Source organism: Lissotriton helveticus, chromosome 7, assembly GCF_964261635.1.
Source record: "Lissotriton helveticus chromosome 7, aLisHel1.1, whole genome shotgun sequence".
Taxonomy (NCBI): Eukaryota; Metazoa; Chordata; class Amphibia; order Caudata; family Salamandridae; genus Lissotriton; species Lissotriton helveticus.
In genome coordinates this window covers 725,036,850-725,181,028 of record NC_136068.1, presented here as the reverse complement: position 1 = coordinate 725,181,028, position 144,179 = coordinate 725,036,850, and positions in this window count along the sequence as shown.

The following is a 144,179-nucleotide window of genomic DNA, read 5'->3' as shown; positions in this document are numbered from 1 at the left end:
CGTACACATATCAGGTCTGCACATAGGATACTATTGTCTTGCGCAGCCCAGTAACTGTGCCCAGGTAGCCTGGCAGAGAGGGGACATTGCAGGATTAGAAATTGACCGGGGGTAGACCTTAGAGTATTAGTGTACACTAATAGGGAAAGTGCAATTTACTGTGGGCAGATTTACAAGCCCCTTGTGATACTTTTGCATCACTTTTCCCATGTTAAAAGTGACGTAATAGTGGGGCAAGGGGCTTGTAATTAAGCCCCTGTGTCTTTAGTAACACTTTATTATACACATAGGGAGAAAACTGCCTTAGGGTCTAGTTTAATTTCCCCTTGGCCTACATAGACCAGTGATGTATCAAAATGATGTGTTACCTGTACAAGGAAACCAAATCTGCAAGTTTCACAAAGATATCTATGCAACGAATGGGTCATCCAGACTCTTATTTCTTTTCCTCAGCTCAGGATCAAGGCCCAGGCCCGTTGTCACCGTGCTGTGCCAGGTTAATTACATTTATCTCCAGAAGCAGGAAAACAGGCCTTCCCACAAAAGGAAGCAATTAACCTGGCTTCACTAAGCTCCTCCGGAGGAGAGGGGAGGGACTGAAGGATCTGCATTTATCAATCTGCTGTCACACTGTGCAAGGGATGCCTCAGCCCAAGCCCACTGAACAAAGGAGGGAGCCCAGACTTCTAGAAACAACACAGGAGGGGCGCCCATTTGAAAATGTGGTGAGAAAGGCCCTGGCAGTGATATTGGCGAGGGATGTGACAAGTGATTCCTGGATAATCCCATTTTGAACTGTCCCAGCATGCTGTGCTGGAGGGTTGGGGCAGGGGTGGAGAGGTGACATGGTACCCTAGTATTTGCCAGGGGTGTCTGGCTTATGGAACCTTCCATTCCCCTTTAACAACTCTTACACATGCGGGAGACTCTATCTTGCTTGGTGTTTTTCTGCACTTCGCTGCTGGGCCCTGGGGCTGCCATGGACAAATGGAAGGAGGAACAGCTGATGACTATAAAGGACTAAGGACTCTGCCCCAATGATCCCAGAACTAGTGGGTCTCTCCAGGGGCCAGTGAAACTGGCCCCTTTACAACACCTGAGGACCATTTGGGGGAAAACCCTGGGCTTCCTTGCCCAAAGACCAAGACAATGAGGAAGGTCATCACAGGGAGCCCAGAGGACTAGCTCCCTGTGGATTGCACCACTTTGGAGGTGATGAGGTCTGCTGAAACTGCCCCCTGTGACTAGATCTTGACACCAGGAGTAAAATGAGCCCAGGATCACCAGATTGGGCCAAAAGGGCCTGAGTCATGGCACTCGGAAAATTGACGACATTTAAACTCTTCCCAAACAGAGCACATGGTACTCCACTGCCATTTCCAAGAATTTACCCAAGAGTGGGACATTACCCAAGGTTAAGAGCATGATGTTTTTATTTAATTTTTCCAGGAAGGGAGTGTGCATAGGCCCCCCTTCCCCGACATTCCCTTGGCCTGGGGACCACATTCTTCAGGCCACATTTTCAAAGAAGGGGCCGGTTCATTATCCCCAACCCGAGTACCAGAAGTCATGGGGAGTGCTGTTGCACCCCCGCCCCCCACTCATGGTGTGCCTACTCCACTCCCCATGCCTGTGTCTGGGGGAAACGAGCATCCACCACAAACAGAAGATATCCTGCCTGGCTCCCACGGCCATACGTGGAGGTGCGGGCTATGTGGGAGCTGCTGGGGCAGCAAGGGGTGGGGTTCCTCTGCTACCCCAAAGATGGGAGGCATGAGTGTGCCTGGGCGATACCAGGCAACCCCAACCAAAAACAAAACAAAAAGGAAAAGCTGTGCGGTGCGAGGCCCAGAGGCAAACAAAAAGGCATCGGCTCTCCCCAGTGCAGCAAAAGAGCCACTCATACAATATTCACTGCTATGGCTGGAAAGCCCCATAATGCCCTGCAGAAATTATGCATTTCCATAATTTTCTCTACTCATGGTGGCCCCAAGATGGCAGGACCACCACCAATGAGACAAAGGAAGCATGGGCAGGGAGGCAGCAAGAGTGCAGCAGCTCTCCCGTTAATAATTTTTTCAAGATATTAGCCCTATATTTGTGGGGTCCTAGACTCCAGGACCCCTCTAGAATTTTAGTAAAAGTTTGAAAAGACCCCCAAGGTTGGAGCTTTGGCTCCACAGCTGGGTGTGCAACACACTTTAGTGGCTGGTTTTATGGCTGTACTTATTGTGATCTGAAGGTGTTTCACAGAGTTTCATATAGTACAGTGCATTCTAGGGGCTAAGTCTATGATTACATGTTATGTTAGCAGAAGGTGATGTTCTCTCGGTGCTGTTCTTAGGATCGCATTTACATAAGTATATAAAAAACAATTGGACATGTTAAGTTCATTTCAAATGCTTTATTGATGTAATAATGTTGACAGTGATTACTTATTAAAAAGTGAATAAGCTTTATTAACATTAATAAGTGGATTTACACATGATCATTATTGTTTGATGATTGCATTTATGTCCAAAATTATGTATTTAACATGTGGTTTGCTGCTCTTGAATCTTTGACCAAGCCAGTAGACTTCCCTTATATGTTTGCATGACACCTTTAGGAGGTCAAAGGTGATTATCTGATGTCATCTATGGTATTTTCCATCTGCCAATGTATATATTTGTAAATTAATGCTTAGTATTTAGTAATGTATGTGCACTAAATGCACTTTTCCATTTTCTAAAGAAAAATCTCTGACTTGGCAATCATTTATTGAGTGTTAATATTACGTGCCAGCAAATGGTTATTACTAGCCCACATCACCTCCTCTAAGTAGGCCTTGGACTGCTCTGCTTCGCTACCCTAAGAGAATCAAGTGCTACAATGGGGTGCTTGGTTCCGAGTAAAGGCAAATTGCTTGTGTAGGCCACACAACTAATAGCCCCATTTCCTACATACTCATATTATCATCTTTATGGATGGCAATCTTTTTTTTTATATTTCTTTTTATTTAAGACAAGGCATCAAAAATAAAGGCATAGTACAGAGGAGAAACTCTCCCATATTGTATTACATCTTACCGGAGAAGGTAGGGGGAGAGGGAGGGGAACAGGGAGCAGAGTACATATGTGTTTAAGAAATCACGGGGAAACAGGAATATCAAAGGTGGAGTCTACAGGTGGTACACAAATCTCCCCCCTATATCGGTTCCATAATCCCCACACTGATGCCCATTTACGAGGTCGGCCCCTTGCCAAGTAAACAGTCTTTTCACGAAACATACACCGATCCATATTCTCTTTCCAACCCTCAAGGGTGGGTGGCCGCTCGGATCCCCACTGTTGAGCAATATTCCTTTTCACTATCATCTCACCCAGTGTCGCCCACCTCGTCTGAGCTGAGTTAAGATCTGTAGGTTCCCAAATATTAAGGAGGCATCTTCTTGCTTCTGGCAGCACCGTTACCCCCAGGACCTCTCGCATAGTATCATGTATCTTACTCCAATACTCAACTATAAATCGACACTCCCAGAGGATATGGAGGAACGTACCCACGAGACCACACCCCCGTCTGCACAAACCAGATTCAGATCGCCCAGAACTAGACGGGGCCTTGTGATATACACCCTGTTTAGTCTTTTCAACTGAACAAGCCTCAATCGTGCTGGGATCGTGTCTTCCTTCGGGGAGGACACAGCCGATTGCCAGTCCTCATCATCTAATTCAATGCCATCTCGCGTCCATTTATCCCTCAGTTCTACAAGAAGATCTGCTCTATGATTAATCAACTTCTTATAAATCCGGGAAATAGTCATCTCGGGCAAATGACCATCTAAAATTCTATCTTCTAGGGGTGAGGCCTCGGGTAGGTCTGCCTCTGCTGGTAGAGCCGCCCTCAACGTATGTCTGACTTGCGCATAGCGGAAATACTCAGTTCCCCTCAACTCAAATTCAGTCTGCAGCTCCGCAAACGTTTTAATCCTCCCCTTAAACTCGATATCACCAATGGTTGAAATCCCAATCAGGTCCCACTTATCAAAACCTTTTGTGTTCCAAAGCTTGCCCAGCTTTTCCGAATCAAACAGCGGGTGGCCAGCGTCAATCGGTCCCTCCATCCCAGGGAGCTAGTGGCGTCACACCAGATCCGCACCGCATGTTTGGTCGGCCCCGTCAAGCACCCCCTTGATGACTTAGCATATAAGGCCCTATTATAATTATCTCCAGGGAGAAGCCACCTGCCCATCGCTTATCCAGGATCCGATGCGGGCCCATAAGTACCCTGATTAATGGCCACCAGCTGAGAGACCCAATAGTAGTGCTTGACATCAGGAAACCAGGGGACCGTCAATTTAGCTAAAGCAATACGGGATCTACCCTCCCATAACAGACTACGCAGCAACCCCTCCACCTCTCGAAAGTAACTAGCCGGCACTGTAGGGTCTAGTGAAATGAAGATCCCCAGATACTTGAACTCATCTGTAGCAACCTGAATCGGACAATTACGCGGGGGAACCGGAGTCTCCCCACTAAGAACGAACAAAAGAGATTTCCCCCAGTTTATAGACAGTCCGGAGTTCCTACCAAAGGAGGCCAACACATCACAAACGACAATTAGAGACTTTCTAGGCGAAGTTAGATAAAGTAGAATGTCGTCCGCATACAGAGAGATCCGGTAATCCCACTGCGGGGACCATCGAATACCCCGAATAGAGGGTTCCCAGCGGATCCAGGCCGCTAAAGGTTCGAGGGCCAGTGAAAACAGAGGAGGAGAGAGGGGACAGCCCTGTCGAGTGCCCCACCCAAGACAAAATGGCGCCGAGACCCTGTCATTTACCACCACCTGAGCGAGAGGTTCAGTATATAACAGACGCACCCAACGGATGAACTCGGGTCCAACGCCAAATTTAGCCGGGACTGCCCATAAATGCGGCCATTCTACAGTGGCAAAGGCCATCGTTGCGTCAAGCGAAGCTATTATGGCCGGCTCCCTTAGGGTATGAGCCCTGGCTATCACCCCATGTAACCTGCGCAAGTTTTGGGCCGTGTTTCTATGAGGAATAAAGCCTGATTGATCGGAATGTATCAGCCCGCTGATCACCTTAATCAGTCTATAAGAAAGGAGCTTGGCAAGTATTTTGGGCTCCGCATTCAGTAACGAGATAGGCCTATACGAAGCACTACTCGATTTTGGCTTACCCTCCTTATGAATAACCACAACAGAGGCCACTCTCTGATCATAGGGTAGTATCCCTCAACAACCATATCTCTAAGGTAAGGAGCAATCTTATCAGGCCAGAGCTTATACAGCTCAATTGGGAGCCCGCTGGGTCCCAATGCCTTACCCGCATTCAGAGAGCGTACCGCCAGGGCCACCTAGTCTGCGGTGAGGGCACCATCCATGAAATCACGGTCCTCCCTGGTCAAGCACGGAAGCTGCAAATCTCGCAGCAGCAAGTGGGAGTCTTCCTCCGGTAGATCCGAGACCGATGGATTGCAATCTTAATCAACTTCAAGATCAATTTCAAAGATGATGGTGGCTTGCTGGAGGATTGGAAATTCAGTTTGGTTAACCTTAGATATTTGGTAATACGTCACACTGGTCCCCTATGTGGTGGCCTCAGATGTTATGGGAGTACCATAAACCAGTAATTACTGCCTGCAATCGGGGTGTTCTATTTGATAATTAACTTTCATTTGAGCATCACATTAATAAGCTAATGACCACTTGTTTGCTAATAATGAAAGAACTAAAAAAGATTCTGGAGCATCCTCCCCAGCCCCTGTACAATCAAATCATCACATCACACATGGAGCTTAGTATTGAACATCTTTATTCATCAGCATGTAACTGTTAGCTGAACATTCTATGTGCTGAGTTCTATCACTCACACACTTACATCACTGTTCTACTGAGTCGATCAGGTATCAAAAGGGTCCCATCATCTCTAACTCACAGAATCGACACCTCCCCGTTTGTTAAATAAAAGGTACTAATAATACATATATACATTACCAATCTTCAATAAGTCGATTTAGTGTTCGAATCAATTGCCCAGATCTGATCATGTGAGGCTTTGAAGATACCAGGTCTGGCATTGGTGACAGATATTGGTACAGTCAGTGCTTTCTGGCTTCTCAGTTGGACAAGTCTCCCTCCTGACATTTAGAGTTGCTGAAAGAGGCAGTTACTTGGAATTTGAAGAATCTCATGCAGTGAAATTTCCAGGATGGTGAGCAATCACTATGTGTTCTTTATAAGTCACAACTTTCAATAGGTCATAATAGAATGGAGCATCAGACATGCGTTTCCATTTCTGCCTGATGATAGCTCAGTCTCCTCTGTTGAACATAGTAGTCCGAGCACAGTGACGCCTATCTGCATAGGTCTTCATTTGACGTTTGTGAGACAAGTCAGTAGTGCAAAGATTATCATTGTCAATAGATCTCCTATTGGTCCCTTGTAGCAATTTGGTGCCAATTTTTCTCCCAATTATTAATGTAGTGGAATGCTGAGTTGACCTGTAGGGTTGAAGAGTAGACTGAAGAACTGATTTAGCTTTCCCAGTTATCGCACTGATGGTTTCTTGAGGGTGCTCATAAATCTCTCAACCACACCATTCGCCTGTGGCCAGAGAGGTGTGCTTTTCTGATGCTTGACAATTAGATGAGTGAGAAAATCTTAAATTCTCGACTATTGAAAGGTGGGCCATTGTCAGGGTCCAAAATCGATCGATCACGCCATGTTGCAAAAATACTTTCTAATCTCTCAGTGTCATAAGTAGTTCATGACCGGGGAAAAAGGGAATATTTATCAACAATTACTAGTCAATGATGTCCGTTGTCAAGGGGTCCAAAGAAATCAATTGCAATCTTCTCCTATGCATGCTTTGGAAGAACAGACATGTTTAAGAGTAGCAGGGTTGTCATGGATGACAAGCAGTTGCACAAATGGTATGCTTTTAACTCTTTCAATTTTTTCATCAAGATGAGGGAACCAGAGTCAGTCCCGTAGAACTTGTTTAGTAGAAACAACTCCACAATGTGCCTCATGAGCCAGGTCAAACACTTGCCGTCTCAGACTCTTGTGTATGTCAATTCTCGACACACATGAGATGATGCCTACTTGGGTAACTGAAAAGTTCTTCCTGTTCATTTCTGAATTTGTGGTATTGAAAGTCATCATGAAGAGTTTGAGTATGTTTTCATCACGATTGATGTATAATAATGTCTTTGAGTATCAGCAATAATTTGTTCCAACTATGTTTCAGCTGGGGTACTGGATATCACAATGAAATTAACATAAGCAATAGTCACTTTAGAAGTGGTGTCATGGCATTCTATTGGCACATGTGAGAAGTAGTCAGCAGAGTTTTGATCTTTTCCTGGATGCTGCACAGTTGTATAATCATACTCCTGCTTTCACAACCCCTACCTCTCAATGCGAGAGTGGATCTTGGCTTTGGGGTTGCTGAAAATGATGAGAAATGCTTGATGTTTGGGGACATATGAGAAAAGCTTTTTGTATAGGAACACATGAAAATGTTCACAAGCCCACACCAAGTTTTCTTTTTCAGGTTGTGAATAGGCATGTTCCCTCAATGACAAACTTTGGCTGCCAATAAGCCAGAATATGCCTTGGGGCATTGGGATGTCCAGATTGCTGGGCAAGGATGGCACCCATCCCCATAGGGCTTACATCAACAAAAACCTCCTTCTGCAATTTCAGATCAAAGTATGCCATTTCGGTGACGTTCTCAATTGAATGCTTGATTTTCTTGAAACTTTGTTCACATTCAATTGACCATAGAAATGGGACATTTCGTTTTTGTTAAGTCTCTCAATGGGGCACTTGCAGTGGCAAAGTCACATATATATATATATATATATTGAACAGTAACTGTCCCTACTCAGGAAAGATCACCACATAGTTATATCTTGTGGGGGAGAATTGGATAACAATAACATCAGAAAAAATATGACCACAGAACTTGAGTTTGGTTTGATGAAACTCACACTTGGCTGCATTTGAAGTGAGTCCTGCATCCACAAGTATACAAAACACTTGGGTAAGAGCTTTATCATGTTCCTTTTGTGTGGCCCCAAAAACGTCTGTGTTATCACTGTAAATTAAAGCACATGTGACTGGCTGTGTTATTCAACGAATGTCATCCTGAAAATATTCTGCAGCTAATGACACTCTGAAACTGAGCCTTTTGTATCCTAATAAATCAACATAAGTAGCAAAGGTAGTAATGTACCTGGAATTTTCTTCCTGTTTAAGCTGGTGATATCCGTTGTTCAAATCAAGGTGGGAAAAGACTTTGGCACCATGCATCTATGCCCTCATGTCAACAATATGCGGATCTGGATATCGTTCTATTTCAATCACCTTGTTCGCTTGGCACATACCTACGCAGATGCACACGCCTCCTCCAGTATCTTTTTTCAGCACTACAGCTATGGGTCATACCCATGGTGTTGGACCAGTGGAGAGCTCAATGATGTCCTTTATTAGTATCTCAAGTTCTTTCTCAACAGTGTCTTGTAAATGAAATTCAATTCAACTATGTGTTTGAGCAACAGTACGGATGTCCTCTTTTATGTGAAGTTGGACTTTCATGGTCTTAAGCCTTCCTAGTCCATGAAATAAAGATCAAAACTGATTCATTACCTCATGATAGGCATTGACATTGTAGTTTACAGATATCAGCCCCATGTCAACAGCAGTACTGAAACTGAGTAAACATGCATACGATGAATTGCTTGGCAAGACTTGAATTGGTGCTTGTACTTTCGTCTGTTTATGTTTCACAATTGCTATGAATGAACCTTGACTTTGCAGTGGTGTCGAAGCAGCCTACATATATACTTTGTTTTTGATGGAGTTAAATGGGCACTAGAGACAGTTCATTGTATTTTTAATATTAATCCCAGATAATTTTTCTACTGGCATAATGTTTATCGATGCATCACTGTCTATGATAAAAGGTACGGAGCACCCATTCACCATCAGTGTGATTTTGGGACATTGTCCAAAAGAATTTAATCTTTCACTTGTTGACCTAGCATCGACCGACATTCTTCCTTGCTCAAAGCTAATCCTACATGGACATGCCGTCCAGTAGTCAAAATTAACAATACACATCCATCTTCCTCACGGTCGCTTGACAATGATGGTGATTACATTTTAAATGAATTTAACAGCAATCTACGTCATTCAGTTTCTGCTTGCTTCAACTGATATGGCTGCTAGGCCAAGCGGGTGCATGTAGACAGACCAGTCTGGAACGTTCTGGCATCCATTTCGTTTTCTCAACATGTCACACTTGATCTTTCCTACATTTTGTCTTTTCGATGTGATGCTGTTGATCTTTCCCTCATTTTGCGAACCGATACAAAATGGTTCTCTTTTATTCAGCCTTTACATATCTGTGCAATTGCGGGACATTTACATTATTGTGAAATGGAGAATCCATATCGAAAGCACAGCTTCTTTTTGTTTGGAGACATTACTTCCACCTTCTATTTCAACTTACTTTTCACACTTAGCGCTGATTCATTTTGGGTCTTTCTGGCCTCCAAGTCAGCTGCTTGTCTGTCAGCTCTTTCTTCAGCTCTGGCAGCCATGGGTACTCAATCCAAGCTGAGTGTTTCTCTCAGCATTTGTCAGCTCAGGGAATTGGAGAGACAACCGTATTTTACTAAGAGACGTATGACCTCTTCATCATTGAACTCATTAAACTTGCAATGCTTGATGAGCAAATCAATGGGCATATCTACAAGGGCTTTATCTCCGATTTTTTGGCTTAAAAAGCCAAAAAAGCGGAGAGAAAACTATCACCCTATTTACATGTGATTAGGCATGTTAGCACCCTTTTTCCCAACGCCTCCCTTTGAATCTCTAATGAGATGCAAAGTGGGCATCACTGGGCGTATCCCGGATGGACTACCTTGCAACCTTGCAAATATAGCTGATGTTCACATTGTGGACTACCTTGCAAATATCGCTGATGTTCACATTGCTATATTTACAAGGCAGTCCACAGGATTTTAGCACACGTTAGTTTTTGGAGAAAACCGCTGTTTTCTCCATAAACTAACTTCTGCTAAAATGCAGACTTACCTATCCCTGACATTGGGGTGGATTATGCTGATACGACCTTGTGGGTCGTATCAGCAAGGTTATTGCCGTTTTGCAGAGAACATCGCTGGAAAACCAGCGATGTTCCCTGCAAAACGGCGATTTCCCCATTATCTCTGGAATTTTATCGCCCTGGAGTAACGCGTTGTTAATAACACGCTACCAGGGCGAGAAATTCCAGATATAGACGGCGATAAAAAACAAAGCGATAAGCGCGCTTTGCGCTTATTTATCGCTGTCGTTGTAGATATGCCCCCATGTCTTTCTACAAACTCATTCATTGTTCACCAGTACTCTTTCTTTCCTGACTGACAATTTACCTTTCATAGTTGACATTTGGATTGAACTAGGGGCTAGGGGCCATATGTAGGTAAATTGCATTTACCGAATCGTAAATACCGAATTTTACCGATTCGGTATTTACAATTCGGTAAATGCAATGTAGGTAATTATTCTTTAACAATTACAGAATCGGAAAGAATCGGTAATTACTGAATCGGTAATTACAGATTCGATATTTGCCATTGATTCCTATGGGCCTTGAAGCCCATAGGATTCAATATCAAATACCGAATCGGTAATTACCGAATCGGTAAAATTACCGATTTTACAAGGGGGACAGGGTGTCACTTTGACACCCTGTTGCACCCCAGTTTCTGGTTTGTATGCCATGTGACACACATACATGCCCTTAGGGCATGTCTGTGTGCCACATGGCACAGGTGTACATGCACAGAGGTGCATGTACACAGGAATTCGTTATTTACCATGCCATGATATTTCATGGTAAATAACGAATTCCTAAGGGCCTGTGGCACTGTTTCCAGTGCCACCTACATCCCATATTACCGATTCTGTACATTTACCGATTCGGTAATTTACAGATTCGATAAATTTACCGATTCGGTAAATATACAGAATCGGTAATATTTTGGCCACCTACATCTGAAAATCAAAATACCGGTCGGTAACGGCCGAAATTGGCCGTTACCGACCGGTATTTGGCCACCTACATATGGCCCCAAATGTACTAACGTTTCTTGCAGGTGCAAATGGGATTCAAACCCGTTTGCGAGCCCAAAAAACTCGCTATTAGGAAGGGGCATTCCAAGGGTGTCACTAATAGCAACTCTTGAAGCTATGTATGACTGTTTTGCGACTACAATTGCTGTCGCAAAGCAGTTGCAGTTTACCACCCTTCGCAGAAGGGTGGTAAACCACTCTCAAACGGGAAGAGATCCCCAGGGTACCCCTTCAATTTTGTGAGTGGCTCTAAAAATATTTTTTACGGACAGGCAGTGGCCCCAGGGACCACTGCCTGCCCTTAAAAAATGAAACTGAAAAATTACATTTTTTTAAAATGCATTCCTTTTTCCTTTACGGAAAATGGGATGCATTTTAAAAACAACCTGCTCTATTTAAAAGCAGTCCCAGACACGGAGGTCTGCTGACCCCAGCAGGCCACCATCCCTGGGAACGCCAGCCATCCCCAATGGGGTTGCAAATTGTGACAGCCCCATTACTTTGCATGTGGCATGCAATTTGCGATGCCATTTGGCATCGCAAACAGTGTCCCAGACACTGTTGTGCATCCCAATTTGCGAGTTGCAAATTGCAAGTCGCAAATGCGTCGCAATTTGCGACTCACAATTTGTTGGGTCGTACATCTTGCCCTCAGTGTTTTATTTGATGGTATATCACTACAATACTTTGTACTACTTTCTTTTTCATTTCTTTTACTCCTTCACATTCTAAATTATTTAGCTATTTAATGATCTGTTTGTCATTTGCTTCTTCCAGTGCATCAAGGAAACTGCATCGATCAAATCATCAAAGGTTTAGATCCATGTCGTCCATCTGTCACCAATATTTTGCTTTTTGGCAGTATCGAATAGAAATGAAAGTTTTAGAAATGCAGCAGCATCATAACTTCTGGAACTTTCTTCTGTCAGGAGTGCAGCATGCTTTGCCAGCCTCTGCTGCCTGATTGTACCACACCTACGTTAATCACTAGCCTCATGCTGACATTTGGGTGGTTGCGCCACTCTTCAGTTGCAAGGCACTGTCTTCTTCTTTGGCAGTGAGTTGCGGCTTTGTTTCTTGTATGGATTCCTCACTCTTCTCACCTCTTTCCATTGCATCTGGTTTCCATTGCCTTTAGCATTTCTTTGCATCAGAAATGTTTTTGCTTTTAGAGCTTTCTTGCACTAGACTATTACTGCCATTAGCCCTTCTCTGTAGCTAGTTATCGCTGCCTTTAGCTTTGTAATACTATATAAATGAGGGCTCTGTGCTAGGCTGTGGCGTAGTATCTCTTGTCTCTACTTTACTAGCAAATATCTAGCCAATTACAAACAAACTTCCTGTAAGACCTTCACTTTCTTCACAGGCCTTGCACTGGCTGGAGTGGCGTTTTGACTCCATGTACGGCAACAGTCAATTTTGACTTCGACTGAGTAACACGCTGCACCCACAAGCAGGTTGCTGATACCCGGCAAACACTCTGGGAGATCCCTTTTAGTTCTTCAGCATGCAGGATTTACGTAAACCCCTACCTCATTGCCAGTTGTAGCATCCTTCTCAGCCCTGGTACATGCCAATTATAACGCCACACACAGAGCTTGGTATTACACATTTTTGTTCATCAGCATGTAACTGTTAATGGAACATTCTATGTCCTAAATTATATCACCCACACACTTATGTCACTATCCTACGTAGTCCATCAGGAACAAAAGGTTCCCGTCATCTCTAAATCACAATACATTACAGCTTCTACCATTTATTAAGCAATACTCCAGGCAGCTACTAGTACAAGCTCTGAATCTTAGTATGTTAGATTATTGTGGCACACTGTATGTTGGGCTCCCAAACTATCTTATTCAGAGACTGCAGTTGATTCAGAATGCAGCTGCCAGACTGATGTGCGGTATTAGGAAGTTTAATAATGTTTCATCTCATCTACGTCAATTACACTGGCTTCCTGTCCAGAAGAGATGCTGGTGTAAGCCCCTTTGTATGCATGTGTCATAGGGCCATCTATCCAGCAGCTCGTACCACATATATTTGTAACATGCTTAAAAACACATTCCAACTACATTACTCTGCTCTGCTTCCGATGGGAAAGGTGTAGTTCATAGATCAGAACAGCTGATGCCGCAGCGCAGGGATCACAGTTCGATTGGCAGTAGCAGCTCAGCTCAGCATCATGTGACTCTGAACAATAGCTCACTCAATCTCCCAGACAGCCAACTGTGCCTTGAAACCTTAAGTGGTGATATGTTTCGGCTTTGCAAGTAAGGAGTACATTCTCATTGTACCCAAACACACAGAGAACTGGGAGGGTGCGCCTTTTCTCTGGTCACAGTGCAGGCCTGGAATAAGCAGCCAATTGAGTTACTGTTGTGAACTAACATTCTAAAATGTCATAAGGTCCTAAAACACATCTTTCCATCTAGGTTTCTCATTGAGACTCAATTAGTTTTCTTCTTGATTTTGTGCATCTAGTGTACAAAGTGTGTTAGTATGCTGAGTGCCAGGACACCCTTGGTTAAACAATTAATAATACCAATAATAATAACGATAATAACATTTCTCAAAAAAATCTGCCTATAATTTTGATAATTGGCAGCGATAAGTGCCCGTATGTTGCTATACTGTAGCATGAATTTGAAAAATATTCTTTTGTGGCACCACAAGGCTCCATTGTTGGTCCAGCACTGCACAAGAATACCTCAAAATTATTCCAGGCCTGCAACAGAATGCCAGAAAAACATTCCTGGGCTGTGCACATAAAGCCCATAATGATGATGCAACATGTTCTATCTAGTTACTGTACCAAGGTAATTTTCCCTTTCCCATAACTAAAGATGAATATTCCATAACTGTATCAGAATGTCCCATCACTGTGAACATCTGACCTTTTCATTAGAACATTGCCATGCTCTTTCTCGCTGCATTTTATGTTGCTTAGTTACACTTACACTTTTGTAACAGAACCATGGCTAAATATCCAGGTTGAAACCCACCCGCACCTGTTCAGCCAGCTCCTTCTGGCAGTCTAACACACGGCGTTGGAATGTCATGTGTCTTTCTGTGAGGTGGTGGGAGCCAGCCGTGGTGGTGGGTGCTCCCTGCTGTGTGGTCTGTGCAGGGGGTGGGGTCACCTCGATGCAGCTGGGCTCCCCTGCTCCTGGTGGTGGGGTGCGAAGGCTGTCCACAACCCATTGGAGGGTGTCGGTGCAGATGGACAGGGGGTCCTCTTCATCATCACTGAAGAGATGTCTGGTCTGCTCTGCAGGAGGTGTTGATTGTCCCTCTCCAATGTAAAGGAGTAATGCAGGTTAACAGTGTGTTCCATGTATGTTGACACATTGTAGATGTTTCCAGACAGACAGCATGACAATGTATATTGTGACTGTTTTGGAGGAGCTGGCTATTTGATGGGAGACATTGGACATTTCGACTACATGACGGATGTGAGGTTGTAACCGTACATTGTCGCCTCACAGTTTCCTCCTATGCCAGATGTGATTGGCCAGCTTCTACGCACATGCGGCACCAGTTGTGACTTCTGTCTTGTAGTGAAAGTGTTGCACTTTGTACCACATTGTCGTCAATGTTGATGTGCTGTGCTATGTGTATGTGCTGCATTGTGGGAGAGTCGCACCTGCAGCTCTGGTTTAGCGGCCCCTTATCCCTTTGAGGCAGTGTGGCTTTGACTTGTGTGCTTGTATGGTGCTGAGATGTTGGCGACTTGGGTAATTTGTGATCTTGGATAGTTTTTGTACACTTGTTCAGGAAAATGAGTACTACTATAGGCTTCTTCAATTTCTCAGTTTGGAGATGTATTCAAATGCTAAACTAATCATTGAAAAAGTACAAAGTTAGTTAGAATCAGAAGCCAATTCATTAGTCAAGATAATAATACAATGTATATTTAAGAACCTAAGAAGCTGCAGCCCACAAGACAATAGTCAAATTAACAATACCATGTCCAAATAAAGAAGGACCACACAGCATCTAGCCCTAAATAACAGTTCTCTCTAGTACAACAGCAGAATAACAAATGAAAATGGGTGAATGAGTGAATTGATTAATTTCTACCCAAATAGCTGACCTTTTATAATGATTCAGATTCTGTAAGCACACGGTTTCATAGCATGGCATTGCATAAAAAGGAATCACTAAAATGTCAATTCCACAGCAAACTAATCAAACTATTAGCTTCCAATCCACCCCAAATAAAACCTACTTGCCCATCATTTTATTTGGCTATTAATCTGCACAATTTAGTTGTACAGAGGAAATAAAAACAATTAAACTTTCCATAATGGACATTTCTGTGCAACCATAACGACGGACAGTCACGAAGATTCAGAATATATTAAAATGTTTCAAACCATATCCTTTGGCCAAGAAAGCTAAATTAAAATGTTACTTTACACGTAGAGGCACACACTGTAGCTGCAACTGGATTTAGATAACTGTTTAAAACGCAAGGAAAAATAATGCTTGTGCACAAAAAAATGTTTGCAGCTTTATATACTTGACCCGAAGGTATTGGAATGCTTTACATGAGCACCAGTTACACTGCACAAGGACACATTCATTTTTGGTAGGCATGGGGAGTTTAAATGACTTGCCCAGAATCACAGGTTTTGAGACGATGCCGAGTGTCGAACTTGGTTCCTCAGATCCAAAGTCAGCATCTCTGGCAGTTACGCCACATCCCGTCCCTTCTGATTTAAGCATTCACTTTCAATAATGTGGCCTAGTGAAGTCTAGTTATATCAACTAAGTCAAATCTATGAAATTTCAGAGGTGCACCACATTTAGATCATTACAGAGAGTCAAAAATGTTTTCACAAAGTTCCATAATAAAATATAAATAGTCTCTATATTTTCTCTTATTTAAAATGCTTCACATGTACACAGTGAAAACAGCCAGCGTTTTATATCCATACACAACTAGACTTCTTCAGGGCACAATACAAGTACGAAATTCAATTGAATAATTGAAGGACCTTCATTTCTCTAAGCGTGTGGGCTAAGAGGAGTAGGATCGGTTTCCTCGCTCTACACCAATTGCGGTGCTTGGTTATGGGCAGATTAGCATACGCTCTTCCACTTGGTTAAAACAGATAAAGGATGCGTATGGATAAGGGCTAATACATGTAGTGGAGATTCTAATTTTATGATTCTGTGTTGGAACATTTCAGGAGGACTTTCATCTGTAATGACAGATGAATCACACACAAGTAATATGCTGTTGTTGTAAAAACGGTTTACTCAATTGAATTGATTGTAATTCATTCTCCCTGATTTACCCTATTCTAGGTTAGCACTCTGGCAGTTGGTGTCAGCAGGGAGGGCACACAGTTGAATACATGATGGAGTCATAAGTATACTGTTTTGGAGATAACAGGTTAGGTGCGACAATGTATGGTCTGCCTCCATTACTGTGTTATATTAAGGCAAAGCTATATTGTGCATTTTTTTCGAAATAAAATTCTTTTTTCACAGGTGTGAAGATGTGAAGGAGATCTTTGCAGCTTGAATGTAGGGCTCATTCAAGGATGTAGTACAAAAGGGGGTGGTGATGGACGGAGCATCTGAACCAATGAAACACCCACACCCAGTTAACAGATCTGGATTTAATCCATCACCGTTCTTTAGCCCACTCTGCCACCCCAGTTCAGACATGGCCATATGCAAATCAGTCTGACCCTGTGCCTCATGGGAACAGTCCAGCCCAAACTGCCAAGCCATGCCTTCCCTGGACCGGAATCAAGCTTCCTAGAACCGGTTTCTGGCATTTCAGCCGTCTTCAGCCAGACTTGCTTGAATCCAGTGGCAAAGTGAGCAAGGGACTCACGTATGAGCATAAACTGCCAATTTATGGCGAACAAAGGGGTACAAAAGGGGGTGATGATGGACGGAGCATCTGAACCAATCAAGCATTCACACCCAGTCAACAGATCTGGGTTTAATCCATCACCGTTCTTTAGCCCACTCTGCCACCCAAGTTCAGACATGGCCATAGCAAGCAAGCCTGGCTGAAGAAGGCTGAAATGCCAGCAACCGGTCCTAGGAAGCTTGTTTCCGGTCCAGGGAAGGCATGGCTTGGCTGTTCGGGCTGGACTATTCCCATGAGGCACAGGGTCAGACTGATTTGCATATGGCCATGTCTGAACTGGGGTGGCAGAGTGGGCTAAAGAACGGTGATGGATTAAACCCAGATCTGTTGACTGGGTGTGAGTGTTTGATTGGTTCAGATGGTCCTTCCATCACCACCCCCTTTTGTACCACTTCATTCAAGGATGAAGTTTTGTTGTTTGTTATGTAGCTATTTATGGGTCTTACCATTATTGTGTGGATGAAGCAGGGAGTCTTCAAGGTATTAAAAGCAGTAGATCACAGTGAGCTAGTGTAGAGATTCCAAAGTGAGACTGATTGAGTTCCAGTGATTGCTCTCATTTACCAGCTTTTCTGCATTGTGTTTAGCCACTTGAAGGAAGGAGATTTAGGGGCCTATTAGGATGGCGGTCGGAAAATCACCCCGACAGCCATGGAAGCAAAAATAAAACGCCCACCGGTACCGGGGAAAACCGGTGGCCAAATTAGGATCAACCGCCAAAAAACACCGACCGTGGTGGAACGGGGCCAAAAAAAACAGCCCGTAGCGGGCGGAGATGGCCAAAACACGTCTGCGTCGGTTGGATTCGCGGCGGAAAAACATCAACCTGCCTCTAGTATAGCAGAGACACCGCATGGGAAATTAGAATATATCCCCGATGGTCCCGCAGTACTTTCCGCTGTTTCTGACCGCCGCAGTCGCAAACAGTGATGAATGGGACAGCCGGCGGAAGAGTTGCAGCATAGCCACCGCTGCGGACACTCCGTAACAAATATGGCAGTCGACAGAAAAAAAACACAATAAGGCCAGAAAGTGCACACAGCAAACTAGCCAAGCCCCCCAAAAACACACCCCGATGACACAACCACATTGCAAAAATAAAAATAAAAATCCCAGGACAACCCACACAACACTCCTGACAGCACTCCCCCATCTGGACACACGCACATAGCTGAGTATAAAACTAGCCCCTTTCCTGACCAGAATCCTTTGTAACGCTCCGGAAGTGAAGGGCCCAACACCACAGCTGAAAGAAGAGGCAAAGAACACATCATTAGCCACACCACACACAGCACCACTTCCACACCTGCACCACTAACCCCCTGCACATCACACACCATACACATCATTACCACACCCACCATTCACACTTTGCACACCACACACCATGGCATTACATAAAATGCCCAAATTCATAGAGAGTGAGTTGAAGGTTATGGTAGATGAGATAGTCAGAGTGGAACCACGCCTGTTTGGTAGCCTGGTCCAACAGACACAATTAGCCACAATAGCACACATGTGGGCAAGTATAGTCAAGAAGGTCAATGCAGTAGAGACCACCCCGCGATCAAAAAAGGAAATCATGAAGCGGTGGCATGACTTGAAGAGGGTTGTCAAAGAGAGGAGGAGCAAGAACCGTGAGCTGGCTGACAGGACTGGCGGTGGCCCTCCCATTCCACCAAAACCATTCACTCCATCGGAGGACAAGATGCTTGCCATACTGTATCCAGAGAGTCTCACAGGAGTACCCGGGGGAGTTGAGGCTGGTAAGTACAAACAAATGACTACCACCGCACTGCTATGTACTGTCTTGCACAACTACAAAGCTACACCACCTAGGACAAATTCCATTCATCTGCACCACACACTCACAAAAACATATCCAACATTCACTCCCTCCCATTCACCCCAAACATAGCTGGCAACATTACCATGGGGGCATGTGCACAGGCAGCCAGTACTACAACTCCCACCAGGCCCCATTGTCCCACAGCATCAGCAAGATGGAGCCCAGACCCCCAGCCCACCCAGAAGCATGTGTCAGCCATTACATAACCTACATCAAACTAACAGGTAGATAGCCATCTTTCCACGGAGGGCTATTTGGGGGTGGGAGGCCTGCACTACTACTCCCACCATGCCCCCTGTCTCACACCTGAGCTAGATGGAGCCCTCCCCCACCCAGAAGCAGTTGGAAGCCATTGCAGTACATCAAACAAACTTACAGGTAGCTAGCCAGCTTCCATGGGAGGGTGTTTGTTGGTGGTAGGCATGCACCTCTACTCCCACCATGCCCCCTGTCCCACACCGCAGGATGGAGCACTCCCCCACCAAGAAGCAGTTGGAAGCCATTGCAGTATATGAAACAAACTTACAGTTAGCTAGCCAGTTTCACAGTGAGGGTGTATGGGGGTGGGAGGCCTGCTCCACTACTCCCACCATGCACCCTTGTCCCCCAGTACACCAAGATGGAGCTATCTATACCACCTAGATGAATGTGGCATCTAATGGATCACTACAAACAAACTAACAGGTAGGTAGACATATTATTCCGCCTTGAGCCTCCACTGAGCAGGATGTAAGCCTCAACCACGCACACACAGATGTGTCACATAACAAAGACAAAAGCAAGAACATAACAAGTAAGTTGCCAGTATGTGCACCTAACCAGTCATCTAAAACAAAATGGTGCTGTATGACAACACAAGCCCTTTTTTGCACAAATATGCACACCAAACCTATTGCCATGCACAGTGTGCACACAGCTAAGCAAAGGAACCTGTCACAGCAACCAATGTGTGACACACCAATGCCCATGTAGAAGAAGGTCTGTGCACAATCATGCACAGCACTGATTGACATGTGAGTGCCATGGGGCCACAGCAATATGGACCATATGAAAACTAAGATACCAAGGTTGGTGGTACAAATACAGATATGCACATGACAAGACAAAGGTATGCAGGAGTTGACAATGGACAGTCCATGCCCAGATGTGACGTCTGCCAGGTCATACAAATCAACAAAGAGTCCTCACTGAAATAATATGTTGCGCTGGTCCCTAGATGTCAACATGTCCCTGTAATCACAAATTATGCACGTGGCGCATGGTATGTATTGACACCTCACATCATGGACAAATAATGTATGTACTACTGTATCATGTCAGGAGGCACAGTAGTGCACATAGAAAACAATGTGTAGTGTACAAACAGTGAATGACACACAGCTAACACAAAGCTTGTGGGGTTCACTACAATGACCATTTCTCATCTGACCCACAGTTGACCAAGAACTGACTGCAGACGACAACGCCAGCAACCTGCAGGCCCAGTCTCCCCCCCCTCCGCCCCCCCCCCAGAACATCGACTCTCGGATGTTGATTCCCAGGATTCTTTGGACAAAGAGCCCGAAGCTGCCACAACTGGTGTTTCAGGGCGCAATAGGTCCCAGGACCCCATTGTCCCCCCCACCAAATCTGCTGCTACAACAACCTCCATGCAGACCCCTGCTGTTACGGCCAGTGCGTCCTCCACTACCACCACCAGAGCTGCCTGCAACACTCTCCCTGTCTCACAGGATGACCACCCCACCGACTGAGGAGGGCAGGGAGAGGATGTGGGTGCCTATAGTGGAGAGACAACAGGTCCATGGCAGCAGGGCAGGTGGGAGGTGCAGGGTCACCCACATATGATCAGAGCCTGGGACTGAATCCCTGGAGCACATACACAGAGTCTATGGGGCACATGAAAGGGGCCCAGGGACAAACGGGCCGGTCAGAACAAGATTCCTGTGAGCTCTTCCTGCTTATGAGGTCCATGGGCACCCGCATGGGACAAATTGTGAACCTCTTGGGCCAGCTAGTGGCGGTACTGAGGGACAGGCCTGCGCCACAACTAACACCTCCCCCTCCCACTGGTGGTCCGCAGGATGACAGTTCAACACCCTCCCCTGTGGCCACATAGCGGGGTGAGTCCTCAGACCCCACTAGCCCCCCAACAGAGGACCCCCGGCCAAGCGGTGAAGGGGTCGTCTGAAGAAAACCCTGGGAGTATCTGTTGGCGATGCACCTGCCAAACGCCAGTCACGGAGCCAGCCACAATGGCAACCCTCTTCCTCACTGCATTGACTTTTTGGACTCTCCTTCCCCACACTGCCTTGTGAATGGCATCTGTCTGTTGGACTGGGTCACCACATCTATGTGGTGACTACTCGATTATCTCATTTACCATAACTGTCAACTCACTGCTTTACTAATCACCTCACTGTAAATGTTCACCGACCCTCACATGTCACCATTGTACATTGTACAACAACTCCTTACACACATGTTGTTGTACCTGCTCCGTCTTTATTCCAGGATGTACAGTCTTCACCATGATTACAACGTACCAGGAGTCTGGAGTGTATGTAGGCAAGGAGAGGTTGAAGGCACCTAGGAAAACACAACAGAACAATATTCACTAGTCTGGGTGTGACATCACAGACATCACACAACACTTCATAACAATAGAATCCCACATGCACTCATCACAATGGGCAACAAGTGCCAACATACACAACCTGTAGGTGTTCCTAAATGAACTGTCATAGAAACATTGTCAGCCACCACTGAGTCTACAACCGGCTGCTGTCACAAATCTCACATACACCTTCACACCAACAGCAACATCATCAGACAGTGGGTATGTTGTACATTGTCACCCACCTTCAAGTGAAGTAGCGGGTGATGAGCTATTGACGCAGGTCAACACCTTCCTCCTCTCCACTGTCCTCATCACTGGACACGAGTTGGTTTGCAGGTGGGGACTTGGCTGCTCATCATCATCCAGAATCAGGGGAATCTCCTTGCAAATGGCTAGGTTGCGGAGCATGCAGCATGCCACTACAATCTGACACACTTTCCCAGGCGAGTACATCAGTGCACCCCCGGTCTTGTCCAGGCAGCGGAAATGTGACTTCAGCAGACCAAAAGTACGCTCCACCACATGACATGTCCTCACATTATAGCGGATGTCAGGTGGTGTCCTGGGATTCCGCAGTGAGCTCAGCAACCAAGGACGGTTGGGATATGCAGAGTCACCTAGGTGTGACAAACACAAATAAACATTGCAATGTCACTGAGGCAGAGTCAGCGGGTCACACACACAGCATACCACCTGACTAGGCATACTCACCCACAATCCATGCATGCTCTGGAAGCAGATTAGCCATCAGCTGGGGTACAATGATGTTACGCAGGATGTATGAGTCATGGGCCGAGCCTGGGAATTTGGCACACACGTATGAGGTGATCATATCTGCCTGGCACATCACTTACACATTTATGGAGTGGTAATGTTTACAATTCCTGTAGATGTGCTCACGTGCCTGTGGTGGCACAAGCCCAACATGGGTGCAATCAATGGCACCAACAACATGGGGGATGTGTCCGAGGGGATAGAAATCTCTCTTCACAGCTGCCAATTCTGGCTCCCTAGGGAAATGGATATATATGTCCTTGTAGATCATCATGGCAGACAGTACATCATGGAGCACCATGCTGATCATAGGTTGTAACATCCCTCCTGCACTGGACACTGTGTGCTGGAATGATCCAGTGGCAGAAAAATGCAGGGCCGCCATCACCTTATACATTGGGGTGAAAGCTGTTGGATATGTCCAGCGAGGCTGCAGGTGAGGCTCCAACATCTCACAAAGGGTTTATAGGGTGGGTCTATCCAGACGGCATTTCCAGATCATCTCCTCATCCTTCATGTCTGCCAGCACTGTCAAGTAACAAAGCAGATTTGGTCTTCTCCTAGTTGAGATGAAAGTGGACACATGTCAATGCAATACATCATGAGAGGGGCACAGCATCTCACGTTCTGGCTGACGCAACACCAACAATGACTGTAATCAAAATTGGGTTACAGACCAGCTTACATGTAGGAACACCTTCAGCTACACAAATGGCACACTTGTCAACTTACACAAAGCAAGTCACTCAAACTCCACCTCGGTCAATGTGAATGCACATAGGTATTTGGCCACATTTAACATGGGCACGCCTGGGAGTATAGCATCCAGCATATGTGTAACAAATCAACCCACTGTCTCATACCTAGCTGCTGGACCTGACACACCTTCAGGCGTCATTTGAACCTGGCACACATCAACAACACAATGACCACAGTCTGAGCATAAATGACAATTGTGTGCATGATCAAACATAACAGGACATGCAAAAAAGAACATCATTCATTGAGACAAACATTGCTGTGATTGTCACTGCACCTCAACACATTGACATGTGCACACATTGTAGAGTCCATAACAACACTGCCCTGTGTACAGGACCATCAATATCACAAGTGACCTGTGAGGGAGTACATGGCAATCTTCAAAATCACATGCACATACATGGCATGTGTAGTCACCAGAGGAGTAAATGGAACATTGGCATTGTGTGCACATGGATATGCTATTAACTATGTGGTCACTGTGCACTGTTGATGTTTGCCAGATGGCCATTGTGATTGTATAGCACCCAAATCGCGGTAGCTACCGCCTGGCCCCAGCGGTGTGTCACCAACAATCACATTACACAAGTGCGGTAGTGATACATAGCTATGTATTGCCAAATGGCGGTTGTCATGCTCCGCCATCCAAATCGCGGTGCCTCATGTGAATGTACGGCACCCAAATCGCGGTAGCTACTGCCTGGTCCCAGCGGTTTGTCACCAACAATTCCCATTGCATAAGAGCGGTAGTGATAGCCATAGAGACATTCCCAAATGGTGGTTGGCATGCTCCAACACCCAAATCGCGGTGCCTCATGTTAATATATGGCACCCAAATCGCTGTAGCTATCACCTGACCCCAGCGGTGTGTCACCAGAAATCCCCATTACACAAGTGCGGTAGTGATACATATCTATGTATTGCCAAATGGCGGTTGGCATGCTCCGCCACCCAAATCGCGGTGCCTCATGTGAATGTATGACACCCAAATCATGGTAGCTACTGTAGTGTAGTTCCTATTATCCCAATAGGCTCTGCGCATTGGAATAATACCTTCAATAGTATAGGCCTAGACCAGACGTTAACTAGGTCTACTACTGTCGATATTAGACTTAAAGTTTTGGGTTTGCCAGCTTAGCTCAGAGTTCACTAGAAACTTTCTCGAATAGGCAAGGAGGAGTTGAACCTCCCTGGATAGACAAGAAGGGATTTAGTTTCTGACAACCATAGAACATGACAACTTTGCTCTCCCCTAATCAAGAGTGTATCTCGAGAGTCGTGTGAACAAAAGGCAATTTATTTTACTCAGTCGGTACGTGCATTCTTAGTCTCATCAGATTGTAGAGAAAAGGAAGAGACGGGCGTGTTCAATAAAAGATGTTATTTATTGATCAGTCTCTTTTCTCGTACAAGAGAAATGGATCGATATTATTGCAATACTTATAGTTAAGTAAAGTGCATACATTAAAAGCAGAAGTATAAAATAATACTGTAAAAACATTGATATGGTTTCTAAGCCATATGAAGGTTTAAAATGAATAAAATATATACATACACATATACATTTGACTAATCGTACTCAACTGGTGTTTCTAGCTACGCCTACCCCGTGTACCTGACCTAAGCCTAATACGTGGGCGGGGATAGAAAGTTACAGTTTAAGTTAAGTTTGTTTTTGCCAAGTGACTGACTAAGGAATTCTCTGTGAGGGGTTATTCAGTTCTGTACCTGGAATTTAGGATGGATGAGTGATGGTATCTCTCGTCTCTGGTCTCGATATTCCAGGCTGCCTGCGAGGGCTACCCGGAAGCGCCGGAGCTGGATTTCTCGGCAGGAGAAAGCAGCGTCTCGTTCTCAGCGCGTCAAGAAGGCGGGGCTGCGCCAGCGGGGTCTGCTCTGCTCTGGGCTTCGGCAAGTCTGGCTGCTCCGATCTCGTCACCACCGCGTGTGTTTGCATAGGGCAATATCGGTAATATTTATACCTTTAAGGTGCCGAGATTGACGTAAGGATGGACATAGATACGTCAATAAGGATGTCATACGACTTGGTCGTTAGCACATTCTTTTGCTGAAGTTCTCGGTGAAATCAAAACAATGGCCGCAGGGTTTTTCCAGGTTGACATAGGTTTGATTTGTTTTGAGAACTCCGTATGCCTTATCAGGGGCTGGAGGAATATCGCTTGTCTAATTAGATGGCAAGCGTTATGACCTAATCAGATAACACGTTCCTGTGCCGTAGTGTGGCTTTATCAGATAACGGTTCCTGCATCATGGGGGTTTTCTGCCTCATGGGATGGCTGCTTAGTTAACTTGTTAGTTTGTTAACCAGAATAGGGTCAGGAATAGGGGGATCGATACAGAACCTATAGGAATACATCACACCCACTCCACGCTAACTATGGACATATTTACTAATCTATGCATAGTAAAACATAGTACAACATACTATAGAGTATTGTGTATACCTTACCACCCCAAAATACATAAATGCATTTTGAAATTATCAAATATACGGAAAAATGCAGTTACATGTATTGTATGCACTCAAGCTGTAGAATAACGCTAAAGTAATTACGCATTTGTATACATTATTGCTATTTGGTATATGAGAATTTACACATGAAATGGCTCTTAATACAGAAAAAAGGTTCGAGACCATTTCATCACAGAATAAGAATGATTATGAACATACCAGCGGGCAGCTAATGTCTATAAGCTATCTAAATTTTAGAAATTTTAGTTCTCTAAGAATAGTTCTTACTTTAAGCAGAAGATAGTGTCCCGAAAAATATGCAAAATATTTTGGGGCTGCTGAAAAAATTGCTGTCCGTGAACTGGAGGGAAAATTGTTCATGGTATCCTGTTATTAAAGTTGAAGGCCAAATTCAGGGAACGCCGTGTGCGAGCCTGCTCAAAAGTCTCTATTTCTGCTCTGGTGAGAACATCATATCATTTAGGCTTTCAAAAAAGCTGTCAACAGCTTCCTGGGAGAGTTCCACTAACTCGGAAAAAGGTGTAACCATGCATTCGGTCGCATGATTGTCTCCACTGGCGTTTTGATTTGGAATGATGACAGAGGTCGTACCTGATCGATGCTGCTTTCATCTTGAACTTCACTACCCCTTAATCGTGATGGTGAAGCTTCCACGAATGCCGTCATCAGGATTGGTAGCCGTTGAGGGCAGCACAAAGCATGAGCCTTTATCGGACTCAACAATGTTTCTGCATCCATTGGCGCATCCGATTGTAGCGTCAGACAGGTGTCTAACACGCATTCTTCTCCGCATAGCAGGCACCTTAATACAGGTAAAACACATCGTTGCCACATTGGTCGAAATGATAGAAACCAAGTCATGTTCAGGTCTCTAAGCCGGGTTAGTCCCAGAATTTTTGATATCCGGTCCCGGTATCCAATGGCTCGGATTGTTTCTTCCCTTGTCGCAGGTGTTTTGTCTGTGACATGGTTTGCCATAACGAAATATAAGGACTAGGAATAGGATTCCTGCAATTAGTCCCAAAATGAGGGGAAGTCCGCCAAAAATCGAATGGACGAAATCTGGAAAAATACCCAGTATGGCTTTGAATGGTGTTAATGCCATCGAAAATACTGTCTTAAATACTTGTGAGACTCCACTGGTATCAGAAATATTTAAGATTTCATTCAGGATTTCTGCGAAATGTATGGGGGAATTAGTTGATAACAATGAATGTATCTCTGCAGTCGTCCTTGCGACCTGGAAATCATACGTTTCTTTTGATGACGTGAGCCTGGTCGGCGTCTGAAGAAGCACTGTTTTCATTCTGCTTAAAGTGTCTATTCGAATAGAAGTAATTTTCAAGTTGGGCCATGCCCTTGCCTCCCTATCTGGAAAGGAGCTGGGGAACAATGAGTGTCCACAGCACTTGACCTTCGCAGTCGTAGTTACGAGATAAGGAGTCCCGGGCATAAGACTACAACATCTGCGATCTACAATTAGAATGTAACTCCCATTGTAGTGTTTTTGAAAGAATGGTTCTATCTCTGTTGCAGGTGCGCCTTGCTGGTGACATGAAAGGTTATTTGAGTTCCCTTCACAGGCTCCGTGCAAACTAATTCCATTACACAGAAGTGTACCGCTTAGTGACATTGCACAATTATTGCCACTAAGAAACACTTTCTGTCCTTTATTACTGACACATGCATGTGAATAGGGCAGGTTCCATGTTGTTTTAATGTACCCTTTTCCTAATTTTTCGTACATGCCAGCCTGTATATATTTTTGGCAGTATTGAAACCTGAAGGTTGAAATTGGAATATTAATTATCCCATGTATTATCCATTCACTGACAGGTCGTTCTGACATTGTCACTGGTAATCTTTCGAGTTTCTCAATGCTCAGGATTGTATAATCAGCACCCTTTTGTGCCATACTGATTTGTCTATCAGTAAGGTTAAAGATATGGAATAGTGACGTTGTGTTGATTAAACGCCAAGGCACATAGTCTGAACGCAGATTTTGTAACGTCCAGCCAAGCTGTACAATAGAACGCAATTGAGACTGACCGTGTTGTAATAACAGTAAGTCTTGCGATAATATGTCGATTGCTGAAGACACAATGCTGTCCAAAGAAAAAATTCTGGAGGACAGAGTCATTAACCCATTGTCCACTACAGAAAGTGATTTTTCCAAATTAATACGGTCAATTTCCCGTATCCTTTCTGCTGTCTCAATTTGAGTCACCTTCCAGGCCTCATTGTATGCTGCATATACAGAGGCTGCTATGAAACGTTTTTGACGCTGTTTGCGCGGTCCCATAATGAAATCACGCAAGTCAGCACCATCAGTCAGTAAAGTTAGGTGTTGCTTAATTTCTGCCAGTGTGGAAGTTTGTAGCCATTGAAGGCATAATTTGCCCACACTGTAGGTGGCTATTATCCCTGGGTGTTGTCTTTGGGGATATCTAGGGTCTGGCCTGGTCATTTTGAACCCCTGTGTTTTGTTCAGGAATCTGTCTTGACAGTTATTAGTATCTGTGGGCCAGATCAACCACTGTTTCCAATCAGGATGTGTTCTGTTTTGGTTTAATACATAATTTACGTCTATCTCTTCCTCTGTAGAGCTATTGCTGTTCATTGTTGGTTTTGGAATAGACGGTTTATTTAAGTCTTTGATTTTGGCTAGGCCAAGACAGGTAGTTTGTTGAACAGTGTCATTTAAAAATATAATTTGTTCTGGGATCATGTAGGCTCTAAACAAAGATTCTATACCCTGTACTTGCCATTCTTTTGTACCCCAAACACTTTTTACTTCAACATTTTTGTCCCAATAATCAAAACCAAAAGTATTCATTTTTTCAAAGAATGAGTCTGAATATATCAATTTCGTGTTTGTTATCATGTTTTTTGTCCCTGTCTTATTTGACAATTTGAAATAAAATGTTTCAGCATTACTTATGTTAAAACCTGAAAAATATGAATATTTGTCGTAAACGGTTCTTGAGCTTCCTTTTAGAGGGGTTGCACAATGTTCCCATTGATTATAATTTAAAACATTTCTAGGTTGTGCAGATCTATGTAAAAAATGGTTACCATAGTGGTTGTAACAATACATACTATCATAATTTGTTGAACCCTGCAAATAATCATGTTTGGTAAATTTAGCAGACATTACTAGGTCAGACATCATATTATTTATACTTTCGAAGTCCCAATCATCAGCAAATGAGCTTGGTTTTACAAAGTCACTCAATGAGATCTTAATTTGGTGTGGATATTTCAGGATTTCAACCGGACCATAAATTTCGTTGTCAGTGTTGTCCCATGCTACCCCACCCGGTATAGGATTGGCTGTGAAGTTGACTGAAGAAAGTTCTCTTTTCTCGACGTGTGAAGATGTGTGTGGTTTGAGGATCAAGTTGATTTTATGACTTGCTGTGTCCATTTTGGCATATTTTCCCTCAATGAAGCGTCCCAATGTTAGTATCATGATGAGCCAAAGTATGAGGATAAATGCACCAAAACCCACCCAGAATTCAATCCATGGAGAAATTAGATATGTTTCTTTCAGTTGTTTCAAAAGTACTTTAACTTTATCTTTATCGTTTTTTGTTGATGGATGGGTCTTTGATTCACTGAAGCCTTCAGAGGAATCATCGAAGTTTATGAAGTAGCCGGATGCAGTTCTGTCAATTGTTCCAATTGCTTCAGGATTACTGTTTCTTGCATTATCATTTGGTACTTCATTATAGATTGGTGTGTCTCTGCTAAATGTTTTTATTTGGGTTTTCAGAGGTCTAAGTTCCATTGCATTGTTGCATAGTCCTTGTTGTTCTTCTGTAGGCGTTTCGAATGTGATTAGCCTCTTTGTTAGGACCTCTGTACTGGTAGCAAACCTTGGTGTTCTGCTACTTATTGGGAGTCCACTTGGCCTACTGTTTGTTATCGGCCACATGATTGTGGTTTTACCAGGTCGATGGATACAACTCGGTTCTCCTTTTTACCAGCAAGCGGCGGTAGTACAACTGATCTTGTCCCGTTGATAGACAAGACAGGAACTGCTTTTCTGTAAGAAGGCCCAAATTCCTTCTTTACCGCGATCTTTTCTCTGACTAGATCCCCGACTTTTGGAATCCAGACAGGTCTTGCTGGGACAGGTGGTGGTTCTTCAGTGGTTGTTGGCTGTTGTTTCAACTTTATGTTGCTCAGGTCTTTTCTTGTTTCATTTAAGTCCTGCAAAATAGCCAAACGGTCTTTGATATCAAAGCATTTTTCCTTCACCACTGAAGTTTGACTGTCAAGGTCAGAGATTAACATCCTAGTTCCAAATAATAATTCGTACGGACTGAATCCCTTCAGAAAATTTCTTGGCAGGTTATTTAGACTACGTTGGACACTTATTAGATGTTTGACCCACCCAGCTCCCGAACCTAATACCTTTGCCGTTATAGATTGCTTTATGTCACGGTTTTTTCTTTCAACAATTCCGTTCCCCTCAGGGTGAAATGGACAAGAATACCGCAATGTCACGCCCATGCTGACCATGGCCTCCTTATAAGCTCTAGAGCTAAAAGCAGGACCGTGGTCCGAATGCAGCATGCCAATTGCGTATGTGCCGATAAAGACTCGCAAATCTTTTATAACAGTTCTGGCGTCAGCCGTTCGCTGGGGCCACATCCATATGAATCTCGTACATGAGTCCACTGCAACCAAGATATATTTATAGTTACCATCCCTTTGTAAGGGACCACAGTGGTCTAGGTAAACACAAGCTAATGGTTTATCCGAGATTAGAAGGGGCGTCTGCGCTGGACGTCTCACCGTTGATACTTTCATTTTTTGACATATTTCACATTCTAAAACATAATTCCTTGTTTGTCTTCTCATTTGTGGCCACCAGTATCTCTGTTTTAATAATGATACTGTGGCTGAGACGCCAGCATGTATAGAAGCAAGCCCTTCGTGTGCCGCTATTATCAGTCCTAACCTATGTTCCATGTTTGGAATTGCCCTATCCCCCACTCCAGGGATTCGAGCAAAAGGAACATTGTTTGCATCAGTTATGTATGAGTATTTTACTGGAAAGCCTTTCGGGAGTGTTTCTATCGAATCCTTTTCTGTAGCGCTGACAGCCTGTAATATTTCGCTGTCTATTTTTGTTTTGGACCGTGTGATGGCAGCTACGGAAGCCGTTTGCACAGCTGCCTTCGCGGCCTCATCAGCCAATGAATTCCCTGCAACGTGAACGCCATCACGTTGATGACTCAGCGTATGTATCACGTGAGTCTTTGGTAGTTCTTTTTGTAAAAGAACTACTTGTTCCCAGAGCATTTTATGCTTGATTGTGCCACCTTTTGCATCCTTGAAGCCATTCTGAAGCCAGATCTGCAAGTATTCATTGTAAGACTGAACGCAATAATACGAATCGCACACTATGAGTGTGGGGAATTCTCGATCGGTATTTTCAAGCGCCATCTTTAACGCCAGTAGTTCAGCTCGCTGAGCTGTACAATCTCCTAGCGATTGTGTTTTAGTGAGGGTTGGTTTAAATTTCCCTTCGTGCCAGCGACCTTTAACAATCGCGCACGCAGCACTGTAAGCTTGTTTACCCCCCACTGCGGGTTGTGCTGATCCGTCTGTATAGATTACACAGGCGTACTGTCGTAATGGCAGAATGTCGGCTGGCAGAGGGAATGTTCTTTCATATTCTAGATTTTTTAATTCCTTTAGTTCTGGATCAAAGTAGTAGTATACGTTGTCCGTGGTGATTGAATTCACCCATTGTATCCACTTTGGATTTAATGCTGTGGTTGGTAAATTACATGGTGTTGTTAATGCCTCAAAGGCTGATTCTGCTGTTCCGACTCTGATATGTCTACCGTCAGCTTTATCTTTTTCTTTCGCTAATGCGGTTTGAACTGCATGAACAATGTTTTCTGTAATGCTGAACCTCTTTTCAGCTTCTGTGTACAAGTGTGATTTGAATGCAATTGGTACCTTTTCTCCCTCATTAGAGGTCAGGTATGTGAATCCGCATCTTCCTGGGATGACTCGAATCACAAGATTGCGTGTGTTGTCACGTGTTTCTAATTTTGTTTTAATTAACATGTCTGTTTGTAAGGATCTCAGAATTTCTGTGTGTATTTGAGTCCAACTAGTTCTTTTAAAATCTGGTTTTATCAGATCATAAAGGGGTTTGACCCTTTCTGCGTAATTTGCAATGTATGTTCTTCCGAAATTTAGGAAGCCTAGAATTGACTGTAGGTTTTTTAGTGTTCTAGGTGCTTGGAGTACGGCACATTTCTCTAGGAAATTGTCAGCCAGGCTTTTGCCTTCACTTGATAATTCATATCCTAAGAACAGGACTGTCAGATGGGCAATTCTGGATTTTTTAAAGTAAAATTTGTAACCCTCTGCTGCGAACCCAAGTATTATGGTGTTCACTCTTTTCAAGTGAGTCACCAAGTCATCATCTGTTAAGTATATGTCGTCGACATAAGATAATGCTTCGTCATCATATGTTTGTAGTAATTCTGTTACTCTCGCTGAGAATACTCCCGGGCTGTTCTTGTACCCCTGGGCTAACCGACAGAATTGTTTTTGAGTGCCATTTATTGAGAATGCAGACAAATATCTGCTCTCTGGTGCTATGTTTTGACAAAAGAATCCATTAGAGATGTCTAATGTTGTTTTGTATTTTTTGCGCACTATGTTATTCATTAGTGCAGCACTATGTGAGTTTTGCACTGCAAAAGTTTTGCAACATGAGTTAAGGTGTCGGTAATCCAAAACTAGACGGTATGAATTGTCTGGTTTGGAGACCGGAAACAAAGGGTTGTTCATTTGTGAGGTGCAAGTTTCAATCACCCCCTGGTATTCTAGCTGATCTAGTATTTCTTTTACCTGTTTTTTAGCTTCTTGCTTAATTGGGTACTGTCTCTGTGCAGTAGGTTGTGATTTTAACTGGATTTTGTGAGGAGGAGAGTCCTCATCCCATCCTACGTGATTTTTATATAAAGCAGGAGCTTGAGCTACTGCCCACTTTCTAGCAAGTGTGTATTTTTTATGAATTGGGATATGATTTGAGAAGGCAGGCATAATTACTTCTTCGCCATGAGGGCACTCCCTGACAAACTCTGGTGGCCAGTCTTTTTCAGCTAGAAGGATGTCATAGCCCTTGGAGAGATTATCCCAAAATAGTCCCCTGATTTTTCTAGTCTTATCCCCTACTATACGTAAAGTTATTTCATATATTTTGTGAGGTTTGCTAACTCTGGTGTCTGCAGTTTCCACTTGAAGATATTCATTCGTGTCCACTGTCTCCAGATGATTCATCAGGACTTTGCAAGCTATGCTCACTTCTGCTGCGCTGTCTAGCATTGTCTGAGCCCATTCTCCGTTTTTCAGTTGTGTCCTCAGTATTCTCGGCATTGTTTACTACCTTGATACTGGCTACCTTCTTTTTTGGAAATTGTAATTTCTTTTTTAGCTGAGCAGGTTCCTTGTCTTTGGACTTGGCGTGCTCTTCTCTTTGTTCTGATCGTCCTCTTCTTTCCGATTTCTGCGACAAAGTCTGAAAAGATTGAGAGGGACGTGTATCAATGTCTTGATATCTATCAGGCTTTTTTATATTATCCCTATTTCTAAGGTTATATCTTTTCCCAGAGGGGTCACTTTGGGGTGACCTGTGTCTTTGGTTCGGAGATTTTTCTCTTCGCCTAGGAGACCTTCCTCTGGACTGGAATTTCTTTTCTTTAGGATTGGATTGTTTGTTTCCATCCCAGCTCTTTTTTTGTGATGTTGAGTTATTATTAAAAAATATTTTTTCAGGACTTTCAATCAGTTGTGGTTTTACTGGTATTCCACCTAAACTATCTCTACCTAGTTCCTCATAGGATTTTTCTATGATTCTGGCAATTTCAGCTGGTTGGTCTGCTATATCTGTCTCTTTTAACCTTTGGCGGATCGCCACGTTTGCTGCTTCTCCCTTTATGTTGGCTAATAATATAGCCGAGACCTGCTTGAAGTCTTTCAGTAATTTCATACCAAGAGTTAAAGCGGGTTCTGGACCATATTCGTCTTGAATTTGTTTTAGCACATCTGGTATTACCGAAATGGACGGAACACCGTGCGTTTTTGTGTAAATGGAAGCAAAGACTGTACCCCAAGTGTCACAGTCCTCAATGTGTGGTGCGATTCCCATTGGAAGACAGATAGTCAGAATCCTGTGTTTTTCTAACGGGGTGGTGTCTGGAAACACCGCCTCAATTTGGGTGATTTTCTGTGCTAACCAGAATGGTATTTGTTCCCGTTTAGCCGGTACTTTACCTAGGCAGGATTGTATGTTCTGTGGTGTAATTTTATTTGTGTTCCCCTGGTGAGGGGTCAGCTGTGGAATTTTAATTGCTGGTTGAATTGTTGAAGTCCGCATCACATACTGGACTAATTGTCTATGTACTTTTATTAATTGTTTTAGCTGTGTTAAAAGCTCTGGTGCAGGCCTTCTTTCGATGTCTGGATGTGGTGTGTATCCGGCTAGGACCGGCCACGTTGCTCCTGGTCTACCTAAAGGACCGAGCCTGGTGATGTGATTATTATGTTTTAGGGCGCCATCAAATAAGAGCAGGTGCTCTTGAAATTTGAGTGGTACTTCCACCTCCTCGAAAGGAGTGTACATTTCAGGAGGTTCCTCTATTTTGTAATAGTGGAAGTACTTTGTTACAGCATTTGCTGCTGGAAAATGTATCCATGAATAGTATACCTCTGTCTGCCGATATTCGTGTGCCTCAATTACGAATATGACTGTACCACCTCTAGGTGTCAGTCCGTTTTCTATAAGCTTTAAGGTTATAGATTTCCTTTTGATGACCGGGATGAGTATTATATCCTGGTCTGCTTCTTGCAGTGCAGTATCAGCTGCTGCTATTTCAGCTGCTAATCTAACTGCCTCTCTTTCATCATCACTGTCTACCATTTTACCGACAGGATGGTTATTTCTTTTGTTTGCAGATCAGGTTTCTTATGGAAACAAAGATTAGATGCACAATATTTTGGAACGGTTTTTCCTTCAACGTTGACTAAACCAAGTACCATACATAGGAGTTCCCTCCTGCGAGGTTTGGCGGATATGACCTTTCACCCACTCCAGACGTCTTTGGAGTATTTTGGGAAAAAGGGGTCTGAGTGAGAAAGCACGACTGAGTTACTCTAAATGTCTTACGTTAGTTTTATCGCCCTTCCAAACGTGTTGGGCGCCATGTAGTGTAGTTCCTATTATCCCAATAGGCTCTGCGCTTTGGAATAATACCTTCAATAGTATAGGCCTAGACCAGACGTTAACTAGGTCTACTACTGTCGATATTAGACTTAAAGTTTTGGGTTTGCCAGCTTAGCTCAGAGTTCACTAGAAACTTTCTCGAATAGGCAAGGAGGAGTTGAACCTCCCTGGATAGACAAGAAGGGATTTAGTTTCTGACAACCATAGAACATGACAACTTTGCTCTCCCCTAATCAAGAGTGTATCTCGAGAGTCGTGTGAACAAAAGGCAATTTATTTTACTCAGTCAGTACGTGCATTCTTAGTCTCATCAGATTGTAGAGAAAAGGAAGAGACGGGCGTGTTCAATAAAAGATGTTATTTATTGATCAGTCTCTTTTCTCGTACAAGAGAAATGGATTGATATTATTGCAATACTTATAGTTAAGTAAAGTGCATACATTAAAAGCAGAAGTATAAAATAATACTGTAAAAACATTGATAGGGTTTCTAAGCCATATGAAGGTTTAAAATGAATAAAATATATACATACACATATACATTTGACTAATCGTACTCAACTGGTGTTTCTAGCTACGCCTACCCCGTGTACCTGACCTAAGCCTAATACGTGGGCGGGGATAGAAAGTTACAGTTTAAGTTAAGTTTGTTTTTGCCAAGTGACTGACTAAGGAATTCTCTGTGAGGGGTTATTCAGTTCTGTACCTGGAATTTAGGATGGATGAGTGATGGTATCTCTCGTCTCTGGTCTCGATATTCCAGGCTGCCTGCGAGGGCTACCCGGAAGCGCCGGAGCTGGATTTCTCGGCAGGAGAAAGCAGCGTCTCGTTCTCAGCGCGTCAAGAAGGCGGGGCTGCGCCAGCGGGGTCTGCTCTGCTCTGGGCTTCGGCAAGTCTGGCTGCTCCGATCTCGTCACCACCGCGTGTGTTTGCATAGGGCAATATCGGTAATATTTATACCTTTAAGGTGCCGAGATTGACGTAAGGATGGACATGGATACGTCAATAAGGATGTCATACAACTTGGTCGTTAGCACATTCTTTTGCTGAAGTTCTCGGTGAAATCAAAACAATGGCCGCAGGGTTTTTCCAGGTTGACATAGGTTTGATTTGTTTTGAGAACTCCGTATGCCTTATCAGGGGCTGGAGGAATATCGCTTGTCTAATTAGATGGCAAGCGTTATGACCTAATCAGATAACACGTTCCTGTGCCGTAGTGTGGCTTTATTAGATAACGGTTCCTGCATCATGGGGGTTTTCTGCCTCATGGGATGGCTGCTTAGTTAACTTGTTAGTTTGTTAACCAGAATAGGGTCAGGAATAGGGGGATCGATACAGAACCTATAGGAATACATCACACTACCACCTGGCCCCATGGTGTGTCACCAACAATCCCCATTACACAAGTGCGGTAGTGATGCATATCTATGTATTGCCAAATGGCGGTTGGCATGCTCTACCATCCAAATCATGGTAGCTACCGCCTGGCCCCAGTGGTGTGTCACCAACAATGCCCAATACACAAGTGCGGTACTGATAGCCATAGAGACATGCCCAAATGATGGTTGGCATGCTCCGCCACCCAAATCGTGGTGCCTCATGTGAATGTATGGCACCCAAATCGCGGTAGCTACCGCCTGGCCCCGGCAGTGTGTCACCAACAATCCCCATTACACAAGTGCGTTAGTGATGCATACCTATGTATTGCCAAATGGCGGTTGGCATGCTGCGCCACCTAAATCGCAGTGCCTCATGTCAATATAAGAAACAGCGAGGTTTACGCAGCAGCGGGTGCACTCAGTAAAACTAAATTCTCTAGTTAAACAATGTGATTCAATGCCAGAAATCTTTTCCTTTGCGTGCAAAAGGTAGAAGGTCCTGCTAAACCTTTAATCTAAAAGTGGAGAGAGTATTCCTGAGAATTTCTCAGGAGCCTGATGCACTGCTCGTTCACTCGATTGAGTGTAAATGGTAAATTTTTAAACAATTCTACTATATTAATCATAGAAGATTCCAATTTAACATTGTAAACAAAAAATGATAACAGTTCAATAAGACTTCGCAAATGCCGTTGGTGAGTTGTTGCTCGATGATTATTTAATTAGTATGGAGGGCCATTGCGGCCAAGGTGCGGGCTCTAGGTGTCTCAAACCAATTGCGCACCCACTGCCACAAGAGGTGGGACGACATCAGCCGGCTGGCAAAGAAGTGGCGGAGATGACCTTGGGGCTGCTTCTTCGCACTGGGCGGTTGGCACGGCACAGCATGACACCACTCATGGGCCACATCTTAGCCATGACACAGCCTGAGCTTGATGCACGTTTGAAGGAGCATCAGCAGCAAGCCAGGGTGAGTATTCTGGGAAGTTTGACTTTGGCTATGAGTGGCTGTAAGTGTACCGAGCCTGTGCCAGCACTGGCCTATGTGATGTTGGTAGTGTGATGCAGTGGCCTGTAAGTGGCTGCTGGGCTGGGTGCAGGTGATATGCATTTGCCCTACCTGTACTTACTAAGGTAATTTGAGTACTGTGCATTCCCATTGCAGTCGTGGTCTTCAGGTATCGTCTGCATTGGGGTAGTCTGGGGAATCCCATGCGTGGGAACGGCAGTGTGCACAATCTGAGTGTGCCTTCATCAATGTGTCCATTGCCTGAACTCAGATTTGGGAGAGTTAGACATCTGACACCAATGTGCACCAGTTGTTGCGCCCCAAAGTACAACATGGTGGTTGGCATGGGCTCATGGCCATTGTGGAATGTCATGTTGTAGTCTGTGTCTGTGTTGTCCCCTCCTGCTCCATCTAGATCTGTCAGTGGCAACAAGTAGTGTGCTCCCATCATGGCCTTAGGTGTGCTCAGAGGTATTTGTGTGTCTGGTTGAACGGAGTCACTAGCAGGGTGTTGTGCGGTCATCACATGGCTCACGTATGCCTGAATTTCCAGTTTCCACGCACTGTTTGAGACAATATAGTGAGTTAGCACAATGTGATTGCACAGGGTGGTGTGCAACATGTAGATTTATTAATCTTCTGTGATGCTTTGCATGCATATATTTGTTATGCTGCTGCCACTGAACTGACCATACATCTCTCTCTCTCATGCAGCATCTCCTGTGGTCACGGAAGGACAGGAGACGGACACAAGTGGAGATAAAACAGGCACAACAGCTGCACAGGAGCCCAGTGACAGAGATGTGACCAGCGCCTCGGAGGGGAATGGGAGTCTGCTGGAGGACTCCCAGCATTAGACGCAAAGTTCCACGTCATCTGATGCCAGCGGTGATGCATTCATGTTGGCGGGAACGGGGACTCTGCATCATCTTCCCCCACACAGCCGCCAGTGCCCACCCTCCCAGCCACCTCTCTGGTGCTGCCGTGTTTGGAGCAGGAGGGATTAGAAAAATGTAAGAAATATGCTTAATATTTCTGGGAATGGTAGATGTGACATGCTCTACTTCGCGTACGTCTGGCATATAACTCACTATTATTTTGCAAGAAAATTGCGATATTTTCCCATGATTTTTGGAACTGTTGCAGAGTATCTGGCATAAAAACCCTTAAATGTGCCTCAAATTTCTAAGATTACCCTATCTATGTACCATAATATACCATCATCTTTTCAAATGCTATCAACATCTAACCACTGTCCAGTAAAGGCAATCAATGTGCTATAACTTTTGCAGAATCTCCAGTAACTGTATTAGCTCATCCCATCATTGACAATGCCAGAACCTCTCCTTATTTTGTTCTATCTTTGTGCATTCTTAATATACCATGTCTCCATTTCCTTTGACTTCTGACACTTTTTACATGGCTGAGAATCAACAGGGTCTGTGAACCTGTGATACTCTACAAGGCGTTGGACAAATGTAAAATTTGTGAATATTGACCATAAATGTACTATCTAGTGATCATTGCAAAAATGTTAGTGTCTTCAGGTGGATTTCATTCCTAATTGTAGTACATTATGCCCTCATTGCTCTTGGGATGAGGATCCAAATTGCAGTAAAATGCAAAATCCGAGGACAAATTATGAACACAAAAAGATGACTATGTATGAAACTACTTCTTATCCCCTGATCTGTAACAAAAAGTAGGACAACCTGAGCTCTGTACTGTGTGGGCTCAGATTTCTCATGGCTTTGCGCTGGCTTACATCAAAAAAGTGACGTAAACCTGATGTGAAAAGATCGGGGGGGAGGGCTTTATTATCCAATACAAACCTGCATTTTCATTGGGAAGTTCTCCAAAGTAATGCAAAGTTGCACTTTGAGATTCCTTGTGCTACTTTGCCTAACAGGGCTTTCCTGGGGTGCTACTAGTAAACTGGAATGTGTACCTAAACTTTGCACCTCCTCAAGGCACACATAATTAAGAGAAATGTTTTAATTTCACCCTTATTTTTTCAATTTTGCATGTGTGTCTCATTATACAGCACACATACACAGTGAGAAAAGTCTTGGATAGTTTTTGCACTGGAAGGTTTCCTTTCAAGGACAAACCCTATGCTTTAGAGAATGCACACACCATAGCACTATGGTGCAAGGGAGTGCGTTGGTGCATGGCAGCCAAGGGCACGCTACTCAGGAAGTAGACTTTTTTACATAGATTTACCACATGACAATGCAGAAATGTGTCTTAACATTTAAAGTAGGACACGCATGTCAATATAAAGGTTAGAGAAAATGTGTTTTATTAATCATGCAAAAAGAGAAAAATTATACTTATTTCACTGGAAAGCTCTCATTTCTATCGTTCTTTCACTGCTAGACCTCTATATTTTCTGTTACTCCTTCATTTTCCTTTATTAAAAAGAAATGTATTTTGTAAATGCTGATTTTTTTATGTTTGAAAAGCTTTATTAGGAGTAATAATGATAATATTTGACACCAGCAAAGGAGAATATAAAGGATCCAAATCATGCAATCACATGTTGCTAATGTCAACTAAGAACAAAAAGCATTTTATAAAGATTTTTTTTAAAAGGAAAGGGAAGGGGGAAGAGGGGATGGAAGGGAATGGGAAATTATATATCTAGCAAAGTCAAACTATAAAGAATAACGGCAAAGAAAAAGAGTAATACAAGCAATAAACAAAAGAATCACATAATATATGCAAACATTATAAAGAGAAAAATGTAAATTAGTATTCAATTATACACGTAGGAAAGAGTAAAATCATTCAAGGGGCTTTAAAATACTCGGAGTTAATAGGAATCATTGTTTTTTTAGCTAAATGATCTAAGTAAGTGGTAAGAGGTAGCCAATATAGTTCAACATTACGGGGTGGTTTACAGGAGGAAGCAAAGGAAACATCAAGTCTGTGAAAATGACATAAAGAGTTCCACCAATGATGTATGGACACATTTGTAAGGGATTTCCAGTTAGAAGAAATATGTTGAAATGCAAGTGCAATCATAAGATCAAAAAGACCCTGTGAATGTGGAGAAAGAGTTAGAGAATCTGAGAGACTACCAAGAAAAAGAAGAGGGAGTGAGTATGGAATAGAGAGTGAGAAAACATGAGAAATACAAGACCAAGCTCGTTTCCAAAAAGCAGAAACAGTAGGACAGAAAAAGAACACATGTACAAGATCAGCGATAGGAGATTTACAAGACCAACAGTGAGAATCAGTGGAGGCTGTAAAACTAGAAAGAGAAAGAGGAGAGAGGTAAAGTCTGTGATATAGAAAAAACAGAGATTTAGAGAGAGGTGCAGAATGGGAAATTTTCAAAATCTTGGACTAGAGTTTATCCCAAAGGGTAATGGGCCAAGTGCATCCCAGATCTGTTTCCCAGGAAAGTTCCAATTTGGATTTGATACGGTCTGGATTAGGAGATGAAAATAATTTTAGAGATAAGAGACGCTTTAGGAAGAGTAGAGAGTAGTACAAGAAGATGAGGAGGGGTAGTGAGAGAAGACAAAGAAGGAAGAGAATAAAAACGATCACGAATGATTCCCATAAGAAGAGTATATTTCTGAAGAAAGGAACGAGGTCAATGAAACTGAAGTTGGAAATGGGGAAAGGAACAAGGTTCTACTCCATCGAAGAGTTGACGGATCCATATGATGCCCTTAAGTCTCCACGAAGTCCAACAAATGGGCCTATTGTGGAAAAGAACAAGTGAGTTATACCAGATGGGTAAATGTAGAAAAGATTCACACGAAATAATCGGTGTGGAGAATAAAGGTTTAAGAAGAGAGGAGGTATGTCTAAATAGGGGAAGCGAATCGTAGGGAGATTTAGAGGAGAAACAAACTATTTCTTCAAAAGAGAAGGGCGATAAAAAGGATTGTTCAATATTAAGCCAAAGAGGAGAAAAGGGGGAAGATTCCAAGGAAAGCCAACGTGAAGCTTGTCGAAAAGAAAAGGATTTGTGATATAAGCGAAAATCTGGGAAATTAACACCACCATTCAATTTATGTCTACAGAGAGATAAAAGTGAAATTCTAGATTCTTTATTTTTCCAAAGAAATTGTGAGATAGAAGAATCGATGCGTTTAAAATATAGGGCAGGAATGTGAACAGGCAACATGGAAAGGGTGTAAATAGGAATAGGAGCAATCATCATTTTAATGGAATCAAGCCGACCCCACCAGGAAAGAAAAAGAAGATTTGAAGAAGAAAATAACTGATTAATGCGAGAGAGAACAGCAGACATATTTAGCTTAACAGAGGAGGAAATAGAATTGGAGAAACAAATACCAAGATATTTAAGTTTGGTGCTATTACAGGCAAAACCAGTGGAAGAAAAGAGATGAGGAAGACAAAACTTAGTCAAAGGGAGAATTCCCGTTTTATCAAAATGAATCTTATAACCAGAAACAAGGGAGAAAGCCTCAAATTCAGATAATAAAGGAGCCATAGAAGATTCCGGATCTGAAATGAACAAGAGGATGTCATCGGCATATGCAGAAAGTTTTAATTGTTGGTCACCGTAGGGAAAACCGGAAATGGAAGTGTTCTGCCGAATGGAGGACAAAAAGGGTTCAAGAGCTAAAACAAAGAGAAGTGGAGAAAGAGGGCATCCCTGACGAACTCCCCTTTGAAGAGTGAAAGAAGAAGAGAGTTGACCATTTACTAGAACAGAAGTTTTGGGTGAAGAATATAATAAAGAAATAAGAGAAATAAATTTGGAGCCGAAACCATGCCATTTGAGAGAAGCGAATAGAAAAGACCAATCTACTCTATCAAAAGCTTTTTCAGCATCGACAGAAACTGCAGCTAAAGGTATAGAAAGAGAAGGGGCTTTATTTAAAACATTCAGAAAAAGACGAGAAATATCAGAAGGGAGTCTCCCCTTAATGAAACAACATTGTTCCTTTCCAATAAGCTGGGGCATAAAGGAATCCAAACGCAAAGCAAGCAATTTGGCAAAAAGCTTATAATCAACATTGACTAGTGAAATAGGGCAATAGCTTTTACAAAATTTAGGGTCTTCGGAATGAGACAAATGGTGGCATCTTGAAAGGTACCTGCAGCTGTACCGGAGGAAAAAAAGGATTGAAAAAGTACTAAAAGTTTGGGCAATAAAAGATCAGAAAAATGCTAAAAAAAACTCCACAGGGAAGCCATCAGGACCCAGAGTTTTACCTTTAGCAAGAGTAGACAGAGCCGTATTGAGCTCATGAAGGGAGAGATCAAGATCGAGAGTTGAGAAATCAAGGTAAGAAGTAGATGGCTTAGGTAACTTATCAAAGTAAGAATGGATCATAGAAGGAGTAGGAGGGGATTCTGGGGTGTGAAGTTGTTGAATAAAGAGTTGAAATTGTTCAAGAATATGTTGGTTTGTGTATGAAGAACATTATCAGCGGAAAAAATGGATTCAATAGAAGTGCGCTCCTTACGAGATTTAAGGTAATTAGCCAAAAGTTTCCCAGATTTGATACGGCCACCATAATAGCGCGCACTACTACGAAGAAGAATGGATGAGGCATTATCCGTAGTAAATTTGTTGAAAGAGATCTTTGCACGTAAAAGTTCTGGGGATATACATTTATCAGAAGAGGTGTAAAATAGATGTTCTAACTTTTTAATATATGCAAGAGAAGACTTGCGTTTTTGAAGAAAAGGTTTCTTCTTCTTAGAAACAAAATCAATAATAAATCCTCTTGCGGTAGCCTTAAAAGAGTCCCAAAGAATATAACAAGAAACGTCGGGAGTAGAATTAGTTTGAAAGTATTCAGTAGTAAAAGTACGAAATGAAGAAGAGAATATAGGATCAGTGAGGAGAGCAGAATTAAAGCGCCAACAAGAGGGTTTGGGACGAGGAGGAAGTAAATCAATATCAGTTATAATGGGAGCATGATCCGAGATAACAATAGGTTCAATAGAGGAAGATAAAAGGTTTTGAGTAAGAGACTGAGAGAGAAAAATATAGTCTAATCTAGAAGAAGAAGCATGAGGGTGTGAAAAGAAAAAGTAATCTAGGGTGTCTGGATGTGTGAGTCTCCGAGAATCAGAGAGATGGGTTTGAAGAATAGTGTTCAAGAATTGTTTATAAGGTGTGTGGGGGATGAAACGAGCAGTGGATTTACGGTCAAAGAATGGATCCATAATCTGATTACAATCTCCTCCTAGAAGGAAAGAATCATCCTTATACTGTTTACATTTACTTGTAATTAAAGGCCAGAAAGAACAATCAGGTTGAGTAGGACCATAAATATTAAAAACAGTTAGAGGAATTGAATTGTACAGCAACTTAACCAAGATCCATCTTCCTTCAGAGTCCTTTTCTTCTAATAACATTTTACATTTCAACTTTTTATGAAGTAAAATAGCAACACCATTTTTCTCATTAGAAGAAGGAGAAAATAAGACAGTACCTACCCAATTCCGTTTTAATTTAAGGGATTCAATATCATTAACGTGAGTCTCCTGTAAAAGAACAATATCAGGGGCATAGGAGGATAAATGAGAAAGTACTCTCTGCCGCCTAACTGGGTTAATAAAACCTTTTATATTCGAAGAGATAACTCTAAATTTGCAAACAAGAGAAATGTGATAACATCAAAACTTGCAAAAAAGTTTATAAACATCATAAAGCCAATAAGAGAAAACAACAGGAAGTTAGAAAAAAGGAAGCAAGACCGAAGATAAAAGAAGAAGGGAAAGGAAAGGAGAGAGGAGAGGAAAATTCCACGAAATAATTCTGAAATTGCAAACAAGATAAACCAAAGAACATTAAGAGTTACAAAAAGGAATGAAAACATCTTAAAACCGAAAAGAAGAAACAGCAAGGGGGTCAGAAAAAAGAGGACATGAACGAAGAAAAAATGGGAAGGGAGAGGAAAGGAAAGAAAGAAAACAGAAGAAGAGACAGTACATATCCAAAGGATGACTGAAAACAATATACCTGAAAAAGATAAACACGGGGAGGAAGGGAAGTGGCGACACTCTACAAGACGAACCTTGCAAAGGGAGGAAATCCAACCGCACCAGGACAAAGAACAAATTGGAAAAATTGACAAGTTGACCAGCGTAGACTCAAGGAAATACACCAGGGACTTGTTTACAGGAAAGGAGCCACATGTGACAAAGGGAAGAGCTTTATGAATCTATGAAAGAAATAAAAAAGATAAATGACAATAAGAAAATGACAATAGGGATGTATACTATAAAATACTCAGTGAACAAACATGAGAATGGAGGACAAAATTACAACGGGAAGGGATGCAATATAATGCACGAATTAACCGAGGGATTAATCCAAAAGTACGATAACAATAACATAGAAGAGCCATAAAAAGTATAATAAGCATATGTAAATATTCACGGGGTTACTAGTAACATGAAAAAGCATTCAAACACATGTAAAGCGAAAAACTGAACATAGAACAACAACAAAAGTTCTACAAGTAGAAAATCCAATATAAGTAAGCATAAAGGAGGAGATGATCAGCCACTTGAAGAGGTGGACGTATCCATGGCACCACCAGACTGAAGATGAATAAAGTTCTTAAGTTCTCCAGGATCCAGAAAGGTCCAAGTTTTATTTTGGTAGGTGACCTTGAAAATACAGGGGTGAAACAAACCATATCTAGTGCCCAGAGAACGTAGAGGTGGGCGAAGATTCAGAAACTCTTTCCTTCTGGACGCTGTTGCGTTGGAGACATTCTGGGAAAGGAACACCCTTTGACCCATCCAAGAGATTTGACGTTTAGACCTGGCCGCAGAAAGAACAGAGAGGAGATCCGTAAATTTCAGAAAAAGAATAATGACACCTCTCGGCTTCGGTGAATCAGAAGAACGCGGACCAAGTCTATGAGCTCTCTGGATACTGAGAGAAGTGGTAGAAGGCATGTCCAACAGTTTGGGAATGAAGGAGGTGAATAATGTGACAGGATCATCCCCTTCCAAAGACTCTGGAAGACCATAAACACGAAGATTATTCTGTGTGTTCCTATTTTCCAAATCCTCAGTGTGTTGGTGTAGGGCACGGATCGATTTCTCTAAGGAAGAGATGCGCTGAGAGTTGGATTGAACTTCTGAAACTTGTTGCTCTACAGAAGAGATTCTAGCATCCATAGATGACCATTTATCTTTCAGAAGTTGCATGTCTCTGCTAGTATCCTCAACAAAAGGGCGCAAAGCCCGAATCTCCTCTAGAAGTAACTCCATAGAAATTGGGGAGGATGGCTTATCTGGTGATGGCGGATCCTGCTTCAAATGTTTAGAAGAGGCGTTGGGAGGAGAGGATTTATTTGATGACGTCTGCGATGAAGAGGCACGATGTGGAGCCAGACTAGCCATTTGATCCACAGAAGTAGAGACCTTGGAGGAGATTGAGATGGACGACTCTTGAGGAGATTTAGAAGAGACAAAGACAAACTTTGGTTTGCGCAGCTTGCCCATATAAAGAAACGCACTGTAAGTTGTGCAATAGTAGGGTGATGATAGCGCACAGCAAATCAGACAGTCAGTAACAAAAGAGTCTATTCAGCAAATGAGACCACACAGGATGAATATATGCGTCAAGAAAAATCAGGAAGCCATATAAATATAATGTCTTATCATAAATACATCATCAAATCCGCAGCGAGAGAAGCCAACAAGAAGTACATCCTCGATATGTAGTAATGCGGGGAATGATATGAGGTTAAATGTGGCAAGGTCGGATCCGAAGTGATGCTATGATTTGGACAGTACGAGCTGTTAAACAGGTGACCATGGCAGATCCACAACACCTAGATGACAGTAGTAGGTGGTATATTTCCGCTGTAAACCGTAGAAACATCTACAAGGGTCATTCAGCCAACATCTTCTATGAAGTGTCATAATCTGTATGAAAAAATAGGACAGAACTCATGTGGAATTGCCAATTACACACACCAGGACTGTGACTGGGTGAAAAGTCAGATAAAATGAGCTGCACGACAGATACAAAGCAAATTGTAAATGCGCTTTGTGAGAGGGAAATATTCGCGCTGTGAGGAGATAATAAAATGGCGGCCGCAACCAGCGTCATAGCCCACAGTCGGCAAAAATCGGTAGCGTGATGGTAAAAACCACTCAGGAGTAATGCAGCAAAGGTGACTCACATACTGGTGAAATAGCACAGCTGCCGCATGTCAGAGGGCGCTGTGGAGTCACAGGAGACAGCCTGGAGAAGGTCCGGTAATGAGGAACAAAATCAAAATGGCGGGCGCGACCAACCTCGGAGCACACAGGCATCAAAAATCGTACAATTTGTTGAGCAAAAGAGTTCGAAAATAGCTCAAAAGATGCTGCTTACATTCCCGTTGAAGAAATCAGCAACCTCGTCGCTGGGAACATCACAGAAGCGCCGGAAAGAGCTGAAAGAAGGTCCGTCGCGGCGGAGAAACCTCACTCCGCGGCCATCTTGCGTGGTGCCGAAACAACGCCCCCCTGTTAATGCTGATTTAACATTATAAATGAACGGTAGAACCTAACATTTTTGTGAAATGTGCTGTTTGCTGCAAAATTTATTTCTTTCCTTCCTCACATCATATAACTTCAGAATATTTTAGATAGTTGCCTCTGCCACATGCTTCTAATGAACAAGTATATTGCTATAGATTTGAGTCTCCTTATCTAACTAGGACATGCTAGATATTGATGTTTCATTTTCTAGAGCAACCCATTGTTATACAATGGGACACTGAACAGCTAGCAGGGTAGGCTTGCAAAGGTTCTCATGAGAACCTTCCTTGATGTATCTTCTTGTAACTCTGAAGCAACATTCAAATAACATATGATACAAACTCCCTCGCAACCTCTATTTCTTTAACTATTTAGAAAGAATCTGGTGTGGGCTAAACATTAATGTGTACACCATTCAACACTTCAACAGTATAATTTGTTTATCATTGTTTTATTATTCAAAACAGTTATATCGAAAATACATTTGTTTTTTTTCATTGTTTTATAAAACAATAAGGACATACACTTCTATTTATATTTCGTTTTTTTCCTTATACATGATTGCACCCTACCAACACCTGGTAGGCTGATATAACATTTTACTCTGGACCCCTAAATGATAAAATGGTACAGAACAGTTTTCCTAATATCAATTCTCAAACTCACTCAATAGCAACCACACACATTCATACTTCACCCAAAACCAATATTCATATTTGGGTAATGGGGAGACTTATAACTAATTAGTCTTCAACCAAGTCGGATAAGCGGGTACAACAAGGTTTGATAATAAGGTTAACACACGTTTTAGTGGGCTAGAAACAGATGGAAAACCACCTTCTTCAAGACCTTACCAAATAGAATGGTTTATTACAGCCAACCAAGGGGTACAGAGGGTACTATTACGCACCTAAAATCTTGGAAATTCCGGCACTGATGGAGTCGGTCGCTACGCATTGGTACTTCAACAAACCAACGTGTTCTAATTTCTATGATTTCTATGTGGCCTCGATTGATGCTCCAGACACCTGAGTAAAATTGTCAGATTCCTAAACAAGGCTGCTGTGTTGGCTCCGTAGATAGAGGAAGGGGAGGCATAAGGGATTTGCAACTAGGGGAAACACCTTTATTTCTCCTTGTTTTTTCCTTTTTCTATGTGTACAGCATTCTACAGCCCACATATTAAGAGGAAAACACCTCTTGTGAATGTTTTTGTGCAGGAAGGTGTCCCTTCCTGCAAAAAAGCGATTACCCCTACAATGCAGACATCCCTTGCACCATGCACGAGGGAGCCAGCATTGGCGCATGCAGAAGATTGTGTGCCAGCGCAGGGGAAAAGGGCAGGAGTGCGCTGTATCTTGTAAATTGGCTCATTCCTGCCCTTTTGTTTTGGCGCAGGGCAGCACAGCAGGAAGGCTTGCTGAGCTCCCGTGTATCCAAATACCGTAAATGAGGCACTACAAATTGGTAGTTTACTAAGAAACGTTTTTGGGTTGTGTTCTATTCTAACATGGGGGCAAACATTCATCTACCGGAACAGGTGTGAAAATTGGAGATACTCTTAGTAAGTTTCAAGATGGAGCAGTTCATAAACGTTTGATGAGATTTCTGCACTGCTACTACGATTGGGTGAGGGGACAAATAGACCACATCTTAGAAGATATTCTCCCTTCTTCTGATGCAAGGCGACAAAGCACCTAAGGTTGTTGCACTGCCTTACCTCAAATATTAGTAAATCTTAGACACAGTGTATTAGACTTATCTACTCCAATGCAGAAAATGTTTTGTCAACAAGGTGAGCTATAGTGAGAAACACTGTGCCATTTGTTACGTAACTGTCAGTCTCATCGGTTGAAAAACAGAGGAAAGTCACCTAATAGCACCCCATCACCCCTTCAATTTAAATTCATAATTCCCTCCATTAAGCCATCATAATGTACCGCGTGTGTTTCTTCCGGCAGAAAGAGAGTCGTCACACCGCCCAAGCACAGGTAGATACATCAACCTGCAAATGGGAATATAAACAAACAGCATTGTGCACTGGGGATTCGGCTGGCTGACACTAACATAATTCTCTGCTCTCAAACGAGTTTTCGCCTCTACTCTTAAACACAGAGAGAAATATTAGGCGCAGGATGTATTGTGCGTCTGACCTAAAAGGCATAATGATGTCTTTAACGGCGACAGCTTACCTTTTCACACAGATGTGAAAAATGTGTCTGCAGAACAATGGAGGGGGCTGCGCGTTTCGTGCTGTAATTACAAAGCGAGGAGAGCGCGTCACGTCTGTATGCAGAGAGTGAAGTTTTGTAGCGTATTTGAAGCAGTTTAAATGAGGTGATGGTGGGAGCTGTATTGTGGGCGGCTCTAGACTCCATGTCACAACGGCAAGGGTGTGCACGTTGAATTGGTTAAGTCCCTATGGGTCGTTTCTGCATAATTGTGCTGTACGTCAAATGGCAGAACCAAGCCAAAAGGATTTCTATGAATCTAAAGAATACATTGTTTTATTTTTCTCTTTTGGATGACCTCTACCAGGCTTTTTTTAGCTCTCAGCTGCAGTCTGTCGCAGGTCTATTGTTTCCATTACATAACATATACTTAGAATGGGCTTTTGGGTCAGCCCGTTGCTTGTGACTGGATGGCTTTTTTGTAAAAAAATAAATCACCTGGAGCATAGGGGGTTGGGGATGGGAGTAAATAGAGTGTTGTGTATTTTATAGTGCAACCCTCATTTTAAGGATAGGAAATCTTTTATGGCTGATAAATTACATATTTGTATTTTTACACTGTGTGTTTTTACTTGATTTGCCGATTTTTGTTAATAAAAATAGAAAGAAGCATTGGCAAGGCCACTCTACAACTGAACTAGGTGTGCAAAGCCACAACCTCATGTTCGGCTCTTCAAAATCTTACTTCCTCCTATTGGTCACCAACATCTGGTTCAAACCTAGCTGTATGACTACCTGAAAGACATTCATAGTTCATCCACAACAACCAGGTTTCCATATGTTTAAAATATTTATGTACATGCACACAAACTCATGCTGGACTCACCATATTCCATTCCTGCCCCTACATTAGTTGAAACAGCATCCTAGCCACTCCACGAAGGTGTAACATGACCCAGGTAACTGCAGAGCTCCATTTCTGTGGGTCTCTCTCTGTAGAACTCATTTCCACAAACAGGTCCTTTTCACTGCCCGTCTTTCAAAGCATGCAGTATCTACAAACACGCCCGGACTGGGAACAGCAACCAGCCCTGGTAGATTGCTGCTGACCGGCCCTGTCAGCGGGGTGCTAGTGAGAAGCACCGCTCCCGCTTTTGTTACAGGGGGCCCATATTGCAGCACTGCTGCAAAACCGGCACCAGTTTTAAAAAAAAACTGTCCCCACGGGTGCAACACCTGCCCCCACCTTTCCGGCCCACTGGGGAAATACCCGGTGCCCGCTACGGCCAGTCTGGCCCTTTCTACAAACCAATTAACCTCTTTCACAGAACTTTTCTCTTCAAACAACTTCGCTCACTTCACTAAGAAACTGTACGTGTATGAAACATGGTTACACATGATTCAAACCAGCCCTTCAAGTGGGGTAGTAGAAGTGACCTGAAGCACCCTTTGAATCAAGATGACATCACAGGAGGGCTGGCGTCTGTCCTGCACTCAGTGCCTCATTGCTGCTTAGTGGCCATAGGAAAAATACACTTAGTGGAAACTACAGCAGGAAACCGGGTTCTTGAGCTCTGTTTACTTTGTTTTTTGTCCACTCACTTCATGAGCCCTGATACCAAGGGGAGCAAGGGCTGTGACAGGAGTACCAAGGGGTAACCCAGGGTGGCAGATACTACCCCTGGCTACACCTAATTGACCTCAAAGTGTAAATATAATATCAGGATTCGTATTTGAATAAATTGCTAAAAGTCGGTATGCAAAATATACTGAATCAGATTCTTTTTGTAGTAAATAAATTATATCTGTTAGGTAGATCGATTATTTTATGATTAGGGCTCCCGGTTTTATGGTATTTATTTTTGTAACATTTCCGTCTGTATTTATCCATATTTATTTTGAGGTTTGCAAATAAGTGGAGTCAAAATTGGTACATTCCCACATTTATTTAAATGCTAAACTGCACTCATAGTTTAATGCCTGTCGCGTTTTTGCAAATGTAGCTACCAAATATAGCTCAACACTACACCCACATTCAAATATTCGCAATTTACTACAAATGAATTATCACAAAAGCCTGCATTTAAACATATCTTATTCTGTTTTTTAACTCTTGATGCTATCTATCTGCTCATCTGTTGTCTAGGAATTCAAAACAAACAGCATGAAAAGTCACTAATTAGAAGCAACATTTTCAGTATTTTTCCGCTTTTAAAAATAAATAAAGACAGGAAACACATTGTTTTCTGTCAGTATTTATCTGTAAAAATCATTAAAAACGGAAAACTGGGAGCCTTATTTATGATATATTGGTTATCAAATTGAAGAAAACACATTTCTGTACAAAGGCTAGCCTTAATAGAACTATCCATTAATTTCCTTTGCGAAAGCTACTGGTCCACTTACCTTCAGAATATTTCTGTCACTTATTTGACATGATCGAAAATTTAAAAGACCAGGAGCTTGTCTATGTATTTTGGAATTGGCCCTCTAAATATTTTGGAAGAAACAGGTAGATTTTATTGCATGATATACAGCTCGCCTACACTCACAGGCATGGGTAACTCTCTGCCAGTCTCTGATAGGTGGTAGAGAGGACATCCTGGCACTGTGCATCTACATCTCCGGACTCCCGTGGCTGGCATGGTCTTCCACGCAAGCTACGTGAGAAGCACGGTATGCCAGCCAGAGGGTCAGCATGGCATCAGATGTAGTCCAAGACCTGCATAAATATAAATATACCTCTTGTTTGAGTGGGGATCCAGCTTATAGTCAGAGTCTGTGGCAGTGGGCACCAGCCCACTGACAATTGGTTCAAGTGTGGACTTGCAACTTGAAAATTCACCACTTCAGGTTGGGGGATAATTTGACTTCTCAAAGACTGGGACTGCTTTACAATCAGAATGCACAGTGAGCGCTGATGACCTTGTGACACCATAAAAGTATGCTCACCACCTGGCAGCTCTGGCTCAGAACCTGGTGCATTCTCCACAGACAAACGCTGGAGAAAGAGCCAATGGACGAAATAAATATCAAGGTTAATAAAGAAAGAAGAATAAGTTGCATGATTAATCAATTGAAGACGGGGGTAACGCATAGGTCTTTTCAATCTGAAATATGGCCTTCAAAGAGAGTATTAATTATTCTCGCTTATACATAAGAGCATGGTTTGAATTTTGAACAGTCAACAACTGATAGGTAGGATAATAAACAAGGTAGACATCATCAGGTGAGTTCTACATCTGGCAATAGGTTGAGTTGTAAAGGTGAGGAAGTCTAGGATTATTCTAAGATTGCAGCATTGCTTTGCTTACACTTATGGTGTCCTGCAGGTTGCTTCTTCTGTAATCAACAGTAAAGCATACACTTCCCGGCTCCTACTCCGGAATGGCCACTTTTGAGATCTTTTTTCAGATCTTTCACCCTCACGAGCTCTGGGTCAGCTTGCAGTTCTAGTCAAGCTAAAATTTGTTTCATTGCAGCCTGTCACTATTCTGGCTTTTCTATGTCAAGAACATTTATGAAAATGAAATTCTTTCATTCCTCTGATCTTTTGTCTATTATTTGAATCCTTACATTTTTTGATTTCAAGTATTGATTATCTCGTTTCCCATTGTCTATTCTTCTTCAGTTTACTTTGGTTGTATGTACTATCATTAATTTCTATTTCTTACGAATTGAAATGTGCCATGTTCAGAAGATGTGCCTGGGTTCACAAACTTACAGGAGTGTCCACTGTAATTTGTGGCTTCAGTGTCCCTCTCAGATGCCAAGTCATAGGCACCTCCAGGCACAAAGCGAGCAAGCCAGCAAAGCAGCAGTCAATGTCATTGACTTATTCCAAGGCTATGGCACATGGAAAGGTGCCCAATCACAAAGGAGGGACTGAGGGCTTTTTAGACAGGTCCAGCAGACACGCCCTAACAATAATGAAGATACAAAAGGTATGCTGTTCCTAATTTTGAGTCAAGAGGAAACTGGTTTTGTGTGGTCCTGAAGTGTAGGAGGATGAAGATTCCTCCTCTTGGAATATAGGGCTCTCACACACCCGGCAAGGTGTCATGCTTCATCATATGGGTTGCTCCTCGTCAGGTTGGAGCTGCAATACCTGACGGGCTTCCTATGAGGAGCTCTATGGCGGAGATCTTTTATTCCAAATGCCATTTGGTGCAGGGGGGATGAGGGGTCTAATCAGTGTAGATGAAGGTGTGAAGGTGTATAACCTGAAAAAGGTATAAAAACAGGTCAGGGAGTACCAGCAAAAACTATTTTAATCAATGGGTCTCCCACCCTGATTAAAAGAAACAAAGGCGCATGTCTGAGATTATGTCTCAGGTATGGTGCTCTATTGTGCGGTCAACATGTTTCTCGCCTGACAGTTAATCAATTCGCTATTATGGAAATGCAAAATGCAATGTATATAGGTTTCGCAATATTAATTCCAATCCAATCCAAAAATTCTTTATTTCGGCCATTTGAGACCATAAAATTCATTGCGATTCCTACATATTCCTTATTTCAATCTAGTGGCGATTTGTCAGGACCTAATAAAATAAAATCTTGCAGTCATATGTCCGTGTGATTGTAGGATTGCTCATGGAAGCTCATCCATAGTGTTGTTTGTGGACAGATCATGCCAAATATAATTAGAGTGGTGTGCTCTGAGGTTTGGGGTTTTTCTTTTGGATGCGTTTCTAAATTTGTCTCTGCAAGGTGTATCACAGTCAGATTACAGGCCATTTGATCTTTTCCCTAACCCTCTATCGCTGGATCAGTTAATATCTCGAGGTAGACCTCGTTCTATATCGGGTACTACTGTACTATCCTAGATGTAAGTGGAGCGTTTTTGTGTGAGTGAGTGATAGAGAGAGAGAGATAGAGAGAGAGAGAGAGAGAGAGAGAGAGAGAGAGAGAGAGAGAGAGAGAGAGTGTGTGCACACCTGTATGTGTGTGTGTGTGTGTGAGGTATGTTGGACTAATGGGATTGTAAGAATGTTTATGTTCATTTTCATTTAAGAATGATGGTTTGATGATCTGCCCAACCCTAGCTTGAAGGTTTTAAATCAATTTGTTTCCAAGGTTGGTTGAAATGTTAAGCCTTTAGCTGGAATATTGTAGTTATCCCAGTGCCTCATACCCTTTACACGCTTCCTTTGCCATGTCTATATCTTATAATGTAGGTCTCCCTTTTCAGGAGCATGTGGATAGCCTTAGATGCTACGAGTATTTACATAGCACAGGGTTTGCCAAGAATGCCTTCCTTCAGTTATATAATTCGTCTAGGCAGGCCAATGCCTACATTTGAAAAAGAATGGCTGCCCCAGCAAAGGGGTGTCCCAGCGCCAGTCTCAGAATGAGCTTCAGCTGAAGAAAAGGGCAGAGTAGTAGGCCGAGAATAGCCAGGTTTACATGTAAATTGTGAGTTTACATGATAATGAGGCTAATTGGAAATGGGTTCAGTCTTTGCCAGGCCTGAGCAACTGAGGGTGGTGTGGCAGTAAGATGAGGGGCTTTCCTTGGGATAGCATTTCATAGGTAAGGACAGATATTGGTATTTTTCGACATCACCCAAACAGTGTGAGCTGTGACAGTGTTGGTGTGTAGGGGCAACCACAGAGGAGCCACGGCAAGGATGGATATGGACAGATTGATGGACAAACATATAAGACCGGTGGGCAGACAGATAATCGGACAGACATGTATGCACATGTCCAGGGAAAGGTCAGAAGAGCAAGGCGTGGTTGTGCTACCTGCAACAAATGGAGGATTTAGAGATGCTGTTTGTGGCAGCTATGGAGTAACCCTGCTGCATTTTACAACTGAGGAAAACCTCTGCTCTCTGCACTGAACAAGAGATCAGACAGTCGAGTAAATGACTATCCTGCCAATGGTGAGCGGTCGCTCTGCTGCTTCTGTGGCAAGAGAAGAGCAGCTGTGCTGATTCTGTAATTTGAGGGGTAATTCTGTCTTTTGTAACAAGGGAGCAATAGCCCCGCCATCTAAACTAAGCGGATATAGTTTAGTTGAACAAGTTATCGCTCAGTTAAGTGGAAAATAAACATTCACCCTATTTCAGGACAAGGTGGATTTGCTGCTCCCATTTGTCTAAAGAACCTAGGGGCATATTACCAAGCAATAGCGATAATTATCGCTATTGTTTGGTTAGAGACAAAATTTTACCGCTGAGCTGCGGCGATTTTTATCGCAGATAAACCTTGGTATTACCAAGGTTTATCGCAAATGCGATAAAAATCGGCCGCAATGCATGAATATCGCTGAAAAGTCAGCGATATTCATGCATTACCGAGCTAATGCTCTTAGCATGTTATCCACCTCCCATTGGATAACATGGCTAAGAACTGCTCAGGGCAGGTGTTAGCTTTTGGAGATATTCGCGCTTAGCGCGAATATCTACAAAAGTCGGTAATAGGAGATAGCGATGTTAGCGACTGTTTCCAGTTGCTAACATCTTGGCACACCCACTTTGCATGTCATTAGTGATAAATATCACTGACATGCAAAGTGGGGCCCAAGATGGTCGCTATCTCCTACTAGCTGTCGCTAACTGGTGTTAGCGACAGCTAGGTAATAGGGAGATAATTTTATCTCCGCTTTCTTGGCTTTTAAAGCCAAAAAAGCGGATATAAACCCCCTTGATAATATGCCCCCTAGAGTTGCAGAAACAGTTGAAAGAATTGACTCATATAATTTCCCCCAAGCATCTAGGAAGATATTGATGCCAAAGTTCGAGTCACAAGCCATCAACGCATTATCATGAGAGGGGCTCCGGCACTCTCTGAGCCCAGGGCAGCAGGACCTGAACTGCCAGAGCTCTGAGTCTGATCAAAGATTGGCAGTGTGACTGCTATAGGGAGTCAGCAGTTGTTAAAGCTCAAGCAGGGCTGTGCCCAACCAAGATAGCATGTGTTGGGACACTTTAAAACTATGAAAGTTTCACCTGAGGGATTTCTGAGAAAAACAGATGTCAGCGGTTGGGCTAGGACAAAATACACTGGTACACAGGTATGCATTGACACGTAACTTCCCTACTTATTAAACTATAGGTCAGTTTCGGGGTAAAGTGAGAACACTGGTGATACAATCAGTGCATTTGTGATTATTCTGCACAGACTGAGCGAAAAATTTCTCCACTGATATTAGGTACTGCTCCATTTTGTATAGTCAGCCTGAATGAATTATTTTAACTGTTCTACATCTGCAAGAGGAATGCTGAATGTTAGAAATGGGATTTCTGGTTGGCTGAGGCTTGCGCCAAAGCCAGGCAGAAGCCACCACTCTAGTCAGGGTAAGGGGGAAACACACTGTAGATAACCCTTGCTCACCTCCTTGGTAGCTTGGCACCAGCAGACACGCTTATCCCTAAGGCAATGCGTAAAGTAGTTGCACCAACACTCACAGCAATACAGTGAATCCCCAAAAATGGACACCACACCAGTTATTATAAAATATAATATCTTTATATTGTTTTGGTCCAAAATGCACATACATAAATTACTCCTTCTTTAGAATGTTCTCTGAAATGTTCTTGTGATCAAAAATAGCTTGTAACAGTAACAGTCTATTTAGGCAAGTAGAATGTGATAAACCAACAGTCTCCACAACTTATCGAAAGCCAGTGACCCCAAGCGCCTGCACGCGGTGCTCTTATGGCTGGAAAACTCTCCCTCACAAGCCTGCTAGCTCAATGATCGATGTGTACCACTGTACGCCCTCCAATACTGCCTCCAGGGTTAATTTCTGGGTTTTAAGCCCTGAAACGTGCCCCGCGAGAATTGTTACACACACCAGCCCCTCATGGCAGGTAAACTGATGCGCTTCTTAATCGGCTGACTCCGGGGTCAGCGCTGCCACACTATGCCCCCATGAATGTATGACGTTACAACGCATACTTTTACAACGCCTACCTTTACAATGCATTTTTTACAACGCAACATCCATTACAACGCATTCCATTACAACGCATGCATTTACAACAAATTTTTTAAAACTACCTTTACAACGCATTCCATTACATCGCATACTACCTTTACAACGCATACCATTACAACGCATAACATTACTTTGCATGTAAGGTAAGTATTGGATAATGTAGGGGTAATAATTACTATTCTAACTCCAGGGGGTGCAACAGTAGGGTAAGTGTTGGATAGTGCAGGGGTAAAAATTACTATTCTAACTCCAGGGGGTGCAACAGTAGGGTAAGTGTGGGATAGTGTAGGGGTACAAATTACTATTCTAACTCCAGGGGGTGCAACAGTAGGGTAAGTGTAGGATAGTGTAAGGGTACTATATGTTGTAATGCTAGGCGTTGTAATGGTATGCGTTGTAATGACCTCGTTGTAATGACATGCGTTGTAGTGTCAATGGCTGCGTTGTAAATGTATGCGTTGTAATGGATGTTGCGTTGTAAAAGTTTTGTTGTAATGGTAGTGGGTTGTGAAAGTTGTGTTGTAAAGGTAGTTAACCTGCCCCCATATGGTGAAAAACAAATAGGCTCCTTGGAGTGGCCCCCGGTACCGCAGCTCTTCTGTTGTAACTGTACGGGCCGCACCGATGACCTCAGGAGGGAAGCTTAGTCACTGATCACCCCTTAGTTCTCATGAGCTCCTGATTGTTGCTACAGTTGTGACCCCAGGCTGGCCCCGTAATCAACTCTACTTATTGTGCGAATACGGGCCAGCTGATAAAGCTCCGCAGCCAGCAAGGCACAGTCCGCCGGTAGCACTCCTGCCAACCTTAGTCTCTGTGGAGACAGTGAAGAACAAGTAGAGCAACTAACCAAAGAGATTGACGAACTCAAAGAGGAAATAGCCAGCCACTCTGCCTTTGCCAGTGCTAGAGAAACATTGGATAGATTAAAAAAACCCTAAAAGACTTTGATGTGGAGACACAAACTAAGAAACTGGACAAGTTAGCAAAAGACATTCAGTACTACGACAAGAAGAAGACCTACCCCTATTTACAAGCGGACTACTACAGGCAGGATACCCTGGGGCGTTTCTTCTACAGAGGAAGAGGAGGCTACAGAGGATCACGGAGGTTCACCAACTTTTCGGACTCCTCGTACAGCGGCGAAAGTGAAAACGAACAGACCGGAACGGGAAACTACCAACATCAGGACCCATGGTACCAGCCACCCCAAGAACACATGAGTGGCCCACAATCGCCTTTTTTAGGGGACACACAATGGAGACCACCAAGAGGCATAGGCAGAGGAGCCTGGAACAACCGCCCCACCCGGGGACAGAACCAACAGAACTGGGATGGAGGGAGGCAACAGGGCCAGAACATGAAGCAGGTGAGATTCCAACAAGAAGATCACGGGGAGAGGAGCACCAGGAGGAAAACCTACAGATGGTAGCCAGAGGATTTCCCAGAACAGATACCAGAGTCTGCCCCATAATCAATCTATCAAGCCACACACTAACTGCTGAAGAAACCAGTGTACTTTGCAAAGGGCTTTCATTTGTACCCACATCTCATGCCAACAGATTTACTATCCAAGCTGAACTCACCAGATTTTTCAGAAAGATACGATTAAAGAACTTCTTTCTCAATCGACCATCAACAGCCACGACGGCTTTCACCAATCTACGACCTCCATCAACGTTCATGCCAACTACGGCATTGGTGTCTCACAGAATTTTGACATATGAGAGCGTGGTACTGAGGGACGTTCTAAAAACCTGTGAAGACAGATCCTATGTCAAACATAATATCACTGCAGGAGAACAAACAGCGCTGAACATGCTAAGGAACAATAAATCAGTGATAATCAAACCAGCCGACAAGGGTGGTTCCATAGTGATGCTGAATGCGGAAGATTACAAGGCTGAAATCTACTCCCAACTGAGGGATGGCGACAGCTACAGACCAGTAGCCTCGGACCCCACGAAGGAGATCAGGATGGAGATATTGGCCATCACCAAGCAAGCACTCGAAATGGGTTTCCTCACTAAGAAGGAATTTGATTATCTTAACGTGGAACAACCCAGGATACCGACAATTTATGTACTACCCAAGGTGCATAAAAATCTAGAGAAACCACCCGGACGTCCAATTATTTCGGGATGCGGCTCGCTTCTAGAGCCCTTATGCAAGTATGTGGATGTATTCCTGAAACCACTCGCTGAAACCACACCTACCTATCTCAGGGACACGATGCAAGTGATCAACCTGGTGGACCAGATGCCATTCAATAAAAATAGTCAACTGCTGGTAACGATGGACATCGTCTCTTTGTACACCAGCATCCCACAGAGACCTGCGCTAGAATGCATGAGAAGAGCTCTTCAAAGGAGGGAACAACCGGCTGGGGTTCCCACGGAGTTCATCATCGACCTGCTGGAAATCGCCATGACGAAGAATTTCTTTGTATTCCAGAACAGGTTCTACATCCAAAGCAAAGGAGTGGCAATGGGTGCTGCCTTCACCCTGGACCTGGCAATTCTATACATGTCAGAATATGAACAGCAATGCATCCTATCACAACACAATCCATACCATAATATGATCTCCACATGGCATAGGTATATAGATGACGTCCTCACGATATGGACAGGCGAGGAGCATGACCTGAATGCTTTTGTTGAATGGCTAAACACACAGTCTGAAGATATCAAGTTCACTATGCACATGAATAAGGAGTCTATTGATTTCTTGGACATCAGCATAAGGGAAAGGGACAGGGAACTATACACCACCCTCTATAGAAAACCAGCTGAAAGAAATACTCTTCTGAAATATTCGAGCCACCACACCAGAGGACTCCGGGACAACTTGCCCTTCGGTCAATTCTCCGCATCCGGAGAAATTGCTCTTTGAAGATGGACTATTTCAAAGAATCCGAGGATTTGATCTCCCGCTTGATTGATAGGGGATACCCCAAGCGACTCGTAAAAAGATCTAGAAAAAGAGCATGGTACCAAGATAGAGCTACCTTACTGATGCCTAAGGAACGTCCGTCATCTCAAGAACGAATGATTTGCGTGACCACACACTGCACCAAAAGCAACGCGATCAAAAGAATAGTCAACAAACATTGGGGCTTGGTAGCGGATGTCATTGATACCCCTCAACCACCAATGCATGCCTTCAAAAAGGCGAAAAGCATAAGGGACCATGTGGTCCGTTCGCTGCTGGATACACCACAGGCACCGACCATCCAAGGACTTTGGAATCTACCAGAGGTGGTAGGACATTTTCGATGTACCACGTGTAAAGCATGCCCAACATGTTGGGAGACAAAGAAAGTGACTCACAACAACCTAACTATCGATCTCAGGTCTCTTACGAACTGCAACACCAGCGGTGTAATATACGCCATCTTCTGCCCATGTGAGCTTATGTATATTGGACAAACCAAACAGAAAATAAAGAACCGGATCTTTCAACATTGCAGCAGGATCCGTTGTCAAACATCAGGGGCACCACTGGTAGAACACTACATGGACAAGAACCACACCCCGGAATCCATGCGATGGGTAGTACTTGAAAAGATCACGTGGGCCCCGAGGAGGTAATCTGAACTCTGTCTTAAACATCAGGGAGTGCAAATGGATGCACATATTCAATACCATAAGCATGGGACTGAATGAACTAGATGCCAACTTTGCACAAATGGCAGGATTAGATCCTGAGTAAACTTAATACCGTAGGATCAGACATAACACACGTCACAGCCTCTATGTTTTTGGTGAGGGGAATACAATATCCAACTCAGCTAATAGCGTTTTTTCGCGAGAGCAACTCAGGGGAGTACTAAACCTATATAGTAATGTTTAAAATGATCTTATTGGTGGCACAGCACCTATTTGTATTCCTAGGGTAATATGACTGTATCGCCCAACAGTTCACTATGACATTGTAGTATATGATAAAACTGTAACTGATATGCTGTAGATACATTAACAAATGGCATACCTGTGAAGCATTTTAATTATGTGTTTAAGCTGTTATGTTGATTGGGACTTTATATTGACTTTAAATTGCTAAGTCCATAAGATCATCTGCAGGAAATACATGAACATGTGGCTACCCTCTAGGCATCAGCATTATGTGTTTAAGCTGTTATGTTCAGTGGGAATGTATTACTATTTCTACTTGCAACTACCTAAGATCTTTTGTATATAAAAAACGAAGGAGAACACCATTTACTAATCTCAGCCCGGTTCAGACCCGGTACATGTGAGGGAGTAAGCTTACTAACTAGGACACTCGCTGTTTGCAAGAGGTATCTCTTTTAGACGCCCCCTTGCACGCAGCTCACCCAGTGATATGGCGTCTTACGATGCAGCCAGGTGATTGGCCCAACCGAGCCGAGCCCCTTCACCCAGCAGTCAGCGGCGGCACCGTGAGCAACTCCAGGCACACCGAGGGAGTGCCGCACACTGACGGCCGATTGAAACGCCGATCAGGTAAGAGACCGCAAGCTCGTTTTAGGAATGGCTAAAAGCCCCTTCTCTTTTTTAAATACAGCTCCCCCTAATCTGTCATCATTACCAGCCTCTGACCCTGCCGACGGTATTGAATTACCATTTGTTTCACACGCTCTGGTCGGCTCCAATTTAACAAGGGGTAACGATCAGTGCTTTGAGCACAAAGACCACGGCCAGATGCCTAACGCCACTAACCACCGCTTTCCCATTCATGGGAACTATTACCAATTACCAGTTAGCCTTAGGGTTAACATCAGCCCTAGATGTAAAATTGTTTTTAAAAACACTGCCAAATTTTCCAATAATATACCAACCCTCATGTTCATTTATTTATTTGATTTCCTAGAACGGTACCAGGTGCGCACTGAACCCATTGATTGTGAAGGAGTGTCTAGACAAAACGGAAAGAGATATCGCATGCTCATCTAAAGGAGCGTTGTCCAAGTAAGTCTCCCGGCCTCCACATGTATTGCTGCATGGCCATTGTGCCCACATTCTCCACTGAGATTTCCCTTAATTTTCTTTATAGAACCTCAAGGAGCAGGCCCACACAGCGACGGTACAGACTCTGACCGTTCCTTCTGATGTAGGTATTGCCTACATTCAGTCCAATTATTGAGCACATTTCACCACAACCATCTAATGTTAGCCTTTATGTTACATTTTAGGCTCTCTTCTTTTGATGTCCTGATGAAGACCCCAACATGAGGCAATAACAACCCTTCAACATACATGGGGGTCGAAACGTAGACTACGCCAACCTAGCACAACATAGGAACAAATGAAATGGACTTACCTAACCTAAGTGTGATGTGAATTGGGAACATTTATATTACCTTGACTGTAAAGGCGTATAGATTTTATTGTGATGTTATCAATGTCACGCCACCTTTACCCAGTCCCTCACCTACCTCTTCACAACCTTTCCCTTCCTCACTGAGAGCACCATTGATGTAATGATTTCATAATTACATTGTCAAATTTTGATGTTTCTTAAACAATTTCTGTGATGATGAACTTACCAGAGTACACGATTGCATAAATAAGTTCACTGTGAATATTCAAACTTTATTATTCATTGTTTTCAGTTATAATTACTTAAAAGTATCTGTGGTGATTTTCTGTATGGAGTAAATAAAGAACATCTGTGGAATTATTGTAACAAACTCGGACCACTTTTTATTGTACTTAACCTTAGTCTCAGGCCGCGGTCACAGATCAAAACAGTTACCTGGGGTCAAGGGTGGAGTCCTCGCTGACGACTCTGCAGGCAGTTCCCTCTTTGTGGCCGCTTTCTGCAGTCAGTCGCCGTTCTTCTCCGGCTCGGGCTGACGTCCTGCTGGGTGGGTTGCAATGGAGCCGGCGCTCCCTCACTGGGGATTCCTCTATGGCTTAGCAACGGCCCGTGACTTCTCTCTATCCTAGCGTGATTTCGGCCCGACAAGCCCCCTTTGTTGCTAGGTGACCCGCCGCACTCAGTCCAATCTCAGCGCGGCTTTCCCCTGGCGGTGACACATCGCTTCACTCCTTTTCTGAACCGGGCCGGCGGCGATGAATTTACTCGGCACCGCGCCTCCAGTATTCTGTCCTCTGGTGGCAAGGTAGTCTTCACGCCAGACACCCGCTGTGTGCCGACACATGCACCGAGCAGTAGAGGCGATCCGTGGGGTAAATTAGGCACTGACAAAGCAGCCTTCGCGAAGGACACCGGCAAGGCTCAGAGTAAACCATGCAACATTGCAGGGACGCCCTTGGGAGATCGGGGCAGTTTTCAGACATGCAGGCTTCATGATAGGCACACTCTGGTCACAGGGTACAGATGATCTTTTGAAACCTTTTTTCCCGGGTTTCAGAAACAGGAGGCCAGCTTTACTCAGGCCCTTGGGGACTTTTGGACACATCACACAGCAAAGTCCCTTCTTCAAGCAGGTGGGGGACACAGCACATAGCAAAGTCCCTTTGTCCTCTTCCTCAGTGGAAACAGCAAACTGCAGGCCAGCCCCAGAACACACAGCAAGGGCAGTCTTCCTCAGTCTCTTCAGCTGATATTCTTGATAAGAGAGTCCTCTTCATTGCAGAAGTAGTCTAATTTTACTGGGGTTTCAGCTCTTACTTTTATACCCCAAAAGTCTTTGTTCTTACATGTGTGAGGGGTCCAGGATCCAGTCCAAACCGGTTCTAGGTGACCTTTGACAGGGCACATCTCCTTCCTTTGTGAGTGTGGGCCAGTGCCTTCAGGCGCACCGCAGGAGGTGGAGCCAGCATTGTGGGAGGCAGGCACAGCCCTATTCAGACCCAGGTGCGACTACTTCCCACCACTCTACATTCAGATGGGTATATTCAGCCCAGGGATGGCCCACTCAGTCTCTGGGAGCCACCCAGCCCCTGTCACTCACAAACCAGACAGTCAATACACAAACAGGCAGAGGCACACAGAAAAGTTGAACAGGAAAATAGCCACTTTTTAAAAGTGCTAATTTCATACACGGAATTTAAAAACCATCTTTCCTAAAAGATGCGTTACCAAATTCTGAGTTAAGGGATACCAGACTTCAGCTTCCCATCTTGCTCCTATGGGCAGATAGGCAGGTACACATGGGACACAGCATTCTCCATTTTATCCTACAGGCAAGATGGCCTTTCAATAGTGAAACATGAAATTGCCAGTATTTCACTATCAGGACATGTAACCCACACTAGTACATGCCCCACCTTTTACATACACTGCACCCTGCCAGGGGGGTACCTTGGGTCTACCATAGGGGTGTCCATTGTGTAAGAAAAGGGAAGGGTCAGGCCTGGACAGTGTTTACATTGGGCAGGACAACATGGAAGTTAGCATCCGCACACAGGCACTGCGGTGGCAGGCCTGAGACACCATTTTAGGTCTACTCACATGGGTGGCACAATCAGTGCTGCAGGTCTACTAGTAGCATTTGAATTACCAGCCCTGGCACACTCAGTGCTCTTTACTAGGGACCTACTGGTAAAACAAGTATGCCAATCATGGATAACCAATCGCAATAAGAATTTACAGGGAGAGCATATGCACTTTAGTACTGATCAGCAGTGGTAAAGTGCCCAGAGCCCTATAGCTAACAACCACAGGTCAGGAAAAACAAGGGAGGAAGAAGCAAAAAACAGTTTGGGGATAACCCTGCAAAAAGGGCCATTTCCAACACTGACGTTGAAGCGTCAACCTTTTAAATACCAGCTCATAACAGTAGTGAGTTGTTGGATTGTGCAGGTCCTTTTTTGTGAAAAGGTACTGTATACTGACTCCAAGTCCTAAGAGGAAAGCGGCTGAAAGTGTGACAGATTCAGAACCTAATGGCTGTCTTGTCTTAGAAAGTGTTGCATGTTATTTCTTACTGCTACTTTGAGATTGGTGGAATATTTGGAGATTGTGTCATGAAACAACAAAATGTGCACAGTCTCATAACTTCTTCTAACAAGACCTCATTACATGATACGTGCCACTAATTGCATAAAGGGAAATATTTGTCTGTGTGAAGTCAGGCAAAGTCAGCTACCTCAAACACAGAATATTCTAAACCTTGAAAGTACTCTAAGCCACTAGCAATTGCTTTGTGTAGCATTCCAACCTAAGTTATTCAGTCACTGCGCCACTCTATACAGAGCCCCACCTTATGCAAATCAGCATTGACCATATTCCTCATGGGAATAGGCCATCCAGAACTGCCAAGTGAGGTGTGGCCCTTTCAGAAGGGAACACAAGAAACCCTAGTAATGGTTGAGCAGTGCTTGATGTAACACTCTAAGTGACCTCGGGTATGAACAGATGTGGGCCCTTCATCACTGTGCTACAGGGTCTAAGCTATACTTCAATGACAAAGCCTAACAAGGCCAAAAATGGCCTGAGAGTGCTTTTGATCTTTTCTGGAGGGGGGCTCGTTTGGCAGTGTGGGATGCACTGTTCCCATGAGGACCAGAGTCAGCACTGATTTGCAAAAGGTGGCTTTCTGTCTGGAGCAGGACCCTGGGTGAAAAACGATGGGTTGGAATGCTAAACCGAGCAGTTGCCAGTGGTTTAGACCATTTTTAAATATTCCTCCCATCACCGTATTGTATATTTAATGTAACACCCTAAGTGGCCCATGATATGCCCAGACGTGGGTTCCTTTCACACTGTGCCATAGGTCGAAGCTGTATCTCACTGATGAGGCCTAATAAGTTTGAAACATTTATGGGGCTGCCTGTGATCTCCTCTATAGGGGACCCCTTCTGGTAGTTCAGGATGGACTGCTGCTCTAAGGACCAGGATCAGAATTGATTTGCATGAGGAGGACCTCTGCTGAAGTGACACAGTGAGTGAAAAACAGTGTGTTGGAATACTAGACAGAGTGATTGCCAGTGGTTTAGACTGTTTAAAAGCATACCTTCCATTAACTTCAGTGTGTTTAAAGTCAGCAACCTCACCGCGGCACAGTGAGAAAATGTCCATAACTTCAATATAGCAAATTGTCTGCGTCTTTGAAGGGTGGTGCTTCCAGCAACTGATAATGACATCTGAAATATTTGGTGAAGGACAGTTTATTTCACAAACTTTGCTTTTTGCGAACTTTGAGAAGTTTGAATCAGATGACTTTGAACTTTCACATTTCCCTATAATTCATCTCGATTATGAATTCCCACAAACACCCTTCTCCGTGTGTGCGTAAATGGGAACGTGATTCCTCATGTTACAAGGATTTCTGGTAGAATTTACAGACTTCAAAGATGCCTTCGTTTTTTAACTCACAAAAAGAATTCAAGCAAGAAATGAGGGATTCCAAGAAGTTGAAAGTGCTGATTTTGCATGCAGCAATGCCCTGTTAATGTTGTTTTGACAAGATTTAATAGCTATGGGACTTTTTAACTCTGCAGTTATGCTGACTTCTACCAGTACAAAAGTTGCAGTCAGGGTTTTTTTGTGGATCTTCCTTAGAACTGCACTAGTTATGCTTTCTGATAAAGGTTTCTTCTTCATTAGCAATGACTTTTCATGTATTTTCCAATTTAAACCAAAAATATTTTCCTAAAGTCAGCAGTCAACCTCTCAAAAATAAGGGTGAGGGCTAGATGCCCCAGAAGCGGAACCGCAAGAATAGGAAAGAAAACCACTGGATTTGGAGCAGGACATTAAAAGAGGCAGGAAAGTCATCCAATCATGAGCAAGATATAAACCAAAAGTGCAGTCTACGTATGTGTTAAAGTATTTGTTGCAATGCTGTTTGTGACAGATGCAAGAGCGGTGTGTAGTGAAACTAAAAAAGCATAGGTCACCTTATGTTTATTGTTTGAACAGTTGCATGTCAGACTATTGTTAGCAAAAACATTGTTTGACAGAAATATTGTGCTTTAAAGATCGTTAACAAAAATATCATCCCATTTGGTGTAGATTTTCTACGATTAACTCTAATGGGGTGATACTTTTGCAAATTATATTTAGGACACAATATTTCTGTCAAATCGTATTTTGAATATGATTTTCTAGTACCAAACCACTGGAACATATAAACCAATTACAAGAAGCCTCTCAGTAATACCTGCAATAACCAGCCACAACTGACAAATGTGATCAGTATAACTTTGTACAGTGGAATGTCTGCTTCTCTCAGCGCTAACATAATTGTTAAACTGGAAGCAAACATCTGTAAATTCAATTTCCAAGAAAAAACTTTGCAAGCATTTTTTTCTCCAAAGCGTTTCTTTTCGGAACTTATTCCTGCAAGGGCAATACAAGTATACCCTCTGCAGAATAATTTCTCTGCAGCTAAATAATTTCCACACATTAGACCTTGTATACTTTCTTTCCTGAAATCACTATTGTTGTCTCTTTTCAACATTGTTGATTTGAGGGTGAACACTTTACATAGTGCATGAAATTTGCTAAACAATTTTCATAATCTCATGAAGTGTGGATATGTGAAACTGCACAACTTTCCAAGTGTCTAATGAAATAGTGGAAAAAATAGTGCCTCATTTTGAGGAGTGTATTAATAAGACTTCCACCGAAAATAGACAAGGTACCTCCCACTCTGAATTTCTATCCCTTAAAAGGGTAGTAGTTTTTGGGCTCATCAATGTTGGAGACACTACAACCTCTGCCATCAGGAGCACCCTTTTGGCAGACTTGTGGCCAACATAAATGGCATTAGAGTGATAGTGCAGAAGTCAGTTTAATTTAATCAGTTCAGCCCTTAACTTACAAAATAGGCTCTAGCTCCGCGCTCTGCTCCTCTTCTGGCGAATAGGGCTTTGCCACCATTTTAGAATGGAGCATAAATTGAAAATCTCTAAATGAACATCATCATTAACAGCTGATCAGTCCAGTCAATGATGAGAGTTTGGGATAGCTTAAACATCTTTAATTCTTGTTATTGAGATTAGTACATTATTTTATATCATATTTATTCAATTAGTTAGTCAGATAAATCCATTTACAGAAATATCAAATAAAAGGTTATGGTTAAAGTCAAAATGATGCAGCAGATAACAGGTGTGTTTCATAAAGGAATGTAATCCCTATTCTATACAGATTACTCAGTTCAGAATTTAGGCAGAACCCATCAAGAGTTCCTGAGAAGAGTGAGATCAGTGGAGCATTTTAAAAAATCGAACTCCCCATAAAGAGTATTTCAGGAAGACTCAGCCGGGCCTCTGTAAGTGAAAAACAGGTGCTGTGGTAGCAAGAGAATAGAAGTAAATCGGGAAAGGTCACAGTCAAAGTGGAAAGTGACAACAAGTTGTCAACGGTCTTATAGCAAGTCTCTCAATATAAAGATCAAGTCTAAAGGAAAGCTCCACAAAGCTCAAAAGAGACTGTGCTGCCTAACTAGGAAACACGCAATAATGTAAAACACATGTATTAATCCATTTGGTGTGAGATCATCTCGAGCCAATGAAGAGAAATCATGTAATGGTCTACAGCTTCTTCCTTTGTTTCCCATGGTAAACACACAATGTCAACAGGGTACTACTTGAAAGTATCAATTACTTGCTAGACATTCATATACTTGTAACATTTGCCTTGGGTTCCCATGAGAAACTTCAATGATGTCTAACTACTAGCTATTTAGTGTTCCACTGCGTAATAATGAACTACTTTAAAGTCACAGACATTTTACTTTTAATGTCCTGGTTAAATCATGGGATTCAAGTCTCCATGTAAGCATTATTGTTTCAGTATACTGTTCACTATTCAGCATTGTATGAGTATCTGAAATCTAAAACTATCAATACAATGAGAACATGTAGCTTGGTAAGTAGAAATACATGTTATGAAGTTAGCACATTCTACAGCAATGACAAGTCTAAACAAGCCACATTTGGGTCATCTATTAAACACATTTGTGCATGGTTCAGCATGTCTTAAAGCCATTTATTTATTAAAGAGAAATTAAGGAAAGATAGAAAAAGGAATAACGCCTAATCTGGGTTTAGCAATGGAAATATGCTAGAATTGAAATCTCTCGATGGGATATCTTCTAAAACTATCTGTATTATAACTCTGCAACCAAGCTTTTGTATGTTTAATAAAGGCAAATTTTCATACGTTACTCGATTGTGTGTTTTTACGTTAATGTCTAAAGCAAATTATCAATTCTATTAATAAAGTTTCAGACTAGATTTTCCTGCTCTATCATGAGAGATCAGGGAAGGGACATCATAACTGGCAGAGACCCCTGTGTCCAAAATTGCTACTGAAACCATGGCACTCACACACAAAAAATGTTTTAATGTCTCCATTTTCTTGGGGAAAACTCCTTTTATTCCAGGTACATTTGTTACATAGCTCCTTATGATGCATCCCCACTTTAGGGTTCTTTCCCTGGACTAATTTAAAGTGATGACAGTCCCACTGTGAGGAGAGACAAGGAGGATCTGGAGCCGTATTTTCTTTCTTCTTAAGAGGGGACCGCCATGTTTGTGGTGCCTACTGTAGGTGAAAAGTATCCACCACAACTGTGCACATCTTTAAGTTTAGAGGCCCAGCAAATACCGACATCCTGGAGCAACTGCCTTTGCCCCAACAGTAGTTTGGCTTCCATTCCAGAAACCTTAAGATTAGTCCATCATCTCAACATCATAGCTTGTCAATCAGATTACTTGTGAATTTTAGACCAGCATACTGAAGTTAACGTTCTGAAATGCAAATCAAATCTGTCTGTTCTGACACTATGAACATAAGCAGGAGAACAGTAACATGTGGGGATGACAGGTTGGGTGGATTGCAATGTAGGAATAGCTACCTGGGCTGATAAATGTTTCTTTCTCTTTCTGAGGAAGATCAGTTTATGTAGTCTCTTTGGCACCTACATTACAATACAGCATATGTGTTTGCTAATGTGAGTCCTAGTGTTTTTCAGAGGGAAGTGGAAAAGGGTAGAACAGACCGTATATTTCATATGAGAATGCTAAGGAAGGTCATGTGAACAAGCACATCATTGTGTAACTCACTTCCGGGCATTATGGCTGACTAAGCAAACCTCAGGAAATGGTCCAAGTTGCCAGCCGTGGCTAGGGAATACCTATCCAAGCATGACCCCAGGCACACATCCTGCTGCTATTGCTTAATGTGTGCTTTTTGTCAGCTCCGTCACAGGCCTGAGCGTGATATGAGGGAGAGAAATAGGCCAGTGTGAAAAGCTTGACCTGCAGGCACCAGCCATCAGGGCAGCAGGTAACACAAGCAGTCAGGAGAAACCCAACTACACAGAAAGCCACAACACGAGGAGGCCCACATTCCTTCCATGTGATGACCACACCTTTAGGGTCACAGCAGTCAAGAGGCTGAATAAACGGGCAGGAATTAAGGAATGAGAGTATTGCTGCCTGGTTAGGCACAACTAAAACGTCAGACATATTTAATCAAAAAGAGAGCTGAGGTGAGGGTGAGGACAGCAGGATTCCTGCTGCTGGAGGTGCAAGTGTACACATCGTCAAGTCTACGAGTGAAAACATAGAATCATGGGCATGTGTGTACTTTATACAGGCTTGAAAGGCAGTAAAATTGTAAAATTTGTTTTGTCATGATTCTCTTGAAGCCTGCGTGTTCCAAGGTGTTGTCTGAAGGTGTGGTGTCAAAGATGATTTAAGTATGGTTACCACTGATGTAAAATATAATCCTCAACAGTCAGATAAAATGTGCAAGTCGGATGAATCAAGGGATTTTTTTTATAGAAGGAGGAAGTCTGGACCATACTGTTAAGCCTTCTGTGATTGAACGATCTATGGAGAAGTTTGGCATTAGGAAAACTGTTTTTGAATTTTTCCAAGAAGCTGAGGTCCTGTCCATATCCATATTTCTACTTCCTATGCACTATTGGGAGACTTTTAACATGAAGTGGCCATCGGTCAAAAGCCACAGATAAATCAAGACAGATTTTTCTTTGTCTATGTGTAGTTTAAGATTAGAAAAAACACCATATTTTGGATAGTTTAAGGCTAACTAGGTTGTGCCAGTTAACTTGTCTAATTGAAAGAATTTCTGTGATTACCAGTGAACAACTTGTTCAAGTAGTTTGTCATTGAATGACATGTTAGTAGTTGATCTGTAGTCCTCTAAGTGTGACAACCTACTTTTTTAGGTCGCAGCCTACCAGACGGCGGAGCTGTTTGGATTTCTAAAGTAATCTTGGGGCCTTTCAGAATGTTGACTTAGGAATGCATTCCACTCGTTGATTACCATTGACTCTGTCATTTGTAACTCACATTTTCTGGCTTTCTATTTGCTGGCTTTATTTATTTTAGGCTCTCCAGGCTCAGTTTGTCCCTCCTATTGCCTAATCCATGTTTGCTATATTCTTCCATGAATTCCATTTCTATGAACAAGCCTTTAAATCTTGTTCTTTACTTCTCCCATGTGCTGTGCATTCAAAGATCGAGATCAAATGTCAGGCGCTGTTTTCCTAGGGCACGTGTTTAATTTTCTTTCTCTGAGTTCAAAGTGAGAGGATTTATGTGACAATCTTGCTGGATACTGGGGATAAGAAAGAGTATTTTCTAGCATACAACAACATTTAGATGAACCGTGTAAGTATTTCAGAATATATCAGAATTAGGAACACAAATGAATAACATCTTTAGTTATTTATGAAGTGTGTTGGAAACAAACACTTTAATATGATCAAAACAAATCATTACACTAGGTGATGCAATTTCCACACATTTTTATTTGTGCACTGTATAGTTTTATTAGTAAAATCGTGTGTCTGTGTAAATGTACTGGTCATTTCAATTAAAAAAGATTTGCCTGTAATGGCAGTGCTATACCATACAATGCATACTCCGCTCTACGCCACTTCACTCTTCTTTGCACCTCTCCACATCACTGCACTGCACTCTACTCTGCACCACTCTACTTTACACCACACCACTGCACTCTGCTCCACTCCACTCTATGCCACTTCACGCATCACCTCTCTAGTCTACCCTGTGTCATTCTACTCTATGCCAATGCACTCTACACCACTCTACTCTAGACCACTGTACTCTATACAACCCCAGTCTAGGCTACAGCAATCTACACTTCACAACTCCACTCTATGCCACGGTATTCCATGCCTCTCTGCAACACTGCACTCTTGCCAATACACCCTACACCAACGCACTTTCCTCTGTAATACTCAGCTCTATGCCCCTGCACTCTATGTAAATCCACTGTAGGCCACTCTAATCTACTCTGCACCACTGCACTCCATGCCACTGCACTCTACAACAGTTTATGCCATTCCACTCTATGCACTCTACTCTGCACCATTCCACTCTGCGCCTCTCCACTCTATGCCGCTGCACTCTACCCCACTCTACACTTAACCACTGCACTCTACACCCATGCCTGCTACACAACTGCACTCTATGCCACTGCACTCTACTCTACATCACTGTACTCAATGCCACTGCTCTCTTTGCCACTCTTCTACACTCTACACCACTGTTCTCTGACACTCTACTCTGTGTCACTGCAATCTCTGTCACTGAACTCTACACCACTCTACTCTGCACTACTCCACTCTATGTTACTCCACTCAATGCCACTGCACTCTATGACACTCTACTCTACTCTGCACCACTCAATGCTGCTCTACTCTGCACCACTCTAGGCCACTGCACTCTATATCATTCAACTCTAATCTGTTCTCTACATCACTGCAATCTATCCCACTGGACTCTACTCTGCACCACTGCCCTCTGCATCTCTCAGCTCTAAGCCACTCCACTTTGTACCACTCTATGCGACTCTACTCTACAACACTGCACTCTATGCCACTGCACTCTATGCCACTCTACTTTTTGCCACTCTCTGCCACTCTACTCTGTGCCACTCTTCTCTGCACCACTCTACTCTGCCCCACTGCACTCTGCCCCACTGCACTCTGCACCACTACACTCCACTATTCACCACTCTAATCTTCGCCACTGCATTTTGTGACGCTGCATTGTATGCCGCTGAATTCAATGCCACTATACTCTGCAGCACTTTATGCAAATGCACTCTACACCTCTCAACTCTACCCTGTCTCTCCAAAGTATGCCACTCTCCAAAACTCCACACTATGCCATTTCAATATAAGACACTCTCTGCCACTCCACTCTACAGCCCTCTTCGCCAGTCTTCGCCATTCCACTCTACAACACTCCATGTGACTCTCTTTTATGTCACTAACTTTAGCCGTGCTGAACAGCAGCCACACTGCTGTACAACATGGCTAAAAAAACATTGGGAAAGCCAAATGCTCATTCATAGGCAAGACCAATTGGCTTTGCCAATGCTTGTCTTTTTGAGTTGTGCTTTTATGTAAGCCATTTTGTAACTTTATCAGTCTGTCCACTCTTCGCTATGTAGCCACACAGGTATGACTTTGCAAGAGTGCAGGAGAGCTCCTTTTAGGACGGTAGGCAAGTGTTCACAGGAATGTAAAATATTTAATTGTGATTACTAATTTATGGAATTGTAAAGATCTATTGAGCAGCAAAGAGTTGAGTGTTAGTGATTCTGTGTGTGTAAAAGTGTAATGCACCACTCAGTATCAATGCTAGTTCGGTTCCATCAAGTGGCAGTGTCAGTTTGGAAGCGATATGGATGTCATTTTTGCTATAGTGAAGTGGTCCTACATGTAATCAACCACGACGTTTCATGTTTTTGTTCCTTTGTTCTATCCCTGTAACCTGTGTCTGTCTCTGTGCCAGTCTGTCCCAGATCTACTGGTTCAGTCTGTTCCTATTTTGCATCCCTGTCTCTCTGTACCAGGCTCTTTCTCTCTCGGTTTCTGTCTTGGCCTTGTGTCTCTTTCTCTGTCTTTGGGCCTCTGTGTTGGAGTATTTCTCAGCTTCTATTTAGCTCTAACCTCTCCCATCGGGGCCTTGTGTGCCTGGCTGTGGGCCTCAGGTCTCTGAGGTAGCAGCAATTTTAAAGTTGGGACAAAAACTGAAGAAAGAGTAACAATCTGATGGAAATGTTTTGCCAGTCTATTGTCTGTGCCACAACTTATTTTTCCCCAAAATGTTTTCTTTCAACTTATTACAGTATAAACATATCCAAGACCGTGTTGATATAGTTCAATTCCCAATTCCTCCACCATACCTCCTAGCTGTCAGTCAAGAAGCATCCTAATACCAGTATGTAATTATCTTTCATTACACATTGCGACATTTGTTGTGAGAGTTGTTTTTCAGTACGGTCAGGCCGTATATTCTGCCCCATTTTTTTATTATATTGCCTGGGGTCCTCATATTGTCTGAGTGCCTGAAGTGTTCTAGAGGACTATGGAATTGGAGACTACAGTTAGTCTTTCAGGGGATTCCATGTTGCACGAAATATATGCCTGTAGTAGTAAGCATCTTATTTCTAGTGTTGATCTTAGCCTTGTTAATCATTCCATCAAAATTGGTGGTGATATCATTTTAGCAGACCATGTAAATATTGCTGCTTCAATGTACATATGCAGTTTAATCAAGCAAGCAAAACTTTACCAAGCATCATATGTATATATATATGTACGTATACAATATTTACATTTTGCTATATAAATAATCCCTCCCGTCCTTCCCATCCCTCATCCCTCTGACTCATCCCAAACCTTTCTAACTACTATGAATTTTCAAGCCTCCTTCTTAGACTTTCATCTCTCCTTTTAAGGTCGAGCCTGGACAGCTCATGCACTGCTCTGCGAGGCATGCTGTATTAGAGTATGGACTTGAAGCTCCGCCTACTCTCCACCCATATGTTTCATTGGCTTGTGTCACTGTCCTTTGTAAATGCTGGCTTCTGATTTGTTAATAAGCTCGTTAGTCCCTCCTTAGTGCTTCCTTGTCTTCATTTGTAACCTCCCATGAGGACTCGCCCTTTTACTTCGGTTGTTACACGGTATGTCTTATTTAGTCCTCAAGCACTATTTTCTTTAATGAGTTTCTCCTACCGCAGACACTCATGCTTTACTGCAACATTCAGTGCATCATTCACTTTCCAAGCACCCCAGGACAATGGCGGCCGATTATTTGAAATCAACTAGGTCTCGCATGTACAAGAGTTTGAGCAACTGGCATTGTAAATGAAAATGCCTTTTATTTATGTGTTAATTATCAAAACAGATAAATAAAAGGCATTGTCATTTACAATGCCAATAGCTTAAAACCTTGAGAATGCAGAACCTATTGCATTGCAAATGCTTGTAAGCCGTGCCACCCAACTAACAGGCAAACACGACCACGACCACTAGTCACAAAAGCAACTTACTACTTCCCCTTTTCAAATCCATTCCTATCATTCTATCCCTACTACAAACTACCCTTTTCAAATCTATTCCTACCATTGTATAGTGACTCCAAACTCTACTAAACACACAAAAACAAGAGCACAAACCTAACACAAGTAATGCACAAGAAAGAACAAAACAATAAAAACCTGTACTAACCTACTAACTGCTAATCTTGGGTTCCAGAGTAGCATGCTACTCACTGAGAAAGCGCTTCAATGCCTTGTCAAGGGTCGTAAGCCCTACATAAATACATTTAAAATTTGCAATTTACAATTTCAGTTGTGTCAGTATGAATGGAATCAGGGCAGGGTGAACAAAGCATGACAGGGATTAGAAATGAAAATAGGCATTTACAACTCTAGCAAAAGACAATTTTTGCTGCCTGTTGGAGCTCATGATTTGGGTAAACCTCCTTCAGCCATCTCTTGATGAAAAATTCTTTCATATTTGGCAACAACCCAGATGAGTATTCCTGCCTGACCATTCGGTTTTAGTTATTAGTTATTTTTGTCAGCCTGTCTGATGAGTTTTTCCTGTTGCATTGAATGTACAGTGAAGGGAAGTGACTATGCACCCTAATGGGTTTGCATTTGTACTCCTAAAAGTGTTTCCATATTCCTGTTGATGTTGTACCAACAGTGATACTACAACTAAATGTAATTTTAGTCCCGAATGTAACTCATGCTCTAAAAGTGTTTCCAAACTCCTCTTGATTTTGCACCAAGTGTGATTTAGCCCTTAAATGTGATTGTTCCCTAAACGAGATACCACAATGCTGTTTAGTTTGTACCAAGTGTGATTTTGCACTTAAAGGTGATTATTCATTTAAAACTGATTTTACATCTAATTGTTTTTTGTGTCTATAAATATTTTCCACACTTATGCTAATATTGTACCTCAGTGTGTGATAAATAATGTGATGTCATAATATTGCGCACTTCTTACACCAAATGTGACATTGCACTACTTTACTTTCTTTCTGTACTGAGGCCTTTGTCTCAAGTCTAATATAACACTCCTGCTAATTTTGAACAAAGCATGATTTTGCACCCAAATATGTTTATGGACTACATTTTAATATTGTTCCTAGATGTGTTCTTGCACCTAACATTGTCCCCAGCCCTGTTGATGTCACGCCTAGGGTAATTTTGCAATGAACTATCTATTTGTGCCTTAGTGTTTTCTTCCACCTGCACCTTTTTGTACCTACATTTGCTCCAGTACGCCTGCTGATTTTAAACCAAGGTTGACTTTCCATGCCAATGTGATTTTGCACCTCAATGTGATTTTTGTTATCCTTACAATACTGCTCCGTGTGCAGCGTACGCCACACGTCACTGCGAGGAGGAGGAATGAATCCCTAACAGGGAGATGTGATCATTCAAATCGAGTTAGGAAGCACTGCCCTCTCTTTTCTCATCATGCTGCAGTGATAAAATGCTGAGAATCGTCTGACAATCAACTGGTTTATTCAAATATTAAAATGAGATACAAGATTGGACAAAAGTACGTTTAAACTCACTCCGACTATCTCAAATTTCCCAGAAAAAATCACAGAACCAGGAAGTCATTTTATTTCAAATGGAGAAAAATATAAATTTAAGCGACTTTATAATGAACTGCTGGTTTACAATGATTTCTTTCTAAAGTACTTTACTGCTTTGTAAAAGACTCGGGATCCAATTCTAACGTACATAATGGAATAAGCACACAGGTTCAGCAGGGTGCGACTGGCGGAGGTGTGTGGGCACTCTGCGTTCCTGAAATCCCTCTCTCGGAGTATTTTCAATCACAATTCAATCCGCAGAGGTTGCAGGTGTTGGTTTCTCTTAACCCTTCGGAAAACCCAACCGTGGAAAGGCGAAATGCAATTGTGAAGCAGGACAAAGTGGTGCATGGAGGGTTGATGGGATCTCATTCAGAAGACAATTTCAAGGACATGATAGAAGAAAAAGGTAATGGTGCTTTGTACGAGTAATCAAATTAGAGAATGTGAACTCCTACAGAAATCCTCTGAAGTGGGCACATCATTTTGTAGACACAGGATGACCTCTGTTTCGTGATATGAAATACTTGTGCAAATCAACCTACTGTATTGTTGCGCTCTGTCCATTAGCGAGGAGCGCAGTTTGTCTCCGTTTATCTGATTTCTGTCCATTTTTAGAGAAATTGAGCCTACCACATGCCCCCCCCCCCAGGAAAATAGCGGCCACTGGTCCATTGGGAATTTTTTTGTTACATCTTCAGAATTCCAACCCCAAATGAATGGATGGACTTCATGTGAACTGCTGCCAATTTGTTGAGATGCTAAACTGTACTGCATCCCTTAACACTACCGTGATGAAGGCCCTCGCAGCTCCTGCGATGTGCGGGGGACTCCCCACACCATTCACCTCAAAGGGTGCTGCAAGCAAATAAACACTCGGAAGCAGCAAGGCAGTTAGGGAATAGCTCATGGGGGACCCTTCAACTTACCTTGAAGGGGGGGGCTGAGGTTTTAAAAAACCACTGATCACTAGTGTGCCCCTGCAGGTTTGGCTCGATACTGAATTCAACCAGGAGATGGGGACCATGCCAGGCTTCAAGGCCTGTCATTAATCGGCAGCTCTGATTTGAGAGGACAGCTAACCGGTGGAGATAAAGAACAAGGGTGCCTTATTCAGATTGAGCATTTAAGAGAACATTTGCAATCAAAACAAACTAAAAGGTGGATAGAGAAAGAACTGTCCTTTTAATCTATTGTGTTACCTTTCCCAGTTGTGGAATTATTATCAGGGGTGTCAGTTATCATTCCATACTACTTGAGCTTAGTTGCAAAATCCCCAACACGCCATGGCATGGGTTTGGGACAAGGCTGGCAAATTGGCAACCTGGAAAGCAAAAATCAATCAATGAGAAGGAATTGGGAATGATCTGAAAACTCTACCACTAGACAGAATTGGTAGGAATTAACATTTTTTTGTCTATGTATCAGTGCAAATACCAATATAAGGTGGGTGGACCAGTGAAACAGTTTGACCACATTAAGAATTCAACATATCTCTTAGGTTTACGAGAGTGATACTTGAAGAGTTATGCAGATATAAAGGTGTAATAAAGAATAGGCAGCATCTCTGGCAAAATAATCACCTTCTTAGTGATAAAGCCATATCCTTAACTCTCAGCTAATCCTAACCCTATGGCAAAATGACACAAGAGTCATATGAATTAACCAAGGGCAAAATTTAGACTTTGACTGTCAGAGTAAAAGCAGTCAGTGTGACAGAGAACTTCACATCAGGCACCCTGCCTTTATTCCGAATGTATGACGTTACAACGCATACATTTACAACACATGCCTTTACAACGCACTCCATTACATCGCAACATCCTTTACAACGCACTCCATTACATCGCATGACACTACATCGCATTTTTAGAAACTACCTTTACAACGCATTCCATTACATCGCATTATACCTTTACAATGCATACCATTACAACGCATACCATAACATTACATTTAAGGCAAGAATTGGATACTATAGGGGTACAAATTACTATTCTAACTCCGGGGGTGCAACACTAGGGTAAGTGTTGGATAGTGTAGGGGTAAAAATTACTATTCTAACTCCAGGGAGTGCACCAGTAGGGTAAGTTTTGGTTAGTGTAGGGGTACTATGCGTTGTAATGGTATATGTTGTAATGGTATGCGTTGTAATGCCTGTGTTGTAGTGACATGCGATGTAGTGTCATGCAATGTAGGGTCATGCATTGTAATGCCTGCGTTGTAGTGACATGCGTTGTAAAGGATGTAGCGATTTAATGACTGCGTTGTAAGTGTAGTGCGATGTAATGGTTGCGCTGTAAAGGATTTTTTCCCTTTATTCCGCCCATCAAATTTAGAGCTCACCGCAAGAATGAAACTCTGTGGGTTTGTATTAGCCACTCTTCATACAAAGACATTTAAAAGGTTTGTGTGTGGCCGATATTGGTGACAAATCCCCATACATTTTTGGACTTTTTTTTCCTTTTCCACAACAAAAACCCTCAAAGCATGAGTTTATTTTTGGAAAAGAAAAAACTAACAGGCTCAGCACTGTGGAAATTTTCTCCAATGGCACATCGGTCATTTTTTATTTTTAATGTCCCACACTGCCACAATACTCCTAATGATGACAGAAAAAGGCCATCTGAATGTTCACACTAAATAGGGAGAACGGTCGGTGGCTTAGCTCCAATGGCACAATCTCCCTTTATTTGGTCCATTGGAGGATGGTGGGTGTGATTCAACAATAGAAGGAGAATGAGTATGTGTCCAGTTGAGGGAGATGGTCCAATAGGTAGCTCTGTATGTCTCTGTGTCCCATGCTAAGTACGACAAGTCTTCGTGCCTTTCTGTCCGGCCGTAACATAGCAGGGATTTTCATCAATGCTTAAAGGAAATGTTGACACAAGAGATTGTAAAAACTAGAAGGGCTTACTTAGGGTGCAGGGGAAGGATTGTCAGGTACCCAAAGTAAGTGGCAGTTGGCAGGAGGAGAAAGGGTTTAAAGTTAAAAATCGAAACATACTAAGTCAGCTGTCTCATCTCTGCTATTTGTGTACGCAATTCAACAATAGTATTCGTAATTGGCATAGTCTGAGAGGGGCCTTATTTCAAGGGACCCCAAACTGCAAATAGGTGCGTGTTAAGTACACTTTTGATGTTTCCTTATAGAGTAGCGACTCTACACTGTTCTCTCCTCAAAACAGTCCAGAGGACTGGTTTATATTTGCAATAATGACTGCAAGCATAGGAACAAGCATGGATAAAAGATGTCATGATCACCTTTAGTGCATTTGTCATTGAACCCACAAAGTATTTTGAACATATTTGTAAATGCAGTTTGAATGGTGCCCATAAGGATACAGCAGGACCGGCCCAACCCCATTTCTTCTTCCACCTACTTGCTCTGATTTTATGTTGTTATACATTAAAAAAAAATATATATATATGCACCTTGAGTTCGTGGCAGGCACTGCAAGTACCATAATGCCTTGCTTGAGCCCATGTGGGCAGGACTCGTATAATGGAATAAAACAGGTGCATGAAATTAAGCTGTGTTTGTCCTTCGTTGAGCAGCCAGTGATCAAGGGCGGGATGACGCCCGAAACGCGTTTGGCAAGCCAGTAGGATTGGTGTGTGACAGGCTGGCAGTTTACCACCGGCAGCATTTGTGTGTTAACCCCCCCGGGTGTGTGCTTCTCCAAGTTGGGCAACCTGTGTTTGGAACATATTGCGGCTAGTCTGGTCGCGGAGAGGCCCCGCCGCCGCATATGGCGGATCCACACTGCTCTGTAACGTGAGTGGTGATCAGACCGAGGGGGGCCTGAGCTGCGGGTAAATATTGGTACCCTGACTACTCTGTGCACATTCCTTTCCACCCACTTGGGAAGAGACATTTTTTCAATTGAAGGACTGCGGCACCCACTGGGGTTTGCACCTTGAGTTCGTGGCAGGCACTGCAAGTACCATAATGCCTTGCTTGAGCCCATGTGGGCAGGACTCGTATAATGGAATAAAACAGGTGCATGAAATTAAGCTGTGTTTGTCCTTCGTTGAGCAGCCAGTGATCAAGAGCGGGATGACGCCCGAAACGCGTTTGGCAAGCCAGTAGGATTGGTGTGTGACAGGCTGGCAGTTTACCACCGGCAGCATTTGTGTGTTAACCCCCCCGGGTGTGTGCTTCTCCAAGTTGGGCAACCTGTGTTTGGAACATATTGCGGCTAGTCTGGTCGCGGAGAGGCCCCGCCGCCGCATATGGCGGATCCACACTGCTCTGTAACGTGAGTGGTGATCAGACCGAGGAGGGCCTGAGCTGCGGGTAAATATTGGTACCCTGACTACTCTGTGCACATTCCTTTCCACCCACTTGGGAAGAGACATTTTTTCAATTGAAGGACTGCGGCACCCACTGGGGTTTGCACCTTGAGTTCGTGGCAGGCACTGCAAGTACCATAATGCCTTGCTTGAGCCCATGTGGGCAGGACTCGTATAATGGAATAAAACAGGTGCATGAAATTAAGCTGTGTTTGTCCTTCGTTGAGCAGCCAGTGATCAAGGGCGGGATGACGCCCGAAACGCGTTTGGCAAGCCAGTAGGATTGGTGTGTGACAGGCTGGCAGTTTACCACCGGCAGCATTTGTGTGTTAACCCCCCCGGGTGTGTGCTTCTCCAAGTTGGGCAACCTGTGTTTGGAACATATTGCGGCTAGTCTGGTCGCGGAGAGGCCCCGCCGCCGCATATGGCGGATCCACACTGCTCTGTAACGTGAGTGGTGATCAGACCGAGGGGGGCCTGAGCTGCGGGTAAATATTGGTACCCTGACTACTCTGTGCACATTCCTTTCCACCCACTTGGGAAGAGACATTTTTTCAATTGAAGGACTGCGGCACCCACTGGGGTTTGCACCTTGAGTTCGTGGCAGGCACTGCAAGTACCATAATGCCTTGCTTGAGCCCATGTGGGCAGGACTCGTATAATGGAATAAAACAGGTGCATGAAATTAAGCTGTGTTTGTCCTTCGTTGAGCAGCCAGTGATCAAGGGCGGGATGACGCCCGAAACGCGTTTGGCAAGCCAGTAGGATTGGTGTGTGACAGGCTGGCAGTTTACCACCGGCAGCATTTGTGTGTTAACCCCCCCGGGTGTGTGCTTCTCCAAGTTGGGCAACCTGTGTTTGGAATATATATATATATATATATATATATATATATATATATATATATATACATATACATATATATTTATATAATATTACCTACTGGCGGTCGCCAGTAGGTATATATAGTTAGGATTTTTTCCCTATGGGATTTTTGAAAATTCTATGTCTAATAACTTTGGCGTTTGTGGACGGAATTGGCTGAAATTTTCTGGAAAATGGAACAGTTTGTTTCTGAGCAGCCCCTGAAAATTTGGGGTGGGTTCGTCCAGGGGGGGCCGAGAAAAAAGGGGGGTCCCAAAACGTGTTTTTAACATTGAGTTTTCCATAGGGCGGTTGGCCTCACTTTTAGCCCGAATGGCTGAATGGATTTGCACGAAACTTGGCAAAATTGTAGGGACTGGTAGCCCGATGTGCCTTTTGTAGGTCTCAATATATGTGCTTCAGTGGATTTTGAGAAATTAACGTTTAAAAAAAGATATATATCTGTAACAGCGGACCGGGCAGCGCTCCAGTTCGCGTACTTTTCGCGTAACGGAACTTCGCGTAGCGAAGCTGATTGGCTCTCCGGTGTCTGTCAACATTCTAAACAGTCCGGAGCGGCCGCCATCTTGTCTCTCGGTAGGATTGAGAGACAAGAGGAGGCCAAAACAAAGGTGGAAATAACCATAAGGGGGCATAGTAGATCCTCCCTGATCCCCTAGGTTTAATGTGGAGGCTTTAAAAGGGCACCGCGGGGCAAAAAAATAAATATTTTTTTTTTGTTTTTTTTCGTGGGTAGCGCCCGGAACGTTTACCGGTTCGCGGACCGGGTCGCGGCATCAATTTGAGCTAACGGAAAGCTTTCCGGTTCGCGGACCGGGAGCGAAACAAAAAAAATATTAAAAAAACATTATTAATAAACATATAAAATATCTTTTTGGATTTAAAGAAGAATACATTTTACAGCTACAGATATTAGCTGTTAAAAAACCAATGAAATTCACTGAAAAAACCATAGGTTATAGACCATATATAGTTAGGAATTTGCATTTACAAAACCTTGAAAATTCACTGAAAAAACCATAGGTTATACACCATATATAGTTAGGAATTAGCATTTAAAAAACCTTATTTTACTCACACAAAACCAATGAAATTCCATATATAGTTAGTGGTACTAACTATATATCACGCACCCGCAATCCACTGCTGATCATGTCATATTTGACATCATTCATGACATGGTCAGTGACATCACTGATGACATCACTGATGACATCTCAAATGACATCACTGATGACATCACTGATGACATCTCAAATGACATCACTGATGACATCACTGATGACAACATCCAGTGACTGTATTTTTCTGTAAAGTTAAAATATGTCTTACATATTTAAGAATGAGAGGATGTATAAGTGTCTGGATGAAGGATTTAGTAGGTGAATGAATGACTGTATGAGTGAGTGGTTAAATGTGTCTCACTGAGTGCATGGGTTAGTGACTAAACTGTCTTAATTTGTGCATCATTATGTCTGTTGTTCTGTAAACTGCTGCATGTGTTGATCAGTAGCTATATGAGTAACTATATGGGTTATTGATTGGTTGCCCAAGCATTTGTATGGGAGACTGAGTGTGTGTGTGGGTGGCTGGGAGGTGTATGACTCTGTGCATAGATGTATGGGTTCAAAAGTGCATGTGGAAACAGCTGTATGGGCGGTTGACTGTGTGCATGACTGTATTGGTGAGTGAATAGATATCTCAGTGCTACATGACAAAGTAAGTACATATGTAAAATACAGTACATGTGAGAGTTGACATATATAAATAACTGTGCATAAGAGCCAGTGAATGTGTGAGTGGCTGTATGGATCATTGTGAAGTTGTATCCAGGATTGTATAGGTGAGTAAATATGTTTTAGTATATGTTTGAATAAGTAAGGTGTGTATAACTGTATAGTTGTGAAAATGGAGCTGTGATTGATTCTTTGCATGACTGACTAGGTGTGTAAGTAACTCCATGGATGAGTGACAGTCTGTGAGTGTCTGTTTACACTGAGTGTATCTAAGGTTATATTAGAGTCTGAAGAGGTTCATCGTATTATCACATGAATGATGTCATCAGTGATGTGATCATTAATGTCAAATGAGATTTTATCAGTGATGTCATCAGTGATGTCATTTGAGATGTCATCAGTGATGTCATCAGTGATGTCATTTGAGATGTCATCAGTGATGTCATCAGTGATGTCACTGACCATGTCATGAATGATGTCATATGTGACATGATCAGCAGTGGATTGCGGGTGCGTGATATATAGTTAGTACCACTAACTATATATGGAATTTCATTGGTTTTGTGTGAGTAAAATAAGGTTTTTTAAATGCTAATTCCTAACTATATATGGTGTATAACCTATGGTTTTTTCAGTGAATATATATATATATATCCACACAAAACCTCCAGCAAGCAGAAGGAAGGGGCCACACGCAGGGAATCCAGGAAAAGGTATTTAATTGGAAAGCAGTTCGGCATAATGCATTTCGACTCAAATGTCTTCTTCAGATGCCTGTGCTACACTGAATCTGATTCACGCTGGACACGCCCACTGAGGCGGGGACTTAATTAATCAGGTGCTTCAAAAAGACATGGCCGTTTCTGCACACCAAAAGCCCGCAGCCCATGATTAAGTGCAGCTTGGCACAAAACGCGTCGGGGGAGCAGGACAATTGCAGTGCGAGCAGCGATCCCTTTTGCATGCAGTACCTTCATTAAAGAGCATACAGATATAACCTTCCAGTAGTGGGCTCTTCCTTAGCAGGCACCTTGTGTGTACATTTTAAGCGGTTCCGCCTGAATAGCGGAAGGAGCTCTGCTGTGTTTACAGACCTGCTGCGGGGTCAACCGTCTCTGTGGCGTTGGTACTGGAAGCTGTTAATTGGAGGAACAAGATGCTGGTGCTTGGGGAACGAGGCTCCACAACCCACTTGGGATGATATGGTGAATATTTGTGAAAGCGGCATGTAACCCACTAGGGAGCGTGACAAGGCACTACAAAGATCAGAATTCCACGTGTTGTGGACACGCCCACTGAGGCGGGGACTTAATTAATCAGGTGCTTCAAAAAGACATGGCCGTTTCTGCACACCAAAAGCCCGCAGCCCATGATTAAGTGCAGCTTGGCACGAAACGCGTCGGGGGAGCAGGACAATTGCAGTGCGAGCAGCGATCCCTTTTGCATGCAGTACCTTCATTAAAGAGCATACAGATATAACCTTCCAGTAGTGGGCTCTTCCTTAGCAGGCACCTTGTGTGTACATATATATATATATATATATATATATATATATATATATATATATATATATATATATATTCACTGAAAAAACCATATATGTCATCAGTGATGTCATCAGTGATGTCATTTGAGATGTCATCAGTGATGTCATCAGTGATGTCACTGACCATGTCATGAATGATGTAATATGTGACATGATCAGCAGTGGATTGCGGGTGCGCGATATATAGTTAGTACAACTAACTATATATGGAATTTCATTGGTTTTGTGTGAGTAAAATAAGGTTTTTTAAATGCCAATTCCTAACTATATATGGTGTATAACCTATGGTTTTTTCAGTGAATTTTCATGGTTTTGTAAATGCTAATTCCTAAATATATATGGTCTATAACCTATGGTTTTTTCAGTGAATATATATATATATATGTATGTATGTATATATATATATATATATATATATATATATATATATATATATATATATATATATATATATATATATTTATACAATTGATTTATTTAATATTTAAAATAAAAATAGTTTTAATATTTATTTTTTAGTTCAATATATGTTTTTTCTAGCGTTCCCTATACCACAGGGAGAATCCAAACTCAGAGTGGATATCTCAGCATGGTAAAGTATAGAGGAAAATAAAGACGTTTAATAAACTTGGAAATATATATTAAAAATAATGTTGTTAAAATAGGTTGCGAATTCATTTTGTATATTTACTTTAAATATAGCACAAAATAAACAAATGCTACAGCACTTGTACATTAATTTAGAATTAAAACTTTAGTTATAGTTACTATATTAAATTCAATTACATTAAAATTATTATCTGAAGTTTAAATAAACAAATAATTTACACCTAAAGAGAACAAAATATTGTATATTAATAATTATTAGAACTGATGTATAGAATAATTAAAATAATTTTATTATTCTTCAATTAACTGTATTGTTTCCCACCCGCATGCCATTCCCCCCGACATATTACTATGGCGGGGGGACCCCGGCGGATGGAATGACCGTCTGCCGGTTTTCCGCCCGGTCAATGAGTTGACAGGGCGGAAAAGGTTTTAATATGATGGCGGTGTCTGTTAGACATCGCCATCCATATTATAATGCATGCAGGGATTTACTTTTCTGTGGCGGCAACCCACATTTAAATTTTACAAAATGTACTTCCTCATCTAACATAATTAATTACCAATTATATAAATATTATTAATTAAAAAACAGATTAAAACTCATACAAAATATTTAACTCCCCACACTTTATCCCTATAATCCTCACAACCCACTGCTAAAATTAAACAGTAAAAATATTTAATAGTGTCTAACTACTGTTTATAAAGTAAGTAACATTAATTTATTCCCCACAATGTACCCTTATAACAATAAAACCCACACACTAAAAATATAAACAAATACCCTAATTAAATATAAATTAATTAATGTTAACGATCAACTAATTTTTTATTTATTCAGTCAACAAAAATTACTTCCCATCCTTTACCCCTATAAACCCCACAACCCACACCTAAAATTAATTACACAAATTCCATATTTAATTTTCAATTAAATAATTAATAATAATTAACAACAAATTATTCATAATTAAACATAAATTACTTTCTACCCTGTACCCCATAAACCCCACAACTCACACCTAAAAAAAATAACACAATTACCATAATTAATTATCAATAAATTACTTAATATAAATTAAGAACTAATTATTGCTTAATTAAACATTAATTACTTCCCACCCTTTACCCCTATAAACCCCATAACCCGCACCCAAATTTAATTACACACTTTCCATAATTGATTCCCTATGAGTTAATCAATATTAATTAGGAACTAATTATTAATTAATTAAAAATAAATTACCCCATGAACCCCACAATCTGCAACTAAAATTTGTAATACAATTTCCATAATTAATTTTCAATCAATTAATATAACTTAATAATAAATTATTAATTAATCAAAAATAAATTACATCCCACACTTTACCCATATAAACCCCACAACCTACACCTAAAACAAATTACACAAGTACCATATTTAATTATAAATTAATTAATATTAATTATTAACCAATTAGTAATTAATTACAAATAAATTACTTCCCACAATTAACGCTATAAATCTAAAATAAATAAATAAAAATACTCATTGATTTGTTAAAATTAAACTACTTCCCACCCTATTCCCCTATAAACCCACAACCTGCTACGGAAATAAAAAATGCAAAATGTACTTAAAATAAAACTACTAAAAATGTAACAAATATATTAAAAAAACATAAACAATACTTATACAAAAAAACATATACCACATACATTTAAAATATGAACTAAAATACATAACACTACTAAAGAAATCGATATTTTAAACATCAATATTTTTGCAAACAATATTAATGACTTCTATATTTTCAAAAACAGTATTTCTTACCTTAAATTCAATATTCTTGACCACGATATTCTTGCTGTCGATATTCTGAATCACAATATTTCCATCTCGATATTTGTGTAAGTCGACATTTCCATCTCGATATTCTGTCACAGCACCCTTGCATAGGATTAGAAGTATTTGAGACCTGCATTATGAAAGCTGTTATTATGTATTGGGTGCAAGAGAACGGTGAGCGACCAGCTGGAATTGAAAGTTTTATCCTCAATAAAAGTCAGAGCCATTTGTTCTGGATAAACCATATCTTTACAGTAATCTTGAATTCCAGTTGACCCTGAATGGCCCTTATCATTGCCACTGGACAGTTCCAGAGCATGGCTGCCTGTACAGAGAAGTAAGTATCACAAGCATGTGTTGCTTTGTAGGGTAGGAGGATCATGAGGGATTCTAGGCTTTAATGGAACACGCTTTTTTGAGTGAACAACAAAACTTTCCTTTGGCAAAAGTTAATTTCATATTATGAACCGCCGTCTGTGAGAGGCAGAGAGCCTTAAATTAACTGTGCCTATGTATAGGTAAATATTGGAGGGCTTATGTAGGAGGGCTTATGTAGGGTAGAAATGATGTAGTAGTGTAAGTAAAAATATAGCATTTATTTGGCAGCTGAATTCTGGATAACATCTAGCATTCATGGTTGGCCTACTCAAGGTATGGTAGGACCAAACTGAGAGCAGTCTAAACCCTCTGTCCGAAACTTAAATGTATGAAGTTGTGGGGTAGTGTTTGGATTTAGAAGAAGGAAGTTCTGGTAATTTGGTTTACCTGCAGCACAGGAACAGGTCGGAACCCAGGATCACTTGCTTTTTTCTTGCTTTGGATGATGTACCAGATAGCAGAAGATTTGTTCTTTACTCAGATACAGTAGGTGATGATCTCTAAATTTGATGATCTAAGATGGCTGAGTAGCATCCACTGGTCCAGATCTTTGAGATATTGCTGTGTGACATAGGAGCCTGTGACTGCCAGGTTTCGAGCTGCAACATACTACAGGTTCCAAGTCTGGGACCTGCAAAGGTATAGGAGACACAGCAACAGGTGAATATTTATGAGCAAGAGGGACGCCCTGATATTAAGTGTAGGAGAGGATCAGTTCATTCATGTTCTGCAGTACTCTTTGCCAGTGGGTGTGGTCATAAAAGTTCCCTACAATGTCTGAGAAACAATGTAATTTGAGTTAGAATAGAAAGCGATCTAGTATTAATATTGAGGGAAAATTCTTCCACCTCTGTATGCCCACCTAGTACCTTTTCTGTCTTTTTCATAAGCACTATGATGCAGGGGCGGCTCTTCCATTAAGGCAGAGGAGCTCCGCCCCACTGCTTCCTCGCTGTGCGAGAAGCAGAAAATAAAATGGCATTTTAAATACCATTTACTGCTTCTCGCACTGTGAGAAAGCAGAAGGCAGGGGTATGGTTGGTTGGGGGTGGGCAGGAGTGTATGCCTGGTTGGGAGTTGGCGGGTCATAGAGGAAGTGCTTGCATCACTTTGAGTACCATGACTGTTTAGTCAGCCCTCTGGGACTGACAAAAGCAGTCATGCACACTCTACATTTTCTCTATGTAGGCTGCAGGCAGCCTACATAGAGAAAATGGCCTCCCGGGCACCTTTTGGGAAAATGGCCTCCCAAAAGGTGCCCGGCTGTACTGTCCGCACCAATCACAACGCTGCCATTGTAGCGTTGTGATTGGCTTAGGGGAGGGAGGATGCCTGTTCCTGTTCAGGAGCAGGAACCCAGCCCAGGAGCAGAGGCGACGTGAGACCCGGTCAGGTACGTTTTCTTTTTCTTTTTCTTTTACCTAGGCCTCCCTCCGCGGTAACTCCTGCGCTATAACCCCCACGGAACCCCCTCCTGCCGACCCCCCCCTGCGAGTATTGGGAGTTGTGACTGCTATGATGCACAACTCTCACAGTGGCACACTGAAGCAGTGGATAGCCAGTCCGTCACTTTAACAATTTGATGTCTCAGTTTTGAAAGTGCAGCTGTCAAAAAGAGATATTACTAACATTATGCTTAGAGTGAACATTGGGTCTTCTCCTTTCAACCATTGTCCTTCTTCAACCATCATCTTTCGGCCATCAGTTTAAAACTTTGTCGATCAAGTCCTGGCTTAACCCACACAAGTATTCATCTCTCTCATAATGATGCAACCTATTTGGGCCTACCCTTCTGCCTCCACTGGAGTGCTCACACTGAACTGCATGATTGACTACATTACAATTACAGCCCTTCTGTGTTATCTCTTGGTGGTTCCCTGCTGTGTGTTTCGTTCTACTCTGCTAACAGTGCAGTCATTAGCGCATTAAATCTAAACATACTGGGCTTGCTTGTTAGGTTTCGTCTGAACAGCATTCATGCGCTGTTAGCGAAATCTATTCTTAACAAAAAAAATGCTTAAAAATGGCTCAGATCCTGCCCATTACTTACCATTACTTAGCATCGGTTGGCTTCCATGTCACTCTAATGTCCTTGCTTTTGAATGTTCAGCACCTTCTGCTCCTTTCTGGTTCCTCCCAGCACTCCCAGTTTTCGTCCCAGCTTTAGACACGATCTATTGTTGTCGATTTTTTAGTTGAAGGGGGACAGGAGATGTGCACGCGTACGGAGGACAGGAGACGTGCACGCGCGGTGTTTCTGCACAACGTGCGCATGGCGCGCTTTTGCTTGCGATTAACCCAACGCCTCCTCTTATATCTCCAACCCCTTGTAACTCGTAATTCTTACGATATATTCACATTCTTGGCAAAATTAACTTCATTCACTTGCAATTGTCCTCTTTCGAGTATTATTGACTCAATATTCGTAGCATTTACATTTCTCTGCATCGCGTCCAATAGCTTTTGGACAGCAGGCTGTTAGATTTTATGCCACTTTTACTTTTGCGATACGCGGCGGTTTAGTTTGCCTTTGTGTCTCCTAAATGTAAGTTTCTACTTTGCCATACCACATTTACTAAGCAAACTGCGGCGTTGCGTTGCTGATATAGGAGTTCTTAACTTTAAATGTTTTTCTATTACCAGACTGTAGTGTCTCTATGGCACAAGCATTAGAATTGTATTCTTTAATATGTGCCTTCAATATTTGTGTGCATGCCTTGGCGTTTCATTTTTGACCATATTCCTTCTTAGATGTAAATGTTGTTTTCCATTTCGCACACCTTGTAATTCAATTCTATTACTACTTCAATATTTGTGATACTGGCTGTAAAAGTCCTAGCTAAAAGGCCTAGGAATGATTGGGGACCACACGTTTCTTATGATTAGTGGTCAGTACTCTGCCTGCCACGCCCAGTGTCGTGGGCTCTTAATTAACTTCTCTGCGTGCCCTCCGTGCAAACGTCGGGCCAAACCAAATACTCCACGCCCGTGTGGGGGTGGTGGGGGGGCGGAGCATAGGGGCTATCTCGGTAGTGCACAGTAAGTGGTTGGGTCCAAACTCGGCAACACTACATTCCTCCTTTACCCCGAAGTGAAAAACAAACAACCATAACATAACTTATCAACATTTCAGAATATAGTCTCTGGGAGTTGCAACAGACACAAAAAGGAACAGTCTTACTTTAGTGTTGGCAGCGGTACAGCCCAAACTTCTTCAGCGTCGACATCGGGCCACAAAGTCGCGGTACTTCTGGGATGGCTTCGGGCAAGGGTGTAGATGGTACCTGCTTTGGCTGCGCCCGCCTGAGAGTGTCTGAAACAAGTCCTCAGAGCCATCTGCCTCGACAACACCTGGGTAGCTCTGGGCCCCTTGCGACCCAAACTCGCGTTGGGTTGGTGTGGCCAAATCATTTCCTGAGCGTTCCTCTTCGCTGGGGTTTTCTCCTTCCGCTGCTTCCCGTGGGCCTTGGGACGGCACTGGGCGTGGTTCTCCTGGTTCGGAGAACTCGTCCTCCTTAAAGAATGACACGTTCCTTGTGACCTTCTCCCCACCCCTGGTCGCCGTGACCATGGTGCCTTTGATGTTGGTAACAGTCCATGGGTCTAGCTCGAACGGTAGGTGGAACTTTCCACCTGGGTGGCGGTCTTTCACTAGCACTCGGTCACCAACTTGGATGGGGCTGTCGGCAGCTCTTCTCCTTCTGGACGCCTCACAGTTGGTCTTTGTTCGCTGCTCCATGGATCGGTTATGAGGAGTTGGTGATGACGCCCACGTGGGGTGGTGTGGGATAGTGTCCATGACTGCCCTGTTGAAACACAGGCGGCTTGGAGGAACCCCAGTGGTGCAGTGGGGTGTCAGCCTGTATTCACGTAGGAACTGGTAGAGGGCCAGCTCCAGGCTTTGGCCGTCTGCCAATGCGATTTGAATGGTCTTGTTCAGAGTCGTCATTAGCCTCTCGACTTCCCCGTTGGCTTGAGGCCATCTCGGGGTTACCCTGCGGTGTTTGATGCGGTGTGACTGCATGTACTCCGCTAGTTCACTGCTATTGAAGGGGGGGCCATTATCTGTGCGTAGCTCCTCAATGAGGCCATGGGTGGCAATTATCTTCTCAAGCTTGGGAATTACCTTGGATGCCGCTGTGGAGGGCAGGATCTCTATTTCAGGGTATCGTGAGAAATCGTCCACTACTACAAACATGTACTTCCCTCCGGGGAGGCTGCCAAAGTCTGCACTGGCACGCACCCATGGAGACGTCGGTCCTTCCTCCGTAATCACCGGCGCCGGATGGGTAGGGCAGGCTAGTCGCTAAGCATACGGGGCATCGCTGGACAATTTCTTCCACTACCCTGTCGAGGCCTGGGAACCATAGTTTGCTTCGAAGGCGGTTTTTTGATTTTACGATGCCCTGGTGTGCGCCATGGGCCAGGAGGGCTGCCTGCTGGGTAAGACTGTCGGGCAGCACTAGGCGAGGGCCCCTCAGGAGACATCTTTCCTGAGATATAGACAGTTCGCTTCGGACTTGGTGGAGTGCCCTCAGCGTTGTTTGGGCATCCGGTGTGCGGAAGGATGCTGGACTTTGGAATGGCTTACAGTTTCCCGACGTGATAGCCTGGATGGCGATCTGCAGGCAGTCATCGTCCTTGGTGGCTTGCGCCACATCCTCCAGGGAGATCGGCAGGGGCCTGGACCTTTCCACGATCCTCCTGACATATTCCTTGGTGGCGGCGGCTTCCGCAGCTTCCGTGTCAGTGACCGGGCGGGCGTGCCTCGACAGGTAGTCGGCAGGGTTTCGGGTGCCTGGCCGATACTCCACTGTGAATTGGAATTCCTGGAGCTGGAACACCCACTTCTCAATCCGAGGGGGGGGCCGTGAGGATGACCCCTGAAATAGTGGGACAAGGGGTTTGTGATCTGTAATTACCACAAACGGGTGTCCGTACAAGTAGATGTGGAAATGCCGGCATCCCCACAAGATGGCGATGGCCTCCCTTTCGATCTGCGAGTACCGTTGTTCTGTTGGCGTGAGGGTTCTACTCGCATACGCGACGGGTGGCCATTCTCCACATGCCTGTTGTTGAGTTAGCACAGCCCCTAGGCCTGTCGGGCTGGCGTCCACCACGAGTTGTGATTCGTTGCGAGGGTCGAAGTAGGCTAGGGTCGTGTCAGCTGAGAGTGCCGCCTTGGTTTTCTGGAATGATTCTTGCTGTTCCGGCCCCCGCTCCCAAGTAGCCGTGGACTTCGTGAGGTCGCGGAGAGGGCCGGTGAGGTCCGACAGATCTTTGATGAACCGCCCGCAGTACGTGACCATTCCGAGAAAACTGCGGACGGGGGTCACCGATGTTGGGGCGGGAGCTTCGTGGATGTCTCTGACTTTTTCTGGGTCTGGTACTACTCCCTGGTCGGAAAATCTGTAGCCAAAGAAGCTAATGTCTTTTCGTAGGAACTCGCACTTTTCCCTATGGAGGGTTAGACCTCGCTCTTGCAGTCGGGTAAACACTGCTTGGAGGCGCCGGATGTGCTCATCCAGGGTCGGCGCGTGGACCAAAATGTCGTCACTTACGTTGAGCACGCCGTCTAGCCCTTGCAGGACGTTCTGAATGATGTTTTGAAACACCTCTGCTGCGCTTGATATCCCAAAGTTGAGCCGGGTATACCGCCAAAGGCCTGCGTGAGTGGAGAAGGTCGTAATCGGGCGTGAGTCTGGGTGTAGGGGAATTTGGTGGTATCCAGACCTCAGGTCCATCTTCGAGAACCACTTCGAGCCTGACAACTCTCCAATGATGTCATCTATGGTTGGCCTCAGGTGGCGCTCACGCTTGATAGCGAGGTTGGGGATGCGCATGTCTACGCAGATCCGCACGGCGTCTGGTTGCTTCGGTATTTTGGCTACCACGATGGGCGACACCCATGGAGTGGGCCCGCTTACCCTTTCCATGATTCCAGCCCGCTCGAGCACCCGCAGTTCCGCTTCTACCTTGGGTCGTAGGTGGAACGTGATACGTCGGTGCCGGAGGGCCACTGGGGCGACCGATTGGTCTATGTGGAGATGGATGGCGGGTCCCTTCAAACAGCCGATCCCCTCAAACAGCGAGGTGTGTTCTAGTACGAGATGGTCGAGGCTGTGGGCTTGGACTGTGAGTGCGAAATGTATCAGCCTGAGGTCTTGGGCTGTTCTGCACCCAAGCAGGAACCCGGATCCCTCTTGCGACACGTAGATTTTGGTTTGCAGGTGAGTAGAGTCGTGTGACAGGGCCTTCCGGAACACCCCACACAGGCGTAGTGGGCGACTGGTGCCGTAGGCGTATACTTGCACTCTCGTGGAATGGAGCGCCGGTGCATTCTCTAATGTCCTGTACACGCTGGCCGCCATTAGATTGATCGTCGCACCGGTGTCGATTAGGGCCACCACTGCTTGGTCCTGCACGTTGACAGTGCACATGGGTTCTGCGGATGGCGTGGTTGCCAGGGTGTTGAGCATCTGCACGACGTGGACGGAGGCCACGTCTGCCTCGTCATCGTCCATGTCACTGCTGGTAGAGGTGTTTGGCAGTGTCTCTAGCTGTCTCACTCTTCTGGGCGGGCCACCTTGCTTCTTCCTCTGTGTCGACAGACACACGCTTGGGAAGTGGTTGGCTTTTCCACAGGCGCTGCAGATCTTGCCATGTGGCGGACATGCTCCGTTGTGGGGCGTTGCTCCTCCGCACCATGCACAGGCGCGGTTGTGGGAGGAATGAGCCGGTCTTGGTCTTCCTCGCCGGGGTTGTTTCGTGTGGTTCTCGGTGGCACTGGTCTTGATGACGCACACCGGCTCCGTTTTGACTGCGACCGCTGGCTTCAGCTCCATGTGCGCGGCTCTGGCCTTAGACAACTCCTTGGACCGTCCTAACGCCAGGATGTCGCGCATGGGCATGTTGTCCATTTCCAGAACCCATTCGCGCAGTTTCGAAGACGCGCAGCCTTGAATTAACTGAGCGTGGATCTCGTCGTCTACATCGGGGAGGGTGCACGTGCTGGCCAGCTTCTTCAGTCTAGCGTGAAAGACGTCCACAGACTCTTCTGGGAGCTGGCGGGCCTGGCGGAGCAGGAATCTTTCATAATCTGCGCTGGCGAAGGGTTCAAAATATGCCGTTATGGCGTCGCGTAATGTGGCGTAGTTTCGGGGCGGGCTACCCTCCGCTACGTCCTTCGATATGTCGTGGATCGCCTCACCTCCGAGATGCAGCAGCATGGCACACCGCCGCTGAACCGCGATTTCCGCTGCCACGAAGTAGTTCTCTAGGCGTTCCACCCATTTCCTCCACCGTGCCGCCTGCGACGGAGGTGCCGGTGACTGTGAATGGCTCCAGGGGGGGCACGTTGGCCATGGTCGTTGAGGGCAGGTGCAGGATTTGCTAGCAGGCCTCGTCCGCTACTCAGGTGACCAGGAGCACTGGAGCACGCGGGGGAAACCAAGAAGGGCCCCGGGATAGTCCAAACAGCGTCTCACGCGAGATGCGTGAGGATTGGCAGGGTCCGTAGCGTTGCAAGCGGGATGCGTGAGGAAATGTACGCTCGGCGCACGTGGTGAGACCAGCAGCGTAGGAGGCAGGCGCTTGGCCGGGGATGAGCACGGGCAGGCGGAGGAGGCAGCCGGAGCTCTGGGGCACACGAGCGCACACCTTCGGCAAGCGAGGCCCCCTGCCAGGCTGGAAAAGCGGGGCCACCTCTGTGGGACGCATCATTACGTCCGGACCACCCGGGGGGGATAGGGGGGGCAACGGTGAGTCCAAACGGATGCGCACTCTGGCGCTGCACGGCTGGGCCGCTCTCAGGTAAGTCGGCTCGTCGGGCTGCCGCCGTCCACTCCTCATGCAGGGGCGTGATGGTTCCGCCGTGGGGAACACAAGACAGCTAGGAGGTTTTTTAGGTATTCCAGAATTTCAAGGCGCACAGCCAGAGTACCCGCAAGGCAAAGGTAAGAGAAGTGAATGGTCAGTATAGGCAATAGGGCGAACGGTAAATCCTCACAACCGCTCGGGGATGGACCAGGGTTGGTCCATACGAAACATAAGAAAACAACAATGCCCCTGCGCTATACAATATTGATATTTTGATCATTTAGTGTAAAGAATGTCAATTCTATAGATAGTAAGAACAATAGAACAACACCCAATTCAGTTGGACATTTAAACAATTGGCGAACAGGCTTGACAAAATAGAGGTGTAGATAAGATCCGTTGTTGGTGTAAAAGTTCTGTTTATTGTTCCTATATGTAGGCCAACACGTGTTTCATCGCAGGGAAACAGACTGCGAATCTTCAGGGCCTAATGGGTGAGGGGCATGAGCCACCTCAGTCTGATGCGTGAAAAGGAATCCCGTTTTTTTGGAGTTTCAAAAATATACGTGACAGCAAACTCCAAGAGACCTGATGAGTCTCAAAGGTTGTGCAAAAATATATTAACCGGGAGGAGAGGATAAACAGGTTACTTCCAAATGGTGACACTGTTTGTAGCGAGATAAGGCGGGTACACCTCCTCGTCAGTATTCTCCCTCTTGTATTTCCCGGCGCCGTTTTCCTAAGACGGTTCCGCCGTGGGGAAGACTGCAGGGGCTACAGCCGTCCGCTCCTTGAGCAAGAGCGCGATGGTGCGTGGCACGCGATGGGGTGGCGAGACCACCCTCGTCGCCAATGTAAAGTCCTAGCTAAAAGGCCTAGGAATGATTGGGGACCACACGTTGCTTATGATTAGTGGTCAGTACTCTGCCTGCCACGCCCAGTGTCCTGGGCTCTTTATTAACTTCTCTGCGTGCCCTCCGTGCAAACGTCGGGCCAAACCAAATACTCCACGCCCGTGGGGGGGGCGGAGCATAGGGGCTATCTCGGTAGTGCACAGTAAGTGGTTGGGTCCAAACTCGGCAACACTACACTGGCAGTTTACTTCCTCTCCCCCAAAAGCTTTTTAGTGGCAGGCTGTTACATCTCATGCCGCTTTTACTTTGCCGATCCGCCAGGCTCCGGTTTTAGTTCATGGATTCTAAACGTTTCAAATGCTTTTGGTTTACCTGCAGCAGCTATTGTAGCAAGTTCACTCATGCTACGGTCCTGGTTGGTGTTCAACTGTGTGTGGCTCTTACCTACTTATATGCAGCATTTTACAAACTATCAGTACAATTAGCATCATAGTACATCTTGAAAAAATCATTTCATATTACACATACCTGGTGTATGCTTCCTTTCTCATTGACCTTACTTGCTACGTATTCCTGCTCGGTGTTGCTCTTAAGTGAAATAACGTACATTATGCGGCGTACATTTCATCTCTATACTGCATGTATGTGTCTATTCCGCTACAGCCTAACATAAAGTACCGGTCATATGGCGAAATACTGAAAATACACTTAGGGAGGTGGGGGAGAAGCGTGCACACTGAATCCTAACGTGGTAGCATTTACAAACAATGCTGCTACGGGCACATAAGATGCATTTACGAAGGGATATGCACGTTTTTATGTATGCAGAAGTTGTAACACCCTTAACGCATCCTCAGGAAGCTTGTAATATCAAAGCTAGCATCTGTTTACAGTCCCCTGACTAGATACTTCACACCGGTCAGACACATGCCCTTTAGCACTTTGTTTACTGTCTGGGAGGCAAGTCTCTCAATCTTATCTATAACACCATCTATTGTTCCTAGTAAAATTGGCCTGTAAAAGCAAAGTGCTTTCGTTTGTAGACCATATGCTGTGACTTTTTTATGTTTATGAAACCTTTACTTTAAGATTAGCAGGCAAGGAAACCCCAAACTTAAAGGTGCCTCCATGGGCTACTCACCTGTGACTACAAACTATTGCATTGTGGAAACATATTAAAGGCATGCATTACAGTGTAATATGTTGTAGCTGGTATTTGGCCCAGCTCATTGCAAAGCAGACCCACGAGGTGTAATGTTATACAAATGCAATGGCATTTTTTAGAAAACACAGCAAATATTAATAAACTAATGCCCGTGTACAACCATTCCTTGGGTTGCCATGGCACCTCCTTCACACTTAGCATTTGGGCGATGGCTAAAGGAAGGAGGGAAAGCTGCATGCACCATCAGGAAAATTTAGTACGTCAGTGCCTCCCAAAAACACAGAAAGGGTCACCTAAAATGCGTAGGTGACTTAATAGACAGTATTTATTTTTGGGCACACTTAGGGCCCCATTAGGGTGGCGGATCGCCACCGCCATGCGGTCGGTGGAGATCCGCCCGACATCCTTCCCCGCCCGCCACCCATTTCCCCCCCCGCCATATTACTATGGCGGAGGAGACCGTGAAGGACGGAAAGACCGTCCGCTGCTTTTCCGCCCGGTCAAGGAGTTGACCGGGCGGAAAAGGGTTTCATGTGGTGGCGGTGTCTGTTAGACACCGCCACCCATATTAGGGTGTAGGCGGGTACATGCGTTGCCGCCACGGAATGGCATGCGGGAATGTCTTGTGGGGGCCTGCTGCGGGCCCCCAGGGACTCCGGGGGGTGGAGGGTGCACATGGGGTTACCTATGGTACCCCACTGCACTTCACTGTACAACGTGACAGGCACACACGGTGCCTGTCACGTTGTGCATTGAAGTGCACAATGGGCATTTTTAGCATTGCGGCGGGTGGTGCTAAAAGTACTGCCCGCCGCAATGTTAAAAATGCGGGATGCGCGCATGAGTGTGGTGGGCGCATCCTAATGGCGGGCGGTCCCGTTTTACGTCGGTGGTCGGCCCACCATCCTAATGGGCCCCTTAGTATTTTGCAACAACCTACAAATAAATTAAGGGGCAAAGAAACAGCAGCACGCATTCTACGCACTTTTCAATCTAGTGCGTGTTTTCGTACATTTTTTTATTGCAGTTCCCGCATGTGACGTTCTTTTTATTACTGCACGCATTTGCAGAACTTTTTGCCAATTTACAATATATAAAAGATTAAAACAAAAACAATAGCAACATGATGGAGGTGCAGGAAAGGAGGGAGGGAGGGAGCAGACACAGAAGGGAATTCTGCAGCACACATGAATAGAGGAAAATGCCTCTCAGGATTGTATTTTATGCGCCATGATGCAAGAGTGCCTGCGTAGGCGCTAGGCAGCCAAAAGTGCGCCAGCAATAGGAATGGACAAGAATAGTAAATATGGTGCATTCCTGCCTTTTCACACTGAGCAGCAAGGTGGATTGCTCTGTATTCTGCATGAACGTCTGATAAATCTGCCCCTAAATCTCTAGTGAGGAGACACCTTAAATGAGAGGCTGCGCCATTAATGTCCAGGTCTTAAAAGCATCCAAGGAAGCAATAAATCAGTTTGAGCCAATTCGTAAACAGCACTTGTTTCCATGTCACATTGGTCTTCCCTTTTAAATACCTTGTTATAGAAACGAGAATTATGATGCTGTTTTCCTCCCGCCCAACCTCCCCCCTTCTTTAGACCGAACTTCACTGCATTCCTGTCATGCGGCAGAACATTTCTAAAGAGAAAAGCTAATTATGTACGATTTATCTCTAAGAAGACACGGGGATTAGGCGGGCAAGGAAAAATAGTTAAAATTTATTTAGTGGCTCTGTTTAATGAAAAGGTAATGAAAAACAAGGCTTTGCGCAGAAGGTGAGGATTCTAGAAACAGCGATCAGCCGAAGAGCCGAGACTGCGGGTCTTTATTTTGTCTTTATCCCGTGCTAAGCGCCACCAAGGAAACTTTCAATGTATAAAGTTGCAATGTAATTTTTTAAATGTGTGTTTTTATGATTACGAGCCACTTAGTGTGTCAGCTGCGTACCCTAAGGAATTACAGTCAGTTTGCAGAAATTGGCAGTTTAAAATGTTCCTCAGGCGCTTTTCGGAACTGCAGAATAGGCACAATGTGAACGCAATAAATCGTTAACGGTCTCATTGACCTGGTCGCGGCCCACACTTTTGTCTATGATCACGCAAATCACTTAGAAAGTGACGCGAGAGGAAGTCGAGGCTGTTGGCTGGCCCCTAGGTACGGGAGGTTTGCTGTGTTGGCAATTCAAACCTGAAATAACCTTCCTCTTTCTCTCTGACGATGGCTCAGCTCTGATTTGTAGCTCCTGGGGCAAAAACTGAAGACCCACTTGTTTTAGGGTCATCAGTGTCTTAATACACAACAACAGGTTGCTTCTGCAGTACACTGTGATTTAGAAAGTGCATTGTGCAAGCACTCACTTGTGTAGCTGAGAGAGCACAAGTTTGAAAAAAAATGTATAAGTACGCCATATTTACAAGCACGTAGTTAGTTTAAACATGTTTTGCAAACGAGTGTTTTATATCCAGGAGTGAAATATACAGAGTGTTTTATATTTAGTAGTGAAATGTATAGAATGTTAAGTAGAGTAACTATAATTATAACGGTGTGAGATTAATGTAGAAATGTTGGAATATATGTGAAAACCTCATGTTCTCATGTTAAAAGAATCATGTCCGAATTAAATGTAACTTTGAAAATCCAGTATTATGTGTAGGCCTTAGGGCAATTCACAGCAAACCTGAACGTGCTGCTAAAATAATGTGAGATAAGGTTGACGTGGTTCTTCCAAATGTACTATTGAACTTAGGGTTAAAAGTATATGCTTTATAGATGTGTTATTTTAGAAACGTATGCTAGTTAAGAATGTTTACTGTTTAAATCAAGTTAACCTTTTAAGAGTGCAGGGACCTGCTGCATGTAAATCAAGTAGGCCTGAGCAGATAATGTCATGTCGTGTAAATCGTCATGTGCTCGTTAGAGAAGAGGTCGCGAGGTGTCCAGCACAGAGCTTTGAGAGTGTTTTATGACTAAAGATATGGTGGAGTCTGGAATTTGAGGCCCACTGCAGGACGAGCTGTATGCAGGGGCGAGGGTCCTAATCAGCTCGAATGAAAGGGACTTTGTTCAGTGGCGCCTTGCGCAGGCCTGTAGGAGTTTCCAGGAATTTCAGGGGGTATCAGCGCACTGAAGAAGAAGCCTGGGAACCAAGGTCAACTATAACGAGGGTCTTCAAGAGTACCATCATGGAGTTTGCCGCGCAAAGATGTACCACGTGAGGGGCGTCCTAAGGGGCGTTTCTATTGAAAATGTGATTTGGTATTAGGGAAAGAGACCCGGGAGGAGAGCAGAGCAGATGATTTTGGGAGCCTAAGGAAGCGGATGGGTAGGCAGATAGACTGATCAGGAGAGACCCATCATCAGAGAAGAGACAAAGAGAAGTGCGTGATCTTCTTAGGAAGTCACCACGGCTGACACCTAGAGGGTAAAGATCTTGCTAAGTAGGGATGTCACTTAGTATAGTGTAGGGACAGACTAACTTAATTTTCTTTTCTGTAATGACTTTGAGATTGCAACTTATATCTATTTTGACAACCCTTATGGTTTTTGAGCTTGTACTTATTATTTTGTTCTTCAGACTTAGATTATTCAAGAAGTTCATGTTTATAGTGATACCAATTTACCTTTTGAATCTCATTTTGAGAAGTTTGTATCTTCAGTTATCTTTGACTTTATATTAAATCTTTAAAACTTAAATTTGGTCAGTGGTCATTTAGAGTGGTGTAAGTTCTTAAATTGATTGACTTATTGCGAGATTACCTTTTACTCAACGACAGGTACCAACGATTCAGTCGACATAGTTTGGGATTTGGTAAGATAATTAGTAACCAGTAATCCCGCGTTAGCAGTTGGTAGCAGAGTGAGGATGGTTATCTTCTTGAGGAAGGTAATCTAGAGAGGTTAGTTTACCCCAAGGCCCGAGACGCCGAGAGACGAGCAGCGGAAGAATCGTGTGCCGAAAGGTGCAGACTGTGCGAGAAAAGCAGCAGTATCGGAGAGTGAGTATAAAAAGGGTCATGCGTGAACAGATTGCGGTGTTTTGTGTTGTATTTGTATTGTAATGTCTTGCGGAGTTGAATGCCTGTAGTGTGAATGAGAGAAGGTTGTGAGCGCGCGCAACCTGGTAAACTGGTAACCTGGTAAACGGGTTAACTGGTGAAATCTTAAGTTCAGGCCAGAGCTTAAGTGGTTTTGGGTGTATCGAACATCCAGGGTAGTTGTCGACCATAGTACGGAGGTCACGAGGTACCATTGACCGCCGTGGATCCAAGATAGGGGGAGTGTAAGAGTGAGTGTATGAGTAACGGACGCTGGTCGAAAGTTACTGTGTGTGAGTAACCTATCGGAGAAGGCGATTGTCTGGAAGTAATCGGAAAGACATTTCGCCAAGTTAAGGTGACAACTACAGAAAGACTGTGGGCGTACAGTCAAAGAAAGGTGATCGCTTGGACGGAAGTAATCATTTTTCAGAGTATGAATGGGATGCGTGCATGACCGAGGAGACGAGCTGAGAAAGGAGGGGAACTGCTGCAAAGGGGGACGGGTGACGTCGGCTAGAGCCGCGCTGTGATTGAGCGGTTGGTGTGACGTTAACTAAAGCCGCGCTCTGGTTGGGCGGCTAGCGTGACGTCGGAGGAAAGTCGCGTACGGATAGGCCAGTTAGTGAGAACGGCGCTGAGATTGGTGGAGTGTCATCAGGAAGTAAACGAACGCGGAGAAAAGAGAAATCATGAAGTGTTTTAAGTGTTTGAAAGGGATTTTTAAACGTAAACGAAGTGAACATTATTACGGGGAGGAGGCTCCGCCGGAGGGTACGCCAGCTCATTATATGGCAACGAATGTGGGGCTGCATACCATATTGTGGATTGGGGCTTGGAATAAGCTTACGGAAGGGAATGAGGAAATGCAGTTCCCGAGGTACGGGACGTTTAAATTAGAGGTGTTACATCGGCTGAAAGCAACCATGTCCTCATTGAAACCCTCGCCCAGACCAACACAGTTTGAGGCTCTTAATGCATGGATTAAGGCTGCACACGACCGAAATTTGAACAGGCGTCAACAAAGACTGACGCGATCGGTAAGGGCAGTGCGAGATTCCAAATGGGATGAGGAGGAAAAGCGTTGGAGGGTACAGACTATTGAGGTGGAGAAAATGTATCCGATGAGGGAGGTGTCAGGAGGAGGAAATCTCATGGAAGAAGACGAGGAAAGCGAGTCGGAGGACAATCTAATAAACAGATTGTTAATGGATAGACCACCTCCGAGAGTGGGGAGGATAGAAGATAGAGGGCTCGCAAGGGAAGATGGGAATGACATAGAAGGATATACACCACTCCCTATATCGGAATGGACACCTATCAAAGGCGGAGAAACACCTCCAAACAACACTGTACAGAGTGTAGTGGGAAGGTTTGTGGTGCAGAAAACGCCAACCACAGAAAGGGTTGAGTCTGTGGGATTGCCAGACGCTCTTCAGGTGCCTGTTACCATAGGACCCATAGTTTCGATCTATAACCCTGAGAGAGATAGAGAGGAACAACAAAGGCAATTGGATAGAGAAAGGATCGAGATGGAAAGGAGGAATAATGTGACAAATGCATGGAAACAATTGCCAGGATCAGTAACATGGAATACCCCATTAGACACAACTGTCGGTCCCAATTCAGAACAGGGAGGTCCGAGAGGACCAATGGATCTAAGGGGACCACGGCCAAGACCCTATTCAGAATTAAGAGCTGATTTGAGGGAATGGGACGGGTCCATAGTATCCCCGAGTAACAGGACAAGGACGGAACCAGAGTGGGATACCAGGGGCAATGGGACAGTATCTCATTGTGGGGCCAGCGAGAGTAGTCAGGGCCGGGAAGGCCAAAGTCAAGAGAATAGAGGGGATGCATGTCCTACAAATCAGAGAGAACAGCCGGAACAAAATACTAGGATTGTAGAGTGTGAGGAAATGTCCCGTCTCTGGGAGAAAGGGGGAGATGAAATGGTACGGGCTTTCCAAAATAGGTTTAGGTGCCTTCACCATACACTCGGGGAAGATGTCCAACATTGGAGGAAGGAGAATAGTGACAGGTCCCGCCATGCTTCGAGTAATCAAGAATCACAGGGAAATAGTGAAGAGAGGGGGAGCAATGGGATGCCTTACTATGCACCTAGAGAAAACAGACAGATCGGGGAAGGCGGAAAATTGAGAAACAGGGAAGTATTTCATCATCCACCCCGAGAAGATGGAAAGGCATGGGACCTAGAGAGATGGGAACAGGGGAGGACTCCCTTTAACTCACCAGTGCCTAGGCGCAGGGCTAGGAGCTGGGACGGGAGGGAGGCAGAAGGTACATCTGGACCAGAGGTGCTGAAAGCTGCGATAAAGGTTAAAAGGCTTGATGTCTCCAGTCTGAAATCCAATCTAGACGAGATTATAGAAGGAACGGTGTCTTTAGAAAGGATCGATTTGTACGAACAAGATGAGTTGCTATTCATAGCAAAGGATACTACTAGGAGAGCTAGAGCATTCCACGAGAGACTGTCTAATTTGGCCGACAGATATGCTGTAGATTTATCTAGGACAAGGGCACTACAGAGTAACCATAGGTTACAGTACTCAGACCAAGATCTAGATGAGAAGAGGACTACTGGATTGAAAACTCACATAAGGGAGCTGATAGCTGGGATACGAGTGTGGAGAGAACTGGATAAATGGGAAGAAAGGTGGTCGAAAAAGGGCACGGTTAGGCGAAGTGCAAATGTGATGACCCCCGAGGGAAGGGTAATGCATATGGAGGCATTCCCTTTGCGAGAAATATCAAACGGAAATTATGTACATGTACCCTGGAGTAGAGGAGATTTAGCTGCATTTACCAACTCATTTTCCGAAGTTGCGGGACAATCCAGTAGAGTGGTATAAGAGAGGTTTGTTAAAATTTCGAAGGTATTGTGGATTGATTTGAACACGTTGTTTGACATCGTGGTCCCATCTGATCTGTGGACCCCTTGTAAGACTAGTGTCGAATGGCCAAATGCTGAACCATTGAGGGATGCTCGAACTAATGGACCATCTGAGATTGTCATGCGAAAGTATGAAAGGGTAATAGCTTGGTTGAAAGATAAGGTACCACCACAGGATATAGATTGGGTAAAGATAGATCGAACAAGGCAAGAACCGAAGGAGACCGTGCATGAGTTTTATGAGAGGTTGTTGAAAACATTCAAGCAATACAGTGGACTTGATGTAATGGATCCCAAAGATATAGGACAGTTTGTGTCAAAGTTTGTCTTGGGGTTGAGACCTGACATTTGCTTGATGATTCAACAACATTTAATCTGTTGGCAGAACAAACCACTAGATGAAATTCTACGTTATGCACGATACTGTAGTGACGAGATAGATTCTAAAGCCAAGAATCTAAAGGAGAAATTGATGGTGGTGCAAATGCAGTCCGCTGGGAAGGGTGGCCAGCAGAAACAGGGGATGGGACGAAAGCCAAACGGTCAGAATAAGGACAATGAGGAAGGGCAGAGACCTAGGATAGACTTTGCCACTTTAAAGAAAACGACAAAGTGTCATCAGTGTCACCAGGTGGGGCATTGGCGACGCGAGTGTCCCTTTAACCCTGAAAATGGAGAGCTAGAAGTAGAAGAGCAGGTCCAAGAAGACTCAGTGCAGAAGGTGACAGTTCCAAGCAGTAAGGTGGCCAAAGGGGGGACTTCGGCTCCACGGGCCCAATTCCCACAGCCACCGAAGATAGCAGCTGGGGGAAAGGTCTTTAAACAAATGCCTCTGTTTATCGAGGAAGAAAAGTGTTATTACATTGATCCATTGACAGGACAACGGGTGAGCAGTGAAGAGGACTGTACCCTCGGGGCAGTTCTAGAAGTGGATCAGAGAGGGCCATTTGTTGAGGCAGAAGTGGCAGGGTGTCCCACTACGTTCTTAGTGGATACTGGGGCTACTCGTTCGACTCTGAGATCAGCGGTGGTTCCAGACTTGCCAATGTCAGGGGAAACAATTCAGGTGGTAGGAGTCGCAAATAAAAGAATGACAAGTCCCTTGACCGAACCAGTGTCTGTGAAGATAGGAAACCACATGAACGAACATCAGTTTGTGGTTTGTGACTCGAGTCCGGTATGTCTGTTAGGAAGGGATTTGTTGTGCAAACTGAATTGCACCATATACTGCACCCCGCAAGGAGTGGAGGTACAGACTACCGACGAAGATGCTACTTTTAAGGTGGCTAATTCAAAATCTTGTGTAGAACTATATCCTACTCTGACAATAGAAGATCTTCCTCAAGACCTACGAGATGCAGTGGCGTCAGAGGTATGGGATTTCACAGGAGAAGAAATAGGATTGATTAAGGGGGTAGAGCCGGTAAAAATATTGGTAAAACCAAATGTTGAGTTTCCAAGAACGCCTCAATACAAATTGTCCCAGGAAACGATTGCGGGAATAAAACCTGTGATCGAGTCAATGATACAGCAGGGAATACTGAAAGAAATCGTGGGTAGTCCTTGTAACTCCCCGATTATGGGTTTGCAGAAACCTAGCGGGAAGTTTAGGATAGTTCAGGATTTACGAAAAATTAACAACATAGTCGTTTCATGTTGTCCCGTGGTACCGAATCCTTCAGTGATACTATTTCAAATACCATGTCAAGCAGAATGGTTCACAGTGATAGATCTTTGTCAGGCTTTCTTTTCAATCCCATTGGATGAAGAGAGCAGGTATCTTTTTGCTTTTAAAATGGAAGATCGCGTTTTAACATGGTGTCGAATCCCACAAGGATTCACAGACAGCCCATCCATCTTTAATCAGTTGTTGAAAAAGAATCTTGAGAATCTAGTACTGCCACAGAACTCGGTTCTGGTACAGTACATAGATGACCTACTTGTTGCGTCAGAAACAGAGGAAGCTTGTAAAGCAGACTCAATTGCCTTACTGAATCATTTAGCTGAAAATGGACATAAGGTATCTCCGAGCAAGTTGCAGTATTGTTTGACAGAAGTACAGTATCTAGGGCACAGGTTAGAAAAAGGGAAACGTAAGGTGTCCCCGGAGAGGATTGAGGCGATAATGAAAATGAATGCGCCTACAACACAGAGAGAAGTTAGAATGTTCCTAGGAATGGTGGGTTACTGCCGACAGTGGATAGTTAACTTCTCACTGAAAGCAAAGCCCTTACAGAAACTGACGCACAAGGAGGTGAGTGATCCGGTACCATGGGATGAAGAATGTCTGGTGGCGTTTTTACAGCTGAGAGACGATTTATGTCGTGCTCCGGCTCTGGGAATGCCAGATTACGAAAAGTCATTTTCACTCTATTGCTGTGAGAGAGAGGGATGTGCTTTGTCAGTCTTGGCACAGACCCACGGTAATGCCCGTAGACCAGTTGCATATTTTTCGGCTACATTAGATCCAGTAGCCGCAGCGTTGCCCGGATGTCTCAAATCCGTTGCTGCAACGGGTGTCAGCATTGAAAGGAGCGAGAGTATTGTGATGGGACATCCAGTAGTGGTGTATGTACCACATTCAGTTGAATTGTTAATGACCAGGACGAAGACGCAGCATCTGACCAATAGTAGGCTCACGCGCTACGAGCAAGTTATACTTGCCGCAGAGAACGTGACTCTCAGGAGATGCTCTGTCTTGAATCCTGCTACTTTGATGCCATTACCCACTGTAATAGAAGGCGAAGGATGTGAAGACCACGATTGCCTTGATGTGACTGAACTATGCACGAAACCCAGACCAGATATTGTGGATGAGCCATTGTCAGACCCCGATGAAATTTATTTTGTTGATGGCTCATGTTTAAGAGACGATACTGGTCGGTTGAGAGCAGCTTATGCTGTTTGTACTATTACTGGAGTTGTAGAAGCCGCTTGCCTGGAAGGAGTACATTCCGCACAGGTAGCAGAGATTATTGCCCTAACTCGTGCCTGCATAGCAGGAAATGGAAAGAGAGTCACCATCTACACGGACAGCCAATATGGTTTCGGTGTGGTTCATGATTTCGGGCAGTTGTGGTCTCAGAGGGGTTACATGACCTCCTCTGGTTCGCCCATTCGAAATGGAGAATTTGTGCGGCTGTTGTTAGAAGCATTGCAAGGTCCAGTTGATATCGCAATAGTAAAATGTGTAGCTCATACTAAGAATACAGATTTTGTGTCACAAGGCAACAGATACGCTGATGAAGTCGCACGCTATTGTGCGGAACAAGATTATTCTTTCTCAAAGAGGGAAATAGAAGGTGCAGAAGAAAAGACTGAATTAAGTATGATGTTAGAAACTGTAGACACTTGGGAGGATTTAAGAATAATGCAGGAGAACGCACCTGAAACAGAGAAAAAGGCATGGGAAATAGCAGGTTGTGTGCGAAGTGAAATGGATTTTTGGGTTTCAGCAGATGGGAGAGCTGTGTTACCTGAAGAATTAGCTAATCCCATGGCGAGAGAAATACATGGTCCAGTACATCTAGGAAGGGATGCTATGATGAGAGTGTTTAGGCAGACCTGGTATTGCCCTAAATTTAGGATAGCAGCAGAATCAGTATGTAAGCGATGTGTTACCTGCCAACAACTGAACGTAGGCAAACGAACACCAGTCACACTGAGTCACATTGGGAGGTCGGGGGGGCCTTTCAATAGAATGCAATTAGATTTCATCGAAATGCCAAGAGTCAATCGCCTTAGGTATGTGTTGGTGATTGTATGCGTATTTTCCAGATGGGTTGAAGCGTACCCTACACGTAGGTGCGATACACTCACAGTGGCTAAATTGTTGCTCAGGGAGTTGATACCGCGCTTCGGGGTGCCTGCCTCTTTGGAATCTGACAGAGGAAAACATTTTAACAGCGAAATAGTGAAGATGTTGTGCTCCACACTGAATATCGATCAAAAGCTGCATTGTAGTTATCGACCAGAAGCTTCAGGAATTGTGGAACAAGTGAACGGCACGTTGAAGAATAGATTGGCTAAAGTAGTGGCATCCACATCTTTGAGTTGGCCAGATGCTCTTCCTTTAGTGCTCATGAGCATGCGCAGCACACCTGATAGGAGGACAGGTCTCTCTCCCCACGAGATCCTGATGGGGAGGGCCATGAGACTTCCTACAGTTCCAACTACTGCTCTATTGAATATTACAGATGATCTGATCTTGGATTATTGTAAAGGACTGTCTGACGCCATCCATTCTGTGTCCCTTCAGGTGCATGCGGCTGAAGTTCCAGCATCGAGGAACCTGTGTCATGATCTGAACCCAGGGGACTGGGTCTTAGTTAAAAAACACGTCCGGAAGAACTGCCTAGATGTTCGCTGGCGTGGGCCCTTTCAGGTAATCCTGATAACGAACACCGCGGTGAAGTGCGGGGGGCTGCCAAATTGGATCCATGCATCCCATACTAGAAGAGTTCCAGCACCTCTAGAAGGAACAGCTCCCATCCCAGACGAAAGCCCGGAAGTGGAAGAAGAGTTGCAAGAAGGGATTGAGGCAGCTGAGGGGGTGTCAGAAGAAGTTGGGAACGTAACGGATTCAGAAGAAGAGCGAAGGCAGGACGGCAGTGAGACGGAAGACGCAACTGAAGGAGAGAGCAGAAGTGAATACGACTCAGACTCAGATCCGTATCAGAGCGACCAAGAACCAAGTGAGAGGACAAGGAATAGGAGAATAAGGCTTGGAGCTGCCACTTGGCCAACAAGGAGGAGAAGGCTAAGTTTGAGGTCGGCCCAGGAAGAAACGCTTACTCCTATATCCGAAGACTCAGATCCAGAAGAAGATATCCAGGATCAAGCCGAGGAGGGTCTTAGAAGATCAAGGAGGGTGCGAGTGCCTAGTAGAAGATACTCTACTCCCGACTGGACCTACCTCGTTGCAGATGTCTGGGAGACACAGAACAGGGAGGATCAGGGAAGTGGAACTGATCAGAACTGACCCGATCATCACAGTGCAAATAAGGTTTATACTGCCAGGAGCGGAGACCGAAAGGTTGCTGACACTCAACATCGTTCATCCTGCTCTCCTGAGTGGAATAAGAAAATTGATTTTAGAGACAGTTGAGTTTCCAGTTTGCTGTTCACGATATCCAATATTGGAGGGAACTCTTCTTCGTTTGGAAATGCTTGAGCGAGTAGTAGAAATGCTAGGAGCGCTTATTGTTGTGGATTAATACCATATTGTGAATGTCTTCAAAGAGGGCGCAGAACTGGAAAGGTGAAGAAAGTGATCTTGATTAGAACGGACCCCTTTGTAATTGTGGATGTAGAACTGATAGTACCAGGAGTGGAAATTGAAAAAACGCTAACTCTCAATTTTGTCCGTCCACTTGTCTTGAGCGAAATAAGGAGAATAATCCTAGAGAAAGTTGACTTTCCATGTTGTGGTACGAACTGCCCAGAACCTGAGGGAATGATACTTCGGATGGACATTTATGAAGACGTAGTGTCACTCCTTGAGTCATACATAACTTCAGACGAAAATAAGACTGTTGAAAAGAAATTGTAAAATTTTTGCAAGATAACCTAGCGCCGAGTGGAAGAAGAAAAGTGATAGGGGTTTCATTTTAGTGGATGGAGAAGGGCTAGGGTTGTCTATTTTCTACTGGACTTTGAACTGTTTTGCGGAAACAAATTGTCAAGCTTCCAAGTGTTCAACGAAAGACATTGCAGGAGAGAAAGACTTTGTTTGAAAAGGAGAAGAAGTAAATGCTGGAAGAAAGTCAAGAACTAAACTGTTTGAGAACATGGAGGCTGGCAACCCGAACCGCAGGGCAAAATGTATAGCTGTTACACTTTTAGGGGTAGTGGTTTCTCTTATAATTTTAGTAGTAACTGTTTCATTCCTAGCGGGACACGAAGGGGATGAAACCGCAGTTAAGGAGGATAAGGGAGTATCAACACCGAAAACTACCATTATTAAAGAGAAGGGAAACATCAATGAGAAAGACAAAGCATTGTTAGATGCAGAAATAAAAAGGCTTCACACCGATGAATCACAGGGAAATTACAAGTCAAATGCTTATGCTAAATTGCTTTATGAATATGTTGATGCCATGGAAGTGAAGGATTGTTACGTTTGTATGCAATTACCAGCTTCAGTGGAGGAGGGTATCAGATACCATCATCTTCCGTTGACATATGGAATAACGTGCAGTTTATTGTTGAGCATGTTTTATGGACGAGAAGGATTCGAGTATTATTTCTCGAATTTCGACTCGACATTGCCAGAGGTTCCGAATTTCAAGCATTTGAACAAATGGGACTACTACAAAAGCGAAGACAGATTACACAAATGGTTTATTCCATGGAAAACGTTAGATACTTCACATGCTCGAAGAAACAATCTGACTTGTCAAATATCCGAGGTTGAGAAAAAGTTTATAGCACAGGTAGATACTAGATACAGGAGGCAGAAGATTTTGAAAGCATCAGGACAATGGGAAACAGATTGGACCAAGGAGGAGAGGGCACACCAAAGAAAGGGTAGTATTGGTCCAATTGCTTTGGATAAGGATAAACGGGGAAAACTGTGCATTCACAGGAGTTACTCCTATTATGAAAACTTTTATGTAGGTCAAGTCAATTGTGAACATGCCTTTCAATTGGAGTATTACTCTAAGAACTTTTTGAAAGGGATGCAAGCAATACCAAATGTATATTTTGTATGTGGAAGAAGTGCCTATGTGAAGTTACCAGATAATTGGTACGGATCATGCTATCTGGCTGTTGTCTTCCCTAAAATATATCATGTTGAGAATTTAGACACGCCTAAGAAGGAAATATCAACTAGATGGAAACGAGGGCTGGGTGCAGCAGAAGTAGTTGGAGATGTACTCGGTGCTGCATTCCCTTTCTTAGGATTGATAATGAATGACATCAAAATTAGGAGGTTAGCTACAGTCGTAGATAGGCTATCTGCTAGTACTGCAAGATCATTGATGCTGATAGAAGGTGAGATGCAATCGATTAGGGCAATGGTTCTTCAGAACCGACTTGCTTTAGACGTTCTGTTAGCAAAAGAGGGAGGAGTCTGTAAGGCTTTGAAGGTCCAGGAATGCTGTACTTACATTCCAGACAATTCAAAACCTCTAGAGAAGTATATACAAAATATCACTGCCATACACTACGAAATTGAGGACCTGGCGAAGGTAAATGTGTGGGAAAAAGTAGGTCATGGAATGGGTAAAGTTGGAAGTTGGTTTGCCAACCTAGGGAAAGGTATCGTTTGGTACATACTGAAACCCATCATCATAATTGTGATTTGTGTAATCACTTTGTGGGGATTGGTGCGTTTGTATCAATGTTATAGAGCAAATAGGTTACAGAGAGATATGAAGAAACAGGAAGAAGAGTTGACAGCGATGCAGGACACTCAATATAAGAGTCTGAAAGCATTAGAGAGTATTAAAAGAGGTGGAACTGCCCTGTCTTCACTTTAAAAGGTTCTACATTTTTAGTGTCTTGGTGATGATGACCCCTGAAGGTCATCAAAGGGGGGACTGAGAGAGCACAAGTTTGAAAAAAAATGTATAAGTACGCCATATTTACAAGCACGTAGTTAGTTTAAACATGTTTTGCACACGAGTGTTTTATATCCAGGAGTGAAATATACAGAGTGTTTTATATTTAGTAGTGAAATGTATAGAATGTTAAGTAGAGTAACTATAATTATAACGGTGTGAGATTAATGTAGAAATGTTGGAATATATGTGAAAACCTCATGTTCTCATGTTAAAAGAATCATGTCCGAATTAAATGTAACTTTGAAAATCCAGTATTATGTGTAGGCCTTAGGGCAATTCACAGCAAACCTGAACGTGCTGCTAAAATAATGTGAGATAAGGTTGACGTGGTTCTTCCAAATGTACTATTGAACTTAGGGTTAAAAGTATATGCTTTATAGATGTGTTATTTTAGAAACGTATGCTAGTTAAGAATGTTTACTGTTTAAATCAAGTTAACGTTTTAAGAGTGCAGGGACCTGCTGCATGTAAATCAAGTAGGCCTGAGCAGATAATGTCATGTCGTGTAAATCGTCATGTGCTCGTTAGAGAAGAGGTCGCGAGGTGTCCAGCACAGAGCTTTGAGAGTGTTTTATGACTAAAGATATGGTGGAGTCTGGAATTTGAGGCCCACTGCAGGACGAGCTGTATGCAGGGGCGAGGGTCCTAATCAGCTCGAATGAAAGGGACTTTGTTCAGTGGCGCCTTGCGCAGGCCTGTAGGAGTTTCCAGGAATTTCAGGGGGTATCAGCGCACTGAAGAAGAAGCCTGGGAACCAAGGTCAACTATAACGAGGGTCTTCAAGAGTACCATCATGGAGTTTGCCGCGCAAAGATGTACCACGTGAGGGGCGTCCTAAGGGGCGTTTCTATTGAAAATGTGATTTGGTATTAGGGAAAGAGACCCGGGAGGAGAGCAGAGCAGATGATTTTGGGAGCCTAAGGAAGCGGATGGGTAGGCAGATAGACTGATCAGGAGAGACCCATCATCAGAGAAGAGACAAAGAGAAGTGCGTGATCTTCTTAGGAAGTCACCACGGCTGACACCTAGAGGGTAAAGATCTTGCTAAGTAGGGATGTCACTTAGTATAGTGTAGGGACAGACTAACTTAATTTTCTTTTCTGTAATGACTTTGAGATTGCAACTTATATCTATTTTGACAACCCTTATGGTTTTTGAGCTTGTACTTATTATTTTGTTCTTCAGACTTAGATTATTCAAGAAGTTCATGTTTATAGTGATACCAATTTACCTTTTGAATCTCATTTTGAGAAGTTTGTATCTTCAGTTATCTTTGACTTTATATTAAATCTTTAAAACTTAAATTTGGTCAGTGGTCATTTAGAGTGGTGTAAGTTCTTAAATTGATTGACTTATTGCGAGATTACCTTTTACTCAACGACAGGTACCAACGATTCAGTCGACATAGTTTGGGATTTGGTAAGATAATTAGTAACCAGTAATCCCGCGTTAGCATAGCTATAGTCCAGTGGTCTTCAAACGTGTTTATAGAACCAACCTTAAATCAGACATCTCCAGGTGACATAGCCTGCTAAAATGTTTCATGCTGAAAGTTAGATACTTCCAGCATATGGTGTAAGAAAGTCAATGGCTGTTTGCTAGGGTGTGCTACCAGAATGTCGCTGTTGGAATAAAGTCTCAAATCAGCATTGTGTCCTAAATATCGTCTACAAAACATATCGTCCCATTTACAATGATACTAGAGAATCAACACCAAGTTGGGCAATATTTTTGTAAACAGGATTGAGAGCACACTTTTTTATGCCAGACAACATCTATGCACCATATTCTGACATACAGCCATTTCCACAGCACAGGCAGGATCAGAGCAAGCCAGATTACAGCTATCATTAGTGCAGCAAGTGCAGCAACACCAGGGCTGAGAAGGTTGAAGGCTCCCCTGTCCTCAGGCGCCGCGGCCGGTAGTGGGAGTACCGGCAGGGCGGTGATGTGGGGATGGGGAGGGGCAGGATGGGGGTAGTAATGTATGGTATCCGTACCTTAACAGCTAAGTAAACATAAAAGTAAATAAAACAAATTTCGTTGCGCGCACTGCATCGCATTTGGTGATGCAGTGCGCGCAACGAAATTCGTTTTTAAAATTTTTATGTTTACTTACCTGTTAAGGTCCCGATTCCATACACTACTACCTTCCACCCTGCCCCTCCCCCTCCCCACGTCACCGCCCGGCCGGTACTCCCACTACCTGCCGCGGCTGTCCTCAGGTACAGCTGTCCTTTACTACCGAAGCAGGTGCTTTCCTATCTTGCAGTAGTGCCACAATCACCCTTTGTCGACAATAATAAGGAACGTGTACAACTGACGTGTAGGAAATTTTCATACTCCACACAAGTAAAACACAAAGAACAGCAATCAATTCAAGCTTGCCTTACAGACAGCGCTCATTTAGCAAGGGCTAAAAAAAGTCACGGTTGAGAACATGGGTCAATCTATTGTGGAAGCCTCCTGACCCCAACAATGGATGCCGACAATAGCAGGTAGCATAACTGCTGCTGGCCTCTCTTTCCAGGGCAATGTGTGCTGTAGATATTGTAGAAGGAGCCTACTCTGAGAATGCAAAATGGATTATGGGGGCAGGCCACTGGGCGCATGCTGGGAGAGATGTCTGCTTCTGGGGCCTCTGCAGGCTTTCAAACCTTTAGATGTCTATTTGTCCCTGGGAGTCCTTCAACCTGCACTCGTTTACCCTCGGCCAACTGTTAAGTGAACCTTCAGCCTGCCTTCACAGATGATCTGCTGGCTGTCATTGCCTCTTTACTGATGTTCATATTAATAGCCAACCTACAGTATCCCAATTTACACTTCAGCCTTTGCCAATGCTATGCTGGTCCACAGCCACGCTCTGAGACCCTCAACCAATCCTTAAACAGTAAAGAAACCCCCTGCTAGCTCTGAAACAGTCTTGCAGATCAACTCTACCACTGCTCAGATTCACTCAACCTACATTTAAAGTCTGTCCTTTGACCCTCTACTGAGCCTCTCCACCAACACAGTTAAACTGCCCTTAGCCCATTCTAAGTTACACCCTTGTCGGCCAATTGGCCCATAGCTAGACACAGTAGATCCTTACCTCACCCTGAGAGGCACACAGCAGGCACTCAAAGATACTGGATCACCCTCAAAGATCCTCAACTCCAGAGCCAGCCACCATAACTCCCAAGAACTACCTATACAAGCTGTTAGACCTATCACACTCCCCTGTAAGGCACCTCATCCAGCCCTTAGACCAACCTTGCTGATGTTCACAAAGAGCCTATGATAACCATTTGACTTATTCATTGAGCTCAAAGATTCTTAGGGCCTCATTTACAAGCCTATTGCACTGCCGGAGTATCACTTTTTTAAAAGCACTTGCGGCACAGTGTGCGTGCCCATATTTACAAGGCCATGTAAAGTCACACGGCGTGACTTTTCATGGCCGTGTAAATATGGGCCCCTTTCAAGCATTACTTTGTGTGAAAGGGGCATTCCATGGGTGTAGCTGTGGGTGTTGCTAAGCAACCTGTTGCATCCAAAGAAGACAGGATCAGCTTTGTAGGTTAATGAAGATTTATTCATAAGAACAAGTACAGCTCTCAAACTGCCAGAGTGTCATTCTGTCAAGCTCCAGTCTCAACTGAGCAGTTAAAGCCTAAACATTCCAATATTGCTAAGCAACAATGACATAAGGGAGAAGCTGAAGGAAGAAGCTAAGGGTTACACATCTTGAAAGAATACACTAAATGTATAGAATAACATAAGGGCATTTAAACTAAAGAGAACTAAAACAAAGGATATAACACACCTCCTCACCTGTAAAAACAAAAAGGTTAAGTCACATAATCATCAAGATATTTTGGAGTAGTTCTCAGCCTGAAACTGACCCTACTAGAAGAGTCATTTGAGACATGCTCAGGACCATCCAAAATATCATCAGCAACAGTTAAATCATTACTTACAGGAAGTGTAGTACCAGAAATACAGAAAGGAACACTCGAAACTGTATTATAAGAATCCTCAACAGAGAGCAATGGCAGACCAGGATCAGAAGGAGGATCAGACCTACCACCAGTAATTCTAGCAATATGTCTGTTACTCCACCATCTCCCACCTGAAACCATGACAGAATGTTTACCAACTTTGACAATGGTAGTCTCAGGATAAAATCTTGACCCTCTTACTTTACCTGGTCTCCTTATTTTGACTTTATCTCCAACATAAAAGCATTCATTCTTGACATGTTTACTGTCATCATATCTGATCTTGGATCTGATTTGAGAATTCTCGACCCTATCCCTAACAACATCCAAATCAAAAGAACTTTCTCCTGACCTAGTTTTACTGACCACCCATTCAGGAGACAATTCATTAAAGGATTCCCTCCCGCGTAACATGGCAAACGGAGTGATGCCCGTGGTAGAGTGAGGAGTGTTATTATATGACCACACCCTATCACTCACGACATCTTGTACGTTTTGTACAGAAGAGATAGCAAGTTGAATAGAATCTTTTAAAATGCGGTTCACCCTTTCCACTAAACCATTGCCTTGTGGACTGTATAATGCAGTGGTTAAATGTTTTATTCCATGATTGTTTAAAAAATCTCTCATGTTGTGTGAAACAAATTGCACACCATTGTCTGAAACAATAAAGCCAGGGATTCCTTCTGATCTAAATAACTTGGACAAAAAGTTGATCACATTTTCAGTATTGGGATCCTACATGAATTTGAAAGACACCCATTTAGAGTGATAATCCACAACGGATAAGATAAACCTAAAACCTTGGTTTAAACCGCCAATTGGTCCCAAAAAATCTATACCATGTTTCACCCAGGGGTTTTTCAGGAAATTTTACTGGAGACAAAGGCGAATTGACTGTGCGTAAAGATTTTTCTGCATGAGAGCATTCAACACAGTTGTTTAACAATGTTTCAACAGAAACATCCATACTTGGCCACCAGTAATGTAATCTTAGTCTTTTCTTTGTACTGGTAATTCCTCCATGTCTTTTGTGAGCCAAAGCAATAACTTTGTCCCTAATAGACATAGGGGGAACAAGTAAAGACCCTCTCATAACTAGGTTTTCTTCAAGGCTCAATTCGTCCTTGATTTTAGAGAAAGGAATCATATTCTTGTCAATTTGACTGTCTCTCGGCCAACCATTAGATATCAATTTTTTCAAAAGAATCTGAGAATTATCACATTCAGAGGCTCGTATCCAGTCAGAATTAGAAATGACCCCTTCAGTTAACTTAAGGCCATCAACCAAACTTACTACCACCTCTTTATCATCAAGGATGGGTTCATCCACTGAGGTATTCACAGGACATCTTGATAAAAAATCTGCCTTAAAGTTTTTTCCTCCAGGAATATGTCTCATTGAAAAATTGAAATCATATAGCTTAGAAAACAGGCGGACTAATCTAGGACTTGCATTTCTTAAACCTTTATCATTCCAGATGAAGATGAGAGGTTTGTGATCAGAGATAAGTACAAATTCTTTGCCCCCTACATACGTAGAAAAGTGTTTGACACCCCATACACACGCAAGAGCCTCCTTCTCTATGGTGCTATAATTTTTTTCTGAAGACGAAAGCTGTCTGGAAGCAAACGCAACTATATTTTCATTACCATTGTTCAACTGACTAAGTATGGCACCCAGACCATTGTTACTAGCATCAACAGTAATGTAAGATGATAAAACTTCATTGAAAGGTTTAAGTGCAGGAGCAGAAATGATCAAATCTTTTAATTTCTCAAAAGCTGACTTTTGATCATTACCCCACACATATTTGACTTTGTTCCTAGTTAGTAGTCTTAAAGGTTCACTGACCAAAGCAAAGTTTTGTACAAATCTTGAATAAAATTCACTCAATCCTAAGAACAACCTCAATTGGTCCTTATTGGATGGTTGGGCACACTCTCGAATAGCTTTAAGCAAGTCTTGTTTAGGACTAATGCCTTCATGAGAAATGACATGACCTAAATATTCCACTTCATTGAGTAAAAACTTGCATTTCTGTTTTTTTACAGTCATGCCATGTTTGTTCAAAATACTTAAAACTTGATCTAACTTGATCAGGTGTTCTTGAACAGTATTGGTGGAAATCAATATGTCGTCTTGGTAAGCCAATACATCCTTTACATTGCCAAAAAGTTGTGACATCAATTTCTGAAAGACTGACGCCGCTGATGCTAGGCCAAATGGTAGTCTTAAGAATCTAAATGGACCAAACGGGGTGTTAAAAGCGGTGAGATCCTTAGATTCATCATTCAGCTCGATTTGATGGTATGCCGCTCTCAAATCTATCGTAGAGAATACTTTTGTACCCTTAAGTTGAGCAAGCATGTCTTGAATACGAGGCAAAGGAAAACAATCAACCTGAATGTTCTTATTTAAGCACCTAAGGTCAATGCAGAGCCTAATTTCATCACAATTCTTTTTAAGGGCTAAGACAATCGGGGAAATCCATAATGACGAATCAATTTGTTCAATCACACCTTCACTGCACAATTGATCTAGATGGGTTTTAAGTCTATCTCTAATACTTAGAGGAATATGTCTGACCTTATGAATTACAGGAATTGCATCAGGTTTTAGTATTATCTTGTGTTCGTAACCTTTGACTGATCCTAATTTATCAGAAAAGACACCCTGATGTTTACTAATGATGGTGTCTAAAGAAGAGTGATCAATGGTAACAGAACTGACATTTTCAAATGTCACCTTCCCTCTTTACAAAATGAACAAAGAGAAAGCAAATGTAAATAACAACATTGCAATAACAGCACAGTATAATCAATAAAATGTTGCAGTAAAAAGATTGTAAACACATATAAGTATGAAAAAACAAGGTGAAATGTGACGTAGTAATAAGCAACGAAGGAAAAACATGTAAAATTGCAAAGTGAGAACATTATGACAAATAAAACACACAGACATCTCCTTCCTTAGCAGAGAAAATTAAATTGAAGTAAGAAGTTTCAAAAGGAAGGAAAAAGTCAAAACAGAAAAGCAAACTGAGAAAAATTACATAAGCAAGAAGTAATAATACCACGAAGGTTAACAAGAAGTAATGTACAAGTGTGATCACTACAACTACACCAACTGGCCAGGCTAGCGAGAAGTAAGGAACCACTGAACACAGCAATATGAAGAAGGAAACAAGGAAGAAATGAAAGTAAAGAAAGAAAGCAGGTGACGTACACCTAACACATCAACCAAAAGACACGTAGAAAAGGTCTGCGATCTGCGTAAACTGTCCATACCAAAGATAAGAGTACAGTTACACTTATAATTAGACCACAAGAGAAAATTGCAGGGAAAGTGCGATCTGGGAAACTGAACTAGACAGCAAAGAAAATTCAGTAACTCCTCAATTAGACCACTTAAGTAAACGTGCGTCCAAATTAATAATAAATAGTAAATATCAAGTATTCATGTCAGGAATCAGAGGAACAAAATTGCTCCAGGAAAATAAAATGCGATCTGGGTAAACAGAACAACACGTCAAAGAAGTTCAGTTACGCCTTAAGTTAGACCACTCATCAAAATGCAGGAAATTACGATCTGGGAAAACTGAACAACACTGCAAAGAAATTCAGTTACGCCTCAAGTTAGACCATATATGAAAACCTGCGCACTAAATGGAAAATGCACTGTAAGTATTATCATGAAAACATCAAAGGTACAAAAACAAATTGTTCCAGGAAAAGTGTGATCTGCGTGAACTGAACTACACATCAAAGAAGATACTGACACGTCTCAAATTAGACCACATACAAAACCTGTGCACAATATAATAAGCACGTCAGCGAAAGTATTATGGAGATCAATATGTTCATTAAAGGAGAATTACGAATTTAATTTGTGAAGAGTAGCAAGGTTGTAATCGTGACGAAAAGTAAGTTGGGCATTGATAAAGTTGCGCGGTGAAAGTTGATAGCGGTTGCTAGGATGCAAGTAACATCAAAGTCACGTTACATTCACGTAACGTAGTAGCCTGATGTACGTAGAGGCGTGATGACGTCGAGGGCGAAGGAAGGCTGGGGAGAGAATGGCTTCGCCGAGATGATTCTTGTAGCGCTGGAGAGAAAAGACGTCAGGGGATTCCGAAATGTACCGGTAGGCGTTGGTGAAGACTTTTAAATGTCTCTTTGAGGTCCGAGGAAACTTGCAAGCGATGAAGGTCAAATTAGCATGGTGGTTGAATTAAATTGCGAAACATGGGAATTGTAGTGCAAAGGATATACAATAAATTAAGAAGACTTGAGAGTACGAAATGGGGTGGAAGGAGAGGACTAAAACGAAGGATAAGTCAATGATTTGAATGAAAAGACAGTCAAAGATAAGTAAATCTATGCGCCTGCATTATAATTAAAAGTTATGAATTGAATAAAACAGATGAATGCAGAGAGGCTCCAAATAGAAAGCAAAAATAACTTATCTTAATGACTTATCTTGGTTGAGTCTGGAGATTTCATTAAATTTTGAGTTTCATTTATGTTGAAAGAGTCTTCAGTTCTCAGTCTTCAGTTTGTGTCAGATGAGGAAGTTTTGAAGAGTAGTTGTAGTAGTTGTAGATGAAGAGATGACACTGTAGTCTGGCAGTTGTAGGTAAATCTTGACAAAGTTGAAAGTCTTTAATTGGAAGTGGGTCCAAAGAGGGCTGACTTGACCACCTCGTCGCCAGATTTATGTTGCATCCAAAGAAGACAGGATCAACTTTGTAGGTTAATGAAGATTTATTCATCAGAACAAGTACAGCTCTCAAACTGCCAGAGTGTCATTCTGTCAAGCTCCAGTCTCAGCTGAGCAGTTAGAGCCTAAACATTCCAATATTACTAAGCAACAATGACATAAGGGAGAAGCTGAAGGAAGAAGCTAAGGGTTACACATCTTGAAAGAATACACTAAATGTATAGAATAACATAAGGGCATTTAAACTAAAGAGAACTAAAACAAAGGATATAACACAACCTCCATGGAACTTGACACATTTCCAGATTTACAAATTGGTGTAAACCTGGGAATGCATCAAAATCCTATGCCTCAGGTGTGGCAGTGGCGCAACGCGGAGAAATACTCTTATTTCTCCTCACTTATAGCTTTTTCTATCTGTACTGCATTCTACAACATGCATATAAAGAGCAAGAGCCCACTAATGATTGTTGTTGCGCAGGAAGGTGCCCCTTCCTGCACAACAACAATCAGTTGTGGTTCAGGTGGCTTTTAAAGCATTCATTGGATCCCTTGTGAATCCAGGTTATGAACATTTCCTCTTGTGACAGGCTAAACAGGACAGTGGCGGGTCTTTGGATCCATTCCTTGCCCAGTTTCACCAAATCACCTCATGTGCTCTCTCTAGAAGGTGAATAAATTATTTATTTCCAAATTAATGATAGTTTTCAGTAGGACAAGTTGTGATGGCTAATTATCTTAAACCGAGGGTAATACTCTTGAGCATCCTCTGACGAGGGCGCTTCCATGAGCTTTCTGACGTAAGAGAAGCACACTCTTAATCCGCATTTGCCAATGTGACCTTCTAATAAGATCTCAGAGAAAATCTTGCATTGCTTATAAGTGAAGGGCCACTGACAGACAAATGAAGGGACACAAGAGGATATTGTGAAGGGTTGCTGGCCACACATTTTTTTGCATGTGATTCCTTTACAGACTGCACAAAAAGGGAAATATATGAATGATACGGTCACTGGCCTCAGACAATTGCAACCTGAAGGACACAGACCAAACACAGATGACACAGCCAACGATGACTCCACAGAGGCAATACACATTGTACACTCAGTGAACGACCATGTGGCAGACTGAGTCATACCCAAATTCCACATCAAAGTAAAGGAAAAGATTTTCACAGTACGTATTGACTATGAACATTACATCTCAAGAGCAGGTCATATGCCTTGCTGAACCTTCACAACATTTCTAGCCCTGGTGCACATCTAAGTATACTCTGGTATACTGGTGAGCATTAATCACTAAAGCTGTGCACAAGACCAACACAATCCATGCCCTCTCCATAATTCTCATCCATTTTGCACTGTGTTCCCAAATCTGCAAGCTAAGTGAAATGCTAGAATTTGAAATGCTATTTGAAGGAGCTGGATATAGAAAGCATCAAACACCAGCTCGAAAAGGCTGTGCATCTTGCTGCCTGACTACTACATAGCTTACAGCATACAAAACTGACCATGCAGATATTAAAATGGTTAAAGATTGCAACCATGGATTTTCTAAAATACAAAGGCACATGGTCCACCAGTCAGGTTCGCTGCAATATTGGTTTATGGCGTATCGCCACACGAAACAAGCCATTCCTTGGGTAATTTAACATTCCTGAAGTGACTACCAACAGACACTATGGGGGTGATTATGATGGCGAGCAAATTGCCACAGCCCAGCCGGCGGTGGTGATCCACCCGCCATTACAACCACATTTCGCCCTGCCATATTACCATGGTGGGGGGACCCCGGCGGATGGAAAGTCCATCTGCCGCTTTTCCGCAGGTCGGCAATCATCACGATTGCTGGCCGGGTGGCACTCGGGCATGATATGGTAGGTCAGGCCTTTCCATGCCAGGCGGAAATTGCTGTGGGGGCCCGTTACGGGCTCCAGAGGGGGTGGGGGCTTCACTTGGGATGTACCTATGGTACCCCCTTCATTGCCATACACAAGGTGGCAGGCACTGCACGGTGTCTGTCACGTTGTGCAGGCCAATGCACAGCATGCCTCTTTGGCATTGAGGCGGGTGGCGACCGCCAGGGTGACAGTCGCATCCTAATTGGCGGTGCAGTACCGCCGCACTCCTGGTGGCTGGTCCCAGCACCGATAGAGTGGCGGGCAGACTTAATGGGGCCCTATGTGTTTGAAAGACATATTGTTATTTATAGTGGTACACATACTATTGCTTCATAATTGACACAATGTACATTGCTCTCTAGAGATGTTACTCATAGAACCATCAAGTTAGCTTCTGGCACTTGCCTATTTTATCAGGATCACATGTAAGGCTGTACCATTTGCCACCAACAGAGATATTGAATGTTATGATATGTGTCATATTGTTCTACAGATTTCCTGTTACCTCAGGGCAAAACTTACTATGCTCATATGGAGAGAGGTGGGTTCTCAAATCGCTCTTCTCCACCATCTCATCAGCATTGGTAGTACTAAAAATGTGTAACAGAACTTCAACTTGAGTGGCAATTGCAACTAAGCAAGTAGAGATAACGTTGAGGATGCTCTTAGTTGTCCAGATACAGAGATGAGATATGTTAAGCACATTTTGCACCAAATATGTCCACATGTTCTCCAGCTGCTGTAATAATGTCATTACTTGATTCTGGCGGTTGAGTCCCTTAGCTGTGGGGATCCCTTGGACCCTCCTGGTCCCCTTCGCAGACGCCCAAATATACTCCATTCAGAACAATCAGGACATAAACACGCCATGCTGTGATCTAGACGAACAGAGAACAAACAAGCATTATCATTCTCACAAATAACATTTAGCAGCAGGCACATGTTCCCATTTCTCCTCTCCAGGTCTCATTACAACCTGAATGTTGTCCTTTCCTATCGCTATGTACTGTTTTCCACAATCCCTGAGGAATCAGGGTTGTCATTTTCAGTGGTTGGCAGAGACTACCATCACCACTGTAGAATACAGAGGGTAGTAGTGGCACTGTTGAGCTAGCTGGTCCAACGGTTGACATATCCAATGGGAGTGTCTGGAAGTGGTTGGAACATCAAGCCCTCAGTTTAGGTCATCCAAAACGTGCAGGTCCTGGAGGACTCCTAGGAACTACACGACACAGCAGGTTTAGGGAGGCTGTAGGGGGATTTGATCCATACTTTAGGTCCTGTGTTCTTATCAGTGGATCCAACCTCTCCCTTTCCTCATACAGTAAGAAGGGTTGGGACAGCCTCCTTCCTAACAATTTCTCCATAAACCGGCATGATGATAATCTGGGCAACTCGATCTCTGGGTTGCACTAATAAATCAGTGTCTCCACTATTGAACAGTATCACTCGTCTCTCTTTGGCAAAGAGAGTCTATTACCCCTTCCAGAATTTGGATGCCTTTTAAGGCAAGCCCAGATCAAGGGGTAATAAATCCAAAATACCCCAGGGTATTTGAATTCCAAACCCGGTTTCAGTTAAAGCTATATCGCGGAGTTTTAGTTTGTGCACGTGTAAAGTATGTAAATCAATACCTGTAACCGCTGGGGTGGCCCGATATGGAGCTAAGTCTCAGGGAGTTGTCGCCCAGTAAAAGATAGTGTGAGTGGTAACGTGAGGCTGAATCTGCATAGCTGGTGTCAACATTCGCATTAATGGAGGTTCTGTATTTGTCAAAGGCCTGTTCAGAATTAACAATGCATCATTCGAGTTATCTCTCCAACCTTTTAATGATCCATCGGACAATGTTTCCAGCTGAGCTTTCAACAAACCATTCATTCTCTCAATCAAACCTGCAGCTTTTGGGTAGTAAAGGATATGATATATCCACTCTATGTTGTGCTGTGCACAATAATCCTGCACCAATTGGCCTTTGAAATGAGAAGCATTGTCACGTTGAATCTGCAATGGAATACCATATTACAAAATAAGTAGATTCGGTGCTTTCAGAGGATTTTGCTGAGTGGCACATTTATACGAAAAGGCTATCAAGTAGCCAGAGTAAGCAGCCACCACTGTACATGCATACTGAAAACCCCGACTAATTGAAATTGGACCAATGCAGTCAATCTGCCATATCTGTCTTGGCAGTTTTCCCCTACCTAGCTTTCTTCTCACAACCTGTGGGACTGGTCTGTGTTACGTAAGCTTGCAAATCTATGGGAATACGTATCCCTCTATTCTCTGACTACCTGTTAGTAGCTTTCTCTCCCATGTGTCCACAGTTTTGCTGTGCCCACTTAGCCATTCCCACAAAATCAGAATCCTGTGTTGCTACCTCGGCCTCTAAAATGTTGGCTTTTTCATCTGCAAAGGAATTACACTACTGTTCTAATGAGTCTGTTGGGCAGTGGGTATCTACGTGGTATGCAGTAACTGTGCTTTGAGTTAACATTTCCCAGATCGCTTTCCACAACTCTTTACCCCACACCTCTTTTGAATGTATCATCCAGTTATGGGCATGCCACGTGGGAAGCCAGGTAGCTACCCCATTGGAAGTAGACCACAAGTCAATGTAGATATGACACTTTTTAGGCAATGCTTGTTTCAAAGCTTCATACACAGCAAATAGTTCTGCAAACTTGTTACTCACTCCCTCTCCAGTAGTAGTAAAAAATTTGTCGGTCATAGGATTGTATGGAACCGCTTTCCAATGCCTCTTTGTGGTTCTGAAAATTCTGGATTCGTATAATCGTTCTGGACTCGAGAATTAAAACTTCGTCGAAGTATGACGAATTTGGTATCAAAAGACCGAGAATGACGAGCGCACCATGTACATATATTTTCAGCACATTCAAGTGACGATTTCACCTCGAAATCGTCATTTGCGTTCTGAACCCTTGGCTTCCATTTATGTGTTGCCCTTTACATAGGCCTTAATCCAGCTGAATTCAATTCCACAAGGACACATACTCCTTAATCGACTTTTCTTTGACCTATGCAAGTTGGAGCCATTGCCCCAGGCCAAACTCGTTAGGTCAGTTCCCCTCCCAGTGGCCGAACAAGATAGCATCAAGGCTCAACAAGCCATAAAACCATTTCAGCGCGCACACCTGCCGTATCTCGCTCACATCTGTCTCCACTCTTTTCATTCACTTGCTTTATGATGGGGAGGTGCCCGTTTTTATTGGGGGTCCAGCGATATCTGATGAAATGTTGGGCCTTGCCAGGTGATTTGTTATGGGCAGCACGACATGAAATATGTACATGTCATCATGACTCTGCTTTTCTTTTGTAACCAAAACCTATAAATGATATATTGCAAATTCGAAGAATGTTTGCCTGAAGCCGAATATTCTGTATAAAGAGAGAAGCCTGACTTTGTAAATTCGAGCAGTCTCCTGAGAATATACTCCCGGTGTGTTGTACTTCTAGGACACTTGTTACCTTGGTTGCAGCCAATAAAATCGATCCTTGACTTCACCTAGAAGACTCTTAGTTTCTGTAGGTCTGAATCAGGAAGAACTCGAGGTCTCTGGGTGTACCCTGACACCGCTGGGTTGCCGGTTCTGTGCCGGTTCTTAAAAACCCAGTACCTCATCTTAACCCCCACATATCTGGCTGAGCCATCAGTAAACCATACATGTCTCTTGTATTTTGAAGACAATGCTGCAATTGGCTCACCCCACTTCACAGGGGACTCCTGTTTCTCAGGCATATCCAATAACAACTCTGTATCTTCCTGCGCCACCTGCTCTTGCAACACTGCAGTACCTTTGGAGCCTACTTAGGCCCTGTCTTGTATGTACCATTCCCACTTATTTGTGCTAGCTTCCTGCGCATGCCATATCCTATGAACCTTGAGAGAACTCATCACTCATTGCATTATAGGAATCTCAGGTCTCAGAATCACATTGTGCCCTAGGGTTAACTGCTCAGTGTCCACCAGGGCCCAACTGTGACATTCAGCTCAACATCCTCCTTTCAGAGTCGTACTGACCACAAATCCAAGACACGCTGTATACCCTCCTTTGCTGATTCAAATGCATTCTGTTGCTGCTCTCTTCACTCAAACTCAAATTTATTTCATGTAACTTTGTACAAAGGGGCCAAAATCTGACCTAAGTGAGAGATATAATGTCTCCAAAAACCAAACAATCCAATGAACCTCTGAGCACCACCTCTCTGTGATAAACTGTAGTTTGTGCTGCTGGTGTTTCCTTTCCCCCCAAACCTGTAATTGTAAAATACTGTCCTTTGAACTTTTTGGGATTTCCATGTATTAAAGAGGCCTCTGCTCAGGTATCAACTAGGGCACGCACATTTTGGATGTTCCCATTCTTTCAATGAATCTCAACCCTAACATGGAGTCTGTTATCATTTTGAGTCCACTCCTTAATCGGAACTTGACCACTTACCTAATATAACTTCGCCCTGCTTACTTTTGCCCATGTCAAATCCAGATAAACTCTCTGATAATCTTGAGGAAACTTCTCATCTCTGTCCCCACTGCTGATCCTGTTCTCATCTGCTCAGTCATAACGCAGTCCTTTTCCCGCCATTAAACAGGGCTCTCCCTCTTTTTCCCTGCGGGGCTCTTTCTCTCTCTCTGTCCTTTTTTTTTCTCTCCTCCTTCACCTATGACTCCACCAGTTTCTGATTCATGTGCTTATTATCCTTCCTATTCACCTTTCTACTTCCTTCCTTTCTATCCAGCCCTCGCATCTGATACATTTCCCACACACTCATGGTATCAATGCCATCAATTTCTTCCATTGACACCCCGTCTTTCAACAATGCCATAAACATGTCTCTCCTGGAGACTCTATTATTATCAGTACGAGTTTCAGGTCGGGAGGACCGTTCAGTCATATAACACTCCCCCATCTCACCCAATTCATGTACAGCCTCAAGCACCTGAGACAAGGGATTGCCAGTTTGAATAATCAACAACTTCATTATACCTTGTTTGTAGGCTGGGGGAGCTAAAAAATGATCTTATTTCACACTGATGTATTTAGCAATCAATTCATCAAATCATGGGCAGCACCCATTAGTATTGCAGTCTACATTATATCCTCTTTCATTCTCTGCATTGCATCCCTCAGTGCAAACCAGGGCTTATCAGTTGACAGCCAATCTGACTAAGTTGGGTAATTGTGTGAACATCCTTCTGCCGCTAACAACAGTGAAGTGGTCTGTGTATTTCCCTGAAAATTCCTAAACTCATTTGGTGCAACAGGATCAAAGCTTAGTATACAACACTTTGCCACATCTCCATGCTTTAAATGCACTCTCTGTGCCCCTAAATCAAGCAAGTGCACCATCCATGCAATCAATGTTTCACTCAACCTCTGTCAGAATCTGTCTATGATATCAATAATCTCCTGCTGTGAGAAATTCTCCAAGAAGTTTAGCACAAGGCCCTGTGGATTTTGCTGTCACTTTCGCTGGTATATTGGATGCGCTCGGATAGGTTTCTGACCCTCTGTCTCATTCTAATATCCTGAGAACACTCCTCCAGAATCTGATGAAAACTCTGATGTATCCCATATGTTACCATCCCACTCCTCTCGATTCCAATCTAAACTAGCCTTAGCAATAGCTAAATGCACCTTTCTCTTCTTAATCCTTCCTCTCCGCTTCTTCCACTTATATAGTGCTGCATGAATCGCCGCTTTTTGAGCCACCAGCTGATAAGTTTCAAACTTATCTTGCAACAATTTATTTTGACATGACAACATTTCAGAAATATTCTTGGTTTCCACTAACTGTTTTTCCATCACCTCACACTCCTTTTCTAACTAAATAACATTCTCATTCGTTTTCCTATAGGCATTTAAGAGGATCCAGCCTCTGCGCCCCAAATTCCAAAACTCTTTGGGGCAGATTTATGAAGGCCTTGCGCCACCGGTGCGTCATTTTTAACATGGGAAAAAGTGACGCACCGGCGGCGCAAGGCCTTCATAAATCTGCCCCTTTGCCTTTTTCAATTGGCACTTTTACAAGTAAATTAATACATCTTTTGGCTGCGCATCAAACATACACGCACTACAAATTCTCACTCATCCCAGCACAATGCAACCACTCATGAGCAAGCTGACTATATGGAACTAATTCCCATCTAGATATTTCATTTGGTATCTGGGAACCTGCGTTATCCATTTTTGTTTTTCTGCAAAACATTCTGCCCCTTTCACTTTGAATACTGCAGATGCCAATATTTTTGGCTTTTTCTTCAGAACACATGGGCAAGACTTCAAAATACCAGGACACAACATGAACACTCTTCAAAGTAGGAATATCCACACTTTAGAATACCAAAATTCAACATGAAAAGAGTTCAATATGAATTTGCCACGTAAAGGAGAAGTTTCCATATATCAAATGGCAATAATGCACATGTAAACTAAATGCATGTAATGAATGTATATATATACACAAGAATGAATGCATGGAAAGATAACTGTTTGTAATTAAGTAATTAGAATTTAGAATACTTCACCGGCTGCCTGTTTGGCATCATCCTCGCCAGAATGACTGGGGAGCACAGTCTTGGCAGGAGATTTCAGCTGGGCACATCAAAGCAGAGCCTAGGAAGTGCGTCCACTCCTAGGAGAGTTCCTGTCAAAGCGTCAAGAGGTCTCCACCTTTATTCTCTTTACTACCATGGAGAGAGACTTCCAGAAGCTCCCCCTCCCTTCATCTGCACTGTAGGTGCTGGCTACAGTCTCTACGTCGAGGTCCCTCAATTGAGATTGCCAGGCTCTGATGAGAGTGAGGCAGAATTCTTCACATTCACATCATTGGACACTGTACGCTTCCCACACTGTTCTAGCAACTTATTTCACCCGCTCTGTGAAGTGAGAAACATAAACACTCCATTTAGTAACCCAGGCCTGCCTGTGTTTGCAGCTGAAAGGCATGGTCAGATAGACACAAGATTAAACTATGCTCACAAATGTAGTTAAAGCAACATCAAGTCGCTGGTCAATACACAATCTCACAATGTATAATTCCCTGTAGCATTAAAGCCTCATGCTGTGTGGACTTTCAGGTGGTGTTGGCAAATGATGGCAGTTTCGTCAGACACACTGTTTTTCTTATCACAATCTTGGGCCCCCTTTACAAACAAGCATTATGAATCCTCCTGGTGTCAGTTGATTTCTTGGTGTGATGAATGGAATGTGGATCCCGTGGGATCCAGTATCCATATAATTGTGAATTTTCTGTCAGATCTTGCTAAACAAGGCTTGGTGAATAGGACAGTGAATAACTTCAGTTCTACCATTTCTGCAGGTCATCCTCATCTGGATGGTAAACCGGTGGGGGAAAAACTTCTGTTGTGTAAAGTACTAGGGGGAATACGGATGGTACATCCCCCATAACCAAAGTATTCCACTTTTGACGTAGATGTGGTCTGACGTTTCCTCAGAGACTGACCAACTAATGAAGACCTTTCATGTAAACAATTGTCAGCAAAACTTACTCTACTTCTATGTCTTATTCCTGCAGAAGGGTTTAAGATGTTTGAGCCTTAAATTTAGCAGGTAGGGTGTCTTTTTCAATTTCTAAACGTACTAAAATGGACACATAATGTATTGTGTATCCTGCCTTTCCTCATCATCACAAGTTGTGTTTAGTTAAATGTTTAAAATGTTATGAGGAACATACTCAAGAGTTATGAACTGATCAAGCTGGATATTTACTAATTTCATTGCAGAAACCTTTCCGCCCAGTCACTTCTGCAACTTTGATTCGATGGGTCAGGTGGATTTTGGCTGAAGCCAGGATTGATGTGTCCTGCTTCGGAGCACATTCTGTGCGGGGGCTATGGCCTCTAAAGCTTTCTCCACCAGTTCTCATCTTGAGGACATTTTGGCTGCAGCAGACTGGTCCTCTGATTCTACTTTTAGAGTGTTTAACCATAAACCAGTGCATCTAATATTGTGGCACAACTTTAAACTACCATAATCCAAAGCCTCAGTTCTTGAAATAGAAGAAAAATATTTCTAGCTATCGCATCACGAATTTTCAATTCTATTAAGCACACAGAGGCGAGGATTATCCCACCCATTAGTTGCATAAGCAAATGTGTAAAATTATGTTATTATTGTTATTATTTGGATGTCATGTTTTTTCCCGCCCTTGATGACTGATATATGATGGGTGGATACCGTGCTCCTGCTGTTGTTTTCTTTTCAGGTACGGACACCAAAGCAACCTGAAGCAACTTGACTGATGGCAACTGGTTATGCTTGTTCATGGAAAGAGTCCCTTTGACTGTTTGTATGGTTCCCGCGGTTTGCGGAGGAGTTCTGGTTCAATAATGGTTCTGTTTGGAGTTTGGATGAATAATGTTTGGGACATTATTGACAAAGAAAGAGGAGGAACTATGGTGGCATTTGCATATACACTGTTACATGACCCCGGTGATGAGTGGAGAGAGTGGACTACAGGGGTTAATGGGAAGTGTAGTTTTCAGTTTACTAATGTTTCATTGGCTGCTGTGATTTTCTAAAGTAAATTAAAAGAAGCAAAATACTTACCTCTGTGTCCTTAATGGAAATGAAAATTCTTGACACGATAGCTAAAAAAAAAAATTATGCTTATTGACTGAAGGGAGGCCAATTGGGGCAGCGTCAAAGCAACAAAGTAAGTCAGCAGAGACGTGTCTATCCTACTGAGGAACAGTTAAGGTACATGCGTTGAGCGCACCATGGGGTAAAGATGTATTAGGAGAAGCCATGTACCTCTCTAGGCCTCGGAAACATTGGTAGTGTTGGTGAAGTGACAAGCTAAGCTGACTCTACACTACCTGCCGCTCAGGCACCGGTTGGTGAGCAGTGACAAAAGAACAAATGAGATAGGAACAGGGGCAGTGACAGGGGCTATGATGGGCAGTTATGGGAAAGCAAGTGAATGGAGAAAGGGGCAGTGGCAGCAGGTGGCAGCAGTGAAAACAAGCATTTGCAATGCAATAGATCTCTCATATCTCAGAGTTAGTGCTATTGGCGTTGTAAATGACAATGTCTTTTATCTATATTTTTGGGTTTACAGTGTATTGGATGTATGAACCAGAGCCACTGCTGCACCACTGCCTAGATGACTTGGAATGGGGAATTACCACTGGGACCAGAGAAGCAGCTAGCAGAACTGGTTAGATGACTAAGAATGAGGAATTACCACTGGGAACAGAGACACAACTGCCACATGTGTGACCAGATAAAGAACAAGATTTACATCCCTATTTATAGAAATGGAGCAATGGTGCTCCAAGCGAATGAAACATAATTAATGCTAAACCAAAAGATTGCGTGAAAGGGAGCTACCAAATAAAGTCAAATTTCTAACATTCTAACTTTGTGACTGATCAACTTGATCTTCAGTGACCTAGACTCGGGAAACATCCTTTACAACGCAACTTTTACAACGCACTACCATTACGACGCAACTTTTACAACGCAAGCCATTACAACAAATTGAGCTGGAGGGCGCTCTAGGATAGGGAATAGTTTAATTACTATCCTACACCAATTAAACTATTCACTATCCAGCGCCCCCTAACGCAAGTCGTTGTAACGACTTGCGTTGTAAAACCTGCGTGGTAATGGCATGCGTTGTAAAAGCATGCGTTGTAACATCATACATACCCTAGACTCTGTAGATCATAAGTGAAACCTAAGGTGCGAAGGGGAGGACACACAGAGAAATGGTGGTTGGGAGGGGAAAGAAGTAGCACTGGTCAGCTGCTCATGTTTGCAACATTTTCAGAACACGAAGGCAATCGGAATAAATAGTGCACAAAACTAACTGAAATGGACAGAAGCTAAATGAGCCCTGTAATAGGTCCAGTCACTATGGGAGGGGATGACAGACCAAAAGGAGGGACAAATGGGCACGATTTACGACTCAAAAGTAAGGAATTTAGAAATACACCTGGAACAACCAATGACAAGTGATGGACCAGCTTAAAGCCTATGAACTGAATACACCATGCCTCGCAGAGCTGCACATGAGCGCTGCTAGGCTCAACCCCAAAAACTGTTTAAATAGGATAGTTATGCAGAAGGCAAAAGGAGGGGGGCAGTGAAACAGTGCTGGAAGGAGTGACAGGAGAAGGGGCAGTGACAGGAGAGGTAGATACGGATGGAAGGGCAGGCCAATGGTGGGAGAGACGTGGGGTGGATGGAGTGGCGGGAGAGGTGAGCCGTGACAGGAATTGTGGACAGTGACTAGAGTGGTTGTGACTAAAGGCAGATAAGGGTAGTGACAGGTAAAGCATGCCTTAATGCTATAAGTGGCTGACAGAGGGCTACGAGTGGCATTGGCAGGAGAGAAAGAGAGGAAGGTCTCACTGCATACAGGCTGCTTTCCACAGTACACGAGTGCAACCCTACTATGCCAACATACATCCTTCTACCACGATATATATATATATACACACACACACACACACACACATACACACACACAGTGGTATATATATATATATATATATATATATATATATATATATATATATATATATATATATATATATATATATATATATATATACACACACACACACAAAGTCATATTTAAGCATTTACTGCAAACATAGAGGCACGTGTATTGACAAACTAGTTGGCCATAATGTGTGTGTCAAGGCGAGGTGTCTGTTTTTTTCTGTGCTTCTACCTGGCATTGGATGACATTCAATAGCTGCGGTGGGGGGCCTTGGGGAGACAAATGAAGCTGGGGTAAGAGCCCCATCTGGCTCCCTTCTGGAGACACCAGTGACACTGGTCCCTTTCCTGAACTGGTCCTCTTTGCGCACCTCTTCCTTCACCCTTCCCTTCCCCCTTCTCCTTGGGGGAGGGAAATGTAAAAACATTTTGCCTATGGAAGTGCGCTTGGCTTAACCCCTTCGCCTGCTAGGCCTCCCCCACTCCCCCCATGCTAAGCCTTTTTGTGAATATTTGGGATAGTTCACGGTTAGGCCCCTGTAACTTATTGTCCACATGAGGTATCCATGCCAAATTTGCATCATTTTCTTCCAACATCCTGAGGATTCTAAAGGTACCTAAGGTTTGTGGATTCTCCTGTAGCTGACAGAGAAATTATCCAAAATACAGCTACATTTTGTTTTCTTGGGTAAAAATGGGGAAAAAGTGCTGCAGAAGAAGCGTCAGGGTTTGTGGTGGTAAAATCATCATCTTCCCAGCTCTTTCAGGAACTGGCAGACTTTTGTCAGAAAATGAAACATTTCTACACAGTTTTTGCATTTTACTGGGACATAGCCTATTATTCCTATTTTTTTCTGCTTTAAACCACCTTCCAGTTAGTGGTAGAAATGGGTGTGAAAGCAATAAGTGATCCCAGAAAGTTATACATTTCTGAAAAGAAGCCAACATTCTTAATTTAGCAAGAGTTCCTTTGTTTAGATCCTTCAAGGTTTTCCTATAGAAAATAACAGTTGAAATAAAAAAATGAAATTTAGTTAAAAAAACAGCCATATGTGCCAACGCTTTTGCCTGTAACTTCTAAATATTGCAGATTTTTGAAAAGCAATATACTGTTACGTTGGCCAGACCCTTCTGGTTGAGGGGATATATAGGACCAGAGGGGGCCAGAGTCAATAACTGAGCAGCACCTTGCAAGTTCGGGAATCTGCAGGGAGGCACAAACTTCCACCCGCCCAGCATTCCCTCACATCTCCCGATAAAAATAGTACCTCACTTGTGTGAATAGGCCTTGTGCCTGGGACACGAAGTGTAGGAAGATGGAATCTGACTACATGGTTGCCCCCACTTTTTTCCTAGTGTTTTGATGGTTTTTGACTTAGATTGGCTGGGATCCTGCTATTCAGGGCCCCAGTCCAGCTGCTTCCTCTCTAAATTGATTGCATGTACTTTAGGTACACTCCAGATTGGTTACTTGGTTACCCTTGTGAGTTCCTAATATATGGTACCTTATGTACCAAGGGCATAGGTACCCCAGAGGCCTACCAGGGGCTGAAGCAAGTATTATGCCACCCCTGGGAAGCCTTCCAAAATGGCACCAAAAGTCTGCTACTGTAGCCTGGGTAAGGTGGTGCATGCACCCCTTACTAAGATATAGGTTACCTATATCTACCATTAATCACTGACACATATAAACCTATAAGTCACTTCTATGGCAGGCCTTATCAATCCTGAAGTCAGAGTGCTTGATTTTGTGTAAGAGGGTGCCCATGCATGAGCAGGCCCCTTCTGCAGCTTTTGGAATCTATTATCTGGTGCTGTTCTGTGATGCAGCCAGACCATATACTCTTAAGTGCATTATAACCTCGTGGTAAATGCTAACTTTGGAATGGCTGCATGGATACATGTCGTGTTTGGTGTCAAACGGTTTGGAATCCTACCCCCCGCCAGTCCTGGCGGCGGGGGTAGAATTCCACCCTTCTAGAGGGAGAAGACATGTGCATACTTACCTGACAGGTAATAGTTTAAAAGTGACAAAATGGATGCTGCAGCCACAGACATGAGCCTGACCTCCTGCTGCTGGATGAAACTCCGGCAGGGGAGACTTGGACAATAGGTTTCCTGTCACAGGGAGGTGTACCCACCTCCCAGACAGGCTTTAGTGTATTGGGGCTGGGTGGGTGCATTCATAGAATGTTTTTCAGACAGTGCTGGGGGCACACTTGGTGTCCCTGTGCATACCCCAGTTCAAACCGGTTGCAGGGGCACTCAGCCCCTGCTCTGGCATGAAACTGGACAACGGGAAAGGGGTGTAACCACCCCCTCCCTGGGTCCTCCCATAGGTGGGACCCTAGAGTAAATCCAATCCCTAAATTTAGTGTAAGTATAGGAACCCAGTCCTTAGGACTTTAAATTACCCTGGATGAAACTCTGCAACATTTATCGTGGAACTTCGACATTCTATTTCGACTAGAAGACAGAAGAATCTCACTTGGGTTCAAGGAGTGACTCCCCTGTTCAAACAGGCACCAAAGAAGCATCTTGCCGGTCGGCATTTCCAAGGGTCCCGCCGGATCCCGAAAGATTTGCGACTCAGGACACAGACTTCTCAGAGGCCGACACGAGATCCCAGCAAAGCTGAGACCCGCAGCCCTCACGAGTGACGTGCAACTGGAACTCCTGGACACCGGGCGCATTTGCAAGTGCATCAACTTCCCGAGCTTTCCTGAAGTTGTGCATTGAGCTACTTGTAGTCCAAGCTCCGAGCACCATTTGCTCAGAAGATTGTGGGCCTACACTCCACGAGTGTTCCGTGGGCCCGCTTCTAGCATTTCCGCTTGAGGCTCCTTCACAATCCCTAGTCCGTCAACTGGTGGGTCCCCACGAAGGTAACTCTTCTGTTTCTTGAGTTTTCCTGGTTGCTCCACACGTGCTCTGACTCCCCTCTAAAGGGTGATTCCCTCAGACCTAGCTGGTCTGCACCAAAGCCAATCTTTGCGTTTTGCGTGGGTTGCTGTTGCCAAGGCTTGTTGTGTCCATTCCTGATACTGACACCGCAGCACTCGACATCCTCTGTGGTTCAGCTCGAATCCAGATCCTGGTTGTCGTTGACGCCTCCTGGTCCTCGTGGCTGAACAGTCAAGCTTCACCTTCTGCACCTGAAATCACCCGACATCGGTGGTCAGCTGCTCATCACTGTTCTGGTCACTGGCTAGTGACCCAGACTCTGTCCCTTCTGCTTTCAGGTTCTTCAAATCTCCAATCCACCCTTGCATCCATCCAGACACTTTCCACTTGGTCGCCGACGACAACGAAACCCGACACGAAAAGACACCTATGCACCTGGCATCCCTGGGTGAGGTAACTCGAGTACTCTGGTGCTCCTGTGGGTATTGACTCTAGAACTACCTATTTCTAAATGGGTTTACTCCAAGTCCACTATTAAGTGTCCCAAATCTTTAAAACTCTAATCGCAACTTTCTCCATAGAAGTCAACGGTGATTCACGGATGTGTTTAGACACTGCACGCGTCCCCCTGGGTCCCCTGTGTCACTACCTTGGGTGGTTTCTGGTTGCCCCAGTGGTTCTACAGGCCCTAGGCCTGGTCTCTATGTCTATCATGGTTCTTATACACCTCTCTTAGTATATGGTTTGGTACGCCCCTAGGGCTAACCATATATTGTGCTAATTTGCTGTGTGCTAAATAAGTTTACTATATGTACTTTTGCTTCTAGCCTCATAAAGAGACTAGAGGGATGTGTTTAGAATAAATACATATATTTTATATATTTATATACCGGGTGTGGTTCTCCTTTCATTTGGTCATTCATAAGATTATAGACTGGTAAAACAAGCTGCTTTACATTCCTTCAAGACTTAGCCTGAAGGCTGCTCTCTGCAGCTACCACTAGGACAGCTTTCTATATAGGTTGCCTTCAAACCTACCATCAATAAGGGTCGTTTGGACTGGTGCAAGGTGCCAACTAGAATAGTGGACAGCATATACCAGGCCAACTTCTCACAAGAATCTGCCCAAAACGCAACCTGGACGCATCACATTTTTCCAGTGAAAGCTGACTCTTTTTTCGCAATCAGCCTAGCTATGGATTTTTGACCCTAGCTCAGCCGGCATCTGGATAAACATAGCAAACCTGTATATTTTTAAAAACTAGACACCCTGAGGAATTCAGGATGGGGTGATGAATGGCTCTCACCAGGTTCTGTTACCCAGAATCCCTTGCAAACCTTAAACTTTGTTAAAGCAAACACATTGTCCTCAAATTTCTGTGATGGAAAGATCTGGAATCTGCAAGGTTTCACAAGTTTCCACCCACCTAGCATTACCCCAAGTCTACCGATAAAAATGGTACCTCACTTTTACAAGGGAGTCACTTGTGTTTTTGGTCCCGGGCTCAGCGGGCATCTAGAAAAAACTACTAAACCCAGACATTTCTGAAAGTCAAGGAGTCCAGGGAGGTATGGCTTGCGTGAATCTCCCAACATTGTCCTACCCAGAATCCAATGAAAACCTCAAATTTAGCTAAAAAACACATTTTCCCTCAGATTTATGTGTGGGAATATTGAGGGATCACAGGCCCACACAAATTTCCTACCACCCAGACTTCCCCTGGTCTCTCAATAAAAATGTTACCTCACTTGTGTGGGTGGGCCAAGTACCCACAACATGGAAGGGTCCAAAATGTATTGTGGAGACATCAGTATTATCAATCACAAAGCAACCTGGGTATGCAAAGGGGACACCTGCGTTTTTGTTCCCGGGCTCGGCAGCTGTTAGACTTGGTATCTTTGGCAAGGTTTCCCCTGACTTGTTGCCTCTACCTCCTGTAATATTGATGCTTTGCTGGATTTCGTTCTTGCTAGCTTAGATGTTTTGGGTACTTTGCCACTGCTGATCAGTGTCAAAGTGTAAGTGCTCCCTGTGTCAATTGTTGATACAATTGGTTCTCCTTGATTTGCATATTTAATTTACTGGTAAGTCCCTAGTAAAGGGCACTGAAGTGTGCCAGGGCCCTTAAATCAAATGCTACTAGAGGGCATGCAGCACTAACTGTGGCACCCACATGAGTCGACCCGAAAAGGTATCTCAGACCAGCCATTACAGTGTCTGTGCGCAGTTGTTAACTGCCATGTCAACTTGGCAAGTGCAACCACTTGCCAGGCCCTAACCTTCCCTTTTTTTACATGTAAGGTAACCCTATGGTAGGACCAAGGTACCCCCTGGGCAGAGTGCAGTGTGTGTGAAAGGTAGGACATGTACCGGTGTGTGTGTGACATGTCCTGGGGGGGTTGAGGTTTGACCTGCCTTTCCTGGATGAGTCAGGACTGGGCTGAATAGACCTGGGCTGCATTTAGAGTAGTGGGAGTAGATTTCTCTGCACCTCAATAGGGCCGGTCTGCCTTGAACAATGCTGTCTCCACCTCCTGCTAGGAAACTACACCAGTGAGGACAGAACTGGTTTGGACTGGGCTCAGAGACTCTTGCACAAAGAGAACAAAGACATTTTGGGGTATAAGTAGAAGACCTAAAACCCCAGAGCTTTAGATTACTTCTGGACTCAAGAGGAACCTTTGCTATGGAGAAGAGCTGATGAGCTGTGAGGAGGAGTACTGTCCCTTTGCTGTGTGCTGTGTTGGGTTGGCCTACAGTTGCTGTTCCTGCCAAGAAGAGGACAAAGGCTGGAAAGTTGCTTTGAGCCTGCTTGAAGAAGATCTCCAAGGGCCCTGTGTGTGCTGGCTTCCTGTTCTGAAGTCTCAAGGACACAAATACTTCACGCCCAGCTCCCCTGAACTCTGCTGCTGAGAGTTCTGACCTGCCAAGAGGTGCCTGTTCCAGTTCTGGGCCTTTGGAGGTTGTGCTTGCTGCTGGGAGCTAGAAGAAACCCAAAGAACTGAAGAAATCGACGCATCACTCTTCTTGCTGTTGTTTTTGAGACGCAGCACCGCTGTGTGACAAGAATCTCCATGCATCGCCGCGCCACTGCCAAACCTGAGGCAGCACCTGCTGCAAGAACCCATGCAACGAAGGATCGTGGCTGAAGAAACTGATGCAGCGCCGCTCATGCCGCCGCATTCTGGATTTTCAAGCATCGTACCTGTGCGGCAAATTTTCACAACACATTACCCGGGGACTAGAACCGTCTCGGAATTGACGCATCACTTCTTCTGACAGACTGGATCCGACACATCGCTTCTCCTGTGTGCAGCAGAACTGTTGCATCGCCTCTTTGTTTTCCGATTCTTCCCACCTCTTTGGCTGTTTGGACTTGTGAATTGTGACGCATCTACAGGTACTTTGTGAGAACTCATGCATCCATAGTTTCTATGGACCCAGTTGTTTGAAACCTTTGACAAGTCATATTCTTATTACATGTATGTTGTATTTTTGTCATTTTGGTCTTGTTGAGTTTAGATAAAGATATTTTATTTTTCTAAACTGGCATGGTGTCCATTACCCTGACAAGCAGCAAGGGACCCTATTTGGACATAGGTACCTATCTCAGCCAACTAGACACCCACATTTCTAACACAGGCCATTTAGGGAAGCCTACCAAACCCAGACATTTCTGAAAAGTAGGAGTCCAAGGATGTGTCGCTTGCATGGATCCCCCAATGTTGTCTTACCCAGAATCCCCTGCAAACCTCAAATTAAGCTAAAGAAATCAAATGTTCCTTACATATCTGTCTGGGATCACAGCGATGGCACAAATGCTGGGTGGTAGGAACTTTGTGGAGCACGGTGATGCCACACAGAAATGTGAGAAAAATGTGATTTTTTTAGCTAAAGCTTGCTGGTGTCTAGTGGGCTTTCTGCCCTACCGTGGGGCAGATCGGGGGTAATAACCCCCATCTGGCCCTCAAGGTGGGCAGTAAGACTGTCCAATTTGTGTTTGGGGCCACTGGCATACCCATTTTGGGCCGCCCCTCCTCTATGTATAAATGAACCCATAATCCCTGGTGCCTAGTGGGCTTTCTGCCTCTCCGGGGTGGGGGAGGTCAGGGTCTATGCCCCCATCTGCTTCTTGGTGGGCAGAAAGACTATGGCTAATTGCTTTGGGGGCATTGGCATGCCTACCCTGGGAGCCTCCACCCCTACGTATAAAAAAACATAATCTGTGGTGCCTAGTGGGTCCTCTCTGAATAGCAAGTCAGTGTGCCCTATAATCTAGGGTAGGAAAGCTAATGAGAATATATTGAACAGCAATATCTAAAACAATCATACAATTTGTTTCACTACTGCACATAAGGCATGCGCAGCGTTCAGCATGTTTCATTCAACTACCACATGTGTTTTGAGTGCTGTCGTTTGCTGTGCAGTGTCACTTGCATCCCATGTTTCTTTTTATGTGGTTAAGAAGGGAAGGTCCTCTGTGTACATAAAATGTCAATTGTAGAATTTCTTGTTGTTGCATTTTTAATAGGCTGTTCCTATTGTGCTGTAACCAATATGCGGGAATAATAAGGGCTGACGACTTGTTTAGTATTGATATGTCACTATTTTATTTCATAGTGAAACATCATGGAGAGGCTTTACTAATGTTTCTTGTTTTTCTCTTGTTCTTTTCTTTCAGGTTTGAATAACATTGTCTTCCTTTCTGACATTCCTCAACGGTCATAGTGTCTCAAAGAGATCCTAGCTAGCTAACGATCCTAGTAAGTATTCTTTTCTCTTTGTGAATTTATACCAGAAGGGAGGGGGTGTGATGGGATATGTGCAGCTCAAGCAGTGCCCTTTACCCAGGTGCTCGTGCGGGAGTGTGATTGCCAGACTCCCTTTCCATTCCCTTATTTTATCTTGTGTCTATTTTAGTCTCCCACCTCCCAATCAGACCCCTCAAGCAGTCGGTACCTGTAGCAGCCACGCTCCTCCTGGAACGTGACTGGAGTGTAGGCAGAGTCATTGATTCTCCTAGGCTCGTCCAGCTTCTCCTCTGACTGATGCGTGGTGTTGTGCAGACTCGGGTCTCAACTAGGTGAATAAAGGTTCTTGCGCCTCCTTTTCTGCCACACTGGAACCTGCTCTCTCCTCTGCTTTACAGATTCCCTCGATGAGGCTGTCTTCCTACTTCCGTTTCCTGGCATCTGTATTGCTTCGCACTCCCAATAATAGAAATACAGCACTCCCCATGGAGGCAGGCACACGGCGAAGCAAGAAAACACCTGGAAAGGAGTTTCACTCTCTTGAAATGAGGCCCATCAAAAGACAGTTGTTAGAATAAAGTATGTGGCTTTATTTGTGCCACACTCTCTAACAAAAAGGCTTTCTCAGATGTCATATGAAACAACTTGTATATGTATCTCTCTCTCTCTATATATATATATATGCCCATTGAGAGGTCAACAATAAATCTACCTTGCCGACAGCCTGGGGTCCGTGTCTTCATTTCGCCGTTCGTTCGGAGGTGGTGAAGATTGCTGGTGTATATATATATATATATATATATATATATATATATATATATATATATATATACATGTATATATATATATATATATAAATATATATATATATATAAATATATATATATATATATATATATATATATATATGTTTGTGTGTGTAAGCAATAATAGCACACTTACAAATGCAACTGTCAAAAGCAGGGAATAAAATTCAATAATAATAATAATAATAATGGACAAAATGAACACTGTTAAATACAAAAAATCAGACACAAGGAATGAATCCTGTCAAAGGAAAGCATGAAAGACATATACACAGAATACATCGGATGATTATAACCACTGGAGACTTGAATGTGCACGCAGACACACTCATACATCCCAATGCCAATAATCAGAGAAAATACATACCTGGCTGCAATAGCAACATCTTAGCCGACTCCAGACTGGGGGATTTAGTGCCGGGGTCAAGAGACTCAGCAAGCTGTGAGCTGCTACACTTAACTAGACACATTCGTCCTTCATTCAGGACCAAAATCTCACTTTACAAGTCAACAAACCCCAGTTTTATAATCTCAATGCACTAGACGTTTCCGAGAAGACCTCCTCTGCACCGAGGAAACTTACTGGAGTTGGCCGATCTCCCACAAGCATTTCAAAGGGAAAGGAGTTCTCATGTATTCTTCTGCGCTCCCACATGTTTGAGAAAGTAGAAAACATCTGCAAAAGTACAGAAAACATCTCCAAAAGTACAGAAAACAATCTTGAACGTGGATATTCTAAAAAAACATGAGTAATCTGGGGGCCTGCTTGTGTGTGCAAAGCTCAAACTAGACAGAGTCAGAATTCAAGATGACATGAGGGCATGTCGAAGCCAATAGTAAAAACTTCATAAAATGTCCCATTAAGAAGATAATGCACATTTGTGCCCACCTGCCTATAGCATCACACACTTAATTTCCCAATGTACAACATAATGCACATTTGTGCCCTACTGCATATAACAATACACTCCAAGACAGAGAAGTACATTTCACACCGTTCTCTCTCCCTTGATTTCAAATGCACATCCCACACGTTCTGTTCCTGGCAAGGCTATAAAAATCAAACACTCCCCCTCTGAAGCTACAAGGAGACACGAAAGAAATCAGAAGTTCATGCAATTGCCGAAAACATTATGTCCTACATTGAAGCTAGAATAAATCAAAACACCTAAAGTCAATTAAAACAATGGTAGTCGAAGGTCAACACGTGGGCCCAATACATGGGAGAGCCTCTGGCACTACAGCTTGTTGTCCACTTTTCCCTCGAGCGTTGATCCCTGCGTTGTCGTGGGGTTTATGCCGGGGGTCTGACGATGCGAGTACATAATTGGTCCAGCAACATCTCTGATGTAATTCTGGTGGGAGGGGTTATCTTCCAGGAGGTCCAGATTTTGAAAGAGGTCGCATCGGAAATCAACATCTGGGAGGGAAGCCTTGAGTTGGTGATACGGCTGAAAATAAAATAAAGGTATGGCATGAGGGGGGAATTGATCCTCCTCCACAATGTTATCACATCTGTTCTGACGAGCGTCAGATACCTTGTGACAATTGCGTTTCAGGTAGGACTCATCTGAGCACATAATTGTTTCCTACTTTTTAAAATTTTCCTGCCTCACTAAGAATCCAGAAAAATAGGCCCCCCAGGAAATAGTTAGGGATCCCAGATCCTGAGGAAAGCTCCAGACCCGTATAGGCTTATAGGACGGGCATAAACATGTTGGCATGACTTTTACGGTGTTGTGAGTCATTGCTTTCATACTACCACCCTAATGTTTTTTTACCTTACCTAATGTACCCACCAATACAGGCAAATAGCCGGGACACATTAATGTATTTTTAACTCACTGACCTGGATCCCTTTATTATCCAGTAGCTTTTATCTAAGTACTCACTCCAGTGCAGAGTCCAAAAGGAGGTCGAGACCACCTTGGAATCACTGTCCTACCTGGGTGTAGAGAGGTTGCTGATGATGAAGCATGTCACAATTTTGTGTGTGAGGATTCCTCTTCCATAAGGATAACCTTCCCTCCCTTTAGCACTCACACAGGAATTCTGTGACCATCCAAGTGGGACTTTTGGATGTTTGTCTCAAGGTAGGAATACTGGATTACATATTCCACCTGCAGCTGCCATACTTGATGTGATAATTTGGTCTTCCCAGGAGGGTGTACGGCGGCTTACCTCCTCCTCTCTCGCATGTGTTATTGATACAATACCGAGTTCCTGGACGGATAAAGCAACAGGTGGATGCATAGTAGGTATAGTCGTTTCTGGGGATGGGCACACGTGTTGTGTACTACATGTTGTCTGTGCTCTCACTCTGGCGTTGGACACTCATTCCTGTATGACACTAAGGGTTCAGTCTTTA